The sequence below is a fragment of the Notamacropus eugenii genome, chromosome 2 (assembly GCF_028372415.1).
Source record: "Notamacropus eugenii isolate mMacEug1 chromosome 2, mMacEug1.pri_v2, whole genome shotgun sequence".
In the NCBI taxonomy this organism is placed as follows: Eukaryota; Metazoa; Chordata; class Mammalia; order Diprotodontia; family Macropodidae; genus Notamacropus; species Notamacropus eugenii.
In genome coordinates, this window is record NC_092873.1 from 389714241 (window position 1) to 389858419 (window position 144179).

A 144179-nucleotide genomic window follows, 5' to 3' on the forward strand; every position below is an offset into this window, starting at 1 on the left:
TAATAAGATGTAATTGACACTTTTGCTGCTTAATATATTCTTTAAAAGCATTCTTACTGTTCACATAATGTTTTTTCCTCTGATCTAGTTTGTACAGTGACAGTGATAAAGTAATTAAGGTAGAAATTTTAGATCCATTTTCCTATTCCTAAAATATGGAAATTGGCACCAAGGGGATTTTTTTAATTACCAAAAATATATGTAATTGAATGAACGTAGTCCTACTGCTTTCTTCAAAGATCACTTGAGTAATATACATGACACCTTCTTCTATCTTCCCAGCTGAAAGTTTTCTCTCCTCAAAGTTCCCTAGTGCACTTGGGCTGGATCCTTCCTTAGTCCCTACTCTACCCTGAACTGTATTTATGTACCAATCCTATTCCCTGTAACAGAATTCCTAGAGGGCAGATTGTGGTGTTTTTTGTTGTTGTTTTTCTCTTGGTATTTTCCAGAGTGTTTGCACGTAGTTAAATATTTATTGTACTGAATTGTGGATGGAGCATTTCCTATAAGAAGTTGCAGCAGGTCACTCAAAGAATGGGACAGCCCTAGTGGCTAACAGATCCATGAATAATCTCAGTTGAAAAATCAGCCTCATGAGGTATCATAAATGGTGATAGCAGCAAAACTGAATTTGTTCAGGATACAGTGGGCTGGTATCTGTCTACCTATGTCATTTAGTTGTGGTTTGGGCAGAGATAACTTACCCATTGCCCTTTCCCCTCATCCCTTAAAGGCTATATTTTGGGGGGCCGGAAGCAGGGGCTGTAAAAGAGGGGGTACATTGAATAGAATGCTGGGCCTGGAGTCAGGAAGACCTGAGTTCAAATGCAGTCTTATTAGCTGTGTGACCTTGGGGAAACCTGTTTCCTCATCTGTAAAATGGGGCTAATAACAGGGCCGACTTTCCAGGATTGTTATGAGGATCAAATGAAATATTTGGAAAGCACATAGCACAGTGCCTGTCACATGCTAATTACTATATGAATGTTAATTATTATTAAAACCAGATGTGGAAGAACCTTAATAAAACCCTTCTCCCTGAAAGTGCTTAAGAAGCTGGCAGAGCTATCCTTTAAAGTAGTTCCCAATTAGTAATGTAGAGCTTGATCTTAAGAAACAAGATTTGCCAGTAGGTCTTTAAGCCTTCCCTAATACATTTGCAAGAAAAAATAGTCTATAAATTGGAAAACTGGGAACTGCTACTTCAAAGTAAATTATAAGAAAACTAATGACTCACCTACCTGTACGTAAAGAGGATTTTGTTATCTTTTTAGATTGTAGTTTCAAGGATCCATGGCCATAACAATCTCTAGTTTCTAGGTATTAGATAATATTTTCCAAGCTTATGACTTGCAAACATCTCCACCATACTTGCCCAGTGAGATAAGGGGGTGACATGATGCGATTTTTATTATGCTTGGACAAAACAATATCACAAAAGTTAACCAGTGAGCTTAATGTTGGCAAAATGCCTTGTTTGTTGCCCTATAAAGCAAGCGGTCACTGTTCAGCAAGTGGAATATGACAGTGTAATGCTGTGCATGCCCCAAACAGCCCCCACTGAGGCTTGAGAGGATTTAGAGGAGTGCACAAACTGGAAGTGTGCCTGTCTCCACTGACCCCACACATATATAGTGTTGCCCTCCCTTCGAGAAGGGTGAGTAGGGGAAACTTCCATTATCATAACCCTTTGAGAAGAATAAAATAACTTAGTTTATTAATCGCTTATTATGACCCTGTTCCTGTCTTCCTGGATAAGAGTGAACCTGTGCTAGTGTCGCCAGCTGTCTTATACTACCTAAATAATATCTAGTCCTTGGTTAGAGCTTTTACTGCCATCTAATTAGAGCACTGATGCTATCTGTGGGGTGGAAATGCAATCCATAAATATTGAGAAAATGAAAGGACTGGACACATTAATGGCATTCATATTCATGGGACTTCAGCTACATGTGTCATCACCATTAACTGAAGAGCCACAGATATTTTGTCCAGTCTAACCCTGCATTTTAATGTAGCTATTAAAGGCCTGGAGGTGTTGGAGGTCACACCTCTGTCAATAACCCTGAATTAGGCCTACCAAAATGTGTAAGTTCCAGTTTAACACTAGGTGGTGCTCTTAGGAAGTTATTTTTTTCTTAAGAAATAAAAGCAAAACTTTACCAAATGGATGGGGTGGGCGGAGGAGAGAACTGGCCAAGAACTGGAGAAAGAATAACCAGTTACGATCCCATAGAAAAAAAAGTACAGGTCACAATCTCAAGCCCTAGGAAGGGAGAAGTAAACTGAGATGTGTGCTTGTCCAAAAAAACGAGGGAAAAGCTTCTAACACCTTCCTATCCAGATGCTTGATCTTTTCACCTTTCTGCTAAAATGAAGGTACTCGATTTTCTAATGATGCAAGATAATGATAAAGCACAGTAGGAAATCCACACTAGATGAGAGCTGGACTTTCTTCCTATTTTCACGTTGTAGTACTTCGCCTTGAAAACACTTTTTTCCATTTGTTTACTGAATCTTGTTTAGGTTAAACTAAGAGCCCCCTTAGTGCAGGGATTTTCCTTCTCTATTTCCACATCATTTATTTGCACAGTGGAGTGTCAAACATCTTGTAAATCCTAAAATAGTGTTAATTAAAAGAAAAAATCTCATCCATCCCAGGCCCTCAAAGTAATTCCAAAATATTGGATCCTTTTCATATTTTTTAAAGTAAATCCTATTCTATACAGGAGATGTTTCACCTACTACAAAAAGCAGTATTGGAGAAGAAGCATGATGTAGCTGGATATGGCACTGACATTGGAGTCAAGGTCTTGACTCATCTCCCACCTCAAATAGCTCCTACTTGCTTATCTAACCATGGGCAAAACATTTAACTTCTCTGTGCCTCAGTTTACTCACCTATAAAATGGAGGCGGGGAGGGACTTGAGGGCTTAAAGGTATCTTCCAGCTCTGTGACAGAATTCTACCCAAGAGATATTATCACAAGTTCATATAAATACAGATGGCTGATTTTTGACCTAATGTTTCACAGGAAAGATCTTTTTGTTCAATGCTTATTCAATTGCTACTGCCCACAAAGTGGTCTAAAGTAGGAATAAGAATGTAATTCCATCTTCCGTAGCTCTTTTCTCTAAGAATGCCACAACTGCTGCCTTAAATCTTGTCCAACCATGCCCCTTGTATTCCTTCCACATTCAATAGGGACTGCAGCCATTCTGCGTGGTATTACATTAATCTTATGAGGAAAGTTTTGTTGGATTCTTACTATCTGTTCTGAACTCTACTGGCCTAACTGAGCATGAGGCAGTGGCAAGAATACTGGATTAGGACTCCGGGAACATCTTCTGAGTCCCAAACATTCTGTTTACTATGTGACCTTGGAAAAATCACAACTTCTCTGGGCCTCAGTTTCTTCATTTGCAAAATGAGAAAATTAAATTACATTATCATCTCCAAGGTTCCTTTCATCTCTGTTAAGTCTCTGATCCTGTATAGATCTGCCTTCAAGAAGCCACAATATTAGAAACATAATTCAGTACTTGTAAAATTTCAATGTATCCCACAACACTTAATTTCACTTGGTTTTGGTCTCTTTCTATTGTAACCCACCACACTCTACCCTAAGCTTAGAAGACTGCCTTGAAGTTAGGAAGACGTGGTTTCATGTCCTCTAATTCAGACTGTGTAATCTTGGACAAACAGGGGTAGCTCGGTGGCATAGTGGATGGAGTGCTCAGCCTACAGTAAAGAAGACTCATCTTCCTGAATTCAAACCTCAGACACTTAGTAGCTGTATGACCTCAGGCACATCGCTTACCCGTTTGCCTCCGTTTCCTCATCTGTAAATTGAGCTGGAGAAGGAAATGGCAAACCACTCTAATATCTTTGCCAAGAAAACCCCAAATGGGGGTCACACATGTTACTGAACAACAGCAAAATCTTGGACAAATCACTGAATCTTAGCCTCCAGGCAACTTGTGTTTATATTCCTTGTGAGCTGCCCTTCATTAGTAGAGAAAGTTTGCCCTGACAGAAGTTCTAGATGATGAAACCACAAGTTTGGACACATGTATTTGTATCTACCTATCAGGTACTTGTTATATACTGAATGTACGTAGATAACACACGCACCCCCACCCCCCCACCTCACCCCCGACTAGAGACAGTTACCCAGGGCTGGGGAGGCTGGCTGGTTTTGTGGAGCTTTTAAATGTCAGGTAATTTTTTATACTTACAAAATTGTTATACAGTAAGAATTTGCCTCTCAAAAGCTGCTTCCAAACAATGATTCAATGGATTGCATGGGCTTCACAACTATGATATAAAATAAATCACCTCCCATTTTTCAAACTAAAATGCCTTAACAGGGAAGCTAAATGACCAGTTGATCACCTGACAATTCGACAACAATGCCAGAAATTGCTGAAGTTTGTATCTGTGCTCTTTCTAGATTTTTAGTTCAGACCCCTCCAAATTATACTGAATTTCATAAGCACTGATCCAGGGGAATTATCACTTGTCAACCGTATGATGTTTATGAAGTTGTCAAAATTTCAAAAAAGATCAAATACACAAAGAATACGTGTGTTAGAGGCTATGCATCATCTATGTGCTTTCCCTTTAGATCATTCCAATGCAGTGAAAAACTACCAACTCGACTTTACCTCTAGGTCTGCTGTAATAAAACTCTTATCACTGATTGGAGCAGCAACGCCCAGTTCCTATCTCTCTGCCTTTTTAGGAATACCAAATACAAAATTATCTGGGTCATAGCCATAATAAGGACTACCTCTACTCTATCTTAACAAGCGTTTGTTAAGCTACATAACACACATGCTAATGTCTGGAGATACAAAGAAAGGCCACAGTGCCCAATCAAAAGGAGCTAGAATTCTAAGGAGGGAGGCAACATGCAAACAATGATGTACAAACAGAAAAATTTAAAGTAATCTCAGAGTGACGGCACTAGCAACAAGGAAACCAGGAAAGGCTTCTTGCAGAAGATGAGACTGTAGTTAAGGTATGCACGTCAGAAGGTAGAGACAAGGAGGGAAAGAATGCCAGGAATGAGAGGACAGCCAAAGAAAATGCAGAGTTGTGAGACCGAATTTGAGGAACAAGAAGATTCATGTCACTGGATCTTGAGTTAAGTGGAAGGGAATAAAGTGTACTAAGAATGGAAAGGTTGGAAGGGGCTAGGTAATGAAAGGCTTTAAAAGCCAGAGGATTTTGCAATTGATCCTGGAGGTAATAGAAGCCACTGGAATTTATGGAATAGAGGGATGATATGATTAGACCTGCACTTTAGTAAGATCACTTTGAGATAAATGAGGAATGGTTGAGGGGATGTGGGAAAAAATGAAACATCAATGCACTGTTGGTGGAGTAGTGAACTGATTCAACCATTCTGAAGAACAATTTGGAATTATGCCCAGAGGGCTATAAAATCATACATGCCACTAGCTATACCACTACTAGGTTTGTATCCTAAAAGAGATTTAAAAAAAACAAAAAGGAAAAGGACTTGTATGTACAAAAATATTTATAGCAACTCTTTTCTGGGACCAAGAATTAGAAATTGAGGGCATGCCCATCAACTGGGGAATGGCTGAAAAAGTATGTGGTATGTGATTATGATGGAATACTGTTGTGCCATAAAAAATTACGAGAAAGATGCTCTCAGAAAAACCTGGAAAGACTTGCATGGGCTGATGCAAAGTGAAATGTACTTTGTACAAAGTAACAGCAATAATCGAAGATGATCAGGGGTGGCTATTCTCAGCAATACAACGATCCAAGACAACTCTGAAGGACTTAGGATGAAAAATGCTATGGTGTCCGAATAGAGATAGAAGCACCCTTTTTTTACTTTATTTTTCCTGGTTTTTTTTTTTGGTCTATGCCTTCACAACATGACTACCTTGGATATTTTTGTATGACTACACATGTATAACCTATATCGAATTGTTTGCCTTCTCAATGGGTGAGGGGAAGGAGGAAATTTGGAACTTAGTTTTAAAACTTAAAATTTGCTTTTACATATAACTGGAGAAAAATAAAATACTAAATGAAAAAAATTTTTAAAATAAAAAAGGTCACTTTGATAGCTCAGTGGGGAGAGACTTGAATTGGGGAGATCAATAGGATAGTACTCTAACAGCTGAGATGAAGGCTTGTAATAGGGTGGTGGCAGTATCAAAGAAAAAGAAGTATGTATCGAGAGATGTATTGATAGAATGTGCCAACAGGCTGGATAGGGGTGGGAAGTGTATAAAGCCTAGGTGACTGGAAGGATGATAGTGCCCTCTCTAGTAACTGAAATTTGGAAGAGAGGGATTGGGGAAAAGGTACATCACTTCAATATTGGACATGACTAGTTTAAGATGTCCATGAGGTCCATTTTACAGTTGGGGAAATTGAGGCAAAGGTTAAGTGACTTGCCCAGGATCACACTGCTAGTCTCTGGAGCTGAATTTGAATTCTGGTCTTCCTGACTCCAGACGCAGCACTCAATCCACTGCATTACCTGGCTGGCATCTTTCCTGTACTTAGTCCCAACAGTAAAATTCTCTCATTGATCTAAGCCAGAAATGAAATAGTTTAAAAGAAAAACATCTTCCTCAGAAAACATATTAGGGTTGAATTCTTGAACATCTATTTTGGCCTACTGTTATAGTAGCATTAAGTTCCTATGCCAGACTATGATTTCTGTAACAGTTATGTGCCTAACAACTTTATTAACACATGTGTACAACTGTCTAATTTAGGTGAGGAAACTGCCTTAGAGGTGTGAAAAAGATGCTATTTATAATAAAACAATTGAGAGAGTCCAGAAAACCTGCCTTGACCTTTTTCAATTCTTCCTTTTTTGACAGAGGAGTGATGCATACCCAAGAAAGATGAGTTCTTAGGAAATTTAGTGCTTGAAGGGACCTCTAATTCACTTAATTTATAAAGTAGAAAAATGAGGCCCAAAATGACATGGGCATTTTGTAATAGAAGTCAAAGATATGACTGGCCTTAGTACTTAAATCTATCTTGCAAGAATAAAATCAGACAAAAAAAATTGATTTCCATGTCTTACCTACTGCTGATGTGGGACCCTTAAGGTTAACCTTGAGACTCAAATATCAATGACAGCACCCTAAGTTGCAAGGACTGCACATTATTCTTGTACACAGAAACTGTTATAAACCATAGTTATTGCTTATATAAATTTCTTGAAGATGGCTTGAGGCTCTAGCTCATTGCTACAGTTTAACATCTGTTTATGACATTGTTTGTGTGAGGAGTAATGGAAAGTTCAGTTACATTTAATATTGGTTTCAATTTAGGTATAAGATAATCCTTGGAACCATAGTGAAGTAAGTGCTGATGTGTTTAGAAAGCTCATTGTAATGAAACCGAATCTTCCAATTCAGGCTGCCAGCAATGCTGCCCAAGAAAGAAATGCAAAGGAATGGTTTGACAGCTTGTCTCTCTTTCCTTTACTCCTAATGCTGCAATTAAGCGTAATAAGCTTCATTTCAATATACCAAAAATGTTCATGGCTGTACATATTGGTGAAGAAATACATTAAAAAGTCTCACCCTTTTTATTTTTAATGAGCAGCAGTTAAAGGCTTCAAAAAGCTACCACCAACTTTGATTCATTATTTTAAATGGGAAGAACTACAAAGGAGTTTTTAAAAAAGCAAGTGAGAATGAAGGTTCACTAGGAAAGTGATATGTAGCATATAGAACAGGACCCCAAGTTTTTTTTCTCTGTAGTGCATAATGGCACCAGAGGAGCAAGTGTGTCTCCTTTTCCCTCTAATATTTTAGGAAGCAGCCCCCATTAATCTGAATAAACTAACCCAGCAGATCCAACTGGAAAACAGACTAGGATTCTCTTTAAGCCTTTAGCCCCCTGAGTGGGTGACTTGGGAAACAAGATTGCAGGAAAGTAAGTCATTCTGAACCACCACAGAACTGAGGGAGGCTGGCTCCTCTGAACTCTCAGGTACAGAACCAATGTAATGAAAGAAACAGAGGCTTGTGTTTTTAGAGCTATGACACAGGCTGCCAGGAATTGTGGAACAGGTGTACTAGTCCTCTGGGAAAGGGAACAGAAGAAACCACTCAGGAGCACAGAAAAACTACAAGTGGCCTGGGCTGGGGAATGAACAATACAACATGGAACAGGACCTGCAATGGACATCTACTGTAAGGGAAGAACTTTGGGAGTTATGGGCTGGAATCTTCTGAAGGGCACCGACGTTAACAGACCACATAGGTCTATAATGGAAGGGTTGCTCAGGGGCATTATTATTTTCTGAGGTCTTTGTGATATGTGTTCTGTTTCCCTTAACTTAGAAAGTTATTGATGTTTTGAGTCTTGTGAATCTGTCTCTGTATTTCTAAAGCCAGCTGCGGGTAGGAGGGCATTCAATATTCAAGTTCCCAGGTTACCAATTATCTAATGAGAGCAATAAGCCAGTAGTGAGAGGTTCTTCAAAGTGTACCCTGGGTCCTTTATATCAGGAGGGAATCTCTGTCACAAGGGTTTTTACACAGTATGAAAGTTTGGCAAGGACTCAGTCCTTCAGGAGTCCACAACATAATAAACTGATACCTCAAATAAAGAAAATAAAATTTCAAAATATAGTTTGGCTATGCAACTTAACTCTTATTTGGAAGTAGGTAAGTGGATCTGAAGTAGTTTTATTTTAAATAGTGTGCTACGGAACACCAAGAAACAAATGTTTTAAAAAATATTACCTAGTAATTATAAAAATCTTGTGAAAAAGCCAAGGATAACTTTGCTTTCAAGAAAAAACAAGCATTTAAGTAGCTAAACATTATGCCTGTAGAGTCCCTTTCCTTCAAACAAAAAGCTTAGAAATATTATTCCATGGGGTGGGTTTCTACTAATCTACTACATTTTAAAGTATTTCCTGTTATCCAACCTTCAAATATGAAAAATAAAAAAAAACAACAACAATACAGACTGAATTTACAAAGAGTAAGACTAGTAACTGGACTAAGTTCATATAGGCACTAGGGCAATAAAAGCACCTATTCTACTACATCACCAAGTAAGCACACTGGCAACAAAGCCCTTAGTATGACACCGACTTTTAAAAACAACAAAATGACTTCTGACAATAAACCAACATACAGTTTTCCAAGAACCTTTATACATCTGTTTAATTAGATCAGCTTTACAAGCAACTTGTGAGCTCTTTCATAATGAAACACTGCTTTTTAAATTACATGACTCTATAGGCAGTTTATAAATGAGTCCTGAAATTCTTTGCCTATTATAAAGGTCTGTGTTTTACAGCTGGTTAATGTCATGAATAAAAATAGCATTATGAAGTTTGTCTTTAACCAGGATTAAACACAAACAGGTCATGAAAATTTTTTTAAAAGTCCTATCTGGTGACAGGTTTACTGTCTCACTGCTATGAAATTCTAAGAATATAGTGAAAATATGGCTGCCCTGAATTGTTGATGTTTTCCTAATAATTTATAAAAATGATGAAACAGACTTAAAAAAAATACACCATTGTGTTCAATCTGTCTGGCAAACACTACACGGAGATTAGAATTTGGTACTTTGCATAACTGCAGAAGTATACATTTGAATTACAAAGGGGCTCACAAATTAAAAGCCTTTTCTGTACACATATCTAAAAATAAAATTCAAACATACCTCCCATCAAATAATATAACTCCTGGTAAACCTAAAAAAAGTAGCGCTTTTTAATTGTGGCTTAATGCAATGCACTGCACTGCAGACCAGACCAGATGGCAAAAAAAACTTGCACTCCTGATCAGCCTGGCAGAGGCACTTACAGAGGAGGTGTTGGGTCAAATTTATGAAAAGAAGAGAAGGAAGAGGAATAAAATGGAACACATTTGGTAAAAACAACAATAATTCTGAGTACAAGCTAGAATTCTTCCTGCAAATTCTCCTAAGTGAGATCACAATACTGAGTGTTTACCCCCACCCCACTCCCTACTCCCCACTGTCAGTTTCACTAAACAATTAATTTTTTTCATGTTTTACATGAACAATAGCAATCTTTTAATAAAAATTACTGAGCTTTCCATAGAAAAGGTTTCTAATTGAATACAAACTATACAGATGCTAAAATTGTCATAAATTGAAATATATACAGAAATATTTCTGTACACTCACATTGTTTTGGCAAAGGAAATCAAGGACAGAGATAGAAAACTTAAGTGAGCAGGTGTGTACCCCTAATTTATGCGAGTGGATATGGCCCTGTGGACTTTGCTAACGAGCATAGGAAAACACTGAAGTCCAAGACACTCATTCCAATTCATTCTTTAAACAGAAGTTTAGGGAGGTCTTCTGTGATTTAGTAACATTCCCTCTCTTTCTGAAACGTAAAAAAGAACATCAAAGCATAAAAACCAAACATTTCAACTTTCTTACTAAATGCATATCTTTTCAGTACTGATCAAAGGCCAGTGTTACGTTTGGGGAATGCTTCAACAGAACAAGAATCCGACAATTCATTGCACATTAAGCCTGTAATGATGCATTTCAGTCTCAATGTATATGTAATTTGCCCTTGATGCTATATAACAGAATCAAGGTGCTACTGATCTGCAGATCAGATGGGGCATTTAATGGGAAAACATGGATAAGTTTATAAGTTTTAGGAATGGAGACATCTCTTTTTAAACACATAGGAAATTTCAGGATATATCTGAAAGCCTAAGAAAGCCCTTTATTATCTTAGGAACTTGATGCTATGTCCCCAAAGCCAAGGACAACCTGGATACAGCCTCAAGCTCAGTGCCAGTCACTTTATTATTATTATTTTTAAATTTTAACTTGAAAGATAAAAGCCCTTCCCACTCTGGATCTAACTTGTAAAACATGAACTAAAATAAAATAACTGATAGTAGAATAGTGATTTTTTTCCTGTTAAATTTAATTAAGGACAAAGTAAAAAAATACAGTAGCAATCTTTAAGAGTTCAAATTAGTTTAAGATATGACTACAAAAGAATCCGATTCTTAGCTGGTAAGTAAAGTGCTCCTTTTCTGACTTTAAATGTAAAGAGAATTAAAGTGATCTTCAGTTACCGGCAACTCTCGTTAAATTAGGTCTTTTAGGGCAGAGGGTAACAATGTTCAGAGGTTTACAAAAATAGACTGATGCTACTTTGGAGAATAAGACTGTAATTTTTACTCAATTCACTTTGATAAACTGTACCTGGTCATACAAAAATTACCCCAAATTCAAATTTGACTATATAAAAAAGGGAGAGATGAATTGGATTCAGCTGAATGACAGGTCTGGCAAAATATAATAATGAAAAAATTCTATGTAGGGCACTTATTTTATGTCCAGATGTATATGTCATTTTTAATTGCTTATATTCTTCAAATAAGCAGTCACAGGTTTGGAGTCAGTCACACAGTACAATGCCACAGCAGTCAAAATCTTCTTTTTGATGCAACACAAAAATGTTGTTTTGGTTTCCGTATTAAAATGCTGATTGTTGTCTATTTTCCTTTATCCCGTTTATTCAAATTCACAAGTTAATAAACAGCATCAATGTAGTTGTGTCGCTGGATCAAAGACTCTATAAAACGTCTTTCCCAATTGAATCAGAAGGTTTATTAAGTTCAACCCTCACACCTTTTTCACCTGCAGGGGGGGGGAAAGAAAGCATCTCAGTTAAAAAAAAAAAAAAAGCAACCATGTATTACACCTGACTCCAGGGAATTACTTCTCTACATTTAATTCCTCTGTTACATGATGGCAAAACCCTAATTTTGCAATCATTAACTAATAACCATTTTTCCTTCTTCAGAATGTTATCTCTGGCACAGGGCAGCTAGGCAGTGCAGTGGATAGAGCACCAGTGCAGGAGTCAGGAGGACCTGAGTTCAAATCTCACCTCAGACACTTGACACTCACTAGCTGTGTGACCTTGGGCAAGTCACCTAACCCCAATTGCCTCATCCTGGGTCATCTCCAGTCATCCTGATGAATATCTGGTCACTGGATTCAGATGGCTCTGGAGGAGAAGTGAGGCTGGTGACCTGCACAGCCCTCCCTCACTCAAAACAAAGTCAAGTGCAAGTCATGTCATTATTTCTCTGATGGCATGGTCTTCTTCAGCCACAAGGGACAAACACATCTCCAGCACAATCAAATTCAGTGAATACAATGCTAGGCTTCCTTAATTAATGAACCTTTAAGATTCCTGTAGTGTCAAAAGCCCTGGCTTTGTAATTAGATACCGTAGCTTCAAATCACAGTTCTGTCACCTACTCTGAGTGATGGGGGGCAAGTAACTGCTCTTGGACTCAGCTTCTTCATATGATGAGTCAGAGGGGATGGACTAACTCCCCTTCTAATTTTAAATCTATGACCCTCTGGGGGAAAAAAAATCTCACATCTGCCTTTTTGAATGAATGCAAGCTAGTAAGATGTACTTCACAGCAAAGCTTCCACAACTAATAACCTGAGTAAAATATAAAAGGGCAAGAAGATCAGAATTGCTAAATACTGATCAATATGAACATCACTAGAGGTTCATTCTAGGATTCAGTTTCCAATATTCCAAGAGGACAGGCTTTTGTGAGTATTCTCTGAAGTTAGAATGTAATGATCCACTAAAATATACACAAGCAGGCAAAGAAGCCACGGGTAGAATCACCGATATAAGAGAAACAACCCAGAACTAGGGACTGGGCTGAAAGAAATGTATCTTCATAATCTAATAATTGATTTTTGTGTACATCTAATAAACACAAAATCGAAAGGTTAAACTGAAATGCTGAAAGCAAAAAGTGGACTATTCTGACAGCTAAAGACCTCGTTACTATAGACATGAGAATTCCACTTTTAAATAAGAGAATTTAAAACTTCAGGAAAATAAGGAATATTTTTCTCTGACCTCAGTTCAGTCTATTTTTGGAAATCATTGAGAAGAAAGTGATGCTAAGTTTTTAATACAAACCCAAAGTGATTATTACCTGTTAGATATTTTACTTTAGCTCGTGCCCTCTCATCTGCATCAAAATACCACACTGTAATTGCGTACCTAGAAGAAAATTTAAAACAAAGGAAAAATGTGAGGATCAAATGAGATAATGGATACAAAAGTACATTGAAACTATGCAGTAACAGACAAATGTAAGGTAGGGGGAGAGGTGTGCCACCTCAGCAATGTTGTATTTAAAATGTAATTCTACTATAACTATCTTAGTATTTTATCTAAGAATAAATTATTAGTACAATAAACACTCACTTATACAGCAACTTGATTCACTGAAGAACATAACTGAGAACTAGGACATAAGCAAAAAAAGCCCTCTGAATAGCCAAAATAAATGACATTAAATCCATGCATTAATGCTCATATGCTTACTTATACAAGAAGACCCTCAAAGTCTCACTTATTGGATGCATAATTTTAATAAACTTGGTTATCTGATATAAATGTTAATTATTAATTGGTTAATTGATCAACTGATTAAAAGCAACAAATTACCAGAGTTAAGGGAGGTAGGGAAGGCTATCGTTAAGAGAACGGACACCGATATTATCAAACTACCTCTATGAGGAAGACAGAAACACCATAAAAAATAGGCCCCAAAACTCAAAAAGCACACAGAGTGAGACCATTTAACATGAGGAAAACTGCTGCTTAGGACAACTCCTAAGGCCATCACTACATTAAAACACAGCACAACAATGAGTGACGGTCCCAAGTAATTAAATAAAATTTAAATTATGCTAAACTACAAAAAAGATTTTCAACAAAAACAATTCAAACAAAGACCTGCCACTTTAGAGGCAAACCTGACCTTTCGTCGATCACCTCTTTCTCAACAATGTCGGATAAACTAAAAGTCACGACATTCCAGGCGCAAAAGAAGGCGTACAATTTAGAAACAAAAAGTAACAAACCGGAAAGATAAAAGCAAAATCAGGACTGAAGAGGAGGGACTATTTAGTCTTTGTATCCCCAGCTCAAAGTGCAATGCCTGTAGGCAAGTATTTAATAAATACTGAATTTCCTTATTTAAAATTAAGGAGATCATCTGGTAGCTTCAAACCACTGGTCATGGGCAGCAAAAAACAGTAATTGAGAAAACTGGCACTAATAAGTACTATCAAACTAGCCCTGCAAACATTTACTAATACATACAGGACACTGTGCTAGTTACTGGGAAAGATATGAAACTGAGATAAGATACAGTTCATATGCTAATGAAACATATAACAGAGGGGTATGACGTATATAAATAATATAAAATAATACATTATAGGAAAAATTCAAATAATAAAATATTGTGTGAAGGATGCAAAAAGAAAGTAATGGGAAAAGGGAAGGCTTCAAAAAGAGATGATAGTTCATCAGCGCTTTAAAGCAGTGGTGTTAAAGTGAACATTAAATAGTACAAAGGATCCTGGTAGACACATATTGACCTAGAAAGCCAAATATAAACTATTTTTTAAAATTATATTTTCCAATTACAATTCAATCTGATTCAGGTACATTCATGTTTGACACTTCTACTCAAAAGGATGGGTAGGAAATTAAAAGGGATGGGGCAGGGGAATCGACATAAAGAACCATGTCAACAAAGGGACAGAAGTAGGAAAATCTGGGGCATGTACAAGAGTGAGATAAAGAGTACAGAGTGAAGAGCATGAGCCAGTACTGAAAAGGTGAGTAAGTAGACTGTGCAGGCCTTGAATTCTGGAAGAGCCAAATCTAGGATACAATAAAAATTACAAAGCTGGAAGAGGATTAAGCAATTATCCAATCCAACCATTTCATTTAACCAACACAGAAACATGTCCTGAGATGTTCGGCGACTTGTCCAACAACACACAGTGAATTGATACCATGGCTGGGACCAGGACCTAGGCTTGGGGTCCTTGGCAGCCTTTCCTTCCACTATACCACTGTGACTCCTAGTGCTGATTGTTCCATTCTACAGGCTGACTTTGGTAATATATGAGGAAGCTACAGGATCTGAAAAAGTCATTTAGTCCCACCTCCTCATTTTATAGATGATGAAGCTAGTATGACCTTGGCATGTCACCTTCCTTGCTGGGAGTTCCCTATATCAATGAAATTAGAAGTTTTATGCCAGAGGAGGGATTTGAACCCAAGCCAAAAGACACCAACCAGAGCCAGGGCTCTTTCTACTATACTACACCCTGACTCTCTACTCAAAACTATTAATCTCCCTTTGCTATTCTATTTCCTTAAACTATCTTACAAAAATTTTGCTAACCAAACACCAATTAAAATGGTCTATTGGCACAGTGGAAAGATCTTTGGATTTGGATGTGTACAAAATGTGGCTCTGCCATTAAATGCCTGCATGCCTTTGGATACCTGTCTGATACTTAAACCTCTCTAGGCCTCCTTCACCTTACCTGTGAAATGACATTAGACTGGCTAACCTCTAAGGCCTTTTCCAGCTAAACCTCTGATCCTCCTCTTTGTCCAAAGTTGCAACTAGAATCCAACCTCTTTTATGGAGGCTTTTCTGATCAGCCCAGCTGGAAGTGACATCTCTCAGGAGCAAGATGCGATGGCCTCTATGTAATTACAACATTTGTCCTCATGACTTATTTAAGGATCACCTAATACCTTATATTTTTAGTTACCTTTTAACATGTGTAAATATTTTCTATCCAATGAAGCTGCAACAGACTGATGTTTCCCAGCACTGACCCCCATGACACATGGTGCTTAGCCCTCCACTCATTGCAAAGTTTGGTATTAAAGAGACCAAGTGTTTGGTACAGAACAAGGGCAATATACCTGGGATGAAAGAAGGCAGAATAAAGACAGAAAGATAATAGAGATAGCAAGGTCTCACTGACTCTCTAAGTCCTCATCAATGGCAAGCACTAAGGCCTGACGGTGAAGCCTTGTGCTGTACTAGTGTCCCTTCTGTACACTATTTCCATTATTCTATTGCAGCTAGTACTCTGATCTTATTGTAAGTTGCATGAAGAAACCAAAGTCTGGGGTGTTATAAGATTCCTAACCTTCGACAGTTACCATTAATTCTAAGTTGGCTAAACCAAATATTTTCTTAATATAATTATTCCCTTTAAAATAATTTTCACATAACAATGCCACTCTTTTTAATAAATTAATTTTTGGTGCCAATATCTTAACTTTTTAAAGTATAACATAGGCACTTGCAGTGTGATGCAAAGACTGCACACCACTAAAAGTCATACATGAGTTTCAGGCTTATGTCTGCCACTTGCCATGTGGTCAAACTTTTCACTTTTCAGGTTTCTTCAGTTTTTTCATCTGTAAAATGAGGGAGTGGTACTAGATGATCCTGAAGATCCTCTGTAGCTCTAATATTCTATTTACTGGTCATGACTAAAAGGTAGTTAATATTCCACACCTCTCTTCTCCAAGTAGGAGCTTAATAAATGCTAGTTTTAATAAATACTAGTTGCCATAACTGTACACAGGCAAATGCCACAAGTGAGGACCCCTAGAATTCTTCTGCCTCCTACGGGCAGTCATCCTTATCCCTCTAGCTGCCCGTTCTTTTTCTCCTCTTCCTGAGATTACTTTGCATTAATTTTCCTGTACATATTGTATGTACTTCAGTGTGTAGATGTTATTTCCCCTTAATAAAAGTGCCATCAAGGATGGTACTATTTAATTTTTGTATTTATAACACTGACATCTGTCATGGTAACAAAGCACATTGCAAGCAGGAGCTAGCTGGCTGATAAGCACTACCACAGGAAAAGTGGAAGAGAAAAGCTTGCTGGAGAAAAGGAACAGAATGCAGTAGAAACCCAGAGCTTTCCATCTTATTTTAGAATTTTTATGATTTCTTCCTCATCCCCACACCTGCCATTGCTCCTTTCCATCCTGATCTTTGCTTTTCCCTCCTTTTATTTCTAGTCTCATCTTGACTTTCTATTTCCCAGTTTCCACCATTCCGTTTTCATCTTCCTATTTTAACTCTGCTGCTTCTTCCTTACTCCACTCTTCCACCCAAGCAGAAAAGATGCACCAGCCAGTGGACGAAATACAAGGAGGAAACCACATGGCAGGGGACAGAGGTTTGCAGGAGAGGACAGCCTGCAATATCCATTTCTTCTTTACCTAATCACATTATTTTCTTTAATCAACCAATGAGTAGATGTGCAGAGACATGCATGCAGTGAAACAGAGGACACTAAAGACAAAATGTGATTGGGAAAATTTGCATGAAAGTATACATAAAATTGACTCTATTTACTTGAGCAATTTAAGTCACTTTTAACAATCAAAAATCTTTATAAGGGCCTTAAGGTCCACAACGTGCTTTCTTTTCCCTCAAAGAAAGCTTTATAAAAACCTGTGCCATGATCTTCTTAAAAGGAATATTACCTTGTAGCAAATGCTGGTTGCACTTCATGAGGGTTGCGTCGGTCAGACCAGAAAAAGAGCAGTCTATCGAATTTGGGTTCAATATCAGCAAACTGGGCTTTGCCTTCTGGAAAAATTCGAAGAATACCTCCACTTACCTAGAAAAAAAATATTCAATATAATTAAAGTAAGTCAATATTACCAGTGATTGATTTAAAAAATTTTACAGGTTGTATGTCCTCTTTACAGTACAAAAGTAGCCCATGCTGGCTAACAAGACTGACGGATACTGATCCAAACAAGATACAAAAAGTTTTATTTCAATAGTAATCATTCAAGGACCTACTTCTACTTGCTGAGCTCTCAAACTACAGAGATCTCTTTCTAGAAAATTACTCTATCTTTTATACATTCCACAAGACTTTCAATTCAGTAAGCATTTAAGTCATTACTGTTTGCAGATCACTTGTGTGTGTTCCATCTCCATGATGCTGAACTCTGAAATGTCTCAAATCACCACATCCTCTTCTTCTTCCATCTCTCCTCTTATTCACTCCACTTAAATTCTGCTGTCCCTCCATGTCTATCACTTCCTATTCTGCCTTGACTTTCCTACCTTCATAATCTTGATCCTATGGTTAATTAGTTCATTTCATGCCACTCATTAAGTCCCTACTAAGTGGAAAAGGCTTTAGCTCTGAAGTCAGACTCAAGCCAATAAGCCTTTATTAAGCACTTACTCTGGCAGGTAATGTGTTAAGTACTGGGGTTACAAAGAACAGTCCCTGCCGTCAAGGAGTTCACAGTCTAATGGGGAAGATAACATGCAAACAACTACATACATGTAAGATATATACAGAGTAAATCAAACCAATTTGTAGTCACAACTAATAAAAAGAATATTTCAAGTCCTACCTCTAAAGCTTACTCTTTGTGTGAAGTTATTTAATTTCTCTGGGCCTCAGTTTCCTCAATTGTATAATTAGGTAGGATGGCCTAAGAGGTCTCTTTCAGCTCAAGATCCTATCATTCTGTTATGCTGGGGGACTAACCCAACTACATTCTGCCTATATATCATTAAATCTCTCACTCTCTGCCTTCTGTATCACACTCCCTTGCAACTTAATACTAGTGGAGAAAAACCACACAATCATGCCAACCAGTTTTCCACTGTCATCTCCACCTCTTTTAGTTTGCACTCTCAAGAGCTCTATATCTTCATCAGTATTCTTTGTTAATCTAAAGAAGAGGTGGCCATCCCCTCTCATCTCCTCCATGAGCTTGCCCCTTTGATCATTTCCTTCTTTTCCATCCTTTTCAAGCTCTTCCTATACACAAGGTCCTTCTCCACTGGTTACAAATATACCCAGGTTTCTTTGGAAACAAACAAACAAAAGAAACCACTTAACCTTGCAGCTCCTTCAAGTTATTATTTCTACTCTGGTCCCTTTCCCAAATTCTTGGCTTTTATACTAGCTCCATTTTCCTTATCTTCTACTCACTTTTTAATTCCTTGTACTCATCATTTCCAACCCCTCAGTTCTCAGAAACTGAGGCAGACAGGGTTAAATGACTTGCTCGGGGTCACACAACTAGTAAGTGTTTGAGGCCACATTTGACCAAGTTGTCAGGAGAAAACCAAGCTATCAATAATTGTCATATGAAAAAATGCTAAATCACTATTGATCAGAGAAATGCAAATTTAAAACAACTCTGAGATACTATCTCATACTTATCAGATTAGCTAACATGATAGAAAAGGAAAATACTTGCTTAAAGAGGAGGTGAGAAAACTGAGACACTAATGTACTGTTGGTAGAATTCTGAACTAGTCTAACTGTTCTAGAGAACAATGTGGAGCTATGCCCAAAGGACTACAAAACTGTACATAACCTTTGACCTAGCAATACCTAGCAATACCAAAAAGATCAAAGAAAAGGGAAAAGGACCTATTTGTACAAAAATATTTATAGCAGTTATTTTGTGGTAACAATGAATAGAAATCAAGGGGATGCCCATCAACTGGGGAATGGCTGAACAAACTGTGGTATATGACTGTGATGGAATACTACTGTGTTATAATGACAAGTAGGTTGGTTTCAGAAAAATTTGAGAAGTCTTATACAAACTCAGGCAAAGCGGCGTGAGCAGAACCAGAAGAACATATATACAGTAACAAGCATATTGTAAGGATGATCAACTGTGAAAGACTTAGTTACTCTGATCAAGAAAATGATCTAAGACATCTCCAAAGAACCCATGATGAAAAATGCTATCCATTTTCAGAGAGGAAATTGATACACTTTGAATACAGACTGAAGCATCCTTTTTCTTTAAACTTTATTTTTATTTGTTCATATTTTCTTTTGTAACATGGTCAATATGGAAATATGTTTTGTATGACTTCACATGTATAATCAATATCAAATTGTTTCCCTTCTCAAGGAAAGGGGAGAGGTGTGGTAGGAGAGAATTTGGAACTTGATTTTTTAAAAACACTTGCTATAAAAACTTTTTAGATGTAATTGGAAAATATTAAATGAAATAAAAATAACTTAAAAATATTCTAAAGTCAGCATACTGAGTCTTTTGGAGTGGTGTTTTTGTTTTTAAATCTAGTGAGCTACTTGCCCTTTGAGGGGTTCTCTGATAAGAAGTAACCACTTCCTGAAATTTCTAGCAGAGTCACATAGAGGTCTGTTTAAACATCATTTAAATTTAAATGAAAAGCAAGATCAATATATATAAACAGTACAGTTTTTTAAATCATTAAGAGAAGGTAAACATATATATTAAGACAGTCTTTATAAGATCTATTATACATAGCCAAATTATAAATCATGTTAAATTATGAAAAGGCAACAACTTGCCTCTTCCCTTTCCTCCAAAGAAGATCAAGTCTGTGAAACAGAGGTAGATATGACAAATAACTCTTAAAACAAAAAAATGTTTTCTTAAAAACAAAAATAAATAACTCCACAAAAATCATGTGTGTATTTATATACATTTTTTTCTTTTGGAAAGCCTCTCAAGAGTTCGTAAAAATGGTTCTCATAACTTATTTTTAGAAAAAATTAAAGGAAGTTGTAAACATAACAAAGGTAACTTTTGGGGAAAGTTATTTAATTTTGGATGAATGCTGGCTGTTGAGTTTCTTTAACATCTACTGGGAATAAATGAAGCCATTGTGTGGAGTGTGCCAAGTTCTATGATAAAAATAAGCTTTTTAACAACACACACACACACACACACACACTCTCTCTCTCTCTCTCTCTCTCTCTTTCTCTCTCTCTCTCTCTCTCTGGTATGGTAAGATTGTAGCTTAAGAATTCTGATTAGGATCTAGTCTAAATATCTATGGTTATGAAAAAAATGTATTATACTCAAAATCAAGTTGCATACCTTGGCATCCCAGTCTTTATTAAGATAATATATACATGTGACACATCTTCCATCTCCATTTGGATTATCAACATGTCGCACATAACCTGTTCCATTACCTGGATAACAAGCAACCATAGCCTATGGGGGAAGAAAAAAAAATCAATATATGATTAAAGGGAGAGATGTCAGTCAGCCTTTAAAACGGAGTTACTCAAATGTGGCTACTGTGGACTATTTCTAAATTTCTCTAGATTTCAATACCATATTTCAAAAGTACACAAAACTCCTATAATCTGAAGTAACTTTAGTCTAATATTTGGGAAAACACAAATACCACAATGGATTAAAACAATACCTCATTCATATACAGTATTCTAAGTGGAACCGAAGGATATTTTGTAAGAGGGCATAGTAGTTGGCTTTCATAATGTCAAACATGAACTCATTCAACTCAAATGATATTTGAAGAAGGCTCACTTGTGTTTAAACGTATTTTTAAAACTTGAACAAACATATAAATAAAATAATCACAAAGAACACAGCAATAAAATGGGAAATAAAAATATCAAATGTAATTAATAATAACACTTTCTAAAATAAAGAACTGATACAAAATATAAGATTAATACCCAGATTACATTTGGAAAGCGGGCAAAGGAGAGGAAGAAATAGTTTAAATACAAGAAAGTGCACACAGTACACCACATGGAAAATGTATAGCCTCAGTTAACAATTAAAGAAATGTCAATTAAAATTATTTTAAGATATACCTATGCACTACTGGTGGCTATATAAATCTGTTCACTTTTTCTAGAGAGCAATGTGGTGATACGCAATGAACTATAAAACCATTTCTACCCTGATTCAGTAATTCCATTTTGGGAACTACATCTCAAGGAAATAACCAGAAAGGAGGAGGAGGGGAAGGCGACTTGCAGAAAACATTCATAGAATGCCACTTATAACAATAAAAAACTAGAAACAAGCCCCAAAACAGATGACTAATTTGGCCATAGAGTAATATTATACAATATTATAAAAGCATGTTTTTGACAACTAATTTGCTCACAGAACATTTCTCTGTTTTGAAATATGCTAGTTTCTGGAAAAGCCAACCAGGGACCTTTTGGGGGGGCAAAACTAAAGAAATGAAAGGTATTTTCATACCCCAAATTATCACTTGTAATGTATTTGACATATATACAACTTTATATTTAACATTAAGGGAACTGTTATGATCAATATTTAATCAACATTATGCAAACACAATTTAGGGAAATGCCATTATATAATTGTTTTAAAAATAGGGAATTACATATTATAAATGATATATCAAAATGTGCATAAAATAAATTCATTCATTTCAACATAAGTATTATGTGGAAATGCTAAGGGAGATGTAGATATGAATTAAGACATAATGCTTTAATGTTGTATGTTTTGTTTTCCACCCACTTTAATATTCTACTTTGGTCATCTTCTCCTCTACAACCTTGTTTCCTATCTTCCCTGTTTGTATTAAATTGTAATAACAGGTACCTTAAGAGTACTACAAGTAGTACTCAAGAACATCAAAGGAGAAAGGAAATTGCTCCCTGCAGCCTGAAACCAGAGTGAAATGAAAGATTTCACGAGGTAGGGATGGCAATCAGGAAGGGACAAAAAAAGAATAACATGAAAAGGCACAGCAAGTATGTGATGTGTCTGGGAAACAGTAAATAGTCTAGTTCAGCTATAGCATAAAGTATATAAAAAAGAGGAGTAGAAAGTAAGGCAGCAAAGATAAGTCAGATAACGAAAGGCCTTAGATGTCAAGGCACGGGGTAAAAAGTCTTACAACTACTGATAATGAAGGGCCAATAAAGGCTTGTTTCGTTGCTTTTTGGTTAGTTTAAACAGGGACTGGATGTAGTTAAGAACAATATTTTTGGAAACTAAATTTGGCAGCAGCACACAGGTAATCAAGAGCTGAACTAGAAAGGTGAGAATGGAAAAAAAGAGACGTGAAAGGTTCTGAAGGCAAAACTGATGGGGCATGCTGAGTTTGGAGACGTGTTGAGCTTGAAGGGCTGGTAAGTGAGTGAGTTAAAAAATCATTAGATAGGGGGTTGATCTATAATTTCATTGTTGTAGGGACTCTTGGAGAGGAATTTCCTTTACAATACAGTTCAGGACTTTCAGAGAGCACTAGAGGTCAAATGACTTGCCCAGAGTCACAGAGACAATATTAGATGCAGAATTGGACACCAGGTATTTGAGGCTTCAAAGGTGGCTATCCATTAATGCTCCACACTGAGTAGATCAAAGGCTTTAATACAAAGTATAAATCTATTTCAAGGATATGTCATTATTCTTAAAAAGAAAAAGATGGCTTAAGTTACCTTCATTCTCCTGTTTGCCCATATTTGGTCTTATGCCAGGGGCCTGTGGCCTTCTAGAACCTTGGATATGGCCTTGTGACTAAGTCCAAGTTTTACAGAACAATCCTTTTATTAAGGAGATTTGTTCCATGAAGTTTGGATTCAAAGGGCAATACTTGAGGACCTAGAGAGCCACCGGTGGTCTTGAGGCTGCAGATTCCCCACCCCAGGTCTTATCTTTGACTCACTTCTCTCCCTAACTCCTGCTCCTCATATCCAATCAGCTAAGAAGTTCAGCTGGTTCTACCTTTGCCAAACCTCTTACATTCACATCATTTTTTAATTCTGTATCCACAATACCCTGCACAGTGCAAATGCTTCACAAATATTTACTGAATGGAAGGAATTCTCTATCAATCTGAAATGGGCCTCTCATAAGACAAGGAAATTGTCCAAGATCAAATTCTTGCCTCAAAGAATATTTCTTAATGCAAAGTTCCACAAGCCTAATCACCAAAATTAAAATGTTTTTCATAACTAATATTTTGTGCTACTTCACAAGAAATACTTTTAGGAAACCTGTATTTATGATCAAGCAGCAAAGGTTTTCCAAGTGCACAATTAGCTGGAGTGTTGATATCATGTTATCTAAGAGAACCAGCCAGATCCATAAGCAGCCTATAAAAGACTGCTCACATATCATTATTTAATTTTAATCAATTATAAAAGACATCATGTGAAAGCATCCATGATAAGTTATGGATGATAACCAGAGAGCCAGCATTGTCAATAGCTTTCTACTTATCAAATATATCCGCTGAACCGACTTTTATGTCTACTGGGCTTTTTATGCCTAACTCAATCATAAAATTAGCTCATATCTGTGTGGTGTTTTAAAGCTAACCAACACAACAACTCTGCTGTCTAAAACAAGGAAACTGGCTAATATTCTCACTGCAGTTAGTCCTACACAGACCATATCTCAAGTGGTGAATTAATAAGAAGGGTAGCCTGGAGGAGAAGAGTTTGGAAGCCATGTCATATGAGGAATAGTTAAAAGAAATCAGTATGTTTAGGCTGGAAAAGAAGTGTAGAGAGAAAAATCACCAGTCTACTCAAACATGTGGAGGGGCTAATCATGAAGAAGAAAGCAGTGTTGCTCAGAAGACAGAACGAGCATCAATTGGTAGAAGTTCAAGGCAATAGTTTTTAGAAGTACTGAACTTAAAGGCAAGGAAAAATTTCCTCACAACTAGAGTTGACAAAAAATGAAATGGACTCACTCATGAGATAGTGAAAATATGGAATTATAGACTGTTACAATTCATATGGGGAAACTTAATAAGGTTACTAGAGATTAAGAGAGTCAGGATATAAAACCAGGTCATCAGACTTTCAAATACACCGCATTTTCCATTGTGTCTCAACAGCCTCTACGTATCAATGCTAATGGATATCAACTTGGCAGGAATGCTACAGAAATGTTTCCTGCACTGGATGGAAGGTTGGACTAGAAGTGTTCTAGTATCCTAATTCAACAAACACTAAAAAATCGTAAAAGTGGAACTAAATTCCATTCACTAAGACTGCGACTAAGAAATGGGCTTAGCTTATCACATGAGATTTAAGTCAGACATAACGGAGAATTACATGATTTTAAAAATGACTAAATACCAAGAAAAGTTACAATAACTCCATCTCTGGAAATATTTAGAAGCAAGAAAAGGGATGATGATGGTGATGGTGGTGGTGGTGGTGGTGGTGGTGGTGGTGGTAGAGGTTAAATTATCTCTTTGTTATCTTTCTGAAGAATAGGGAAATGACCGATAACTTTTATGGAAAGTGTTTATCTGTCTTAAAGAGAAAGAAACTACCACACTGGAGGAATCTTGCATGTATTCCCATACTATTTACAAAGAAACTATAATTTTAAATATTCAAATGCCTTAAGAACACAACACACATATGTAAGGAAAACAAGTCAAATGCTATTTTCTTCCTTTTTGATAATAAAATCAAAAATTTATATACAGTTTAAAAGATTTTCTCAATTGATAGAAAAACAACATTAATTTGTGTTTTCCTATGAGAATTTTCACTAAGAAGAAATTAATTTCTGGCTTTGAAAAGCATTTGCTCAATACGAAGTCAAACCAGTAAATACTTCCTCCCACCCCCAACCCTTTTGTTAAACACCAGAGTCAAAGGTGAGGACAACCTTCATTTTTCAACAGCTTATCACATTATTACCTTAATGAAGAAAATGAGGGGAAAAGGTCTACTAAGATTAACATTATTATACACTATCTAGTTTTTCTCCTTACCCTTGTAAGCATGCAACAATATGTGCTTTGAAAATGTTAATCTTTTCTGTTTATGTTCTGGGGTAGGGTAAAGATTCTCCCATACTTATTAAAAACCACACTCAAATTTTAGAGGGCTATTCCAAGGGGCTCTGCACAAACCCATTATCTAAATTCATAAAAGTGCCAACTTAAAGGCTATCAAAACTAAAATGCTAGAAAAACAATCATTCTATCTTAGAAACTATCCCTTTTTTAACTGTACTTCCCTTAATTCTCATGGTAATAAACTTGATTTTAATGCAATTTAAATAATTAGAAAAATGTTTATTTGAAGAAATAAAATGCCTTCCTTGAAAATTATACATGCCATATTTTTCAAACAACTCCTTTCAAACTGCTGCAACCTGAAGCCTGCATACCAGAAGTACTGTCAAAATAAAAACCTGGAGCTCTGAACTATTTTATCTCTTGGTAAAATCTTCAAAACAATAGGGAGGAGAGGGGTTCTCAGGATATGACATGAATGAATTTCTGTACCCTTTGCCCACAGAATAATCACTTGCCAGAAGCAACTTGTTCTTTAGTTTTCACTTGAATTTACTATATATTACTTCATTATTTTAAACAACTAGACCTTGCGGTGGTCACTCACTTGAGTGAGAAGCAAATGGTATGATATCCCATCACTTCCATGAAGACAAAAAAAGTCCCTACCACATTAAATCTGAAGATACTTATTCATTACAAGTTAGTTCATGAAAAGTCCTTGTAAAATCTATACATTTTAATTCAATGGAAAGCTGTGTTATTCTAAGTAGCAGTGAACTCATTTTTATCTAGTGTTCTTAACCTTTTCAATTTTATAGATGAGGAACCTGAAACTTGGAGAAGAATCTTACATGCCACTGGACTTCTAGCTGTAATCAGACAACCTTGGTGTGAATTATCGCTCTGTTACTTACTACCTGTATGGCTTTGTGCAAAGCACTTAACCTTACTAGTAAAATAAGAGTTTAGATTCATTGATCCCAAAAGGTTCTTTCCAGCTCTAAATCTAGGATCCTATGATCTAAATACTACATACTAATAATAATTACAATAACCAGTATGCAGTACTTCAAAGTTTGCAAACATTTCATGTGATCCTCAAAACAACCATATGAGGTACATGCTATTATAAATTATCTCTATTTTACAGATGAAGAAATTCAGGCTGAGAGAGGAAATTACCTGTACCAGGTCACGTATCTGAGGCAGGATTTGAATTCAAGTTCAGAATGCTATCACATAAAAACCTACTATTCCCAGGAGACCTCATCTAAAAATCTACCTATCAAGTACACAAGATTATTAGCAAATGAAAATAAGAAAATCTACAAATGTCATCTGGCTAAAGATAAATGAACATTACTTGATATTCATGGCATATATAACAGTGGAATGAAAAGTACTAGGGAGTCCATGTCAGAAGATCTGGATTCAAATTCCTGTACTAGTCAAACAGAGGAAAGGTCTCAGGAGCAGGAATTGTTGATGCATGTTTTAATCATGTTAGAAACTGATTTCCCTGTGATAATATGATGTATATGAAGTATGCCCTCAGGCAAGTCCCTTTTCTCTTAGTCTCTTCATTTGAATTATGAACAGGCTGAGCTAGCTATTTGTGGTCTCTTCTACCTCTAGTCCTATCATCTTATGGTCTTATAAACCTATAAAAACTGAGAAGAAAATCAACAAGTTAAACAACAAATGGGACATATTGTTTTTAGCAGAAAACAAGCTCAATGAGTCAATAGTGTGATATGGTGACCAAAAAAGTTAACGTCTTCTTTGGCTGCACTGAGAGGCACAGCTGATAATCCTGCTGTACTCTAGCCTCACTGGAACATATCTAGAGTTCTCTGTTTAGTTTTGAACATCACAGTTTAAAGAGAACATCGATAAGCTGAAAAGACCCCAGAGAAGGAAAACTAAGATAGTGAATAACCTTAAGTATATGTTATATTAGGATAAAGTGAAGGAATTGAAGATGTGTAGATTAGAAAAGACTCAGAAGAGTACAACTGTCTTTAAATACCTGAAGTGCTACCATGAGGATGAGAAATTAAATTTGTTCTGTTGGGTCCCAGAAGGCAGAAAACTAGAAGCATCTAGTGAAAAGTTGCAAAAGGCAAATTTTGGCTTGACGTAAGGAAAATTTTTCTAACACAACAATCCAAAAAAGTAATGAGTTGTCTCAGGAAATAGAGAGTTCATTCTTTATTTGGAAATATTCAGAGCAAAGGGTAGATGACCAAGTATTGTCAGGTATGTTTAAGGGGAGAGGGAAGAATTCCTTTTTTTTATAGCATAATTTGGACTGGATGACCTTAAGGCTCCTTCCAATTCAAAAATTTTGTGATTCTGAGAAATTCAAAATTTTTTTCATTTACGTTCCTCTTAGTAGGTGACTTCTACACTCAATTTTTAACACAGGTTTACAAAAATATCATTTTACATCAGAATTCAAAAGGATCAACTACTTATACAATAATTAAATTTCCTTAAAATTTCTTTTATAATAACTTACTCATTTTTGGAGGAAAACCAAAATTACAAGAACATTATTAACATCTCAACTTCAACACTGGCACTTTCAAGAGCACCAATCAAAATTTGTAATGACACCTTGTTTATTTGTTAGCACTGGTACAAATGGATGTGACTCTTGCCTTCACAGATATTATACTAATAGATGGAATATAGGGGGTCAAATTCCAGCTCTGCCACAAATGTAATTGTATGACCTTGGACAAATCTCTTCCCCTCCAGGGACCCTTTTCCTTTTCTGTAAAATGACAGTGTTGGATTAAAATCCTGCTTAAATCACCTGGAAGCCTAAATCACATGTGATGGAAGGAGTTTGCTGAACGGGTGGAACAGGCAGAACCAGGAGGAAGTTAGTGAGAGTGGTTAGGGCAGAGGAGAGAGGGTGCAAGCCAGCAGGCACAGCAAGGCTCATTCATGAGTGTTTGTAGAAAGGCCCCCTTGCGCTGCTCCCCCCGACCCATCCCTCATACTTCCAACCCCCATGGGGTTGGGGGAAAGGCATGGGAATGCCATTGCCCCAGAAGTGCTAACCTGTATTGATTTCTTGGCTTTGATGGATTTGGCTTTCTAGTGCTGGGATTTGGTTTTCTGGTGTCTAAATATATGTTTTTCTTCTGCCTTCTATATGTAGTCTTTTATACTTTGCAATTCAGAACTAACCACCATATTCATAGGCCTGGGCAATATGGACATTAATATTGTATTCTGAAAGCTTACAAAGACAGAGATTATTTACCTCTCTACAGAATAGTTTTTTCTTATGGCCCACTGTTCTTTCTATTATCACTGCTTAAGACCTTGATCACCCTTTCTTCTGATCAATAACTACTTCTGAAACTTACTACTTCTATTGCTAAGTAGACAGGTTGTGATGTGGATAGATCACCGAGACCAGGTCAAAAAGACTCAAAGTCAAACCTAGCTTTGGCTGCTTCCTAGCTCTGTGACCTTGGGCAAGCCATGTACCTTCTGTCTACCCCCAAAATGAGGATAATAATACTACCCTACCGACCAGCTGTGGGATCCTGGGCAACTCAACTTCTGCTTGCCTCAGACAGGCATACTTCTACATGCCTCTAAAATGAGGATAACAATAGCACCTACCCCCCAGGGTTGCAGTGAGCATCAAATGAGTAATGATTGTAAAGCACATGCCTGGCACTCAGTAGGCACTTAGTGTTTGTTTCCCTCCTTCCTTTGCCTGCTATTTCTGCCACATACCTTATCTTCTGAACTAGTAAGGCATATCTTTTAAAACTATTGCTAGTAAATGAGAACATTCCCTTCCAGTTAGGTAATGAACCAGTCATATTATAAAATATACAATCTTTAGATATTTCTTTATTGCTCACTGCTCAGGGTTTTTTGTTTTGTTTTTTTTTAACTTCTGGGTTCAGTGTTATTCTAAGCATATGAATTTACCAGAAGTATTACCTTCAAATAGGCGAAACATTACCAAATAAAAATGAAATGACATGATTTAACATAATATTTTATAGGAAGGCAAAAAAATTATTCTTGTTGAAAAGGGGGGAAGAAGAGAGAAAGAAAAGTATTAAGGAAAAAGTTAACTTCCAGATCATGTGACCCACAAGATGGGCACACTAGGTACTGTCCTGATTCAAACAGCCTGTCAAACCTATCCAAAATAATGATTAAGCACAAAGGTAAAACAATCACGGCTAACTTGTAGTCTTGCACCCAATAACCCTAACAAGGTAACAGACTTATAAGCTAACGGAAGAGAAAGCTAATCCCTAAATTTATTCACAACTGCATAGCAGACCACAGGCTCAGAACCCAAACCCACACTCAGTAAATCCCTCACTGCTCCCACCATGTCTCTGCAGCCTAACCTTAAGGTCTGTTCCTCCTCCCCCCTCACCTTTCTGAGGCACTGAGCAAAAGTACCTACATCCCCACTTCCTCACCAGGGAACAGAGGTATGGTTAAGTGGAAGCTTGCTCTACCGTATACAGTTGCCAGCTTGTTTATGGGACTTCACGAGACCTGACAGAAAGTGAATTGACATCCAGTTGAGGCCAACCTTGTCCCTCCAAGAAGTCACCTGAGGTAGAGACAGAGGATGGTGAAAAATCAATTCCCCAGCATGAAAGGAAGCTTAGATAGGTAGCTTTGAGGTCAGCTCCCAAAGGATCCACACCTCAAAGGAGGAGTCAAGGAAGTAAGCAATGAAGGAATATATGAAAAAAGGCTGAAATTACCAAAGATTTCAAGAGGAAGAACATTCAATAGCTTAAAGTACAAATAAACCAAAAGGGAAGATATTAATAAGAAAAGGGAATACAGTTTCTAGATCACTGACATCTGTGAATAAATAATGCAATACAAAGCAAAAAGAATCAAATCTGACGAGGCAGAGGACCCTAAAGATTCCCAAGAGAGAAGAGAATCAGAGAAAGATGTCCCCAAAGTGGTTCAGAAAAAGAAATAAGATTCGTGAAAGAAGAATGTATGGCTTGCAGAGAATAATTGACAGAATAAAAAAAAAACGAATCTATGATAGAAATCTCACCAAAGAAATGAGAGCTTAACTGATTGGTGTTAATGCAAATACGCAGAAGTCAAAGACAATTTGGAAGAAGAAAAGCAAGCAATAATATCAAAAGAAAATATAATTTCCCTTACAAACAAAACATACCAATCTTGAAGACAGGATGCACAGAAACATCTTAGATTATATAAGGCTCCCAAAAAGAACCAAAGAAGTCCAAAAACTTGAATACCATAATGCAAAAAACAATACAAGAAAACTGTCCAGAACTTCTGAAGAAAGGAAAGTGCCAAACAAAAGAATCTACAATCCACATTAAAAAGACTGCCTCCAGGAAAACAACAACAATATTAACACTAACTTCCTGACATTACATAGTTAAAATTTTAAATTCCAACAGCAAACAAATTCTATAAACAACCAGGAGAAAAACCTTTAAATATAAAGGAAAAGAAATATGAATAATGTAAGACAATCTCCACCCCCACAAAGGGAATGATTCTGAAGAGTAAAGAAGCTCAAAATTTAACCCAAAGTGACATACCCTGCATGATCCTAATTGTCACTGAAAAAAATCTATCTCTTCAGTAAAATACAGGCATTTGAAGCATTGCTACAAAGAAAATCAGACCTAAAGAGATTATTTGTTTTGCAAGAATGAGGAGAGCAGGAAACAAAAGATCTACCTACAAGTTGATGTCTAAACCATTCAATTTCTTGGGGGAAAAAAGCTGGAGGGCCTTATCATGCAAATCTCTTAAGGAAGTTGCGCTAATGATAATTAGAAAATATATGGGAAATGACAAGGAGAATAAAGAGAATCACCAGAACTTGAGCACATGTGGCTTTAAAATGTATAAAGTTCAGGAAGATATAATGTACCTTCAGCCAAGATGACTGCCAGGATGGTAAGTAGAATACCTAGTTCCCATAAAATCAAAACTATCAAAACCCTGAAGATTATATTAAACCAAATGAAAATCAAAAAATCAAATGCAAAACTACAACAAATGACTTGTTCCATCTCACAACTACAAGAGGTCAGACAGGTCAGTAGGAGGGCAAGAGGAAAGAGAGCTGTCAACAAGACAGCATCCAGTGTAGGGTAGCCTCCCCAGCAGATCAGAGGCAGTCCAGAGATGAGCGCAGCTAAGACTGTGTCTGGAGGCAGTAGAAGTGGAGGGCTCCCTCCAGAAGTCCCTAAGGTGGGAATCTTAGAACTCACCTCTACATGCAATCACTTGTCAAGTCTTCTTGATTATACTTCCTCATCATCTTTCATTTCCATGTCCTTTTCTATTCACAACACAATCACACTAGTTGAAGTCCTAAACACTTCTTGCCTGGACATTTTCAATAGACTTCTGTCATCTAATCTGTCCCTTCCTTTCTAATACATCCTCCACACAATGACCAAAAAGGTATTCTTAAAGAACAAACATTTAGAAGCCAGATTAGCTTATGCACTTCCATTTTTTAAAACTATATTTGAAGAGATAAAGTACAGTTATCCCCTTCCATCCCATGGGGGTTAGAGGCTTAGTGCCCCTCACAATCTGGAAAATACACAATTTTTTGGCCCTTTCCTTCATACTAGAGAAGAAGTCTGAATTAGTATGGCATTAAAAGATAAAATGTGGATATTATACAATATATACATATATTTTACACATTTGAACATGTAACGTGTTGCCTGTTGCTTCTGAAAATTCCCATTTCTTACACTGACCTATCAATACTGTGATATGGAAAGTCACAATGTGGAAGGGAAAACAACTTTATGTACTCCATTTTTTCTCCCTTCCCTTTGTAATGGCAAGTTGTTTTCCTTTTCTGTACCCAGGAAGGTATTAACCAATAGCTAGAAGCTGTTTAACTCCATGTATGACCCTTAGGCAGGTAAATGTTTAACAACTGGAGTGGGGGTGGGGCGCCTACACAGGACACACTTTAAGTTAAAGCTATACTAACATTTTCTCCAACACTTTAAGTCTCGACAATCAAGAAAACAATAAACCAAACCCTGAATTATAGTGTTTGCCATTTTCCAAGGCATAAATGCCACAACGAAAATTTAGCAACCAGCTCCCTCAAACTAGCTCCAGTATATCCTTTACATGACCCCAAGTGCCTGTCTTTGACTTAGCAACTACCTGTTCTTCCTTTGACAGAGCAAACAAAAGGTGTCCCAATTTTGGTACTTAAGAATACCCTTCCACGTATCTGGAAGTTCCTCCCCTTTTTCACTGAACTATCCAGAACACTTTAATTCATTCCCGGTTTTTCCAACTGTTAGTGTCCCCTTCCCACAAAGAGTCATCTTTTTCTCTTCTCTGTTCTCTTCTTAATTTCTATTCAATTTTATCTTCAATCCCAGATTCTCTCCCTCTGCCCCCTGCCCTTCCTTACCTGTTTAAAAGACAAGAAAAACAAAACCCATTACAAATGTGTAGTCATGCCAAAAAAAAAAAATCTCACATTTGTCATATCAAAATAAAGGACGGTAGGTAGACGGGAAGAAAGGAAGGAAGGAAGGAAGGAAGGAAGGAAGGAAGGAAGGAAGGAAGGAAGGAAGGAAGGAAGGAAGGAAGGAAGGAAGGAAGGAAGGAAAGAAAGAAGGAAAGAAAGAAAGAAAGAAAGAAAGAAAGAAAGAAAGAAAGAAAGAAAGAAAGAAAGAAAGAAAGAAAGAGAAAGAAAGAAAACATGCTTCAATCTACACTTTGAATCCATTAGCTCTTTATCTAGAGGTGGATAGCATGTTTCATCATGAGTTCTTTGGAGCTGTTGGTCATTGTGTTGACCAGTTCTTAAGTTTTTCAAAGTTAATAATTTTTACAATATTGGTTGTTACTGTGAAGACTGTTCTCTGGTTCTGCTCACTTCACTTTACATCAGTTCATACAAGTCTTCCAAGATTTTCTGAAACTCTCTCCCTTTCATCATTTCTTACAGTATAATAGTATTCCATCACATTTAGATACTATAACTTGTTCAGCCATCCCTCAACTGATGGGCATCCCCCTTCAGTTTCCAATTGTTTGCCATGACAAAAAAAAGGGCTGAAAAGCCTGTCATTTTAACACCAATATAGTCTTCTGTTTGACATCATGTGGCTAGGAATCACAGGGCATCACAATCTCAGAGGAATTAAAATAAGAATTAATGAAAAATAAAAAAGAAACCAAAGGATGTTCACAGTGACTTACAAAGGAGAAGTGAAACAAAAATCCCATTATATCAAAGACATACATAAAAAGTAAAGAGGTGAACTGATTCTGCAGTGAGACTGCCCAAACAGCACACTGGCACCTCCAAGACGGTTTCAGAAACAGAAAAACTTTTTTTTTTTTGCATGTTGAGAAGAGGATCTTTGGAGAAATATAGACAAGAATTACACAGGATGAAAAAAGTCATGGAAGGACTGGAGTAGACTGAACGCCCTACACCAATCAAACTATGAAGCCAAAGGACATAAGAACAAAAGCAATGATCTACAATTTTAATTTCTACAGATTTAATAAAGCTTTTGAAGGAAAAACTATGTACCTTCATTCTTTTTCATTCTAGGGAGTTAGGGTCTTCTCGCACTTAAGCTAATTGGGGAATTCCTCAGAAAAGACTGCCACTATGGTTGTGTTGGATAAAATTGGATAAAATAAAATTGGATAAAATTTCAGTAATAGAAATTTAACTAAATTTTTCTTTGTGACTTTATGATGAAAACTTCTTAATCTTTCACTCTAACAAGAATTACAACCTTACTTGTAATTAGAATGAATGAAAAAGCATTTATGTTAAGGATTTACATGCTACCTTCTTCATGTGAGAATAGCTAAATTTTTGGTCTATCAAATTTTAATTCTAATTTCTCTTATCCAACGTATTAAAATGAAGTGCATAAACAAAGTATGTTGGGCTCAAGAAATAAGCTAAAATTAAACAGAATCCAAGATTATTAGTATCAGATTTAGGGTTAGGGTTAGGCACATAAATATCTGAAAGAATGGAAGACGATTATAAAACTCTTGCTTATTAATGTTCTTGATTTCTGACAGTAAGCTCATTAAATTTCCTAATACAAGATAAATGAGAGGCTAGGAGAATATCTGCAATGTAAACTGTTTTCACCTAAACCCACAGCACTGTGTATGCTACTGCTTATACAGAGGGAGAGCTGACTCCTGACTGAATGAGAAACTGCGTGCAGAGCACAAAGCTGAATACCTGCACATGGAATTGGTTCTAAACTTACTTCTTGGAGAAACACCTGTATAAAGGAAACTTCAAAGAGGGGGGAAGAGAAAGACTTTAGAATGGCAAGGGCAGATGACAAGTTAGCTCCATCATATCTCTGCACGTGCATAAAATTCTAGAGACTGCTGAGAATGAAGATTATTCTTTCTCTCCTGGTTTGAGATGAGATCTTACCTCAGCTCATTTACTTTTGTCCATTCTTTCGTATACTTCAATTTGTGCATATTCCTCATTACTTTATGTTGTTTGCTTGGATATATGTATTTACTCACAATTCACTATCTGTGATTGTCTTTTATGTAACCCAGCATTTGGTAGGAAAAGAGCTAGGTAGTCAAGTGTAAGTTAAGACCAACCTTTTCCCCCCAGGAATGACCAGGTAAGCAGCTTTCCCTCTAGACTGAGAAATAAAACCTTAGATCAGAAACATGTAAAAAATGGAGGGGAGGGGGGCAATAGATAGATAATCAATAGACAATTCTAGTCCAATACCCATGTTGGAGATAAATTATTGAAGAGACTGCCCAGCCCCTCCCCACAGCTAACCTCCTGGCAGACATGGCACTAGGCTTTACTCCTCTACTCAGAGACAAGGCAAACCTCAGATCATATATTTCCATTAGCCAGGATGGGTTTGTGGATGGCATGGATGCACATCAATATATTTACACAGTCCATGTGGACATATATATTACTGTAGCAAATATAAAGATATATATTTTCTCTTTATATATGGATAAGAATTGTCTCAGTTAAACAAAATAATGACTCTAATAGGAAATTTTCCTGTGATGACTGGTGAGTGATTCACCTCAGAAAAGTCCCAGTCTTACTATTACATTTTACTTCTTAACTCCCCAGCTAAGTTCTTGACAGCCGCCATTCACATGCTGCTCCCTCCTCCCTTCATACTAGGACAATAATCACATCAACTCTGCCAAGGCTTCTGGAGGAAGTGAGTCAATCTGCTACTTCCTTAAGGCTCAATTCACTATTCCTCCAACTTGTAGTACTCAGGTGCCCTCCCTCACCATGGTTCCCTGCATCTTTAAACCACCTCTGTTTGCATGTAAGCTTCTTGAAGGCAAGGATTATTTTTATTATTTTTTTATTTGTATCCCAAGGGCTTAGCATGTAAATCCTTAACATAAATGCTTTCTCATTCATTCTAATTGCAGGTAAGATTGCAATTCTTGTTAAGAGTGAAAGATTAAGAAATCATCATAAAGCCACAAAGAAAAAATTGGTTAAATTTCTATTACTAAAAGGGTCATTATTAAAAAGATCCAATACAACCATAGTGGCAATCTTTTCCGAGGAATTCTGAAAGTCAGAATCAACAGGACTTGGCTAGTGATTATTTATGTGGGGAGGTGAGGGAAAGGAGGTCAAAAATGATGCAGAGGTTTCAAAGCCTGGGTAACTATGAAAATTGCTGTGCTAGCAACAGAAATAGAAAAGTAAGGGTAAGTTGCAGATTCGAGGAATATGGTCTATTTTAGATAAGCTGAACTTAAAGTGTTAGTGGAACACTGAAGTGAAGCTTATTGAGGAGGTAGATAGAAATTAAAGAGTGGATTTCAGGGAGGAGATTAAGCCAAAAGATGGTTTTTAAGTGTGGGAGTGGATGCACTGTCATAAGAGAAAGTATAAGGAAGAAGGTAAAGTCAGGGAAATGTGCACAACAGCAGGAGGTTCAGGGGAAAATACCTAATTCAGAAATGCTTGATTCATGCTGTGGAGTAATTTATAGAACAAGAAAGAACAATGTCAAAGAAACAAAGGGAATAAAGTATCAAGGGCAAAGAGAAAAGGAGGGAGGAGTTAAAAGTCTCAAATCCTGCAGAAAGGTCATGAAAATTTAGACTGAGAAAACATGATTAGATATGACAATATGGAGGTCACTAGTGAAGTAATTTCAGTTGAGCAACTTAAGAAGCCAGATGTTAAGAGTGAAAGAATAATGAATGGGTAATGATTCTATCTTAAAAACATCTCTGGAATCCATCCCCTTCTCTCTATTCACATGACCACTACTCTAGTTCAAACTTTCATCACTTCTTACTGGGATTATCATGGTAGCTGATTAAGTGGTCACTTTACAGCTGTTCTCTCCATCTCTATTTAATTTTCCTTACAGCTGTCAAATTAATATTCCTAAAGCATTGACCATGGCACTCTCCTATACAAAAGGGATCCAGTGGTTCTCTTGCCTCACGGATAAAAGCAACTTCTTGGGTTTGGTATTTAAAATACGTCACAAGTTGGTTCCAGTCTATCTTCCTAAGCTTAACATTGCTTTCTTTGCCAACCAAACTGGTCTACTTGCTGTTCCTGGTATACACCATCTCCTATCTCAAATGCCTTCGCACCAGCTGGCTGGTTACTAGGCCCCAAATGCACTTTTCCTCACCTCTACCTCTGAGAAACGAAACTCCTAGCTTTCTTAAAGGTTCAGTTCAAGTGCTACCTCCTATAACAGGGCTATCCTGATTTCCACTATCCAGTTGTTAATGCCCTCTCCCCATCTGCATCTATTCTTCTGTCTACATGTTCCTTCCCAATAGAATCTAAACTGAGAAAGTTAATCATTGAAACAGATTAGGTACAAAAGATCGGAAAGCAAGGTAATATATTGGAGCAGCATTCGATAAGCACTCACTATTCTAATAAAAACTGCTGTGAAAACTGGAAAGTCATGTGGCAGAAATTAGGATTAGATAGCATCTGACACCATACACCACAATATGTTCAAAGGATACATAATGCTTACATAAAAGATCATAAATCAGAAGAACAAAGGAAGGAGCTAACTTTCACAACATTGGATTGAGGAAGTGTTCTTAACCAAACAAAGGAAAGAAGATCATAGGAGATAAAATGGTCATTTTGAATCCATAGGATTTGTAAAAGTTTTTGCATAAACAAAATCAATAAAGGTATAAACAGAAGGAAAATTATCAAATGGGGGGAAATCTTTGCAGGAAAGGTCTCTAATCAATGAATGATTTTTTAAAAAATCATTTATTATGTGTTTATTGTGTGCTAATCAATGGGAAAACAAAAAGGAAAGAAACAGCTCTCCTTGAGCTCACGTTCTAAGTTAGGGAGCTAACACACACACAAGAATTTGGCTGCAAGGTGGATAAAAGTGCCCAGTGGTTCTAAGGACAAATCCATAAGCTGCACAACAAAGCCCAGGGGCCCTTAGTATGAACAGACAGGTCAGCTTACAATTCCTGAGGATCTGAAGGGAATAGTCAGTCAATCAACAATCACTTATCAAATGCAAACTATGTTCCAGGAACTATATAGTAATGGCAAAAACAGGATCCTTGCCCTCAAGGAACTCACACTTTAATAAGTAAGATAATATGCAAATAACTACGTACATAAAATCATACATACACATATGTATATATGTGGGGGGAGTGAAAGAATAGGGAGAGAAGGAAAGAGAGAATATGAAAAGATAAGGCAGATGGTTAAGGTCCTTTCACTGTCCTGTTTGCTGATTCCTCATCCTCTTCCCTTTGAGAGTGAATCAAAATTCCTACAAAGGAAGGAGGCATGGGATGGAACCCCAACAGAACCATTCCCCAATAGGTAAATAAAGGATATGAACTGGCAGTTTTTAAAAATTACATTCTGAACTTAAACACCAAAAGGAAAAAAAATCACATTTCTATATACACAGAACAGAAATTGCACATTTCTATAAACAATTTGTTTTTTATGGTATAATAAATTCAGCATGTTACTTTCAAAGCTATCCTGTCTGTGATTCCTTTTGTTCTCTTTTGAGCATTTTTAGGAATTCTAAACCTAGGGTCTGTAAACTTTTTGTTTCACATTTTGATAACTGCATTTTCTTTACAATCTTACATATTAAAATATGATTCTGAGATGGGATCCATAGGTTTTCATCAGATTGCCAAAAGAGTCCAGGACACAAAAAAGGTTAAAATTCCCTGTTTTATATGCTTCCAAGACTCTTCACTTTCTTCTTTTAATGTAACATTATTGCTAGCACCCCTCTTCTTCCCATTCTTGCCTTACCCCAACCACTGAAACAGAGGAAAACAAACTATTATAACAAATGGTTATGTAGTCATGCAAAAACAATCTCACACACTGGATGGCCAACACCTTTATGAGAGGAGGTAAACAGTTTATTTTGTCAGTCCTCTCAAGTTGTAATTGGTAAGTACATTGATTTGAGCTAAGTCTTTCAAAATTTTTTTTCTTTAAATTTAAATATAAAATTTTCTCCTACTTTTATACAACTATCAATTCATGTCTTCCCAAGTTTCTCTAAAACTGTGACTTTCATCATTTCTTATGGCAAAATAATTATATGACATTACTACACCACAATTTATTCAGTCATTTATTTCCCAACTGGTGGCACCCCCTTTGTTTCCAGTCAATTCTTTCTACAATAAAAAGAGCTGCTATAAATATTTTTGCATACTTAAGTCCTCTTTTTTTCTTTCTTTTGAACTCTCTGGGACACAGATCTAGTATTGGTATAGATGCTAGGTTAAACTATATGAAGCATGGACAATTAAGTGATTTTTTTTTAATATAAATTTGCTTTTTAAATTATTAGACCAATTTACATTTCCACTTAGGAAGAAAACTGTTTTGGAAAGTCTCTAGGTGCATTAATAGCCAACTCAAAAAGGCTGAAATGCAGCTCAAAGGACTCAGCTGAGGTTAGATAATTAGCATAAATTTACAGTAAAACCAGTCAGCTACTAATTAGTTCTTCTGAATGTAGATTTTCTTTTTAGAAACTGCCAAAAACAATTAAAGTGAATATTAGTGAACAAGGTAAGTAACCTCAGAACTGAATACTGCTCTTTTTTGGTAGAAAAGGGATGTGACCAAAAATAATGATGCTGATTCTTTTAAGTGATTATTCTGCAGTTCACAACAATAATTTAGATACAGAGATTCTGGAATACATCTAGAGTTTTTGTTTATAATCTCATTACTCTGTAAGTACACAATGAAGGTAACTTGAATCAGGACAATGATCTGACTCAATGAATGGCCTTAAATCATAAGAGTATATTGTCCATTTCCAAAATTGATTTACTTTATTTACACAAAAGGTATATGGTTATTCCTGCCATCCCCTCTTTGGAGGTACCTTATTAGGTATATGTTTTATATTCCTTATTTTAAAATCAACAAAAAATAGACGCTTTGTACTTAAGTCCCACAAAATGGGTTGACTCAGAAATTGTTTCTTTCAGTACCTAACAGCTTAACTGTAGAGCTAACTCTAATACTTAAAGAGCATAAAGTAGGTAAATGCCTGTTGAATGAGAACACAAGCAAAATAAGTTAGGCTGTTGTATGAAATGTCCTCACTTAGCTTACAGGAATGGCCTCACCTGGAGTGACTCTAACCCAGCTTTCAGAACAAGTCACTCATTTTTGACAGTAATTCCATAAAACTCTCTGTGAACACATTAGTACTGTTGTGGTTTCAGTGACCCACTAAATAAAAAAAAAACCCATGCCAAAAAAATTTATTCCCAAAGTAACCCCACCATTCATTTTAGTTTTAAAATTATTTCATATACATTCTCAGTTGATCCTCAAAAACACTCAAAGAAGGTATCACCCCCCACTTTGTTTATGAAGGAACTTAAACCTGAAAAGGTCACAAAGCTTGGCCCAGTCCAATTTGTACCTGAACAATAAACCATTCCTGATCATTGTTACCAGGCTTCATTTAAAGACCCCCACTGAAGATGACCTCTTAAGGAAACCCATCTTACTTCTGAATGACTCTCTGATTAGGAAATCATCCCTTATGTTAAGTGTAAATTAGCCTCACTGCAACTTTCTCTGATTGTTCCTAGTTCTGTCCTCTGTGACTAAACAGAACAAGTCTAGTTCCACTTCCACAGGGCTCAAAAGAAACTACTTATAATATTCTTCATTATAAATTCTTCATCTGGGGAAGGCAAAAAAGGGGGAACTGAAATGCTCCATAAGAGGTGTGAAGTAATAGGTTTCTTCCAGGCATGAAGGAGAGCGGAATCAAGGTTCTACTGCTTTTCTGCTCTTCAGACTTTTGTGCTTTCTTGCTTTTATGGTCTGTGTCATAGTGGATTATCAAAAGAATGTGTAGTTCAGGACTCTAGCTGCTATTTTGTCCTATCTTTCCTTACTAAAAATGACAAAGCGATGCCTTTTGGGAAAAAAAAAATCATATTCAAAAGGATTTTTTTGTAAGGGGGAACAAGGCAAAATTTCCTTTTCCCCTCTCACCTCTCGGTGAGCTGCTCTGAAAGATGCAATCAGTTAACCGAACTGATTCTGACAGAGAGCAACCGAATATTTCAGGTAAATTTTGAATTTCATTTTGCCTTTTAAAAAGTAGTATTTCCAGCATGACTTCTTTTATAATGCCATTTCAACTTGAGACTTCTGAAGGTGTTACTATGTGAGCTAGGTCATTAACAGAAAAACTAAAAAAGGGCCACTGGTATTTCTGAAAAGCCTAAAAGCCTTTATATATAAAGTGCTCAATAAATACTTCTAACTTGACAAGGTGGGGACAGGAGACTTTATCATGAAATATTGATTTAAAAAGGAGAAACTAACAATTCTCCTATTTCCATCTTTCAAAATGGCTTTTAGCACTTGGTCTCTGGACACCTTTTCTCTTTACTAGGACGTTTGTATTAGCAATATCTATGTAAAACCCTTAAATTATTTCATTCTAACCTATGTGTACTCAGATTGTAAACTTTTTTGTCAAGAATTTTAATAACATTATAGTTAAAGAAATGCTGAACAATAGAAATCCTGCTAGTTTTAGGTTTGTGTTATCCTGTAATAAATTATGTTGAGGTTATGACATTGTCACATTTAAGCAGCTGAAAGCATTAGGTGTTAGTAAAACAAATATCTCTATGTTTACAACATTTAGGATGTTTATTCTAAGCATAGTGTGTTCTAATGATAAAAATAGTTTCAGTGAAGAATTAGAGTATCAACAATGAGGTAAAATTACCAAGCACTGATTAGTGCTTCATCCTACAATGTTAAATACAAATTTGTAGAATGAATAGAGTTCCTTTTAAGTTTGAGGGTTTTCCAACCTAGAATATGCTCACTTAGAGAACTGTGTCCTCCAGCCTCAGCTGGAATTTTTCCAATGAGGTGGAACCTATTACCTCCTCTATCAAGAAAGTCCATTCAATTTTGGGATAACATTGTTAGGACATTTCCCAATATCGAGACAAAATTTATTTCCCTACAAATTCCACCTATTAGGTCTAATTCTGCTTTTCAGGGCCAAATAGAAAAAATCCTTCTTCCATGTGACAGTTCTTCAACTACTTTAAGAAAGTTAACAAATCTTAACAAATCCCCCTAACATCTTCTCCAGGCTACGGCCCAAATTCTTTCAACTATTCTTCATATGGTATAGTCTCAAAGTCCTCTACCATACTGATTTTGTTCCTCTGGAAATTTCCAGATTATCCATCTCTTCCCTAAACATGGTTCTTACAATTTAACACAATAAAATATATTTTACTGACAGCAAAATACAGTGGGACTATCTTCTCCTTCATTTTGGACAGTGTCTCTCAATATAACCTAAGATTCTGCCTCAACAAAACAGCTGTAGCTTTCACTTTCAAGCCCTCATCTTTACAAAATAATCTTCAGATTACTTTTAGTTCCCTCCAAATAACTGATTTATCTTCCTGCCTCTAGTCTTTCATCTCAAATTTATCCTTCCCATGTTAGATTTTGTCACACATATAAAACAAAAATGCAACACTCTTTTATTTCCCATTGCTTCCCAAATACTGTATAAATTTCTTACCTTGGCAATTCCAGCTCTACTGTGCTTGTCCAGTCTATTCCCATAAGTTCTTTTCATCAAACAAGCCTTTATTCAGAGCCTTACTATATATGCTAAGCACTGTCCTCAAGTACTGGGAATATAAAAATCAAAACAAAACTGCTCCAGCCTTCAAGAAGCGTACATCAAAAAGGGAATACAATGTGCATACGCACACTATTACTTTTCCTCTTCTTCTCAGCCTGTATTATCTCACCTTCTTGGCTTGTTTAATGCCATCCTCCGTAGCCAGAATGGATCCAAATGCTACCCAAACTGTAACTATGGAAATATTCCTTTCCTTCAAAGGAATTCCTTCAACTCTGGGATTACCACCTCCTCCTTCATAACCTCCTTTCACTAATTCCATCCCAAGACAAAAGTCATCTGTCTTTTTCATTCTCCCTTATATATCTGTGTACACATCTTTTCTTCAGTTATGTTCAAAATGTGTGTCATTCCCATTGCCTAGTACAGTACCTGAACTCAGCAAGCATTCATATTAAATACAGTTCAAAGGTACATTTACTAAAATAATTCCTATTTACAATTACAGAATTATAAAGTTTAAAAGTTCTTATTATCTGGAGACTGTGATCATTCTGAAAATTTCTAAAAAAAAAAGAATATTCCAATTTCCACTTAAAACAGGAATTAATTTCAAATCATCTACCTAGCAAATAATTTCTACGTTTGAAAAGCTAGTGTTATAAGAGCTAACCCTAGACAAGGGATGGGGAACCTGTGGCCTCAAAGCCATACGTGGCCCTCCAGGTCCTCAAGTGTGGTCCTTTGACTAAATCCAAATTTCACAGAACAAATCTCTTTAATAAGAAGATTTGTTCTGTAAAACTTGGACTCAGTCAAAAGGCCACAAGTGAGGACGTAGAGGGCCACATAATGGCGCTGAGACCACAGGTTTCCCCCTCCTGCCCTAGACCAATGTCAGTGAAGTAAGACTAGCCTAGTGGAAACGTCGAAGTTAAAACCTTAAGGAACAAATAAAACTCTTTTTCTGCTAACATATGCAAGATTGTATTAATATTATACAAGCACTCCTCAAATTAAAAAGACGTCAGTGTTAAAACTTTGACTATTTCAGCCTCATTATGCTGATAACGGTTTATGTGGAATGGCATGGGATTCCAAGTAATTGTTCTTCTTACACTACACTACCCTGATATAAGAGTAACACTGACTACAGAATAGCATGCACCCACTTAATTCATTTTCAGCTCTTCAAGTTCATAGGCAAATTCGTTTTAAATGTGTTTAGAAAGGAATATGATTCAGTAACTAGCACATCTAAACAGAGCTATGTTGTCCAAGAAGCAGAAGAAATAGCTTTCAGACCCCCTCCCTCAGCATTTCGCGTCTTAATGGCTTCATGTCACTGTTGCTAACAGCATTAGCATAGTGACTGCTGTTAGCAATGGGGCAACAGCAGGAGCCATTTTGTAATATGTTGAAGCCTTTTGTATGTAGGAGAATAACTCAAAAATCAATCCCTCTACACAGACGCCATGAAGCAGTGCACATGACAGAAAACCAAAGGGCTTGTGTACATCAGTAAAGACAAGGAGGTCGGGGGCACTCAGAAAGTGTTTAGGTAGAGGAAAGAGAAGAGGCACCCAAACCCTCACCTGTATGTTTGTAGAGGAATGCTGTGAGAATAGGGGGGAGGTAAGTAAAGGATCTGACTTAAAAAAGGCTCCCTACTGCGTAAGAGACTAAGTGAGGAAGTAACAGTCAGTAAGCAGCATGTACACTTCCACACTTCTACACCCTCTGCTTGGCCAGGTGTTGTTATTCAAAAACCAGATAAGACCTGGTCCCATCCTTTCATTCATTCAAGTAAACACCTACTTTCTACAGAGCATTATGGTGAACATTAAAGTAAAAGGTTAAGCCAAATGTCTATTAATCATGATTCCTATCCTTAGAATTTACATTCTGAGGGATAAGATACTAAGAGAGAGCAGATGATGTATATAAAAATTAAAAGAACACTGGAGAAAGCAAAAATGTCCATGACTGAGAAATGATTAAACAAACTGTGGCACAAAATAATGGGTTCCTACTGTGCTATAAGAAATAATATGTGTGATGAATACAGTGAAGCATGGAAAGATCTCTATGTACTGACAAGAGTTAAATAAGCAGAGCCAAGAAAACAATATACTCAGTAACTATAATAAACGAGTCACACACCAAAAAACAAGTAAATCCAACAAAATTATAAAGATCATTTATTGCTGTTCAGTAATTCACTCATGTCTAACTCTTCTTGACTCTGTGGTCCTCTTTCTATGGGATTTTCTAGGCAAAGATTCTGGATTCTTTCATTTTCCTCTCTAGGAGATTAAGGCAAATGGATATTAAATGACTTTCTCAGGGTCACACAGCTAGCTAGTAAGTGTCTGAGGTCAAATTTCAACTCAGGTCTTCCTGATTCCAGGCCCAGTGCTCTATCCATTGAGCCATCCAGCAAGATTCAAATGAGGAATTACGAGAAGACACCCCCAAGCTATCCCTTCATGGATATGGGAGGTACACAAGTGTTACATAATACATGTCCTTTGGGTTTTTTTAATGTATTAATCAGTTTTGCTAATGTTTTTTTCCTCCCTAAGAAATACTACTTGTCAAATAAAATGGTTCTTGGGGTGGGGTGTGGAGGGAACAGCAGAATAGCTAGGTGATGCAGTGGACAGAGCGTCGGGGCTGGAGTCATCTGAACTCATCTCCCTGAGCTCAAATCTGGTCTCAGATACTTTCTAGCTGTGTGATCCTGGGCAAGTCACTCACCTATGTTTGCCTTGGTTCCTCATCTGTAAAAGAGCTGAAGAAGAAAATGGCAAACCACTCCATTATCTTTGCCAAAAAAACCCCAAATGAGGTCACAAAGAGTTGGGCATGGATGAAAAACAAAAACAACTCAACAACAACAATTGCTCTTAGGAAGAGGGGATCAAGGAAGAAGGATACTTGGGATAACGATGGTGATGTCAGTAACATTACATCAATAAAAATGTATTTTAAAAATAAAAAAATGAGAGGAATAACATCTGGAAAAAAGGCTACTGCAACAATCTGGGCAGAAAGGTGATTTAATAGCAGCCTCTATTAGGGCAGTAGCAAAAGGTATAGAAGGAAGACAACAGATTTGAAAGAAGTAGAATAAGAACTGAGATCGGGCTCTGCAGAATCGCTATAACATTAAGCATTAAGTCATCTACAAAAAGTACGTACAATTAAGTTTTACAGAACAAAAATAATCATTTTGTACATAGCAGAGCTAATAACTAGGATGAATTTTTTTATATTCACTGTCCACCAGTAAGAATTTATCATAATACCCTCATTACTAGATTGAGTAACTAGTTTCTGCAACAAAGTTGCCAACATTTTTGTTCATATTTGTTTTTAAAAAGTATTTTAAAGTTAGGCTTAAATGTGTCTTTGTTATGGACTTGGGAACATAGGATCACAATGGCAAGGGCTTCAGAGGACATCTACTTCCATTCCTCATTTTACAGATGAAGTTGCGGCCCAGACAAGCAGACTGACTTGCCTCAGGGATCAAGAGCCCTTGAAAAGCAAGACTAGAATCTGAACCTTATTCTCCTGACTCCAAATTCACTGTGTGTGTGTGTGTGTGTGTGTGTGTGTGTGTGCATGTCCGTGTGCATGTGCGCATGCGTGTGTGTAGATAGATAGCTAGATCAATCTGGGACAAGCAGTACAAAAAGTGGGGCTAAGAATTAAATAAAGAGGCAGAAAGCTAGCTTGACTTCAAGAAATCCAACTTCTCTCAGAAACAATGGCATACCCATCTTTCTAATACTGCTATCCTACCAGTGCTGTTGTAAAGTTAATGAGGCATGGAACACAACAGTCTCTGAAGAACTGAAAACCAAAACCACACAAAGGAGAGGAGTGTGATAGGTATGATGAGCAGACTACAGCAGGAACAACAGAAATCATTACAGAAATGTGTGACAGGAAAACAAAATGAGGGGTTCATGTGACAAGGGCAAGAAATGACAGGTATACAGCCTGAATGTTCCTGTTGGTGACAAGGGAAAGTGAGGAAGGTCTCCAATACTGTGCCTAAAGCTTCTCCTAAATACAAAACCAAAAACTTACGCAGGAGATAGGCAATAGTCACCAAGGATGGGTGGGTATGAGTAGGTGACACTGTGGACTGCTGGAGGGAATATCTAAATAAATGAGATCAGAGTCTTTTGAGTATCTTACTATCATTATTAAAAGGAAGAATTGATAGGCTTGAAAAATTAACTTGATTAAAGGGATTCGATTAAAAAAAAGTACTATTTATGTGACTGATACTATTATCAGGAATGAAATCTCATGATGTGGTAACCCCTACATCAAAGCAGACTAATAGCTCTATATGACTCAGAATATCATCCCTGAGAGTTGCCATGACTAAAAAATTCATAAATATAGTCAATTTGGCACTCTTGGTGGAGTTGTGAACTGATCCAATCATTCTGGAGAGTAATTTGAAACTATGTCCAAAGAGCAATCAAACTGTGCATACCCTTTGCATTCCAAAGAGTATTAAAAAGGGGAGGGGGAATCTAATTATACAAAAATCTTTATAGTAGCTCTTTTTGTGGTCGCAAAGAATTGGAAACTGAGGGGATGCCCATCAGTTGAAGTATGGCTGAACAAGTTGTGGTATATGACTACAATGAAATATTACTGTGTTAAAATAAATGATGAGCAGGATGCCTTCAGAAAAACCTGAAAAGACTTATATGAATTGATACAAAGTGAAGTGAGCAGAACCAGGCAAACCCTGTACACAGTAACAGCAATACTGTATAATGATCATCTGTGAATGGCTTAGCTCTTCTCAGCAATACAATGATCCAAGACAATTCCAAAGGACTCATATTGAAAAATACTATCTACATCCAGAGAAAGAATTGATGGTGTCTGAATGCAAATTAAAGCATACTATTTTTCACTTTATTTTTTTCATGGGTTTCTTTTTCTTTTGGTCTGTTTCTTCTTTCACAACATGATGAATATGGAAATAAGTTTTACACCGATTGCACATATATAACCTATAGAGATCAAACTGCTTACTATTTTAGAGAGGGGAAGGGGAAGAAGGATGAAAATTAAAATTGTCTTTACATGTAATTGGGAAAAAATATTATTTAAAAATGTTTTTTTAAAAAATCTGGTTATGAGTCTTACCAAACTTAGGCTCATCTTCAAATCAGATACAGTCAATCACCAGGACTATTAATATCAATAGTCCAGTCAAATATTCATTTACATCTACTCCATTTTGCTTATGAAAAACACCAAGATGTCTCTGAATGTGACAGTCATTTCATTAAGTATATATAAGCACAATTCAACTTAAGATGCCCTTATCAACTGATTGCAGTTTCCTTTCTCACAGTGGCAAGGCTATGTGCCAGCTGCCTAAACAACAATGGAACAGCTTTAATTGAAACTGAGGGCCTCATATTCTAATTAAAGCAGGTCATTCTACTGAAACAGAAACTATGTGCTGATTCTTGACATGAATGTTAATTAACATTAGGACCATGACAAGTTTCTAAATATATTTAAAATTAGAAAAGTCACAAGTAATAACAGCTAGCATTCATAAAGCAATGTTTGCACTGTACTCTACAAATATCACCACATTTTATCCTCACAACAACCTTGGGAGGTGGGTGCTATGATTATCTATGTTTTACAGATGAGGAAACTGAGTCAAATAGAGGATAATTGACCTACCTGGGTCCATAAAGCTAGTTGGTGTCTGAGGCAGAATTTGCACTCGAGTCTTCCAGATTCAAAGTTCTGTGTTCTATCCACTATGCCACTTGTCTCATCAAGTTCTAACACAAATTAAGAATTTAAAATGCTTTGATTCCTTCAAAGCTCCTAAAATAACTACTTTACACTATATCTGAGGATCAGTATTATTCCCACTTCACACATGAATAGATTAGAATAGGAACTTGTAAGACTACTGGACTATCCATTTTCAGTCAATCAAATCCATTAAAAGATTTAAGCCAAAAAAAGTTCAAAACTAGTACTTCCCATTCTTTTCCTACATCCACAATTATTTATTTTTTGGTAGAGTTATTATATAACCTCATAGAACATTCAGTTTCCAAAAGAACAGCACTATGAATAAATTATTCTTAGACTAATAGACCTATCCCACCAAAAATACCTAAATTCTTCTGATCTGTGCTCTCATTAAAGGAAAAATAGTATTTTGTTTCAGCAAACAAGAACTGGGTTTAGAGGTACACCTTTGCCTCCCACAGAAGAACTTATTGCCTGAGAGTCTATTGCTTCTGCATTCTCAATCATCTCTCTAACGCTTCTGCCCTTCACTGCCACCAAGAATGCGGGCAGGTGGTGTACCCCACTAGCACTTTGGATTCTAACCTACTACCTATACTTCCCGGGACTGTCCATCAGTGGAAATAGAAGGGTAGTGATACTGCCCTAACTCTGGTCAGTAACCAGAATATGATCCAACATTCTCTTTGCCCCACAATTCTATGCCTGGCTTTGAGATTTCACCAACTCTTGCCACCAGAGACTTCAATTTACCACCAAGTACCCAGAAAAATGAAACTTCATTAATGCCAAGGCTGCTGTCCCACACCCCACTCCTCTCTTTTCTATCACTAGTCCTGAAGACATGAGGGTTTGGGGAAGGCTTAGAATTTTCACTTCTCTTGGGAGGGGATCTAGGAGTCTATTAACAGCACCAGAGCCAAATGGAGACTAAATCCACTCTGCACATTCTCATCACAACAATGCCACAGTCTTTTCTTATACCAATCAGATAAGAGCTTGATTTGAAAACATGAACAAACCCAGTCATGTGTGGAGACCCATCCTGCTCCACCATGCGTTAGCACTGATAAAAGAAGCAATATATAATCCCTTCATAAACAAAAAGGATGCAGAGGGGTAGAGTCCAAACCTCTCCAAATACCTGTAAAAATGACTTTAAATAAATTCTAGAGCAACAGAACCCACAAAATGACAGAGTGAAACAAATTTTCAGCTTAAGACAACCTGGAAAGGTGGCAGGAAGGGTCTATTGCACTGGGCACTGAATTCTTGGAAGCTGTGGCAGTTTTTAGACTTCTCAACCCCAAAATACCAAAGGCAATTTGGAAGGTCAGTAGGAAAGGTCAGTCATACCTGTGTGAGAGGGGAGCGCAGTCCAGTCCCACTCCCAGCCCCAGAGGCTGCAGCAGAGCCAGTAGCAGCAGTAGCAGCGGCAGCTGTTTCTGGAGCTCTAAGCCCACAGACTGTGAGGGGATTGAGCAGCTGATCAGAGAGGGACTGCAGGGATCTCTTTGCCAGTGCTAAGGCAAGATTCTCTTGCTTTTTCCTGCTTGGATCTGGGCTGCAGTCCTGGGGGCAAGGAGGAGTGCTGGTGTGGTGTAGTTTGTGGCAGTGGTGGAGAAGGAATTCTCCTCACATTCCAAGGCAGAAAAGAACACTTGAGGTTACTCGATCAGAGCACAGATGAGGGGAGAAGTAAACACCTCTTCTTTGATCGTACAACTTTGGAAGAGCTGATAATTTGCAGGTCCCTAAAAGTATCTCTGAAAATAGCTGCACAAAACCCCTGAAGCTTGGGACAGTACACTGACATCACCTCCCACACCTTACCCCTGACTAGAAGCAGAGTCCTACCTTGACAGAGTTCAAAAGTCAAAACAGCTCAAAAGTCAAGTAATTGGCTGGAAAAATGAGCAAACAGTAGGAAAAAAAATCAGACGATAGAATCTTACTTTGGTGACAAGGAAGATCAAAACCTACAACCAGAAAAAGACATCAAAGTCAAAACTCCTACATGCAAAGCCTTCAAGAAAAATCTAAATTGGTAGCAGGCCATGGAGGAGCTCAAAAGGAATTTTGAAAATCAAGTAAGAGAAGTAGAGGAAAAATTGGGAAGAGAAATGAGTGATGCATGAAAATCAAGTCAACAGCTTGCTAAAAGAGACCTCCCAAAAAATGCCAAAAATAACACCTTAAAAAATAGACTAACCCAAATGGCAAAAGAGATCCAAAAAGCCAATGAGGAAAAGAATGCCTTAAAAAACAGAACTGACCAAATGGAAAAGGAGGTCCAAAAGCTCACTGAAGAAAATAATTCCTTAAAAAAATATTTCCATTTTGAGTTTACTCTGATATGGGATGTGAGATGTTGAACAAAACTGTCAAGTGCTTTCCAGTTTTCCCATCAGTTCTCATTAATGCCTTTTTTTTCTCCCTTTCAAAAAATAAAACAAAATAATGTTTTCCCCAATGACACGTTTTCCCCAAATGAGAAACTACAAACCAATTCTTTGTACATGGACAAGAAACATTTTTATTTATGGACCTCTAACAATGCAGGTCAGCACCTTCTCTGCAATCTATAACCCAGAGTCTCAGGAGAGTTGGCTAGAGCACTAAGTGATCAGGGTCACATGTGTCAGTGGCAAACCTGTACTCAGGTGTTTTGGGCTTTGAGGATGGTGTGATAATCCATTGCTCTCTCTCTCTACATATCTGGATTATCCATGGTCAATTTTAAATTCCAGGCTAGTTTTTACACCTTTCAAATAATGACTCCAGGAAATTTAAAATAGAACAAATTTAATCATAAGAAAATTTGAGGTGGCAGATGATTGTTCTTTTATTGTATTCCATCAGAACATATAAAATGATCTCAAGACTGGCAAATTTTGCATTATTGCAGAGAAATATTATTCTAATACATTAACATATTGCTAAAATTGCTACTAGAAGTTTATACTACTCAGCCCAGGGTGACTAAATTTGAACATACCTAATGTTCAACTAAAAACCGATGAAACTAAAAACCTCTCTTATAACTCACTGAATTTCACCATAATTTGTAGTCGGAAGATTAAAGTATAGTCTGGTTCACAACACAAGCTCCATCTGACCTCTTGAGCAAGCCTTTCTCCCAAACTCTTAGTGTTAAAAATAATGACATAAACCACAAGTCAGGCTATTTTTACCCCACAAACAAATGCAGCCCTAAAAGACACAGAATGGACTGAATAGGAAAGGTTACACTCCACCAATACTTAAAAAATGATTACAAGGATTTTATAAGAAATTGGATTATAGACTCCACACATGACAGCTACTGAAGAAACATTCTGACGGGTGAGGCAGAGCAAGAAATGAGTTGATACTGATTCAAGAAGAAGCTATTAGGGATGAAGCACCATATTAGAAATCAAAGATGATATAAATGAATATTCAGAGCCTTTTTCCACTTGGCCCATGTACCCGTGTGGTACATGCACAACAGTGACTTTCTCATCATTCTTCCTATAAAGCTTACAGAATAAATACATACCTTCCCATTCCTATAAGATCAGGTATAATTCAAAGAAGAGACACCCAAAGGAGGATCAAGCTGGGTCTACCTACCAGCCCAGCGATGTTTATTATGTACCAAGTCCAAATGCCTTTCCATGACACTACCCTGATAAGAAGTCAATACCCCTACTGTCCCCTTTAGAGAACTGTCTGCTAAGATATAGACATAAAAATATAACTCATTCCTGTCTTTTGTTTCCACAGATCTGAGTTCATTAGTTCTATAACAAGTATGTAGATTTTAAACTACTATCCTCTGCATCCCTGTATGTGTGGGAATTACGTATTTTCAGTTACATGGTAAGAGGAAGTTTTCAAAATAAATCAAGTGCTGATGTTAGAGTCTCTAAGACCTAGGCCAAATCCTACCTCAGGTATCAGGTATGAACCCCAGCAAGTGACATTACCTCTTGGAATCTGGAGGAGACAATGGCAGCACCTACTTTAGAGGACAGGGCTATGATGGGGATCCCAAGAGATAAGGCACAAATGGTAAAGGGCTCTAGCAGCCAAGTTACATGTGGCTGGCTCTGCACAAATCAAAGGCCTAGTCAGAAATTATCTTAGAGAAAACCTTATTTTACCCATGAGATAAACCAAGAGTTTTGTTCAACTACTGGGTGTCTGTGATTCTTCATGTTTACAATCTTGTGAAGATACTGTTATGTTCACGGTTGGAGAATCCAGCAATGGTAGGAATTAGACTGTGTCAATGTGAATGGTTTATAAAAATTGTTTGCTAAAGATACAATTCTCATAATAAAAGTTCTACGAAAAAAATTCTATTCCAGTGCTTTTATTCTTATAGGGAAAAACAAAACAAATTTAAGTAAATAATAGCACAAGACAGTGTATTTATAAGTGCCAAAATAAGTTATTACTTATTACTAAGTTACAAACATTAGGAGAAGAAAAAAAATTAATGTCAGCTGGAAATGTTGAAGGCTTTATGGGTAGATAAAAATTCAAGCTGGGTTCTGAAGGTTGGGTAAAGTTTAATTAAAAGGAGCAAAGGGGAGCCACTGAAAATTTCTGAGTAGGAAAATAGTATGATGGCAGTATTTTAGAACTAATATTCAACACAATGGCCCATCACATCCCAAAGCTCTCATGATGAAACATACTATCCACCTCCAGATAGAGAACTGATGGATTCAGAATACAGACCAAAGCATATTTTTCTCAACTAAGAAGAAAGAGATCAAAATAGAGAAGGGTCCTGTAACAAAATATTTATAACAGTACTTTTTGTGGTAGCAAAAAAATTTTTTAAAAAATGGAAAAAAAAAAAGAGATGCCATTGATTAGAGACTAGATAAACAAATCATAGTGTGCTTCTTATTTTTTTCTCTTTCTAGAACATGATTAATGAGGAAAACTATTTTGTACAACTTCATATTTGTATTGGGGTTTCTATTTATTGTCTTCTCAACAGATGGGGAAGGAGGCAGGAGGAGGAAGAGAATCTACAACTGAAAATAAAACTGAATGGAAAGAAGATTAAAAAAAGAAAGAGTGAAAAATGACAGATTTTGAGCCTGCATAACTAAAGGGATGACATTGGAATCATCAACAGAAAGACAGACAAAGAAAAGAACAATTTAAGTGGGAAGATGGTGAGTTCAATGTTGAGTTCAAATGGCAGGCCTTTAGAAAAAAGTTTTAGAGTAGCAGAGATAGTCGAGTTGCAGGATGCTAAAGTCAACAGTAAAAGGAAATAGGGGCATCCAATATACACTACGCAGAATGGAAGGAGGATAAGGTTTGAGGGAAGGACAGAGAAAATGGTGGATGGATCAGGGTTACAGAGAGTACTAAGGAAATCAGATTTTACATATATATGGGATTATATATATATATATATATATATATCCCAATAAGCTCCAAATTGATGTGACCCAAATATAAAAAAGCACATCACAAAAAGATTCAAAAATGGAAAATGCTGTCTTTCACAACTAAGAACAAAAGAATTCCTTGAAGGCAGGGACTACTTATTTCATTTTTATCTTCCTATCCTCCATGCTTTATAGTGCCTGACACAGTATTTAATAAATGCTTGTTGAATAATGGCTGGGGAACAGGTAGGAAAAGGAATTCATAATTAAATATGAGACAGAGACAATAAAATTTTTTTAAACGATTATATGATGTGAAAAAGCTTGTACAGGAACAAAATCAACACAGCTATCTTAGGAACAGAAACTGTCAAATGAGAAAAATATTTCCATCAAACATCTGATAAGAGTCTGCTATTTTTAAGATATAAGGGTAATTGACATAACTACATAAAATTAAAAGTCCATTACCCAAAGGATAAGCGGGCATGAACAAAGGGCATGAACAGCTTTCAAAAAATGAATTGCTAACTATTAACAGTACAATTCTAGACTACTACCCTGTCCCTGGCTTCACTTTTTTCCCTTTCCAATTTTGACCCTATAGTTAAACAGTAAAACACTCTTCAATCTCATCTGTCTTCTTAAATCCCTGGCTCCCTTGTCAAATCAAGCTAATGTTTTGCCAAATCCCAACCCTGGATTATGCTCACCTATATGTACTTGGATCCTATTCCCTGTTGCTGAAGGTATTGGAGGAGCACAATAGTGTTGACTATTCCACAAATTCATTAGCCAACTTCAAATTTATTATCCAACCTCAAATCTCAACTGTGCCCTTGTTATAGCAAGCTCATACTTTTACTCATCCCTAACCAATTTTTGTATCACATTCTTCACAGCATCTATTCCAAGCCTCTTTTTCTTTCCCTAAGCATTCCATACCATCTGCTTCTGAGAGAAACATAGCTCATACTTGACTGACAAAAATGAAACCTTGAATTCCCTCTTTTCCCCTATTCAACATCTCAAACCTCTTGAAATCAATTCCTATTTTCTTCTTGTTTACTCCAGTCTCTGATGAAGAGGTGGGATTCCTCTTTAACATGTTCAATCCTGTACCTTTCATCCTCTCCCTATCAGCTCAGCAAGCAACATGCTCTTCCAACAGTCCCTTCTCTAATCTTCACACTTCCTATTGTGCTGGCTCTTTTCCTGGTGCCTAGGCACAGGCACAACCTCCCCAATCCTTAAAAAATCTTTGCTTGATCAAAACCATTTTCTCAGGCTACTGTGCTCTATATCCCTTCTCTTTCACAGATAAACTCCTGTTAAAAAAAAAAAAAAAGTTCTCTGCAGTCAGTGCCTCTAGTTCCTTTCCTCTAACTTCTCAAGCCTTTGGTATGTTGTTTTTAACCTCATTCAACTGAAGCTACTTTCTCCAAAGCTACCAATTACCATATTTTGCTGCATAATCATTGTACCCTGGTTTTGTTTGTTTTTTTCAGTCCAAAAATTGGTTTAGCATAACCTTTTATCACGTGATGGACCACTTAAAAGGTAAATAGAGCAGAAATGTATTCACCAGTGGTAAATGGATACACATTTATCTCTCATGTATTGTGACCGGAGAGCCTAGAATTCTCAGTACCTAGGCACTGTCAGTATTCAATTTTAACTACATTCATGAGTATTCTGTGCATCCTAATCTTGCACCAAAGACAGTTTAGTAACGAATAGCTTTTAAGTAATATGGCACGATTTTTAAAGCTTGACATAATGGTACACACCCCTTTGACCAAAAATTGTCATAAAATCTGCAACAATTATGTGGTGAAATACATATGTCTTAATTCTCAAATCCCACGGTCTTTTCTTCATTAGCTTTTCTAACCTTAATACTGCATACTACCTTCCTATCCTCCTGAATGTTTTTTTTTTCTAAATTTTTGTTGACTCTGGCTATCAAAAAGACACCAAAATAGAACTAATATTTTCTCCCTCAAATCCTCCCTAACACTTACTTTCATTATTTCTGTCAAGGGTACATCTATCCTTCTAGTTGCCCAGATCTGCAGCCTAAAAACTCACAACTCTTCACTCATTCTCCCTGATTTCACATATACCATTAGTTGCCTGTCTAGTAGATTCTACCTTTACAGCAACTACTGTATTTATCTCTTTCTCTTCATTCACACATCAACCATTCATGTTCAGGCCTCTACCACAACTCTCTCTCTCTCTCCTCTCTAATCCATCCTCCACATAACCTCCATACTAATCATCCTAAAGCAAGGATAGGTCTGACCAGGGCACACCTACTCCAAAAGTTCCAATGTCTCTATCCCTTCTAGGATAAAATAAAACTTTACAGTTTAAAGTCTTTCAGAATCTGGATCCAGCTCGACTTCACGTTCCAGCCAAACAGGCCCCCTTGCTGCTCCTTGTACATGACGTTCTAACCTCTTTTCTCCCTGCACAGGCTGTCCCCCTAGACAATACACTGCTTCTTCACATCTCACTTATAAAATCCCTCAAAGGCCATCTCATCTGCTAAACGAACTCTTCTCTGACTTCACAGCTATTAGGACCCTCCCAGATTACTTTGCATTTTACTTTGTGTATATTTTCTATATATTGTATCAATCAATAAACATTAAGCACCTACCATACGCTGAGCTCTGTGCTAAACATACAAAAAGAGGCAAAGACAACCCTTACTCCCAAATAGCTCATAAACTAATGGAGGATACAAGATGCAAACAAATATATATAGATAGATACAAATTACATACAAGAAAAAAGTAATCAGTAGAGGGAAGGCACTAGTAATAGTATACTGGTAACTCACATTGACATAGCACTTTACAGTGTGAAAAAGTTCTTTCCTCACAAAAACTCTGTGAAACAGATTGAACAGCCTGGGTCATGTGTTCAACAAGATAAAGAACTAGACATTTCTCAGGTGTCCACTCTCAAAACAACCCCAAAAGAGTAATTATACACTAGAAGTAAAGAAATTACCACTGTCTCTATAGGACAAGAAGACCAACAAGGTGAATTAACAGTGACGAATGCTACTGGATTTTAAAGGAAACACCCAGTTAAGGCCAGTATAATCTATCCAAAAGCTAGTTGGGACAGGTACTGAGGTCAGTGAAAAGTGCATTCCTCAAAGTAGGAGGAAACTGCGATAACTTTGAGGTTCAGTTCTCAAAGTAATGGTACCAACCCTGATACTCACTTGCAAAAGCAAACTCAAGGTCTCTGTCAAGTGCCATATTTATTGTATATCTTCTGGTGCAGAAGGAAATCTGGAAGGAAGACTGGGCAGAAGCATCCTCTTACCCTTCTACCATAGCCTCTTAGCTCATGGCCTGGAGGTTTGGTCTTCCCCTGCTCAATTTGCTCATGCAGCCTGGGAACAGGTCACACAGAAACCCAAGGCTGTGAACAGCACCATTATTACTTGCAGTATTCATATACTTATTAACCATTTAAGGTAAAATTATACTACATTTCCATTAGGTTATTTTTCTTTTTATATGTTGCTATCGAAGTTTTTCAGTCTTGTGTCCTGACTCCATTTTCTCCATAAGGCATGCTTTTTTTGAGTGATTTTTGCATAGAGCTTTGTTTTTTAGGAACACATATATCAAATGATAGAATTGACTGTATAAAGGACAAAAGTCACAAACCATCAAAAATCTCGGGAAGAAGGAAACCGTTAAAAATCTAGAGCACAAGCAGATTTATAAATCAACAGGGTAGAAATTAAAATCAGAAACCAAGATGATTTCTAAAAGACTACAACTAACTCTAAATGAACATTGTAAGGCAAAGGAAACTAAATCAAAACCTCATCAAACACAGAACCCTGTGCACTCCCCAAAGTATGATGAACTGGCAGGATAATGTTCCTGAATGGTTAGAGACGAATCAAAGACCCTGAAAGATTGAAGGTGAGAACAAGTGGCAGAATTTATGTCCTGCATGGCAGAAATATTTAGTAGAATAAATGAATACACAGTGATGAGTCTTTCCAAAGAAGCATAAGCTAGATTAGAAGAACAAACTGGAAATATATTGAAGTGAAGGAAAATCTGGATAAAGAAAAACCAAAGGAACACACAATTAACATTAAAAGAACATACAATTTTTTATATAAGCAAAACACATTATCTCAAAGACAGGATGCATGCAGAGACAACTTAAAGATCATAGGCTTCCCATAAGAACATGACAAGTTGGGTAGGTATTATGTGCATTCTACAGAAGAGAGAAATGAAGAACTATGAGGTTAAATGACCTGTCGATGACTCCAGAACTCATTTCTGAAGCAAGATTCTAATCAATCTTTCCTAATTTCAAGTCTGACTCTATCCATTACACCTTGATGGCATTTAGATAGAAAACCTTGGAGCCTTCTTTAACCTGCAATCAAGGAACCTCTTGAGTTTGAAGTAACCTTAGAGACAATCTACTCTAACTACCTGCCCAAAAAGGAACCCAGTCAACAAAATCTCAGACAAGAGGCCAATGAACCCAGGAAAGCTTGCCACTGCCATCTCACAGAACCTTCAATCTTTGTTAAGTTATAATCATTAAGAAGTTCTTCTTTAGAATGGGCTAAACCTAACTCTCCCTGTAGCTTTTATGTTCTCTGCTTTCTGGACCCCACCATATGAGCTTCAATCTCTTCTAGATAAGACAGACCTACAAATATTTCTATGTAGCTATTTTTGTCCCTCTTAAATCTTCTCTTTCTTAGTTCCTTCATCCATTCTTCTATGGCATCTTATAAGACAGTCCATGTAAACCTCAAAGTACTAAATAAATATCAGTTATTACGATGATGATGATAGCATGCTTCTAGTCTTGGTCATCCTCCACTAAGTATGATTCAATTTGTCAATGTTCTTCTTAAAATGTCCACTCCAGATCTTAAAATTCCAGGTACAACCAAGCTTGGAACCAAAGAAAAAAATACAAGAGATCATACCTCCCCCATTCTCTTACAAATCAATCAGTTAAAAACATTTATCCTACTATGTGCTATGCAGTGAAAATATAATTATAAAGAATGAAACAATGTTTATTTTCACAGAGTATATAGTCTAATGGAGACTGCAAACCGTGTGTGTGTGTGTGTGTGTGTGTGTGTGTGTGTGTATTCTGTATAAACATAGCACAAATAAATAAAAAACATATACCAAGTTGTTAAATACAAGGTTGTTTGGGAGGGACAGTACTAGCAGCTGAGGAAATCAAGAAAGGGTCCTAGAGTTTGAGCTATATTCCAAAGAAGAAAGGGACTTGGAGATAGAAGAAAGGAGGTAGTTCAGGTACGGAAACCGTCTGTACAAAGGCAAGGAGACAGAAGATGGAGTGTTGAGTGTGAGGAAGAGAGAAAACCAGTTTGTCTGGATTTATGAGAGCAAGAGCACTGTCCAATGAAGACAGAAAGATAGGTTGAGGCCAGGCTGTTAAGGACTTTCAATCAGAGTGGTTTGTATTCTATCCTATGGCAACAGGAAGTCACTGGAGTTGACTGAATAGTCATATGGTCAGAACTGTGCTTAAGGAAAATTATTTTTGACAGTATTGTATAGGACAGACTAGAGTGGCAAGATATTGGATGCAACGAGACAAATTAGGAGACTGCTACAATAAGTTAGGGGAAATGATGAGGACCTACACTATGGTGGTAGTTAGTCATGTGAGTGGAGAAAAGCAATCAGATAAACAGATGTGATATAAAAACAGAAATAGCAAGTTCTGGAACTGACTGAATATGAGAGACGGTGAAGAGAAGAGTGTAATGCCAAGGTTACAAAGGTGGGAGAATAGAAGGATAGTAGTGAGACACAAACAGGAAGTTCAGAAAAGGGGTTTGTGGGTAGAGACAATGAGTTTAGTTTTGGACGTGGTGAATTTGAATAACTGGGACATCCAGTTTGCCAATTGCTGAAGCAGGATTGAAGCTCAGGGGAGAAACTGGGAATGAATAGTTACATCAGAGAGTCATTTGAATAAAGATGATAATTAAACCCATGGGAGGTTAAATTATAATAAAGAATATAGATGGAAAATACAAGAGGACTGGGTCGGAACCTTAAGATACACCTCTAGCTAGGTCTGATGTGGATTATGCAGCAAAGGAGACTGAGGAGGTTTGGTTAGACAGACAGGAAATGAATTGGGAAAGATCAGTATCAAGAAAACCCAGAAAACAGAGCATCCAGGAAGAGAGGATGGTCAGCAGTGTAAAATGCAACAGATAAAGATAAAATGGATGAGGACTGAGAAAAAATTCACTATTCAGCAATTAAGAGATCATTAACATTGGAGAGAATAGTTTCAGGTCACTGACGAGGCTGGAAGTCATACCACAAGGTGACGACGAAAGAAAGGAGAAAAAGACAAGTAGAAACAGCAAATATAGGCAAGTATGACTGAAAAGGGGAGAAGAAATAAAAGGACGACTGCTTAAAGGAACTGTGGAACATAGGAGGTTTTTTTAAGGATGAGGGAATATGTTTGAAGGCATTAAGAAAGTAACAGAGGATAAGGAAAGGTTGAAGATTCAAAAAAGAAGAAATGACTGATGATGCAATCTGCTAGAGAAAACAGGAAAGGACAGGATGAAGTGTATATACGTATATACATACATACATATACACACACACACACACACACATATATAAAATGATTGGCTTTGGCAGATGGAAAGGCCACCACTGTCATAAACTTGGGACAAGAAGGAAAAAACAGTAGATGAAAAGAATAAGAGAAGAGATAGAGATAGTTCTGGCTAAATGGCCTCCATTTTCTTAGTTATTAGCAAGGTCCACAGCTAAAAAAATGAAGGATTGTAGAAAGCTTAAGGAAGGAATCAAATATTAAAACAGCTCCAGTGGGGAGTAAGACAAGGAAATCAATTAAGGTGGAATAAAAGGACTGTCCTGTTGTAGTTAGGGCCTAGATGATAATAGATAAGAAAGATGAGGGACAATGGATATGAAATGGTGCAGCTATCAAATTTTTCAGTGTTGGTTTTTTTACCCACTGATTATCAACAGAGAGATAAAGAGAGTGAGAGTGAGAGTGAGTGAGAGAGAGAAGAGAGAGAGAGAGATCCCTCTTATTTTACAAATAGAGAACCTAAGAAATGGACATCAGCTAGTGCCCAAGGACACACTCAAAACTGAGTCTAGGTGTTTTAACTCACAAAAGCCTGTTTTCTCAATTGCCAGAAATCATACTTTTTCCCCCTCACACTTCACACAGCACTTGGCTTGAATTTCTCTTCAGCACTTATATGGTATTGTAATGATCTTGTGCATATCTCATCCCCACTTAGCAACCCATCTAGGATCTGTTCCCAATTTTGTACTCAAGATTTTGACATCCCTAGAATGTGGCTAATCATTACTCTCAAAGGTAACTCTGAGGCCTAGATTCTTCATATAGTTTCTCACAAGCCCCCTCTATGATGATTCCAATTAATCATCATCAAGTAGACTTAATTAGCTTTTTAGCAAGGGTATTTATTAAAATAGCCCAAAACCCTAAGGTACACTCTCCCATAAATACATGTGAAGAGTGAGCTCAAACTTAAGAGTACAAAGGAAGTGAGGCACACATGTAAGATATACCACACCTGCAACAAAAGGGTAACTCACATCTACTTGTACTTTATGAGCTAGCAGTCCTTTCTTGAGCGCAAAGCCAGAATTCTTTCCTGGTGCAAAGGGTCATGATCCTTGAAGCTGACTCCCTCCTTGGGGAACTTCCTTTCCATACATTTGTTCTCATCTGTTTGTCACTCCGCTCCCAGTTGGTTATATTGTCTCCTACTGATCCAATCTCTGATTCCAGCTGGATCCAATATCTGACACTGGTTCAGTCTCTGATAACATGGTCAATGGGGTGGGGAGAGGAGGGAAGAGGGAAAGACGGAGAAAGAAAGATACAGAGAGCAAGAGAGAAACTCTTCTCCACCCAAGTAGTTCCTTCTCAAAGGCTTAGGTCCAAAAGTAGAACTGGAATCCTTAACTCCAGAACTTGGATAAGCTCCTTGGGAGTGGGAATTGTTTCATTCCTTATATCTGGATACCCAGTACCTGGCACATAATATTTGTTTAATAAATGACTGATCAACAGTTCAGCACTTGAATGACTACTGAAATTCCTCTAGACATTTAAAGTCCTATAGAGAGAGGCATGGTTAGCCAGGCGGCTGTTCCACTTTTTGACCCAGACTTTCTCATCTCATAAAGAGATCACAGGGTATGGATAATCTTGTTTATATATTTAAAACTTTACTTTGCCCTTATGTTAATTATATTAATGGGGGTAGGAAGGGAAAAAATATGCACTCTACTCCTTTACACACATATTTGAATCTAAGTTGCCTGAAGACAAAGATTTGTTCTTATCCAAACTTATCTCCCAAGAAAGTGCTATACACATAGTGATTAATACACATCCATTAAATGTACCCCCATCAAGTAAATGTAAGAAAAGTGACGTCTATTACAAACATATATAAATAATTACCAGATTTAATTATTCTTTTTTTCTGTACAATTTTTGCACAACCAATATTTTCTAAGTGTTTCCTCTTTCCCCTTTAAGCACATGGAAAGGAAGATATATCTAAGTCTGCTAGCAATCAGGAAGCTTCTTTACTGATTAAAAGTGTGTTTCTCATCATAAGAAAATCGATGTCAGTTGAAAGTGTTCAGCTAGGTGAATACTGAAGAGAGGGAAGAGTTCTGGTAAAGAATATATTCTCAGGTAAGCCAAAATAAGGGACAACATAATGGAGCATGGGTTCCAAGCCTAGAAAATCATCAGACTAAAACTTAGGTCTGGAGAATTTCAGTTCAAGAATAACTTAGCTAGTTCAGGCTTGGCCTGTACCGGATAATTTTATATGTCTTTTTGATCACCTGCCACTCTATCCTTGATATTTTTAATATGCTACTCTTTAACCTTTACAACCCCCCCAAAATAAAGAAGAGTTGTATTTAGAAATATCAAGATTAAGAGTTACAACTAAACAATTAAAAGTTCACATGATCCAAAGGTAGGGAAATATAAAAGACAATCATCAAGGAAATGTATTTATTTAAATGTTGTAGTTCGATAGCCAAAATATCAGAACACGACCTATATTAAATACTTTTAGAAAGATTCCCCCATTACTCTTTCTTCAAATACTCTTTCTTCAAACCTGAGGGACTAAGGATGAAATTTTTAGTATTTTTTAGTGAACAGAGTCCAACAAAGTGACCATTCATACTTTGATCTGTCAAAAGATCATCAAGGTGTCCCAAATCGATGCCAAGAATAATTTTGACAAAGAGAAAATTTGTTATTTAGATTACCAGCTCAGCCAAACAGTATTCTATAGGTAGTTATTTCCAGCCTGACTTATCGGCTTCATGGCTTTCTGACTCTAGTAAAATGAGCCTTCTGCCTAAGCTTTAAGGATATAGAGAAAGTTAATAAAAGATCAAATAGAATACATGTAAGCACAAAAGGTAGCAAACTGAAACAGAAAATAAACCGTGGGTTTAAGAAAATTATATATATATATAAATGAAATTCTTTACTGAGCTTCATAATTAAACACTGATTAAATGAGAAAATACTATATGATCCTATTAAAATTGCTTATAATATAGAATCATGAATTGAGATCTTTCCAAAGTTATTTAATATTATGGGTCAAGCGTTTGGACATAGTACTTATAAGAACAAAAAGTTTAAATAAATGGTGGCTTTGACCAACTCATAAACTCTTTTGGAAACAAAACCACAAACATCACTAAGTTGGTGACACTCAGTTTAGTTTTGAGAGTGAGGGGTTTGAGGAAGGATGGTTAAAGTCTTCAGGTTTAAATATGCAACAGTGAATCAAGTTCATCTTAAAGCCAAAGATCTTTAAGACATTATTCACCCAGGGAACAGATAAAGCACAAATGTTCTCATCATCCCTTACCAACATGCCTCAAATCAACAGCAATATTAATAAGGACTTATACTTTGGTCTGTCAAAAGATCATCGAGAAGGTATCCCCAATAATTGCTTAAACATGACAGTCATTTTGACAAAGGGAAAACTTGCCCATAAATAATATTTAGATCAACAGCTCAGCCAAACAGTATTCCAGTAGTTAATTACTTCCAGCATTAATAACCACATCAAAATTAGACTTTGTGCCTTTCATAGTTTTTTAATTCCCCCACTAATCTTTTGAGTCAAACTACTCAAAGACACCTCAGGCCTCTGTTCTCTAAAGCAATAACTAGATGTAAAAACTTGCCTCTATAATCTTTAGTGAATAACTCTTTCTAGATAATTTTATTTCCAGACACCAGAGGATCCTCCTCCCTCTTCAGTTTACATGTTTTTCTTAATAAAAAAAAAAATTGGACAGAAATCTTTATAAATAGCATTGCATTTATTACCGACTTCTTAATATCATAGAGAGAACATTATTTAAGCTTTCTTCAATGCTGAGAATCATAATAAACATAAATTACTGGAACATCATTTTACCTCCTCTCCATTTGCTCTAATTCTTGTTATCTAATACCACACTTGGATATATGACACTTTATTTCTGATTTATCTTTTGTCCCTAATTTTAAGACAATTTAAGTTCTTTGCTTGTGTCCAATCTCCTGGATTACATGGAATCCTTCAATCCTAGACTCATTTCTCTCTGTCCCACACTTTTTTAAAGTTCCCATTTGGGGATATTTTATACCAGTTTAACTTTCTAAGGGATTTTTTCCTAAGCAATCACCAAAACAAAAATAGTATCAGAAAAAATTATATTTTTAGTGGAAAAATAAACGGATTAGGAGTCAGGTAACCTGGGTTCAAATCCTGTATCATCCATTTTCTAGCTGTATGATTTTAAGCAAGCCACAACCTCTCTGAGTCTCAATTTTCTCATCTGTAAAAAGTAGACATCACCTGTACCTACCACACAGAGTAGTTCAGATGATTAAAAGAGATTTAACTATGAGAGTGGTACATGCTGGGAAAGAGAAAGCATGGCTACCACTGATGAAGTGTAAAAATTCATGCACAATTCAAAAGATAATAGGTGATTCCATATTGGATGCAAATAGCAGAGTTCTGGGAAGAAAAAGTAACTAGATCAACAATAAAACCAGCGGACCTATGAGAGCACATAATATTTCCCTTAGGTTTTGCCAGGATCATGGTTAAAAGTGAAGAGGAGAAAAAACTGAGAAATTTTGAAATTTGAAAATTGAACTGGGAGAAGCTTAACAAGGAGAATAAGACAGGAAGAAAAGAAAAGACAAAAGATACCATAGGTATATCCATTTTTTCCTCTGAAAGGATTATGAAGAAAAGGAAGGATAAGGCAAGCTTCTCTCAAAAGAAGTCACCTGCCAGGAATGCTGACAAATACTGTAACCCCTGCTACAAGGGAGGCTGAGGTTGGGAGGACTGCTGGGACTCAAAAGTTCTGGGTTGCAGTAGGACTGGGCCTATCAGGCATCAACATTATGTCCAGCACAAATATAGTGAGCCCTTGAGAGCAGGGAGGGGCTGGGAGGCTGCCTAAGGAAAGGCAAATCAGCACAGGTAGGAAATGGAACAGGTCAAAGCTTCTGTGCCAGTAAGAAAGAGGATCAGCCCATGAGTGGCTTCCATACTTCAAGCCTGGGCAAGATAGATCCAATCTCAAAAAAAGGTGCCTGTAACCTCTATGTTACATAGTTACATCTATGTAACTATGTCAACTACCCAAGAGCATGCCAAGATTCCTGGGCATAGCTGGTCCAAGATCCAAATGAAAAGAAAAATGAAACTGACGTGATAACATCTGTCCAAAGGAAAGCCACCTGCAGCTGTAAGAAAAGGGGGGAAGCTGTAAAAGGAAACTCTTAAGAAGAAATGGAGAAAAATAATGATGAACTCAAGGTAAGAAGGCAAAGAAAAACTAAGAAAACAGGCAAGAATGTCCAACAGGTCATACAGCAAGAACACAATTCAACAAACAATGAGTTTACTCCTCAAAAGAGAAGTTCCTACCCATGAGGAGTTTACATTCTACTAGAGGAGCAACCCGTGTACAGTTAAGTAAATGCAAGATCATTCGATAAAGGGCAAGAATAAAAATCTCAGGGAAACCATCATTTTAACTGAGGAAAAGAAAAAGAGTGGTCTTGTTTCGAAAGAAAAGAAAATAAAAAGGCCTACAGTAAGTATCTAAGTAAGAGAGAAGAAACCTAGAAACTGGCACAAATGGAAAAGGACAAAAGAATGGATTGAGGAGATGAAGGAACAGAGGGAATTCAAAGTAAGCCATAAAAAAAATTCAGAGAAATTCCAAAGACTATGAAAAATAAATGAAAGTGAGGCTGTGTACTACAGACAATATAAGAAGGTTGAGTGGTTAGAAATGTAGCCTATGTAAGTTGTTCGGAGAGAAGAAAATGGGGAAAAGCAAGAGAGAAAGAATGCAAATTTAAGTTTGGTGTGCTTATGGAAAACAGACAGAGGTCTGTAGAAACTGTTTCTGTTTTCAGGCTGCAAATTAAAGAACTGTAAATAATTAACATGTAAATAGTTTTCAAATAAAAACCTGTAAACAGCAATTGAGAATATACGAGAATATTTTGCAGGAAAAACCTTACAACCACAAAACATTTGAAAAATGTCAAAGCTGAACATAGTCCCTTTCTTAAGAGTGTTCTTTGAGCACTCAATATTAAGTATAACTTTTTGACTAAGAATGTTCTTAACTCTTTTTGCCATAGGGAAGTTTGATCGTAAACTGTGATATAGCTATTAAACAAGCTCCTTCAATTTATACATATGACGAGCCAACAGTAGAGAAGTTGTAAAGGTTAGGAGGAAAAAGATGTCTTAGTATCACTGATGCCTCCTACACACAGCCACAATTCCTTCCAGGATATTCTAATTGATTTTAGAACTATGCAAGAATACATATCCTACTCCCTGATTAATAAGATTGTGCTGCCTAACTGGAAAAACGGGTGAATCGTCTGTGTTTCCTGCTTTATCTTACCACATTTTACTCCTTTTTTCTTCAAATGTGTTTCAAACTCCTTTCATTTGCCCCCAGGATTAGATTTATGAAAAGAATGCTAGCAAAAAAAAAAAATGATATTCCTTATGCATATTATTGAATTAATCAATTCTAATTCATTTTTCTTCCCAAATGGAGAAATGATCAAGGGTGACTAATCAAATTTTAAATCTCTCACAGGGAAGTAAATAATCCTCAAAACATTTATGGTACTCTTTTGCCTTCCTTCTTTCCTCTCCCTCTATTCTCAATACCACCTTAGACTTCCACATTTTTCCATAACCTAACAACCTCTCCTCACTCTTCTGTCTTTCTTCTCCACAAAAAGCAACAAAGAGTTTTTCTTGGAACTGGTGCAAATCTTAAAGCTTAGGAAAAGAGGAATGACAGTGGAGAAAACCGTGTCAAAGAATAGAAAAGGGGGGAAAACACCATGAGAAGGGCTCAAAGGAAATGAAACAGGAAGAGCATCATGGGAAGAGATTGAACCCGGTGATATACCACAGTAGTTTCTCTTTGCTCTCAAATTCTATTATAATCCTTTCCCTCTTTAAAATTCATTTTATATATATATGTATATACATATGTATACGTATGCACGTACGTATGTATAAAAACAAGCAAGTATTCTGAAGTAGTGATTTTGAAGTTAATGTCCATTTCATTGTATAAAAAAGTAACCATTTTCCTCAATTTTTGAAATTACCACTTAACCTACAATTCCTACAAGCAACTATTACATGCTAGATTTTCCAGGAGAGCCCACATTTCTAGAATACACACACTTTAACAAAGTATAAAAGGAATAGCCTTTGTCAGATGATGTATTCTAACTTTTTGGTTTAGAATATATGGTGATTTTAACTATGCCCCCATCTTAGAGCAACACAAACTTTGCAGTCTTTCAAATAAAAGTTAATCAAGTCTATTATATTTGAAAAAGCATATTACCACTAGCAGTTACAGCCCTTTTTGCAATCATTCATTATATCCAAGCTTTCCTATTCATGTTATGAAGATAGCAAAATGAGCTTAATAGTTATTACAAAAATGAAGCGAGCATCTTTTGGAAGGCTGCCTAAAGTAAACATTTTAGAATTAAGAAAAAACCGCGTAACTCCTCTGAGACTATCAACTATGTTTCTTCAGGTGGGATCAGTCATCAGGAGAATAACCTAAGTATGAGTTGGCTTTTTGTTTGCTGATATTTTTTTTTCTCCAGGAGAATGGCTAGGTTGAGCTAAATGATTAATAGTTTCTCACCTTGTTCCCCTGCGCACCTGACACTTTGGTCAGGGTTAAGGATAGTGGCTTTGGAACAAAACTGTTCTCTGAGAGACACTATTGTCTTATCAGACAGTCAGACCTCTAACCTTCCTCTTATTAGCACCAAACAAACCTTTAGATTTTTCCATCACACAATTTTAAAAAAATTCCACCAAGAAGAACTACGATAGAAAGCCTGATGATAATTGATTTCTGGAATTAAATATTCCTAGTACTTCAATGGCGAACACATGTTCAAATCTGCAAAACTTAAACTTCACTGTCATGCTAGCTCCACTAACTACAGTTGAGTGATTTTAAAAACCACTGTAGACGCTGTTTCTTCTGCTAAAGGGATTCCAAAGGAAGCAGGTGGCCATTTCCTCACAACCACCTCCCCTACGGAATCAACAGTTTGAGGCTGCAGCCCCTTCCCCTGGCAAGTCAGTAAAACAGATATGACACCAACCTTCCCTTTCCTTCAATACTGCCCTTACCAAGAAAGCTCAATTATTGAGCAGAAACCAAGACAGACTTTGGATTTTATCTCATTCACAAAATCAAGGTTATACCTCAGATTTACTCCACAAGTCTATATTCAAGTACCTTTTTAATCATCTCAATGTATTATCACTCAGCAAACTATTTCAATAACCCAATTATGTCAATACTGTTGCACAATGTTTTGTAATAAATTTTATCTGAAAATAAATCTTATGAAATTACCGAATTGACAGAGCTTGATCTTTTTCTATTAAGTTTACTATAAAATTTGTTAGGCAAGACCACCTCATGTCTTAATTCAATAATGAAGCTGCTGAAGTTCTTTTAAATCTCAGTCTTTCCCTGAAGATTTTCCCTAAAGAGGTAAAGTATAAAAGTATAGGCTTTGGAAGAAGGGGAAGTTGGGGAGAGGAGGTAATCCAGAACTGCTCAGTAATAACAAAATGCTCAATGAAATAAACAGAGTGAACGGTAAAATAAAGACACCGTCCAAAGGCTGTATTTTAAAAATTGGTAGGAAAAGTCATCTACAAACAACTTAGGTTTCAATACTAACTAGACAGACACATGTACACACACTGATAGACTCACCCTGCTTATGCTTTTCTGACAACAGTCCCAGAAAAACAAATCGGCAAGCACATACTTGTCTCATCTTTCACTTTGTTGACAATAAAGCAGGGCTCACACAACAGTCGGGAGGGTTGTGAGTGCAATGATGGGGGGGGGGAGACTGCAAGGGATGTTATAGAAAGAGAGATACAAGGACTAATGTTTCCTACGCTTACTAAGAGGCGAAAGATTCGAGATGCGGGAATGCCATAGAGACCAAATGAACAACAGGAAGGAAAAACACAAAGCAACCCCTTCAAATGTGATCAGACGGCAAAGGAGCCCCTCATGAAAGATTTTGCTCCAAACATCCGTTCTGAGACTCTCCAAGCAAGACATGGGAGAAGGGAAGCGACCTGAGGGCCCCAAGAAGCAGCCGATGGACGCTGGCTAACCGGCCACTTCGGAGGGAATGTGTTTCTCGCTTTTGTAGCCAGCTGACACATTTTGCCAGAAGTACTAAGCAATTAGCTCTGTAACCCTTCATCTGATGAGTCACAGCTCGAACCGAAGGGCTTAGGCGAACACGTCCCGGGCCGGGTGGTACACTAACACCTCCAGAGGGGTACCTAACCCACCCCGGGGGCGGGCAGGCACGATCCAGGGGAAAGGTCGGGTACCCCAGGGCCTGCCCCGGACGGAGGCAGCTGGCCGGAGATGCTGAGGCCTCGGCCCGAGCCCCGGGGAATGACAGCACACATGACAGCAGACACACACACACACCTGGGAGCCCGGTCTAATAAACACTCCCATCTCCCCCGCTGAGCGGCGTCAAGCAGCCTCCCAGAAAGCCGCCTGGGGGCGAGCTCTGATGCGGGGGAAAGGGAGCTCAGCGGGGGGTCCTGGAGTCCCGCCACCTCGTACTTACTTTCGTCCTGCCGTTGATCTTGTAGTTGCCCAGCTTGCCGTTGCAGTGGCGGATCAAGTCGTCCATGCTGCTCATGAGCCGTCCGATGGTCTCGCAGCCCGGCTCCTTGCCTTCGATCCAGGTGATCTTGTCGCCCCGGATGTCCTTGGAGGAGTCGCTCTTCTGGCTGACCAGCTGGCCGTCGGTGAACTTGCCCGTGTCGTGCAGGGCCCGCACCTCCTCGCCGATCTGCTGGCCGGTCTCCTTGCCCAGGAAGTCGTCCACCACGCAGATGCCGTGCTTGTTCATGCACGGCACGATGTACTCCAGCGCCAGCTTCAGCGCCGGCAGCGGCTTCGTCTGCCCGTTGGGCCTCAGCATCAGCCCCAAGCTCGGGGGGCTCAGCTGAGGGCATGCCGACCCGCCCGGGCACAGCGGCGACCGGCCCAGCGACTCGTCCCTTCCGGACTCCGCCTCCGCGGGGCCCGCCGCCGGCCCCTGGCTGTTGACTGCCGCTGGAGGAGGCGGCGCCGCCGCGGAAACCGCGGCAGCCTTGGCCGAGGAGGCTGCTCCCTCCGGGGCGGCCGCGGAGCCCGGAGGCGGGGGCGGCGCCGCCCCCGTGCCCGCGGCGGCGGCCTCCGGGGAGGCGGTGTCCCGGCGCTGCGGCGGCGCTTTCTTGGCCTCCTTGAGCCCGGCCCGGCCGCTCTTGGACTGCGGGCAGGCCCCGGGGGGCTGCGGCTGGGGGCGGCCTCCTCCGCCGGGCCCGTGCTCCGCGGCTCCCCCGCCGCCGTGGCAGACGAGCTTGTGCTTCTTCCAGTCCTGGCGCTGGTGCTCCTTGCTGCAGTAGAAGGAGCTGCGGCAGCGGCTGCAGCGCAGCAGGTTCTCCATCTTCCCGCACAGCTCGCAGTACTGCCGGTCCCGCTCGCTCGGGCTCAGCCCGCCGGCGCCGCCGCTGTCATTGGCCATGGCGGCGGCGGCCCCAGCCGAGCTCGGGAGAGTAACGGGAGGGCGGACGCACGCCGGGGGAGCGGGGAGTGGGCGGACGGCCGGCCGACGCGGCTGTTACTGCGCCATGCACCGCCGCCGCAGCCCGCCGGGCCCTGGCCTCCGCAGCGCCCCGGCCCCCGCGCAGCGCCGACCGCCCGGCTCCCGGCCGCCGGCAGCCGCCTCACGGCCCGATCCCCGCCACCGCGAGCGGCCGAGGGTTACCTTGGCTCGCTCGCCGTCCTCTCCTCTCCTCGCTGCGGGGGGCGGGGTGGGGTGGGGTAGGGAGGGGCGGGTGAGGACCCAAGGCGAGGGTCGCGCGACCTACGCGGCGGCGGCCGCCCTCGCCTCTGCGGCCCTGCCAACCCGGCCCGGCCCGGCTGGCGGAGGGGAGAAGAGGGCGGGCGGGCGCCACTCGCTCTGCGCGCTCTGCACGTACACCACGGCCCCGCCGCGACCCGGGCGGGCGAAAGGGAGGGGAGGGGAAAAGAGGGAAGGAGGGAGGGAGGGAGGAGATCACTCACACACGAGCGCAGCGAGGCGGCGGCTCCCGCTGCTCTGGCTACTGCGGCGGCGGCGGCGGCCGTCGCTGCAGCCTCCTCCCCCTCCGCCGGCCGGGCGGGCGGGGCCGGGCCGCGGGCGGCGGGCTGCGGGGCGGCCGTCCTCTCCCCGCTCCCCCACCCCCACCATTCCGCAGGGCCCGGGGCGGAGCCTCGAGATACGCCGGAGCTGGAGGCAGCTCCCCCGGGGAGAATGTTAAGCCAAGGAGATAGGAGAAAAGCAGGGACACACCTCACCCCCCCACCCGCACGCACACACGCACGCCGCCAGCACCACCCGCGTACCCATCCACTGACCTGCAGTTCCTTCCACCTGCTTGGAGGCGTGAATGGCGCTTCCCGGGGCTAGCCCTGGCTCCTGGAGGGGAACCTAGGAAGGAACTGAAACGGTTAAAAACAAGCCAAAACAAGCGACCTGGCACGCTGGCAAAGCGATCGAGCCAAACGGGGCCAGTCCTGAATCCTCTTCAAACCCCGCGAATGGAGCATCACTCTTCAGGGCGTGCTCGTGCCATTTCTATTAGAGGAAATGTTAAAAAGGAGTCTTAAAGGAGACCCTGTAGAAAAGCTGGCACGGACGGGCACCGCTTAGACCTGAATCTCGTGCCAGTCTTCATGGCCAGCCGCTGAGGCTGGGGACTATCTCACAAGCTACGTGGGCAGCTCCTCCTGAAAGTGGGCACGGATGCCAAGGAGCGTTGGAAGGAAAAGAAGCGTCTCCCTTCGTGGTACAATTCGTGTTAACAAGTCATAAATGCCTCATCAAACACAAGTGCTTTATAAATGCGAATTATTTTTGGAAGTCAAATATGCCTCGAGGGGCAGGGAGGAAGATTCACCTTAGGAAAAATGTAGTCACTCAAGTGGATCCGTCTACCCACAGAGGTTTAACGAAGCCCTTCCTGGAACCTGCACTGAAGCCTTCGTCCTCACACCTCACTGCAGGGTGGAGGTGACCCTGGATGCTGAAAGGCCCCTATGCCAGCTGAACACGAGCTCTGGCAGGGCCTACCAAGCTGGAAGAACCCAGCACCAGCCAGGGACAAACTGTATTGTCTGTCACCCAGGAGCCAATAGAGCTAAATTCGGAGTAGCTTAGGACCAAAAGGTCAGTCACAAGGCGATAGATCCATTGTTTGATCATGGTCACTCACAAAGATTTGTCCACTAAGATGTGGAAGGGTGGAGAGAGAACCCATGACAGTGAAATCGTGGATCTTTTTGACATACTAAAATATGTGCAAGACACTATACTAGGCCTAAAACTCCAACGAATACCAAGTACCCTTGTACTTTGGATTTACAATAAACAGAGAGATGGTCTTACAGGAACATAAACCAAGAGAAAAACACTGTCAATTATTATTTTGTAGTGTTAAGACTTGACATAACCACTTTCATTTTAAAAATTGCATTTTTTTATTAGAAATTGCATCTTTTAGACCTCATGACCCTAGTCTCGTTCAATAAAAAGACACTTTATCTCTTGACTCTAGGCATTTTGTCCTGCTGTCGTCCTTTCCTACCTCACCCCTCCAAGCCTGGAATGTTCTCCCTCCTCCTCTACACATACTGGCTTTCTTTAAGTTCCAACTAAAATCCCATTGCCTGCAGGAAGTTTTTCCCAACTCCTCTTAATTCTCTTCTCTCTCTTAATTATTTCCCATTTATCCTGTATATAACTGGTTTGTAAGTATTTATATTAGATTGTAAGTTGCTTGAAAACAGGGGCTGTCTTTTGGGGGGGTTTTGTTGTTGTTCTGTTTGGGTTTTTGTTTGTTTTGTTTTTTTGTATCTCCGAGGTTTGGCACAGTATCTGACACATAGCAGACCCTTAATAAAATGTTGCAACGAGGTAGAGCTTCACCTTTCAGTCTGACTAAAATTTATTCAAAGCTCTTTATGGTCTCAGTTGCTTTAGTTTGGAATCTGGAGAGGCCAAACCCCAGGACAGGTCTGGAGACCCCAAACAAATTGTCCTATTTCAGCCTAAGATTCACAGAGTAAACACATCCATCTTTCCTCCATCATGATCCACCTGGCATGGTTGATGCTCCAGGTGAAGGTGATCGTTGTCTGATTCTGTAGATCCCCAAGAGTCTTTGAGGATGGTGCACCGAAAACTTGGTGCCAGGAGTTCTCCAGCATGGTCTAGCCCAGCACCAAGTCCTGTCACTGTTATGTTGAAGGGGGGCCCTGCTTCTAGGTACTTGCAATGCCATTTTGTTCTAATTCACCATTTGCTGTTGTGTGGGACCTGAAAAACCAAAGAGGTGGATGATAGAGATAGAGATGATTAGTGATAGATGTGATAGGATGATAAATAAGTAAGGACATATAGATAAATAGATGGTAGGAAAGGATTGATAAAGATAGATGGTAGAGAAGATGGATAAATAGTATGATAGACATATAGAGTAGATAGATGATAGGTAGAGATGATAGATCAATAATAGAGATAAATAAATGATCTGCAAAGATAAAGATGGATAAATATGATAGAGATATAATAGGTGATAGATACATAAAGGTGACAGATAAATGAGAGCTAAGTAAAGTAGATGATAGGTATAATAGAGTAGATAGCTAGATAATGATTGGGAGATAAATAGATGATAAAGATAGATATAGATATGTATCTTGATCTATACATCGAGATCTTGATAGATCTATACCTATGTGTAGATTCTCTATACCTCAGTTTTGTAACTGATACATCCCCATCCATTTGGTTGGTGGATTAGGTCTCACTCTGAGCTGCTGCAACACTACTGTCTCTGGGTCCTTGCTGGTCAATTGACAAATGGCTAGTCAAAAGAACCCAGAGAAGTATTTTTTTTGACAGTGAAATGTTGGGTCTACTACTACAAGTCACTACTGCTACAAGTCACTACAAGTGGTGACATAATTTGGTGGGAAGGGCACTGGATTGAGAGTTGAGAGACCTGGACTCAAGTCCTGGCCCTACTGCTTGTAAGTTGGGTGACTGGACAATTCATATCACCTGTCTGGGCTCAGTTTATTCATGGACTATGGATCTTAACTATGTATGAGGGATACCCATCAGTTAAATTTGACTGAAATCTATTAAATCATATAAGATGTCAGTTTAAAAACTTTTGTCAGCTGCCATTTTGTTCCACAAAAGCTTAGTTAATAGTTAATGCTGATGTAATAGATACAGTGCTGGATTTTGAGTCAAGATCACCTGAGTTCAAATCTTTCATGAAACAAGCTGTGTGATCCTGGGCAAGTCACTTACACTATCTCAGTATCTGTCTCTTCCCTGTGAATGGGGAGAACAATAGTACCTGTCTCACTGGGTTATTGTGAGGATCAAAATAAGATGACATATGGAAAGCACTTTGTAAACCTTAAAGTGCTAGATAAATACTAATTATTATAATGCTATTACAATCAGCTAATTTCTTCAAAAGTTAGCATGGAACAAACAAGCAAATATGAAATGTCCAGTTATCAGTTTCTAAGTGATATTACTTTTTATGATCAGTAATTCTGAAATTTCAGTAATTCACATTGACTGACCCAACCTGTTCAAATTAGAAATTTTTTTTTAACTATATCATCAACTAGCAATACGGCATCCAACTGACAGGTTCATTAACAAGGTTCTGAAACTCAACCATCCCACCCACACAGAACAATACTAAATAGCTTCAATGGACAATAATGGGCATTCCCAGCAATGCTAAACCATTGATATACAGTGATTCAGTGAGGAGCAAGAAAGACATGTTCAAATGATACCTAACTGGGAAACTGCAATCAATATGTATGGACAGTAGCAACCAAGAACTGGGTGATGCTTCGGCTGGCTTTATGTAAACATATGCTGTTAGATGGCCTTTGGGCTATCCAGTCTTTTTGGTCACTCTATCCATAGATACTAAAGTCTACTTCATTTAATACATACATAACAACTGTCTCTGAAAAGTTTGTAAATTTAGTTTTGATAAATATAAACACTTGGTATTTTAAGAAGTCCTATGGTGATACATATTGCAAAGCAAATAATACTTTTCAAAGTAGGTGCTGTCTTTTTTTTGCCATGTGTAGAATTTGTCCAAAAACAAGTTAATATTTCTATTTCCATCAGTAGTTCTATCTCTGAATAGGAAGAAAAATAACTACTTTGGTCCTAGCTCTATAATGGATCTATATATTATGTCTATTTAACAAAGCTGGAAATTTTGAATGAAAAGTTTGATAGGTTTCATTGACTGCTGAGTCCAGTGAAATGAGACACTTTATTAGGTAGATATTAGGCAGATATTAGATTTCCACAGCTAACCCTAAACAAAATGACCTATTTTCTAGCCTCATCTCAATTGACTTCTCCACAGTTTTTAACGCTGGAAACCATCCCTTCCTCCTGGATATTTGGATTTCTGTCATACTGCACTTTCCTGGTTTTCCCAGTTATCTGACTGTCCCTTTTTTGTGTCCTTTGTGAATCATCACCCATCTATTTCCAATAAGTGTGGGTGTTTCCCAAGGATCAGTCCCAGCTCCTCCCTGTTTTCTCCTCTCTTTGGTAATCTTGTTTACTCCCATCTATTCATGTGACTTTTGGATTTATATCTATATCCATATCCATACCTATATCTATCTATCCATATGTGTGTATGTGTGTGTGTGTGTGTGTGTGTGTGTGTGTGTGTGTATCTCCAACCCTAATCTCTTTCCAAAATCCTATCTAATCCTACATTGCCTACTATCTACTGGACATCTCAATCTGAATGTCTCACTGGCATCTTAAACTGAACATGTCCAAATTGGAAGATTTATCTCTTTCTGTAAATTCACTGTTCTTCAAAACTAACCTATTTCTGCTGGCAGCACCACCATCAAACCCTATTAGCCAGTGTTACAAGTTTAGAGCGACCTCTGCCTCTTCCTCCCTTTCATATCGTGAGCACATCAAATACCAAGTTTCTTAATTCTATCTTGACAACATCTCTCTCATCTGTCTCTTTCCTTTGCTCACAGAGCCACTACCCTTGTTCAGTTCTACATCCTCTCTTGCCTGGACTAATGTATTAGCTTCCTAATCAAATTTCCCTCTCTCCAGTTTTCCCCTCTTCAATACATCCTCCACACCGTTACCAAATTAGTATTCCTAAAGTGCATATGGTCACAGAACTGGAAGAGTCCTCTTATTTAATCCTCTCTTTTTACAGATGGGAAAACTGAGGCTAAGTGATTTGCCCAAGGCCACGTAGGCAAGTAAGTGACAGAGGTGGAGTTCAAATCCAAATCCATGCCTCTTTCTACTTAGAACACTTTCTGACCACAGCGTAGTACCTTCAGGATCCTGCTCTAGTATGACTTCTTTCATGAAGGCCTCCTCAAATTATCTTGCTTTGACTTATCTGTGTAGAGAATTTCCTCAGTACAATGTAAGCCACTTGAGACAAGGACTATTCATTTTTGTCATTGCAGTCCCATCACTTGCCCAGTATAAGTACTTAATGAATGTTTGTTGAATTGAATTCAATTCATTGAATAAATGAATACTATATGATATGTTATTTTGAATATTCCTCAAGGATAAGAACTATTTCTAAACTATACTCAATAAATCCCCCTTGTACTACTAGACATTCTCTAGGTGCTAGGTGTAACTATTGATAGCTGATAGTTAGATCTTAAAAGAGACAAGTTTTTTCTTCTCTTTAAATGGGACAAACTCTATGCCTTGCAAACAATCAATAAGTATTTGTTGACTGGAATTGAAATTTGTTGGAAACACAGTTTATCCTCATCCACCTCACATTTTCACTAAACTCACTTACCTTAGACAATAAACATCTTAGGTTTTAATTAATGTAATGTCTATTAAGAACTGAAATCAAGTGCCAAAATTAGTGGAAGGCAGCATATTCCTTTAAGAAAAATAAGGACCTGGTAGAATAAAAAGATTGCATAAACATAGGTAATTAAGAATTAACAGCTGCCTGAATTAACCTCTTTAAGGAGTTGGAGGAGAAGGTAAATGTCTAGGTGAGGCAGCTACGTGTGAAAGTGTTAAAGAGCACCAGGCTTGAAGTCAGGAAGACCTGAGCTTAAATCAGGCCTCAGACACTTACTAGCTATGTGACCCTGGGCAAGTCAACCTCTGTTTGCCTCAGTTTCCTCATCTGTAAAAATGGAGATAATGACCACACCTATCGCCTAGGGTTGTTGTGACAATTAAATGAGATAATAACTGTAAAGTACCTCACTCATGTTAGGCATTATATAAATATTAGTTATTATAATTATTATAGTGAACAGAGTACTGGACTTGGAATCTGGAAGAACTGTATTCAAATATGTCCTCATTTACTTAGCTAAGTGACCATAGGCAAGTCACTTAACATCTCTGAGTTTCAGTTTTCTGTATGTAAAATGAAAATAATAGCATTTACCCTCCAGGGTTGTTTGGAGAATCAAAGGCAGGGAGAAGGGAATAAAATTAAGCCCTATGTGCCAAGCACTGTGCTAAGCATTTTACTTGTACTAGTATGTGTACTAAGTATATCATTTGATCCTCATAGCAACTCTAAAAGATAGGTCTTATTACTATCCCCATTTTATAGTTATGGAAATCGAGGTAGACAGAAGTTAATTGTCTTTCCCAGAGTCACCCATTAAGTATCTGTGACCAGATTTGAGCTGGGATCTTCCTGGCTCATCACTCTATCGATTGCATCACTTATCTTGCTTCTAATGAGCAGGCATGTATAAAGCACTTTCCAAACCTAGAAGCACTATTTAATGCTAGCTATCATCATCATCATTATTATTATGGATGTTGTAATAGGGTCCAGTTGGCAGGTGATTGGTAGATGGGTGTTTGTTCATTGCAACAAGTGGTATCAGAAGGTCTCAGCTTCACAGAATAAGAAATCTCAAGTGCCTTACAATGCTCATCCAACCTCCTCTTGACTCCAACATCATCTAAGTTGACTGTATAAAACATTTGAAGGACAGGGTTTAAATAATTATTCCACAACTAACTGTTTTTGGCAGATGTATTTTTCCCACCTATTTGGCCTAATTTGGCCCCAGTGACAGATTTTATTTAATTGTCTAGACAATAGTCACAATTTATAAAATATTAATTTCTAGAATTAATTTATTAATTTTTTTACTGGAAATTAAAGCTTGAGAGATTTAATACAAAGTAAAGAGTCACTTGAGGGAATGAAATGAAGATTTTAAAAACTCATACAGCCTGAAGAGGAAATTCTAGGTTAAATTAGACCCTTTCTTCTAGGTGTTTGCTCTATATATTCTTTTGAAAACATTATTAAAAGAAAAAACCTACAATAGGTAAAGTATCTTTTCCATTCAGGAACCCAAAACATCTGATTGTTAACTAATGACCTTGTGTTTCCCCATCTGTGACAATCCTGTTTTAATACATTTCAGAAAACAGAAAAGTCACAAGTATAACACAGGCATTCCACCAAGATAAACAGGAAGATGTTCTTGGAGTTCTGGGGGAAAAGCAACCATAAATCTGAATCACATTACAGCTATGATATTGGGATACACATACACATATGCCCACACACATTCACTGAAAGTTGCACCTGCTCTTTCATGGACTTGGGGTTCTGCCAATCATCCATGACTTGGGTATTTCTACATGTACATGAAATTGCATTAAGTTCATTGTAAGATAATTTATTATATTACTTCCTTCCTTGTTAAAACATAGGGAAAGCTAATGATCTGAAATTGGAAGGCTTTCTAAATATTAGAAAAAAATACTCAGCCCTAACTTTTGAGGTTTCTGATTCTAATGCATTGTTCCAAATGCAAAGAAATAATTATACTTTGGCTAAGAAATGTCGCATAAAATTGTTTTTTAACCTACCCTTCATTGAAGTACAATTTTCATAAGACTTAATACCTTAGGACACAATTTGCTGAATGTTTAACTTTTAAAAGACCATATCTTTTACTGAAATCCTCCTCTGACATTTCATCCATCATTCTCTGATCCTATGTTCTTGGTATGAAAGTGACTCCAGGGATTCAAAAACTACACCAGAATAGTACAAGTTCTGGCATCTGCTACCAAGTTGAAAAGGGATCAAGTATTGGGCCAAGTGATGGACTGCTTGTCTGTTGTCCAAAAAACAGACTAGCCAAGCTGAGGAAGACTTATCCCCAGATTGTCTGAAGGGTGATGACATTATCAGTCACAACAACTCTAAAAAGTGGTATACTTGGAGACACGGCCAAGATGGCAGAGAAAAGGAAGGAACTCACTTGAGCTTTCCCTGAAATCCTTCCAAATACCTTTAAATAATGCTTCAGAATAAAATCTAGTGCAACAGAACCACAAAAAGGTAGAGTGAAACAATTTTACAACCCAAGATAGCTTAGAAGGTAAGCCAGAAAGTCTGTTGTACAAGAGTGAGAGTGAAGCACAGGCCAACGTAGGCCAGCGAGCTCAGACTAGGCCCAACAGTCCTTGGTGGCAGTTTCTGGAGCATTCAGCCCACAGTCAGTAAGGAAGTCAGACAACTAGTCAGAAGGAGATCACAGAAATCCCTTTGCTGGCATCGGGGGCAGAACTCTGTTGCACTGCTCACACTTGGATATGGGTCACAATCTTGGGTCTCAGTACCAGGGCAAGGAGGAGCACTAGCACACCAGAGCTTGCCGCTGCAAGTTAGTGACAGTTCCAGGGTAGAAAAGAGTTCTTGTGGTCTCTCACAGACCAGTGCATGATAAAGGAGAATAGTAAATGCACCTCTCCCTAGATCATAGCACTTTGGAAAATCTGAAAATTTGGTGGTCCCCAGAATTACCTCTGAAAATAGCTGAATAGAAAACCTGAAGCTTGGGACAGTGCCTCTTCCATTCCAGAACCAGAGCCCCACTTTAACATAGAGTTAAAAGTCAAGAAATAGACTGGAAAATAACCAATCAGCAGAAAAAGATCCTGACTATAGAAAGTTACTATGGTGACAGGGAAGATCAAAACACAAACTCAGAAGAAGACAACAAAGTCCAAACTCCTACATCCAAAGCATAAAGAAAAATATGAACTGGACCCAGGTCACAGAAGAGCTCAAAAAGAATATTAAAAATCAAGTAAAAGAGGCAGAGGAAAATTGGGAAGAGAAATGAGAGTGATACAAGAAAATTATGAAAAAAGAATCAACAGCTTGGTAAAGCAAGCACAAAAAAAAAATGAAGAAAACAATGCTTTGAAAAACAGAATAGGTCAAATGGTAAAAAGAGGTACAAGAATGCCTTGAAAAACAGAATTGGCAAAATGGAAAAGGATATAAAAAAAAATCACTGAAGAGAACTCCTTAAAAAAAGCAGAATTGGGCAAATAGAAAAGGAGGTACAAAAGCTCACTGAAGAAAATAATTCCTTAAAAATTAAAGTTGGGCAGGATAAAACAAGATATAACAGCTTCTATATTAAGGGCTCAGAGGGCTTGGAATATGACATTCCAGAGGTCAGAGGAGCTAGGATTAAAACGAATAATCCCAGCAAAGGAATATATAAAACGAATATACCCAGCAAAACTGAGCATAATACCTCAGGGAAAAAAAGGGTCATTCAATGAAATAGAGGACTTTCAAGTATTCTTAATGAAAAGACCAGAACTGAATAGAAAATTTGACTTTGAAATATAAGAATCAAGAGAAGCATGAAAAGGTAAACAGGAAAGAGAAATTATAAGGGACTTGCTAAAGTTGAACTGTTTACATTCCTACATGGAAAGAGAGATAGAATAGGGTAAATTATCTTACACAAAAGAGGTAAGAAAAAGGTTTCACAATGGAGGGGAAGAGGCAGAAGGTGAGAGGAAGGAGTGAACCTTACTCTCATCAGATTTGATTTAAGGAGGGAATAATATGCACACTCAGTTGGGTATGAAAATCTATCTTACCCTACAGGAAAGTAGAGGGGAAGGGGATAAACAGGGGTAGGGGGATGACAGAAGGGAGGGCAAATAGGAGGAGGGGATAATTAGAAGTAAACACTTTTGAGGAGGGATAGGGTCAAAAGAGAGAACAGAATAAATGGGGGGCAGTGTAGGATAGAGGGAAATACAGTTAGTCTTTCACAACATGACTGTTATGGAAGTGTTTTGCATAACTACACATGTATAACCTATGTTGAACTGCTTGCCTTCTCAATAGGGGTAGGTGGGAAGGGAGGAAGGGAGAGAAGTTGGAACTCAAACTTTTAAAAATGAATGTTAAAAATAGTTTTTACATGCAACTGGGAAATAAGAAATACAGGCAATGGGGTGTAGAACTCTATCTTGCCCTACAAGAAAATAGAGGGGAAGGGGATAAGAGAAAAGGGAGTGTGTGATATAATGGAGGGCAGATTGGCAGAAGGAGTAATCAAAATGCACACTGTCTTTAGGGGAGGGGAGAGATGGGGAGAAAAGTTGAAATTCAAAATCTTGTAGAAGTGAATGGTGAAAACTAAAAATAATTTATTAATTAGAAAAAAAAGAATGTGAGCTCCTTGAGAGCAGGAACTGTCTGATATCTATTTGTATTCTCAGTTAACACAGTACTTTACACATAATCAGAATTTAATAAATGATGTATTCATTCAAAAAAATTAGAATTGGGCAAGTGAAAGCTAATGACTTTATGAGACATCAAGAAATAATAAAACAAAATCAAAAGAATGGAAAAAATAGAGAAAATGTCAAGTATCTCATTGGAAAAACAACTGACCTAGAAAATAGATCCAGGAGAGGTAATTTAAAGAAGTATTGTACTACCAGAAAGCCATGATCAAAAAAAGAGCCTAGATATCATCTTTCAAAAAATTATCAAGGAAAACTGCCCTGATATTCTAGAGCCGGAAGGTAAAATAGAAATCAAAAGGCTTCACTGATCACCTCCTAAAAGAGATCCCAAAATGAAAACTCCCAGGAATATTAGAGCCAAATTCCAGAACTTCCAGGTCAAGAAGAAAATATTGCAATCAGCCAAAAAGAGACAATTCAAATATCATGGAGCCACAGTCAGAATGACATACAATTGAGCAGTTTCTACATTAAAGGACTGAAAGGCTTGAAATATGATTTTCTGGAGGGTAAAAGAACTAGCATTACAACCAAGAATCATCTAGCCAGTAAAACTGAATATAATCCTTCAGGGGGAAAAAGAGCCATTCAATGAGATAGAGACCTTTCAAGCATTCCTGATGAGAAAACCAGAGCCGAATAAAAAATTTGACTTTCAAATACAGATGCAAAAGAAGCATAAAAAGGTAAACAGGAAAGACAAATCTTAAGGCATTTATCAAGATTAAACTTTTTACATTCCTACATTGGAAAATAATACTTATAACTCCTAAAAATGTTCTCATTATTAGGAAAGTTACAAGGAGTATACATAGATAGAAAACATAGGTGTGAACTGAACATGATGGGAGGATTATCTTAAAAAAATAAAATTAAAAGATGTGAAAGAAGAATGTGCTAGGAGACATGGAAAGGGAGAGGTAGAATGAGATAAATTATCTGATATAAAAGAGACCCAAAAGAGATTTTAGAGTGGAGTGGAACATGGGAGTAAGGAGGGGCACATCGACCTTGCTTTCATCAGAATTTGATGAAAGACTGAATACACACTCAGCATACACACTCAGATGGGCATAGAAATCTATCTAACCATACAGGAAAGTAGGAGGGGAATGGATTGAGAGAAGAGGAGGAGGGGCTGAATGAAGGGAGGGCATACTGGGGGACGTAAAAGTCAGAAGCAAAACACTACTGAGAATGGACAGGATAAAAGGAGAGAGAGTGGTATAAAAAGGGAGGAAAGAGGTTGGAGGGAAATATATAATCATTACTGTGAAAAAGAAAAGAATTGCAGAAAATTTTTCTGATAAAGACCTCATTCCTCAAAAATATAGAAAACTGAGTCAAATTTATAAGAATATAAGTCATTCCTCAATTGATGAATAATAAAAAGAACAGTTTTCAGACAAAGTGAACAAAGCTATCTATAGTCATATGAAAAAATTCTAAGTCACTATTGATTAGAGAAATGCAAATTAAAACAACTCTGAGCTACCACCACATACCTATCAGATTAGCTAATATGACAGAAAAGGAAAATGACAAATGTTGGAGGAGATACAGGAAAATTAAAACACTATTGCACTGCTGGTGAAGTTGTATACTGATTCAACCATTCTGGAGAGCAATTTGGAACTATGCCCAAAGGGCTACAAAAACAGGCATATCCTTTGACCAAGCAATATCACCACTGTATCCCAAAGAGATAAAAAACAAAATGGAAAAGGACCTATTTGTACAAAATATTTATAGCAGCTATTTTAATGGTGGTAAAGAATTGGAAATTGATGGGGTTTCCATTGGTTGGGCAATGCTGAACAAGTTGTTATATACAATTGTGATGGAATGCTATTGTGCTATAAGAAATGATGAGCAGGATGCTCTCAGAAAAACCTGGAAAGACTTATATGAATTGATGCAAAGTGAAATGAGCAGTTGTACACAGTAACATCAACACTGTGTGATGATCCATTGTGAATGACTTAGCCATTCTGAGCAACACAATGATCCAAGACAATTCTGGAGGATTTATGATGAAAGGTCCTGTCCATCTCCAAAGAAAGAACTAGTAGAGCCTGGATGCAGACTGAAGATATTTTTCTTTACTTTCTTTATTTTTCTTGTTTGCTTGGGGTTTTTTTTATTTGTGTTATCTTTCATGGCATGACTTACATAGAAATGTGTTTTGCATTACTGCACATGTATAAGCTGTGTCAAATTGCTTGGCTTCTCAATGAAGGAGGGAAGGGAAGGAGGGAGAGAATTTGGAACTCAAAATTTGAAAAAAGAATGCTGAAAATTGGTTTTAGATGTAATTGGGAAAAAATGAAACATTAAATTTAAAAAGTGGTATACTCAATTATACAGGAATAGTGAACTCCCTACACTGACAAAATTATGGGATTTTGCAGCATCATGATACATGGCTGAGCTAAACTAAACAATAATCTTCAGGCCAGAGGTCATAAAAATCACTGTCAATTTTTAAATTAAAATAAATTTTCAAATGTCTTCCAATTTTATTGTTATTCTCCAAAAGAGACTGTAGTGAAAAATACCAAGTCTCAAGATTAAGTATGTGCTCGATGAGTTCACATAATTGAAGCATGACAAAAGCCATCTCTTTACAAAGGGTATAAAGAACCATGAGAAGTCTCCTCTGTCCACTCCTTTGTAAATGTGGGGATATCAGGATACCAGGGTATATGTGCTGATGGATTTTGTTGATTTTTTTCTCTTATTCCTCTTTTTTTAAATATTCTTTCTTATAAGGGATGTCTCTTTAGGAGGCAAAGATTCAGGGAGAAATGTTGGTGATATAAAAACAAAAGATAATATAAAAACAAAACAAAAATCTATTTTTAAAGAAACAAAAGATATTGGCATTGCAAGACGGCAGAAATTAGAAGTATAATCATCCATAAAATAGCAAAAAAGCAGTAAAAGTGTAACCAAGTGTACAGAAAGCTTAGCAACGACCAAATGACCCAGATCATCCCAAGATCCTTTGAAAGAAGCTGGCAGGAGGATACAAAGTAGAGTACTTTCTGTAATGATATGTTTTCTAATTTATTATCAACTGAACAAACATCAGCAAACATGAACATTCCAATATACAAAGAAAAACAGGATTGTACATTATGTCACAAACTTCCATTACATAGTTTGTTTTTCAAAAGTGTGTATTAAACACAACACTATAATAACAAGGTATAGTAGGAAAACTCCCTTCTTTCCTTTTACATGCAACCTGAGGGAGTATATATCTTCAATTGGGCTTGTATGTATTCAGAACGGGAGATGCTTTTCTTAACCATGACCACAAGTCACACTCCCAGTTATTTGAGGGGGAATCAGGATGCCTGGGTGAGGCCTGGGAGAGCCTCAGTATAGGATACTTGAGGATGTTGAGAATCACCAGCTCCAGAACTAGGTAGATTTCTTTTATATACACTTCTAATTACTTTCTGATATTCTCACTAAATTTGATTTAGTTTAGAATTTGACTAAATTCTTTAAAAAAAAATTGTTGTTTAGCCATGTCCACCTGTTAATAACCCCATTTGGGGTTTTCTTGACAGAGATACGGGGTGGTTTGTCATTTCCTTCTCCAGCTCATTTTTACAGATGAGGAATTGAGGCAGAGTTAAGTGATTTGCTCAGGGTCACACTGCTAGTAAATGTCTGAGGCTGGATTTGAACTTAGGAAGATGAGTCTTCTTGATTTCAAGTCCAGTGTTCTATCTGTTTCTCCTCATAGCTTCCCCCTGCTTTTGAAAATAAATTTTACCAAATAAATTCTTATGGTCTGCAGTGTGTGGAGACAGAGAGGTAAGGGAAATTAAGAAAGAAAAAAAGAAAGGATATCAGAAAAGGATATGCGAGTGATGACAGTGAAAGGGACAAATGATTAGAATTTAGGTGCAGTTGATCTCAGCTTAGGAAGCCAAGTGAGCTCAGTGCATCAAATTAGATTTTGGGTCATTGTTTTAGAAAGGAGCAGACAGATTGTATAGTGAACAGAATGCCAGGCCTGGCATTAGGAAGACCTGAGTTCAAATCAGGCCTCAGACGCTTAATAGCTGTATGACCCTAGGCAAATCACTTAACCCTGTTTATCTCAGTTTTCTCATCTGTAATATAAGCCCAAGAAGGAAATGGCAAACCACTCGAGTATCTTTGCTGAAAAACACCCTCCCTCCCCAAAAGGGATCATGGAGAGTTGGACATGACTAAAAACAACTGAACAACAACAATTGTTTGGGGGCAGAGGTGTTAGTGAAGAGCCCTAGGGCCAAAGGTTGGGTTTTCTAGACAGCTTCCAAGGGGGTGAGCTTATATCTTGCAAAAATGAGGGAAACTCGAGTCACAGAGTTAGATCCTTTGCATCCTTTACAATGCTCTACTTGAGTCTTTTTGGTCAGCTGCCCCTGTTCAGCAACCTATTTCCTCATATCCCAGGGCGTACTGTTCCCATGCTTCTCTCCTCCCTACTCTGTTCCCTCACATCTCATACTGGATCTTCTCACTAAAGGAGAACGCAGTAGAAGACTTCAGGGTGATTGCTTTGGGCATATTTGTTTCATCCTTCAAATATCTTATTATCTTCTCGAAGGCAAAAACTATACCTTTTACTTTTACATCTTGATAACACCAAACACAGTGCTACATATGTAGTAGGCATTCATATATTTGGTGGTTGGTCACAACTGAAGTCCACATATAAAGCCACATTGTAGTCTACATCAAAGAAGCTCTACATAAGCTACAGATTTTAACCAAGGCAGAGAATAAACCTTTCAAAACACTTGGTTGCCTAGGCAACCACTCTTCATTGGCTGATAAGGAATTAGAAAACTCATTTGATAAAATCATCATAGTCTTTAGGAGGTTCTGGAGGAAAACATGGCACCAACAGGAAATGATTTCCATTAAATTGGAAGTCTATATCTAAGTTTAACTTAGCTTTGGGCTCTGGCCTCTGGCTACTTTAGCGTTTTCATCAGCATGACCTATAACTCCTCCCAAACACTACATAGCAGGAGAAAAGTCCAGAAGTGAAGTCAGCTATTCCCACAGCATTAGACTAGCATTTGTATTAATATACTTCTGCAGGATAGGCTATACATATACACACATATATGTATACGCACATATACAGATATGTATACACACATGTATATATGTATCTATTTACACATACATGTATGCATATGTATACACATATATACACATATACATAAACACCCACATATATACATACTGTAGATAGATAGACAGACAGATCTAGATATGCATATATACTGGATTATAGCAAAATATACAAGTAGCTGGCACACATGGCCAAAATAGGACAGCTATAAAGAAGGAAAGCAGAGATGGGGGGCGAGTGCTTTCAAAAAGCACAGTTTCATTGTAAGAGCCCAGGCAAGAGGTGATAAGGACCTGGACTGCTGTGATTGTGGTGAGTTTAGAGAAGGGAATGGACGTGAAAGATTCTGAATAGGTAGAATCAACAAAACTTGGCAATTGATTCAATATTAGATTGTAAGCTCCTTGAGAGTAAGGACTGTCTTTTGACTCTTTTTGTATTTTCAGTGCTTAGCATAGTAGTAAGCATAGTGCCTCGAGGTTCAAGCTCCTATGCATCCAAGGAAATATGGGGCTAAGAGGATGGGGGCAAAGAAGGCTTTTGAGCTTTGTAGAGAGAGGATTAAAGTCCTTTCATTTTCTTCTCTTGTCCTGCACTGACTTACAGAAATAAGGTCACTAAGTGAAATCTTATTTTGTTCAAAACGACCCCTAACCGCTGTCTAAAACTGAGTCATGACTACATAGGACAAAGTACCATAATATAAGCCTGATTCCCACAGAAGCGATTCCTTTTTCAAAGTCAGATGTGAGAACCACAACAGAGTACAAAGATCCAAAACTTGGAATGAGTGTTGCTCCAGGTGCTTGAATCTAGTTTAGAAAGACAGAGACGTATAAGCTTAACTAGAGTTTTGCCCTACCCACCTGTGTAAACAAAAGCAATGTCCTCATGATTTCTCAATACTTTTAATAATGCTAATATAGCTGTCAGCTATCCTTAGAAAATACCCTACCAAAATAAAATCAAAGAACTCTTGTCTCACCAATATTAAGATTTTTTTTAACCTTGGTTAAAAGTCTGTTTAAGAAGCACGTACCTTATATCTAGATTTAAGCAAACAGTAAGTTTTTTGTTGTGTTTTTTTTTGTTTTTTGCTGAAAGCCACAGTGAAGAGATCATGGAGACACCCTTCTCAAGCGTCTCTTCACGTTGATCATAGAGGGAGTTGCTTTCCAGTGACTCACTTTCATTCTAGCCTGATGGGAACTTGGCAAATAAGTGTTGCCACTAACTTGGGACACACCCATAAATGTGGGACAGTGCTTCTGTTTCTCTGACTTATCCCTGAAGATGATGAAGACTTGTGTCTACTTAATTTGAGATCACCTTCTGAGATATTTCATCTCAAATCTAGGAGCATATGTGAAATGCACATCACTCTCAAGACATTTGCATTAAAGTTGAGGTTTGGAATTCCTAACATTCATTGTCAAAGGCTCCCAATCTGTGATGGCCGGAACTTTTTATTGCATTACTGGCAGAGATATAAAATAAGTGCCCCATGATTGAAGCTGAGGCACAGAGGCTCAAGCAAAGTTTCCAATGTTTGTAAGTGAACAGGTCACTGACAATCTTATTTTTACTGGCAATTTATGGGAATAAATTCCAGAGATGGTAACAGACAACTGCATTTAAGAAACACTGGCCAGAATATAGTGATGGAACAGGAACTTAGATTCAATTCAATGAAGCAAACATTTATTAAGCACCTTCTAAATGCTAAGCCCTGTCCTACACACTGGACATCCAAACACAAAGGGAACTTAAGAGTTGTGTTTTGGAGGAATGAGTCCATAGTTTGTAGGGACAGCTAATGTGTCTTTTCCCTGAGAGGAATTTGGGACTCTCATGATCTTTGAGCTGCAAAGTAGACTTGAGTCCTGCTTGGGAGCTCTCAAAGGGACACATACAATCTACAAGAGTAGACAAAGAGGAAGGGGTGGGCACTGTAAACTCAAAGTAGCAGAATTTGGAGAAAGTATCCCTAACCTCATCTGGATCTGTTAAGGAGTTGTTCTAGAAAGAATCGGAGGCAAAGGTGCAACAAGTGAAAGAAAGACTGAAAGGAGAAATGAAAAAAAAAGACTGGGAGGAAAGAGAAGGAGGAGGGCTGATGAGGCAGAGAAGAAAGATCTTGAGGAAGACCAAGTAGAAATTATTAGGCACCTACTATAAGCCAGGCATGGTGCTGGGGATACAAAGACAAAAAAAAAAGACTTTTTTTTCACGAAGAGCTCACAGCTTAATGACTGCTGGGTTCCAACAGGCACCTCATAACAGAAGACTCAGGCTAAAATTACATGTATCTGCATCTTCAAATACTAAGGAAAACTGAAAAAAAAGCTTTGTTCTTTCCCCAACTTCCCCTTCCCCCATCTATTCTAAACCACTAACAAATAATTTACATGCACACATATATGTACATGTATATACATATACATACATATATGTATGTGTGTTTCTTTTATCTAAGCATTTCCAGTATCTGTTTTTTGCTTCACATGTAAAGAGGGCAGGGGTTAGCTGGAGATAAAATTTTAAATTAGAGAGAAAAGCCAAACTTCTCTTTGAATGGTGAGAGTTTTCTTTACAGGGGCTCTAAGGCATTGTGATTTTATTAATAACTTTTCACTTAATATAAACTTCATAGAATAGAAAAGGGGATCACATGGACCTGAAGGCTATTTGAAAAAATATATATAGAGAGAGAGGTCCCATGTCAAAATATTTATTAAGATTATGAAACTAACAACTAACTCAAGAGGGGGGAAAAAAGGATTTATTAAGAAACTACTACATGCTGAGCACTTTACAAATATCTCATTTGATTCTTACAACCACCCTGGAAGACAGATACTATTATCATTACCCTTACCATTTTGTAGCTGAGGAAACTGAGGCTGAGAGAGGTTAAGTAAGTTGCCCATGATAATATAGCTAATATGCTTTGAAACTTGGGTTTGAACTTATGTCTTTTCTGTCTGCAAATCAAACACCCTTAGAACCACATTTCTGTGCTTTAGCTAAAGCCATAATATGTGAACGTAAACATTAGTCACTGACTCTGGGGTATACAAGCAAACATATTCTTTTGAATAGGTCACTTAGAAGTAGCTGAACATAAAGCATCATAATTCCTCATCATAATCCACTAGATGGAAGTTTAAGTTCATGGAAAATGTTGTAATTTTCAAACTTTATATTCTGATATTTCAGTGTCTCCTTTGAAAGAGTTACATTTTTTTTCCTCTGAATTTTAAAGCTGACTAACTATCAAGAATTTCCTGAAATACAAGTTTGGGGATGGGAAGTGGAGGAGGGACATTGTCTAAGTAGGGGTACTAATATAGTGCAAATAACATGTTCCTTGGTCTAAGCCTCAGAATAGAAACAGAGAGAGAACCAGAAATAAAATTCAGAGACTCTCATCTGTTACAGAATGCTAGGTATTTCATTGAATTTACATGTGGAACAGCAAAATAACATACTTGTAGGAATCCTGTATATTACAGTAATAGATACTATGCAAAAATACACATTAATATTGTTTAGACATGTCATTTTTAGAAACAATTGTTTTATTAAAAAAAAAGCCCACAGGAAAATAAATTTGATTTCTGAGCCAATTAGTAAATATATATTGTTTGCTGAACTTAACATTATCATTTATGCTTTTTTAAAGTCATAGAAACTTACAAATACTTCTAAATATAAAATTTCGATTTTTAGAGATTAAAAAAACAAGTTTTCTTTGTCCTTTGTTCTCACTTAAAATTGAATTCTAGGGAGAATTCAAAGGTCTTTGGAAAGCAAGTTGGTACTCTACCATATCTGTCAAAACCCTTGCCCCCTGACTAAATATTGATGGTCCATTTTTTTCACCCAGCCAACATCAGATGTTCAAGTTGATCAAAGGACTGATGTTGAACAAATTCCACATAGACATGGGTTTCAGAATGTGCATACACCCACACCCTAAAAATAAATACCCACAGACATTTCATAAATATTTCAACACTTTTATGTTTGTGACTATTTCTGACCTAATCCTGGAAAAACTGCTGTTTTTCTTGAATTTGATTTGACGTGAGCTAATTTTTTTCTCTTTCCACTTTTCTTCTTTTTAAAATAGCTATATCTATCTATCTATCTCATTCCCCTCATTACATGTCAAAACAGTTTTTTTAGCTTTTGTGGGTTTTTTTAACTTTTGTATTTTTTAAAAGTTTTGAGTTCCAAATTCTATCCTTCCTTCCTCCCTCTCCTTCCCCCTCCCTGCGACAGTATTCAGATAAAAGTTATACATGTGCAACCATGTAAAATATTTCCATATTAGTCTTTTTGTACAAGAAGACTCAAATAAAAGAAATGGAATGAAAGAAAGTAAAAAATAGCCTGCTTCAGTCTGTATTCAAACATCAGTTCTTTCTCTGGAGGTGGATAGTATGCATCATCATTAGTCTTTTGGGATTGTCTTAGATCAGGGTGGGGAACCTGTGGTCGCGAGGTCACATGTGGCCTCAAGTACAGCCCTTTGACTGGGGCTGAACTTGAGGATCTAGAGCGCTATACATGGCCTCAAGGTCACAGGTTCCCCAGCCTTGTCTTAGATCATTGTATTGCAGGGAATAGCTAAGTCATTCACAATTCTTCATCAAACAATATTGCTGTTACTGTGTATGACATTCTCCTGGTTCTGCACAGTTGACTGCATCAATTCATGTCTTTCCAGTTTTTTCTGAACGTATCCTGTTCATTATTTCTTACAGCACAATAGTATTCCATCACAACCATATGTCAGTGGTTCAGCCATTACACAAATGATGGGTATCCCCTCAATTTCTAATTCTTTACTACTATAAAAATAGCTGTTGTAAATATTTTTGTACAAATAGATCTTTTCCCCCATCCTTTTTGGATGTCTTTGTGATACAGACCTAGCAGGAGTGTTCAAAGGGTATGCGTAGTTTGATTGCTTTTTGGGCATGGTTCCAAATTGCTCTCCAGAATGGTTGAATTAGTTCACAACTTCACCAATAGTGCATTAGTGTCCTAATTTTCCCACATGTCCTCCAACATCCAACATTTTCCTTTTTTTGTTCTGTTAATCAATCTGATAGGTATGAGGTGGTATCTCAGAACTGTTTTAATTAGTATTTCTCTAATTAATAGAGATTTAGAGCATTTTTATATGACTATAGATAGTTAGCAAAGATAATTTTTAAAAGAAACCAATAACTGAATGGGTATTTGAAGATTTTTTTCCCAAATATTTAAATACATGAACACTAAATCAAAACTAAGGTCGTTTCCTTGTGTTTATCGCATAACTACAACTCACATTAAGAGCTCCTTAATGTTTTACATGTAACAGGGAAAAAATAAAATACTAAATAAAACAAAAAAGTTTTAAATTTAAAAAAAGATCTCCTTAATGTATTCCTCACAAAAACACCGTGAGATAGGTAATAGTAATATCTTCTTTTTTCATATAAGTTCACTAAGGTTAAGAAGTTAAGTGACTTGTCAGTGGTTGCACACTTAATAAGCTTTCGAATCAGGACTTGAACCCAAGAACTCCTGATTCCAAGTCCTCTGACTTGCCACTATTCAAAACTACTTCCACAAAAAACAATCACATATAATTCTCAAAGTCCATCTCTGCACTCTTTTTCTTCACAAACATATCAAAATAATTTTATTTTAACCCTTTTTGTGTCATGGTCCTTTCTGACAGTCTGGTGAAACTGTGGACTTCTCAGAATAATGTTTTTAAAGGCATGAAAATACATGGGATTACAAAGGGAACCAATTATATTAAAAAGCAGCTATCAAAATATCTATTTTTAAAAATCAGACAATTTCATGAGCGCCAAAGAACCTCTGATCTAGGTTAATTTCTTTATTATACAATAGAGTACACTGAGACCCAGAGGAATTTTCCTGACTTTCCCAGGGGCAAAACTAGAACTAAGAACTGCAGCATCTTGACTCTCAGACTTAAATTACTGCTGTGTCACCTGGCTTCCTACTAATTTATTTTCCTTTCTCAAATGCATCTGGAATAGAAAATAACAGTATGGACTTGAAGGCAAGAAAGGACTTCTTAGAATCATACCACTGTGACTTACTTTCTTTGGTTAGTTATTTAACTTCACTGAGCCTCAGTTTCATTATCTGTAAAATGGGAATAATTATACCTATGTTACCTTCCACAGAAAGTTGTTAAGAGAATCAAATCAGAAAATGTCTAGAAGGCACTTTTAAAAATGCTAGCTTTTGTTATTATCAGAACTTCCCTTTCATATTTACCTTTAAGATATATATATATATATATATATATATATATATATATATATATATATATATATATATATATATATATATATATATATATATATATACACACACACATATATATATCACTTTGATTGGTGTGACATGTGCTTTTAGATTCAAATACATTTTACATCTACTAGCAAAGGAATTGTTTTCTCTACCCTCTTCTTCCTTGTTCTTCCATTTAAACCCTGTACCAGTAAAGTGAGTTATCTTGGACATACTACATTCCATAGAAAAAACATTAAATCTGATTTCTACTGGTATCCTACGGGATTGCTCCTCTCACTACCTTCACTGTTAACATTTTCATCTTTTCTTAAGGGCACATTTCAAGGCACTGAGTATCTTCTCACAATCACATGAATCAGTCACAAAAATGTTAGCATTTCATGTAGCTCAAGGCATATCACAGTGTGGTTTGGTTGCTGAAAGAGCAAAACCATACTGAAAGATAATATCAAACCTGCTGATTGGTCAGTTTGCCTGTGGCAGTTGGTTTTCAAAGGCCAGTCCTTTCACAAATAAAGCAGAGTCACATGGAAGGAGCTATCAATGACAGAAGGGAATATAGTGCAGCTATTATTCCACCAAAGACCCATTCTCATCATGGCATGAAGCTGACCTTGGGTTTTCAGTGACTGTCTTTATTTGCCAAACACAAACTCTGGCAAATACAAGATGAAAAGGCGTTGATAGTGCCCCACAACTAAGAAGTCAGGGATCTTTGAAGCACTGTAGTCTGGGGTTCAAATTTTCCCAAATGAATCATCTTCTGCAGGCACTATGTTTTTTGAATGATTTATTTTAGAATCATACTTTTTAAAGATCATCTAATTCACTTCACTCATTTTACAGATGAGGATTCTGAAGACTCTTAGAGAGGTTAAGACAGTGTTGTCAAACTAAAATAGACCACTATTAGGTTTGTTTCCTAAGATGATTAGGGAAAAAGAAAAAGAACTTACATGTTCTAAAATATTTATAGCAGCTCTCTTTGAGGAGGCAAAGAATTGGAAATTGTGGGGATGCCTGTCAATTGGGAAATGGTTAAACAAGTTGTGGTATATGATTGTAATGGAATACTACTGTACTATAAGAAATGATGAGCTCAGTGATTCTAGAAAAACATGGAAAGACTTGTATGAAATAAAGAAGAGTGAAATAAATAGAACCAAGAGAGCACTGTATACAGTAACAGCACTCCCATTTTAAGAACAACTTTGAAAGACTGAGTCATTTTGACTATTATGAATACCCAAAGGATCTATGAAGGAAGACACTATCTGCCTCCAGAGATAGAACTGATAAATAGATGTATTGTGTGGTTTTATATGTTTATACATATAAGTGTCTAATAGTAGCTATCGCAGGGAAGAGGGAGGAAGAAGAGAGAGGAGAGAGGGAAAAAGAAGAAAATTACATGATAACTTTATTATATATTTAAAAGAAAAAGCAAGTTGTACATAATAGATTTGCAGTTTCATGTGCAATCCTCTTTTTCTCCTATTCTACTTTGTTATGGAAATGCTCATTTTATTTCTTAAGTTCAGAATTTTAAAATTAATTAATTAGTTTGAAAAATAAAAAGCAAAAAAATCCCCTAAAATAGAAATGGGGGCCACTAAACTATACATAAAGATCTCTGCAGGGTATTTATTGACTTTGAAAGCCACATATTGTGTATAATTGTATTTTTGTTTATCTTATTAATATTTTCCCAATTATATGTTTATCTGGTTTGGGACACATTTGGAAGTATTGAGAGCTGCACCTATGATTGTGTGATTCCTCTGGGTTAAGGGACTTCCCTAATTCATATGACTATTTATGGTCTACTGGGACCAAATCACAGGTACTCAATTCCCAGAAAAGTGCATGTTCCATTATCTCGGACTGCCTTTACTAATAATCAAATTTTTACAAATTGGCAGAAAGCTTCATGGTACCACCACAATTCACTTAATAATACCCACAATGCCTAGCACAAATCTTCCATGTTAATGTTTCTAATATTATACACATTTTCTTTGAAAACAATTCAGAGACAAACAGGTGAACTTCAGAAAAACTTGGAAAGACTTATACGAACTGATGCTGAGTGAAATGAGTAGAACCAGGAGAACATTGTACACAGTAACAGCCACAGTGTGTGAGGACTGTTTATCATAGACTTAGCCCTTCACAGCAATACAAGGACCTAAAACATTCCCAAAGGACTTGGTACAAAAGACCATCCACATCCACAGAAAGAACTATGAAATTGGAATGCAGAATGAAGCAGACTATTTTCTCTTGATTTTTCTCATGGTTTCTCCCATTCGTTTTAATTCTTCAAAGTAACATGACTGATATGAAAATGTGTTTAACAAGAATGTATGTATAAAACCCATGTAAGATTGCATGCTATTTTGGGAGGGAGGTGAGAGGGAGGGGGAGAAAATTTAAAACTTATGGAAGTGATTGTTGAAAACTGAAAGTAAATAAATTAATTAAAAAAAACAATTCTGAGAAGGTCATTCTTAAATCTCAAAAAACAATAACATTTCCCTTTAGTTTATGGATATAATTGCTCAAGGTAAAATGACATTTCTTATCTTGAAATGTTCTAAAATTTTCTTTTGAAATAAATGTATTAATCTTTTTTTAAAAACAAATGCATCAGGTTATAAACAGTCTTCTTATCTACTGAATAGAAAAAAAGGCACACTATCTCTAGAAACAAAAGCCTCAGTCTTTGGTCCCTCACTGGAATCCCAGCCAGGCATTTCAATATTTTCTAATCACTAAGGCATTTCAATATCTGCTAATCATTAAGGGAAAGGATCAGACATCTCCAAATGGGTGAATGTATTTTCTGGAAAGTTGTAAGGCAGTTATAATAGTTTGTCCTCCATTTCCCAACATAGTGAAAAGAAAACTCAATTAATTGGTGGCATAAGGTGCTAAGATGCTGAGATGAACACTGCATAGCAATAAGTAGGAAAAACCATTTACAAACGATTAACATCTAATTTGTTTGATAGTTATCAGCTAGGAGGTAGCCAAGCAGCAATGTGTACAGCAAGATGTTGAAATCAGTGTGTATCCCACAGAAAATCAGAAAGCTTTTTACTTAATTTAGAATTGTACCCACAGAAGGGGAAGACAGCACCGCACAGTGGAAGGACTTTTAGATCTAGAAGGCAGTGGACGTGCATAGAAATCCCACCTCAGAAACTTACTGCTTTGTGACAACACCCTAAACCTCCCTGACCCTGGATTTCTTCATCTGTCAAATGAGGATTTTGAACTAAACGGCCTCTGAGTTCACTTTCAACTCTGGATTTAGATTCTCTAAGATTCTCTTCTGAAGTAGACTGTGATCTTTCTGTCTGACATCCCAAATCAGCATAGATGGGGTTCTCTTTCTGTAGCTCTCACGAGAATTTGAATTGAGGAGAAGTAAAGATGAGAATTGGGAGGAAACAGCAATAAAATTGAGAGAGGGAGAAAGGACAGAGATTTTTGGGAAAGGAATATCTTAATAACTGAGTCTAGAGAACCATCTCCAAGGAAAAGAGGAAGGTGTAAGAACCTGAAAAAAAGAAAGCATTTACATAGCACCTACTATGTGTCAGGCATTATACCAAGCACGTTTTGATTATTATCTCAATTGGTCCTCACAATAATTCTGAGAGGCAGGTGCTATTATTATCCCCACTTTGCAGATATGGAAACTCAATCTGGCAGAGGGTATGTTGCCTCTGGTTACACAGCTAGTAAGTGTATGAGGCAGGATTTGAATTCAAGTCTTCCTGACTTGAGGCCTGTAGTTCTATCTACTACACTACCTACCTGCCTTGAATTACTTCTTATTAATCAAGGAGGGAGAACTATAAGGGATCCTAAGGTTAGAAAGATGGTAAGAGGTCAGAGCATATAGACAGATAAATAAGCATATATATGTATATATATATGTGGGTGATATATAAAAATTTCAAGAGACAGTTTCTGGGTAATTAATAATTCCATTTATTTATCCTTTTAATTCTAAAAATTTATATTTTACTTGTTTTATATATAATTTATATTATACATAATATATTAATAATGAATGAATAAATTTATTTTATTTATTTAGATCAATTTTATTAATAATGCTAGCATATTATTAATAAGAAGATGGTCATCTGGCTATCTCTCTTAGACCAAAGACAAATCATGGAACCCACTCAATGCTTATATACCCTTGGAAGTGAGGGTGGAAATCAACTCTGATTGGTTAACAGTTAATGAGAGAATGAATATTATAATGAAAGGTGGACCTATTCTAATGAGAGTCTGGAGTACATGACTGATCACCCAGTCTTGTTCAAAGAAGCATCCATGTTCACATTACTACATCTGACCGAAGAGAGAACCCACGTTTTCCCAGATCTGTCTGAGTAAAACACAATGGGCTAGAATCCACATGAACTAAAATTTCTTTATCTTTTAAACAGATCTGAGTTTTCCCTCTCAGTATCAGCCCTTCATTTCAAAGGATGCCTGGATAATCTACAGGGGCTGATTTCTGAATGAGGAAGTAGAAAATGGGAAAAACCTTGGTTCTAATTCAGTAACTACTTATTAATACAAGAGAAAAATAATAATTTCTCTCATTTTGTATATATATATGTATATATACATATCACATATATGTATATATGCCACTGTTTGCCTCAGTTTCCTCATCCGTAACATGAACTAAAAAAAGGAAATGGAAAACCATTCTAGTATCTTTGCCAAGAAACCCCTCAGCCTCAAAGAAGAGGTAATGAGGAGTCATATATGAGTGAAAATAACTGAACAACATATCAAGGTAGCTTAGTATATTAAAAAATAGCTTAAAAAAATACCCTATCCTTCCTGAAAATCTTAGTGGCATCAAGTGTCTGAGAACCAGGTATAGCTAGGTTTGAATTCTACACAGGACAAGCAGGGGATACAAAAAAACAGTCCTTGCTTTCAAGGAGATTACATTCTAAGGAAAAACAACATTTACAGATATAAATAAGTACAAAATATATATATGAAGGAAGTTAAAGGTAATTTTGGGTTGAGGAAAGAATTAGGAAAAGTTTCCAAGAGGGAGTTGTGCTTAAGATGAGCTTTGAAGATGGATTAGGAGCTGGAGATTAGGAACCTCTTTCTCTCTCTCTCAATAGTTTATGTTCAGAGGTAGAATTTGAGCCCAGCTCTCTAATTCTAGAACTAGTATTCTTTCCATTCTTTTTATAGATTTATAATGGTGGAGCCAAATTATTGACAGCTATAAATGCAAAAAAAAAAAAAAAGCTTTATTTGGCTCTATAGGCAAGAGAGGGCCACTGGAGTTTCTTGAATAGGGTAGTGACATAATTCTGTGCTTTAGAATTATCACCATGGTAGCTGTGTTGAAAGTACTTTGCCAACTTTAAGGACTGGAATAGGTGCTGAAAGCTAGTTGACGTAGTAGATAGAGTATTGGGCCTGAAGTCAGGAAGAACTGAGTTCACATCTGAACTCAGACACTTACTAGCTATGTGACCCAGGGCAAGTCACTTCAACCTGTTTGTCTCAGTTTCCTCATCTGTAAAATGAGTGGAAAAGGCAAAAGTATCTTTGCCCAGGAAACCCCAAATGGATTCAAAGAGAGTTGAACACAATTGAAATGACTCAAAAACAACAATAACAAAAAATTAGAGGAAAGAAGATGGACATAATTGGAAATGAAAGTGATGATATCTATGTTATTAAAAATAATGTTAATGACTTTCAGTTCTTTGCCATTCCTATTTCTGCTGCTTTAGTGGGAGTGTGACTTAAAAGTAGGCAAAAGGTACTAAGAATCATCTAAATTTTAGATTGTAAACATTCTTTTAGCTGTTAAGATTCTATATGTGAGATCCTTGTCCAATGAACAACAAGTTGGTATATGACTGATGGAACTACTATATATCAATACTGACATTCTCAATATAAATGAAACCAGAGGATGCATGGAAGTTACAACTAAATAGAAGGATGGCTCACAAGTTCTTCTCAGAGAGGAAATTATAGGAAATAGTGAAGTTAGCTTCTTTCTATACGGGGGTGGGGACCCTGCAGCCTTGAGGGCACATGTAGCCTCTAAGTCCTCAAGGGTGGCCCTTTGACCAAATCTAAACTTCACAGAACAAATAGGGGATTCAAAGGGCTGCACTGGAGTGAGTCTTAATTCAGCCCTTAAGGTCACAGGTTTCCCACCATACCCTCAAATTATAAGAAATTTCATGAGATCTTTGGTCATCTTGACTCAGAAGCTGAATATCAAGCATGACTCACAGTTGAAGGTCATCACTAATTATCATGATGATTAAATCAAAGGCAGGTCTTTGTTTCAGAGAAATGCTTGGGGGTGTTATGTGCTCTGCACAGTTTCAAAAAGGCAATCTAACTCCTCCTCAAAAGAAATACAGATCACTCCCTTCCTCTTATTCAATTTTCATTCCATATATCCAAAGCATTTGTCCAGTCTATATATACTGATGAACCAATTCAGCTTTGTGAATTGTCCATACAACTGAATATGATAATCTAAACAATATATAGTCTTCCACATAGCTTTTCCTGAGTAGATACAGGTCCTAACTCTTGACTGGTTATGGATCTTGTTTTAGGAGTGTGATAATTGTGATTTTTGGAAATATATTGTTTGATGTTGAAATATAAGTGATATGACTCCAGTATGGAGTCACTTAGGCTAAGTGGTCCCAATGGCCATAAATACATAAGCAATGACAAGTAGTCTGTACTTTTCCACTGTTCTGACTCATATCAAACTCTATATCAAATACCCTATATCAAATATATGGGCGATCAAGATTCTTGATTGGATAAACCTCCCCACCTTACTGTAGCTACAGCACTTCAACACCTATTTCTGGGGTCCTTGATGACCAACTTGAACTTTCACCCAATTTCGGTGCAATTAGGAAACTTCCCCATATGACTGTGCTTTCAATAAATGACCCAGGACATTTCCTCCTCATGTGTGCGTCTGCTTAGGAATGCCCCTCATGGAGGCATTCTGGCATTGATATCTGTTCTCAACTAAACTCATCTTTAAGGTATAAAAATTCCTGCTCAGACTCCACTCTGAGCATGTATTCCCACCAAGATCTTTGTCACTGTACATGTATCTCCCTGTCCCTTTCTCTTTCCCTCTCCCTCTCCTGAATGACCCCTGGGTCTGTGTGTGGCTAAATCCCTTTCTATCTATGTTGCCATATGTGTGTATGGGGTTGTTTTGGATTTTTTTGCCTGCTTGCTGTACTGTATAGTAAGAAAGCTCATGCTTATACTAGCTTTCTCAGTATTATTTTCCAACAAATCTTTGACCCTTGGTCTTTGCTCTATCCTGAGCCACGAGACCAAATAAAGCAAGGAAACTTCATAATATCTTAAGACTTAATGCAATAGGCCAAATGATATCTATAACCAGGACCATCTGACAAATATCACTATTTGGATTTTGTGTTGGACGTCCTTCACCAAAGGGATAAACACACTTAGTGCCCGTATATCTTCCTACTGTATGCCTTGTTTGCTATTAAAAATCAAAAGGTTATTATAAAAAATTATTTTTGTTATATTTTTTTCAACCGAATTTGTATGGTCCACCCCCCTTCAACTGCTGTTGTTTATTTCCTAGAATTGCTGTGTAAACATTTCAAATTTAATTTTCTATTTGCATGTTATTCCCCTTCCATTCCCAATAGAATATAAGCTCCTTAAGGTCAAGGACTGTTTCATTTTTGTATCTTTAAGGCCTACCACAGTGCCTGACACATAGTAGGTGCTTAATAAATGGTGATTGAATTAAATTTTGATATATGCATGGCAGATACCTCATGGTAGAGAACCTCTAAAGGAGCATTTTGCACCATTAAGTCAAATATTTCTTCATAGACAATCAAAAAGCACAATACTTTTTTGTATTTTTTGTATGCTCTATATCTAATAGTCAACTGTGGTCTGCTAGAAAATTTAAAATCTTATGTAAAATACTGTGAAGGAGGATGGTGAAAAATTATGAGCAGCATTACCTCATAAAACAATGACAAGCAGTAGCAAGAAAAACAAATTTAGCAAGACACTCTAATAAGCAAAATCATTCCCAGGGCATTTAAGGATAAACCTAGAAGGACAACAGACAGATGAAAACTCTTTGAAGATTTCTGTGTCAAACTACTTTCTCCACCAGTGACCATGGAGCAACCTCACTGGGACTCTAACATCACAGTCCCTCACAGGATGCAGAAATGTCCCTAAAGCCAACAATAATGGGAAAAGCAGCTGAACTAGATTAAGCAGGAACAGAGGAGGTCTCTGCTGGAGGCAACACAAGTTGGAGGGCATTGAGGGATTGATTTTCAAGATATCTGACAGGAAGAAAGCAAATGCTTAGAAGAAAATCAAGTTGTACACCCCACAAAAAGCAACTGAGAAGATATCAATAACTACTAATTCAAACATCTATTTTCCTATCTCAGCCACACTTTAGGAGAATAATCTGCATATGCTTTTGAGGAGATCTGTGATGAAAGGGTTAAGAAGAAGCATTTAGCCATTTGCTTAGCTATGAAGGGGGGGGCAGAAAGAGAAACTGGCTCTAGACTTATAATTCTTTTATTCTTAGTTGACCTTACACATTTTTATGAAAGGATCAGATAATCTCTTCCTCCCTCCTAATTTCTTCTCCTCTGCCTAAATAAATATGCCTGCATCTTCTGCCTTTATCCTGCATCCCCATAGGCTGTTGTCTTATCTCTCTCCTCCCAGCCAGTAGGGCAGTGTGGTACACTGGACAGAGAGCTAGACCCAGAATCAAAAGACTTGCATTCAAATTTCACCTCAAATATTTTTAGTAGTGGTATGTGATTGTGATGGAATATTACTGCGCTGTAAGAAATGATGAGGTGGTTGACTTTAGAAAAACATGGAAGAGTCTTGCATGAAATAATGAATGAAAAGTGAAATGAGCAGAGCCAAGAGAATGTTGTATATGGTAACAGCAGTAGTGTGTGAAGAGTAATTGTGAACAATCAAGTTATTCTGAGTATCATAAATACTCAAATCAATTACAAAGGACCTATGAGGGAAGATGTTATCCACCTCCAGAGAAAGAAATGATAACTAGAAGGATGATTAGTGTGGTTTCACATATATTTATAAATCTGTCTCAAATGGTGGCCTTTTCTAACGTGGAGTGGAGAAAGAGGGAGGGAGACAGTAATGTAACAAATATAACAGAAAATTAATTTAATTTAGTTTAAAAAATACTTATTAGCTGTTTGTCCTTGGGCAAATTACTTAACCTCTTTATGTCTGTTTCCTTATTTGTAAAATGAAGAGATTGGATTTGAAGAGTTATAAGGTCCCTTCCAGCCTTAAGTCTATGAAACCTAAAAGTAATACCCTGTATTCACTGTTATATTCTTATTAACCCAAATTTCCCAACTCTCTGTAATCTGATTCCCCCTCATTCCCATCATTCTATTGAAATGACTTTCTCCAAGAATATCTAAGACTTCATAGCTGCCAGACCCAATGGCTTTTCCCTCAATTTTCTTCTTCTTTGACTTTTATGCATCATTTTAATATTCTGAACCTGTCCTTCCTTCCTGATACCATCTTGGCTTCTATCACCTGTTCCCTCCTGGTCCTAATTTTGTCTCTCAGATTTTTTTTTACATCTCCACTACTTCACTTTCCTCTGCCACCTAAATCAGGATACCCTTCCCTTCCTCCAACCTCTCTCCTTGGTCCTTCTCTCTATACACTTTCTACCATGATAATTTATCCAATCTTATGACTTTAAGAATCATTTCTATACAAATGACTCCTAACTTTATTTCTCTATCACTAACCTATTCCTGAGATCCTATCCTAATTTCAAATTTCTGACTGCCTGGTAGACATCTTCAATCTAGACATCCTGCCAAGATCCCCAACATGTCCAAAACTACACTTGTCATTTCCTCTAAACCTGTCCCTCTTCCTAATTTCCCTCACCAAAAACCTCAATAACGTCTCTGACTCTTCCCTTTCTTTCATATTCATAATTCAGTTAGTAACCAATGAATTGAATTCTGTCTCCAATACCTCTCTTTTATGCATCCCCTTCATTATACCTATACCACCAATACCCTAGCCCAGACCCTGATCATCTCTTTTCTGGGGTATTATGATAAATTGCTATCTTCCCTGTCTTCAGGAAAGGCCAATTTATTTTTCCTAGTATTGCCAAAGTAATATTCCTCATACTCGAGTTTGATCATAATCACTTCTCTCCTCAAAGATCTTTAATGGCTTATATAAAATGCAACAATATTATTCTGGCATTTAATGCCTTCTGTGAACCAGTTCCAATATACTTTTCCATTCTTATTTCATAATACTTGACTTTATATTCTCCATGTTCCAGCCAAACTGAACCGCTAGTTTTCCCCCTGATTTTCCCCTTTCTTCTATCTTTGTATATTTGTAAATGTAGCCCCTCATCATGAAGGGACTCCCTCCACATTTCTGTTTGATTTCATTCTGTCTTTCTTTCAAGTCACACTGAAGATGTTATATCCTTTATGAGCCCTCCCTTCATCTCTCCTCAAGGTCAGTCATCTCTCCAACTTTTAAGAATATTTTACTCTGTAAATCTGAATCAGATTTGGGTAGAGGTTTTATTAGTTTCCTCAACTTTCTACTAAATTATAAGCTCTTTGAGGGCAGTTTATGTAATTTTCCACCTTTGTGGAATAAAGGGTACAGGATAGATGTTTATTTAATGTTTGTTGAATAAATAGGGAAGAAAATATGGCAGTTCAAAATGTTTGTGGGGGTGCATTCTAATCACACAGAGAACAACTATTAAGGCAATGGTTCCTAACCTGGGGTTCACAAAAAAAATTTTGATATCTGCTTCAGTATTGTTGATTTCTTCTGTAATCCCATGTGTTTTATTTTATTCATTTAAAGACATTCTGAGGAGTCCACAGACTTAAGACTGCCAAAGGGAAGCCTATGACATAAAAAAGCTTAAGAATCCTTGAACTACATGAGCTGTCCCACAAAAATGTCCCTTGGCACTATGGTCAGAGACAAAATACTGGACATGAGGGACTATTGGTTTGTTTCTGCATAGCAATTTCTATGTTCTTAATAACTGATAATTTATTCTTTTTATCCTAGAATGGACAGGGGTTAAGGACAGGAAGTATAGTTTAATGTGCCATGCCTGCAAACTATTTGTATCTCTGAACATAAATTGCCATTCTCTTCACTAGTTAAGCAGAAAGCTAGCATTCTACAGATGGCCATAATGTTCCCAAGGGGATTAAGAGATTTAATTCAGACAGAGGCAAATTCAGCATCCATAGTGTTTTATTCCCAAAGCTAATGAGTGATGCATTTTTATTGCCCTGCACTATAATTTAAAAAGGATGACTATGGCTATGACAATGAAAAGCATTTCAACATCAAAAAAATGGAAATTTTAAAATCCATTTAATAGGCCATTCTTAAATTGAGTAATAAGGTAAAGTACTGGAATATCTAGTGTCTGCCAGCAAAGGTCAAGGGTACAACTATCCTCTCAGTCTTGTAGATCACCAACTTCATTGTCTTCCTTGGCTTCTTCATATTTAATCGACTGCCAAATCTTGTCATTTCAACCTTTGCAACATTCCTTATTCTACTTCTCTCCACCTTCCCAGGCACATCTCTAGTTCAACCCTTCATAGTTTCTTGTCTGCACTATTACAGTAGCTTTCCAATAGGTTTCCCTACTTCCAGAGTCTCCCCATACTTGTCCATCCTCCACTCAGCTGCTAAAGAGATTTTTCTAAAGTATGGTCTGACTATGTCATCTCTATCTACCCAACAAACTTCAGTAGCTCTCTATTTCCTTCCTCCAGGATAAACGATCAAGTCCTCAGTTTGTTATTTAAAGTTCTTCACAATCTAGCTAACCTTTTCTGCCTTTCCAATCTTCATCCATGTTACTGCCCTAGATGCACTCTGTGACTCTGTTACACTGGCCTGTTTGTTTTTCCTCCCATAAGACACTCTATCTCCCATTTCTGAATCTTCGCACTGGCTGTTCCAAGGGTTTGGAAGACTCTCCCTTCTCACTTCTACTTCTTGGTTTCTCTGACTTCCTTTGATATTAAGCTCTAGTCCTACCTTCTGCAAAAGTCTTTTCCTGATCCTTCCAGGGATTAGTGCCTTTCGGTCTGCTCTTGTACATATCTTGTATGTATCTAATTATTAGCATGTTCCCTCCTCCTAATAGAATGTAAGGGCTCTTTGAGGGCAAGGGTTGTTTTTGCTTTTTTGCATGTGTGTGTCCTAGAAGCAGGAGAGGCTGTTGGCCTCCATATCTGCATTCAGATTGGGGTGAGGGTGTAGTGGTTCCACAGAATGAGGTGGTAATATGGTAACTATGAAGATGGCTTTCTCAGTTTTCTCTTTCTGTCTACAAATACTTTTACATATGTATTTTTTACACATATTAGAGATGATCCCCCTTTTCAAAGACTCCCAGATGTTGATTAGTGAGGAACAAAGTGTTTTCTGCCATCTGTATTTCCAAATTGATATTTTGGGATCTTTGAGTACAGTATTTGGTTGAAGGGAATAAGAGCATGAGTTTGGAATGGTTCCCCATTTCCTCATGGCTATCAAACAATGGGGAATATGAAGGGTCCTATCCATGATGCCAGATGCCATGGGGCCACTGCATCTAGGGTAGGAACTTTTATATGAAATTATAATTGATGAGAGAAGGAAAGACTTGTCTCAGCTGGTTTTAAGAGACAAAAAAAAAAAAGAGAAAAAAATACTTAAAGGATACTAGTTAATTGATATGGGCATCAGTCTTCCCAAAGCTTTTAGAAAGAATAGATTTTAGAAGGCATTGAATTGTTCCCTTGGAATAAACAATAAAGGAATTAGGTTTTTCCTCTTAGTATTCTCCATATGAATTCTCTCCATATTCTCCATTGCTAATTCAGATGGGGAAGGGGGGAAGTAGGGAGGAAACCAGAGAAATATACTTCCACAACACAAAGATGGGGAGAAAAAGTGCCTTAAAAATAAACAAATTTATATGCAAATGTCTACATCCTTGTATATATTTAATAGTAAGCAATATCAATTTATATATATTCCTAAGAGCAAGGAAGGATGACACAGTTATAAAATCCAAAGAAGCAAACATATCCTTATTCACAGTGTAAATAAAAAGAGTCATAGAAACTACATGCCAGACACTGTGAAATGAATCATGACAGTCATAATTTAATAGGCCCTTAAACAATGAGGAAATGGAAATGGCACTGAAGAAAACAAAGAAAGATGAACAGCTAGACTTTGAATAGGCATTATAGATGGGCAATGATCTAGGACCAGAACTGAGTAGGAGGGAAAATTGTTTAGAAGACTGGCTTGTCAGAAAAGCAGCAAAGTTTGAGTAAGGAAAACGTTTTCAAATCCTGACCCTGACAATCTCTAAGCCTCAGAACCCTCCACACAGGATTCAAATGAGATAATGTGTTTAAAATGTTTTGCAAATTTTACATATTATATAAATGTTATTTATCATATTGATAATGTCCAACTGTAGAAGGCTTTCAATGAACCCAATCTGCTCCCTTAAACAAAAACCTATTTTTTAAAGCCTTCCAGTAATTAATAGGATTTCATGATCTTTAATATGCCTGTAGATTTGTGATTTAATCAACCTGGGTATTCCCTCCTCCAATGCAAATCTTAGCCCATGCATGACTCCTCCTCCTTTGAGATTCTTGTTCACGTCTTTTCACAGTTTCATTTACCATGCTAGAAACCTTCCTCATGTTCTCATGACACTGTGAGGCTACTAGTGGAACCTACAGGATGTCTATCAATAACTGTCCAAGAAAGGAGGTGGTCCAGTAATGTATTCAGAGCAAAGGATAACAGATACATAGCCTAAGTTCAACACTGGTAACTCTGTAATATTGAAAGGCTTCTAGCACATTGGTTGAACTCCTACTGATAGAAGCACCTGGACAACAGCCCAAGCAGTTAGGTGGCACATTGGACAAAGCTCTGGGTTAAGTCAGAAAGACCTGAGTTCAAATCCTGCCTCAGACACTCATTAACCATGTAACCCTTTGGGGTTCCCATATGGGCAAGCTATTAAATCTCTTTCAGCCTTAGTTTCTTTAATTGCCAAATAGGGAGATTGGACTCAGTGGTCTGTAACATCCTTCCCAGTTTATATCCATTGTAAATTATGATTCTATAATGCTAGGAAATAAGAAATTGTGAGTGTTTATGATCTATACCATTGAAGGAAGGACCTACTTTAATGAGAAAAAAGATCCATCAAAGAAATAACAATGTCCTTTGTATATAACTGGGGAAAATTGGGAAGTTAGAAGAGGGAAGTTTTTATCTGATGATGAAACAAATACCAGCTTAATCTGAGTTTCAAATGCATAAGAATTGTAAATGTGGTGATAGCAATCTCCAGTTGCAAGTTCAAATCAAATTCTTCCTGTCATCTGCTGCATTGAATCTCTGATGTCTCATTTTAAAAACTGAGATCCTTCCAGCAAAATCACAAAAGCATTTAGAAAAAGAACACAGTAAAAATTTTAAAATCTTGAATTGTTTAGTGAAAACATGATGTAGTAAAAAAAATCCCTCATAATCTGAGTTTGTGTGGGCTTGTTGGTAGCTGGCTAAGGCCCTCCATTTAAGGTGGCAGTACCGGCAGCAGGAGTTGCTGGGTAATTTCTGTACAAGAGCTGATTGCTAGGATTATGAGTGTGAGGTCGAGGATGGGAGCAGGGATGGTGGAAAGTAGTTTGTAAACCACAAAGCACAATATAAATGTCAGGTTTTATTCTTAGTCTATTTCCTCTTTTGTGAAATGAAGCTAGCAATACCAAGAATGGGAAATTGCCACTCCAAAATCTTTCCCAAAATATGAAAATCAAAGCAGTGAACTTGACATGATGCCTTACACCTCTAGAGAAAGCATTCTATAAATGATGTTTAAATTAATGATTCAATAATAGCACAGAGACAGAAAAAATATTTGGTGAATTACATCATCTTGTACAGTCAGCTCTCATTCATTTGCAGTGGAACTTTTAAAATATTGGTCCGTAGGGAGGGGAAGGAAGGATAGGTGTGATATTCTATATCTTTCCAGAATATAAAATATATATTGATAACAAAGACACCTTCATTCCTTCTTACTAATAAATAATTTATTTATAATATCTCTAGATCCAAAACAAACATTTATCTGAAAATAAGATTTTCAAAAATAAAGTTTCTGTTATTTGATATGTCACTAGTAAGCGTTTTAAAATTACTGATTATTAAAGGGACAAGGCAGGATTTTTCTTTTACATTAGCAGTTGCCCTATTCTTTTGGGAAAAGATCAAACACCAGATGTTTCCAGAATCAGTGTACAATACTTACTGGACTGAGGTTGCCACTGAAGTTCTGTTACACCACTGCAAAAAAGATTCAGAAGCACTGCTTTAGTCAATGGCTTCACCAACTTATGCAAACATGTCTCATATCTGTGCCAGTGGAAGAAAGAAGAGCAAATAAAAAATTATTTATATTTGATTTTGGAACAAGCAAAGACCCTGTCTCCCTCCATGACCATCTGTATCTGACTTCCTCCTGGACTGTTTGCCATCAGAAGGTTAGGACTGGGTACTGGATTAGGCATGAGAAGGATAATTTGGAGAAGGACCCTTGAATTGCCATAGCTAATCCACAAAATCAAAATTCCACTTGCAGATAAATGCAAGCTAGATGTTTGCTGTAATTCACCTACCTTTGCTGATTTGCTGAATTCATTAATTTAACAAACATTTCTTGAATGCTTTCTCTAGCAGTATAAAGTATTGCATGAGACTAGGTGTAATGCCTTGAATTTCACAAGAGAAAGGACTTTTCAAACTAGGGGGGATATATTTTACAAAAAAAGAAGTAAAACAGTAATGACAGCTGACGTTTACATTGTGCTTTTTGGCTTACACAGCACCTTCCAGCCCAGCTCACACAGATATTCTGAGATCCTATCCTCATGTAGATGCTTCCTAGCAATTGCTTTTATGAGTGCCCCAGACCCTTCCTCTTCAGCAATAACTACCAAAGACACAGGAGGAAAAGTCTTACAACCGAAGTCCTGGGAACTGACAAATGCTCTAATATCAGAAATGTCTGTAGTTTTATTAGTTGCTGTTTGTCCTTTATTTTGGAAGAGGACCAGGATCAGGAAGATCTGTCATGCCATGACTTGCAACTGAATTGGACTGAAGTGAGGGAGGGCTGTTTAAAGTCACCAACCTCATTTCTCCAGAGCCAGGAGTGGAACTAACATGAAAGATGCATTAACATTTGCTTTGCTGACACACCCTAAGGTGTTACATTTTTTGTTTGTTTGTTTTTGCAGCTGAAACCTCATACAGTTATTGTCCTCATCTGGAGAATGTGAACAGTTAAGAATATAAAGTATCTGGTTTTCCTATTTTTATCTCTAGCATTTAGGAAATGTTTTGTACATATCAAGTACTTAATAAATGCTTTTTCATTCATTCACTTACTTCCATGCATTACCACTATCATGTAGAGTCTGAGGCTTATATTCCCAACCCATTCTTGAGCTATGAGATCTGGCACCCAGAATGCAGCTACTACTTCTCCCCTTAGGGTCCTAGGCATCACAGTGAACTGTCCAGGAGGTTTTCTGTAGTATTGTTGCTAAGAGGCCACATCTGGTGTGTTCCCCATCAGTTAACAGTTGATATCATTAGTCAGCCAGAGTTAATTAGTTTTTAAAAATTAATATATACTAGGATTGTATAAAAAGAACAATTGGTACAAAACATCTCCCGAAACAAAGAGCAGACTCTTCCATGAACCTCTCACTTAGCATATGTAGCAAAAAAGAGTAACTCAATTGCTCCTGATTCCTAGAAATCCAATCTAATCTAATAAATATTTACTTAGTGACTACTACAGGCCAGGTACTGTACTAAGCAGTAGGGATACAATTAATAAAAAGAAAGACAGTCCCTGACCTCAGGGAGCTCATTATCTAATGAGTCCTTTTCTCCTCTTTGTAGTTACTCAGGAAGTTCATATTAAATATGCTATAACTTTCTGCTGGACTCTTTGTAGATGTCTGGAGCTGCCTTTCCTCAGGCCCTCTAATTTATCTTCATTATGTCTCCAAGTTCCTGATTCAGATACCAGTCACTGCTGTTCTGAGGATGCCATTACTTAAGCCAATAAGAAGTCCAAATCATCTGAAATCTACTAAGTCATCCTCTGCTGAAGGAAGGGAAGAGACAACCTTCTTCCATTTGCCCCCCAGTAATTTGCTTTCAGGGCCTTGGATGGAGCTTCTCCATCCCTAACCTGACTCACTACTGAAATACTTATTCTGAACAACCTTGATGTTTTAATCTAAGCCCCACAAAATACAACTAACGCTTTAATCAATACTAATACACTTCCTACATAGCATCATCTTGTTTTACCCAATGGCTCCAACCACTCTACTCTTCCCAGTGTGATTAACTAGATCTTTCACACATAGTTTATGCTGTCAATTTAATAACTGATCATTCTAGAGAGATTCCTAGGCATTGTTTATAACTAGTTCATACCTCTGATTGATTGATTCATTGGAGAAGTTCAAACCTTTGGTATTCAAATAGAATGTGGCTAGACACCTGCCCTGACATCACGCACAATTATTGGGAGGATTATTATCATCTCCATTTCAGAAGCTGAGTTAAGAATCTTGAGGCCAAGAGAGGTAAAGCGTCTTGCCCAAAATTATAAATAATAGGGTCAAGGGCTCTCTGCCTTACATTAGCATAAATCTAAGATCACCTTGTGAGTGACATATAGAAGCGGCCTTAGGGTTCCCATTCCTTAAATACGTTTTTGCCCCCATTGCAATAATACCTCAGAGGAGATTTTGTAACAGTTTCCTATGTAAAGTATTGTACAAACTAAATCACTCTAAGGTTTATAGAAGATACTCATTTTTTCTTTAACTTGAGAACTTGACTTTTCTACACAATATTTCCCTCTCAATTTTGCAGTATTTTCAGTTTCTGGTATATAAATGAAACTTAAGGATTAATAAATGAAAACTTTTTAAAAAATACATATAATTTATTTATTTTTCAGCACTTAACATTCACTTCCACAAGAATTTAAATTCAAAGTTTTCTCCCCATCTCTCCCCATCTCCTATGCCAGGATAGTATGCACCCCATCCACTTCTTCCTCCAGTATGTCCTCCCTTCCATTACCCACTCTTCTTCCATTCCCCCTTCCCCTCTATTTTCCTGTAGGGCAAAATAGATTTCTGTACTCCATTGTCTGCATAGCTTAATTTCCAGTTACATGCTAAAACAATTTTTAACATTCATTCTTAAAGCTTTGAGTTCCATATTTTCTTCCTCACTCCCTCCTCACTCTCATTGAGAAAATAAGCATTTCAATATATGTCATACATGTGTAAAAATGCAAAACACTTCCATAATAGTTATGTTGTAAAAGACTAACCACATTTCCCTCTGTCCTATCCTACCCTTTGTTTATTCCATTCTCTCCCTTGATCTGTACTCCCACAATAGTATTTGTTTCTGATTATCCCTTTCCCCAATTTGCTGTTCCTTCTATTATCTTCCCTCTCCTATCCCCTTCCACCTTGCCTTCCTGCAGGGTAAAATAGATTTCCATATCCAATTGAGTATGTGTTATTCCCTCCTTAAGCCAAATCCCATGAAAGTAAGGCTCAGTTATTTCCTTTCATCTCCTCCCTCTTCCCCTCCATTGTAGAAGCTCTTTCTTCCCTCTTTTATGTGAAATGATTTGCTACATTCTACCTCTCCTTTTCTCTTACTCCTAGTACATTCCATTCAACAGTAAATTTTATTTTTTTTAGGTATTCTCCCTGCATATTCAGCTTACCCTGTGCCCTCTGTGTATATATATATATATATACGTATATATATATATGTGTGTGTGTGTGTATACATACACCCATACACATATGCATACCTACACATATATAATATTCAAATACATACATACCTGTACACATCTACATATATATGTATATATGTGTATACTCCATCTAACTACCCTAATACTGAAAAAAGTCTCATGAGTTACAAATAACATCTTTCCATGTAGGAATGTAAACAGTTCAAATTTACTGAGTTCTTTAAGGCTTCTCTTTCTTGTTTACCTTTTCTCTTGCTTTATGTCTCTTGTATATGTTGTCTTGCATAATGTTTCTCTTGATTTTTGTATTTGAAAATGAAATTTTCTATTCAGTTCTGGTCTTTTCAACAAGAATGCTTGGAAGTCCTCTATTTCATTGAAATTCCACTTTTCCCCCTGAAGTATTATACTCAGTTTTGCTGGGCAGGTGATTCTTGGTTTTAATCCTATCTCCTTTGACCTCTGGAATATCATATTCCAAGCCCTTTAATCCCTTAGTGTAGAAGATGCTAAATCCCGTGTTATCCTGATTGTATTTCCATAGTACTTGAATTATTTCTTTCTGGATGCTTGTAATATTTTATCCTTGACCTGAGAACTCTGGAATTTGGCTACAATATTGCTAGGAGTTTTCCTTTTGGGATCTCTTTCAGGAGGTGATTGGTGAATTCTTTCCATTTCTATTTTACCCTCTGGTTCAAGAATATTAGGACAGATTTCCTTCATAATTTCTTGGAAGATGATGTCTAGGCTCTTTTTTTTGATCATGGTGTTCAGGTAGACCAATAATTTTTAAATTATCTGTCCTGTTTCTATCTTCCAGGTCAGTTGTTTTTCCAGTGAGATATTTCACATTGTCTACTATTTTTTCATTCTTTTGGTTTTGTTTTGTAATTTCTTGGTTTCTCATAAAGACATTAGCTTCCATCTGCTCCAGTCTAATTTTTAAACAACTATTTTTTTCCGTTTGATTAACTCTTCCTTTTAGGGAATTATTCTCTCCAGTTAATTTTTGAACTTCCTTTTCCATTTGTTCAATTTTCCTTTTCAGAGTGATGTTCTCATCAGTGAATTCTTTTTTTATAATTTTAAAATCATTGGCCAGTTTTTCTTTTATATCCTTCTTCAGATGTTCCAGGTAATCTAGTTGTGCTTGCGAGAAATTCATAGTCCCATCTGAGGTTTCAGATGGAAGTACAGTCTCAGCTCTGACCTCTTTGGTGTTTGTGTTTTGGTCCTTATCCCCATAGAAAGATTCTATGGTTTTTTCACTTTTCGTCTGCTTTTTCCGATTCATGATGTTGGCTGAGTGTTGTAGCTTCTGGTTCTTTCAGTCAGAAGGTACAGATCTTTAAGTTGAGCTGATGTGTGTCTAGGCTAAAAGCAGGCTTTTTTTTTGTTTCCCAGATCAACCCTGGGGTTAGCTTGTTAGGTGTGTGGGAGGGGTGGTCTGGTCTCAGGAGATCTCCTCAGCTGACCTGAGGCAAAGGCAAGGTCAGGGGATGGTGATCCCAGCTTCCCTATTGTCTTCCCTTTTCCCCTGGAGGGCTGGGGCACGCCTAGAAGCTAATGCGTGTTCCCGCCCCTCCTGGGGCTTGTCTCCCGGCTCTGAGGCTTGCCTGGGTCTCAGTGCGAATTTTCTCTGCCCTGGGTCGTCTGTCCTTCCAGATCGCCTCTGCCACAGTAGGAAGAATCCCCCTTTGCTATTTTTCTACCCTCTGGTGTTATGAGACTATTTGCCCCCTTCTGCTGTTCCTGCTGATCCAGGATTTATCTGGGGAAGAATTTTATGGTTCTTTCACGGTCATCAGGGGGGAGGAGAGAGCATTTACTGATCACTCCGCCATCCTAGCTCCCGGAAGTTCCAGTAGGTGACTTACCGAAGTTTAGTCTTCAGGCTGAAGGTTTCAAGGGCTGCTGCACTGATATCTGGCGCTCAGTGGCTCTCACTGGCTCGGTTTGGCTTGTCTCCTGCTCCGCTGGTTTCGCCCGCCACTCTCGGGCTTCTCAGGTCCCTTCTGCCCTGCTGCGCTGACCGCGCTGCACTGTGCGCTGGGGCTCACCCCCGCGGAACAGATCCTTCCCGTGGACCTTCCAGTCCAACCTGGGCTCCGAATCTGTCAAAGTCTGTCACCCACTGGGTTCTACACCTCCAAAGTCTGGTGAGATTCTCCTTTCAGAGATATCCAGAGGAGTTTGTCCAGGAGCTTAGGTGAGTCGTTGCTTTCACTCCGCCATCTTGGCTCCGCCCCCCGTGAACAACTATTTTTTTCAGTGAGCTTTTGAACTTCCTTTTCCATTTGGCTAATTCTGCTTTTTAAAGCATTCTTCTCCTCATTGGCTTTTTGGACCTCTTTTGCTATTTGGGTTACTCTGTTTTTAAAGGTATTATTTTATTCAGCATTTTTGGGTCTCCTTTAGCAAGCTGATGACTCACTTTTCGTGATTTTTTGCATTACTCTCATTTTTCTTCCCAATTTTTCCTCTACCTCTCTTACTTGATTCTGAAAATCCTTTTTAAACTCTTCCATGACATAACACCATTGCATATTTTTTTGAAGGTTTTGGATGTAGAAGCCTTGACTTTTATGTCTTCCTCTGATGGTATGCTTTGTTCTTCCTCATCTGAAAGGATGGAAGAAAATACCTTTTCACCAAGAAAGTAACCTTCTATAATCTTATTTTTTTCCCCCTTTTTTGGGCCTTTCCCCAGTCAGTTACTTGACTTTGGAGACCTTTGTCAAGTGGAGAGTATATTCGAGGGACCTGTAAGTTCTCAGTTCCTCCAAGGTGGCACAATCAAGGGAGAGGAATTTACTCTTCTCCTGGCTGATGCTCTATTCTGTAAGCAACCACAAGCATTCTAATCTGCCCAGGATCTGTGAGTAGGATTCCCTCTTTAGAGCCTCCACTAGCTCTACCATGCCAGTGCTCTTCCTCACCCCAGGACCACCACTCAGAACTGAGAACCAAATCAGCCACTCAGTTCCCCCAGGGTCTTTAGGCTAGGGCTCCAAAAGTGAATGCTGCTGTTGTGATGGATGCCAATGCCATGGGGTCGGTGCTGGGGCATCTTCTTACCAATATGAAAGACCTTTCTTACTGACCTTTGAATGTGTCTTTGGTGTTTGTGGGTTAATAAATCTAGGAACCACAACTCCTACCCATAATTCCATGCCCTGAACCCTGTTCCAGTCCTGTCTGTACTATGCTGCCTGGCCAAGACTGGGCTGGGCTATACTCTGAGCCTAATGTGATAAACCTTTCCTGTCAGCCTTGTAGGTTGTCTTAGACTGAAAATCTCTTTCACTCTGTCATTTTGTGGCTTCAGCTGCTCTAAAATTTGTTTAGTCAATTTTTACACGTATTTTATGGGCTGTGGGGGGAGAGCTTCTACAGGTCCATCCTTCTACACTGCCATCTTGGCTTTGCCCAATGACAGTTTTTTTTTAAAACATGGTTTATAAGGCTAGACAGGGCTCATTCACATATTCAAAGGCTAAATGCAATTATTATCTACACCAATATCTGGAAGAGGCACTAAGATAGTACTGCTATGTCATGCTTCAAGGATGACAAACATCATTATAGAGACAAGGAACAATTTTGACCCCTTGTAGGATACTTTAGGAAAGAACAAGCATCAGATAATCCTTATTGACTTGATCCAACAAAGCAGAGGTATTTCATAAAGGATCTATTATAATATGTTCTATTATAGATGCATCATTTGTCTTTTGGCACATTCATGGAATTCATTAGGGAACTAACTTGTCAGTGTGTCAGAACTAACTCAGTGCTGATGAAGCCACATTGATCCTAGAGAGATGGCTGAACACTTCCATAGTGTTCTTAACAGACCATCATCAATCAGTGCCTACTGCCTGTGCTAATTTTGGCCTAATAGTTAACACCAAGAAAATACAGGTGCTCCATCAGCCACCATTACATCATCAATATGTGGAACCACTGGTTACAACAAATGCAGAAGTTTTGAATGCTGTGGATAAGTTCACTTACCTTGGTAGTGTACTTTTCAGGGATGTACACATTGACAATGAGGTTGATGCATGCATTGCCTGAGCTAGCTCAGTGTTTGGGAGAGAAAGGTTTGGGAGAGAAGAGGTATTAGACTGACTACCAAACTGAAGGTCTACAGAGCCATTGTGCTGATCTCATTGTTACATGCTTGTGAAACATGGAAAGTCTACCAGAGCCATGCCAGGAAACTGAATAGCTGCCATTTGAACTATCTTAGGAAAATTCTGTAGATCACCTGATAGGATAAGGTACCCATCAGACACTGAGGTCCTTGCTCAAACTAAACTGCCAAGCATTCAGACTATGCTTCAGAGAGCTCAACTCCAATGGGCTGGCCATGTTGTTCAACTGCAAAATGTACACTTGCCAAAAAGACTATTTTATGGAGAAACTCACATGGGAAAGGCAATCACATGGTAGTCAGAAGTTATACAAGGACATTCTCAAGGTGTCTCTTAAGAACTTTGGATTTGACTGTGCAACATGGGAGGCAATGGCACAGGACCACTCAGCATGGCATACCCACATCAGAAATGGTGCTGTGCTCCATGAGCAAAGCAGAATTGAAACAATACAAAGTAAACGTAGGATGGGCAAATTTGGAGTATCCACCTCAAATGTTCACACAGACTATCTGTGCCCAACCTGTAGTAGAGCATTCTGAGTTCGTATTGGTCTGCTCAGCCACAGTTGTACACACTGAAACTTCACTTTATCATGGTGATGTCATTTTGGTCCTCTTCAAGAACGAAGCACAACCACCAACTTGTCTTGAAAAAGCCAGGACTGGCAGTCTTACTTAACCATGGAAAGCTGTACTGTATGTTGGATTTGGAGTTAGAGGATTTAGATTCAAATACTAACTTGTTATTTGCTACTTGAGTGACCTGCATAAGTCATTTAACCTCTTTGGGCCTCAGTTTCCTCACCTGTAAATTAAGGGAGTTGGATTAGGTGGTATCAGAGGTCTCTTCCAGTTCTCTATCTCTATGACCCTGTCATTCAACAAGCATTTATTAAGATATTGTGCTGCAAATACAAAGAAAGGTAAAAACGCTATCCCTGACCTTAAGAACCTCAAATTATAATGGGAGACACAACATACAGACAGATACAATATAAGTGGGACACATCTCACAGAGACAGTGATATTTCCTGAGTGGAAATAAATTCAATGCAGCAAGAGAGGTGAAAAGAAAAAGGTATAGAACAGAGAGCTTGCAATCTAGTTGAAGAAACAAAAATAAATATGAGAATTAAGTAATAATTTATAATAATAATATAATAATTAAATAACTATGAGAATTAATTAACAATTTAATGCAATTAAATAACAATTAGATAACAATTTAATGCAACAGTTTAAGACAACATGACTGTTGGTGAATCAATGATTCAGACGATAAGTGTAATAGGAGTTCAGAGGAAGCTTTCTGCAGTGGTCAAGGAAGAAGGTAGAATTTAAGACAATGAAGGAAAAAAGTACAGCTGTATCTAGGCCAGGGAGAACACCTCAAGCAAAAATGTGAAGGCAAGAAAAAACAGAGCATTTGAGATTGCTGCTAGTGAATAAATGAGGTTGGCTGGAGATCTGCATTCATGGAGTAGTGAGCGATAAGGATGGAAAGGGAGGTTGGGGACAATTTATGGAGTAATTTGAATGCCAAGTCATTCAGATTTTATCCTGCAGAAAATGGGGAAGAATGGAAGGCTGTGGGGGTGGGGAGGAGGGAAGTAGTGTGACACAATAATAGTATTTTAGGAAAACAAATTTGGTAGGAATGTGCACAATGAATCAGAGACATTTTAGTAGCTTACTACAATAATTCAGTCATGGACTCATAAAGATCTGAACTAGGTAACCACGGAAATGGAATGGAAGTGACAGATCTGATAAACTGAGAAAGTGAGAACTTGGTGACTAAATACAAGGGCTCACTTTTATGCTCAAAAGGGTAATAAATAGTAATAATTATCATTATGTAAATAATGCTAAATATTGCGTATGTCCTTTAATGAAAGAAATATTTTATAATTGTCTAACAATTTTGTTTACTGTATAGGTTGTGAACTCCTTGAGGGCAAGGATTCTTTTGGTCTTTTTGTATACCCAGCACTTAGCACAATGCCTGGCACATTAGTAAATAGTAATATAGTAATATTATATATATATATATATATATATATATATATATATATATATATATATATAGTAATAGTAAATAGTAAATAAACTACAAAAGTGGTTTATTGATTGACTATTGGAAATCAGTATTTTTTTTCCTTTTTGCAACTGAGAAGATAGTTACAAGAAGAATAAATTACTTACTTGGTGTGATCTGGCAAATTAAGTTTTATGAGTTCAAATCCTGAGTCTGCTAAGCCATCCATTTACCATTGTGAAGAACCTGAGGTTTATGCCAGGGAACTGCTAAACTCTTTGTGTTAGTAAGCTATCCTGCCACTCTCAAGAAGCCACAATGCTACAAATGGTTTCAATTTAGAAGTTCTAGTAATAGGTAGTATGGCAATAGATAGAGTCAGGAAGATACGAGTTCAAGGCCAGCCTTTGACACATCCTGACTGTATGACCCTGGGAAAGTACCTTAATTCTGTCCTTTTTGGTTAAGCTCCCTGAAAAAGTCATCTACAGTAGATGCCTTCATTTATTCTCCTCTCACTTCTTAATCTATTAAGATCTGACTTCTGACCTTCTTACTCCACTAGAACTACTCTTTCCAAGGTTGCCAATGATCTCTTAGCTGCCAAATCTGATGACCTTTTCTCAATACTCATTCTCCTGGACCTCTACGCAGCCACTGACGCTGTGACACTCTCTCTTCCTTGATACTGTCTTCTTTTTACGTTTTTCAGAACACCACTGTCTCTTGGTTCTTCTCCTATTGGACTGCTCTTTCTCAGTTTCCTCTGTGGAACTCTTATCCATTTTCCAATTGTATATCTTCCACTGGGCTCTGTCCTTAGCCTTCTTTTCCTCTTCTATATTACTTCCCTTGGTGATTTCATCACTTCCAATGATTCAGGTACTCTCTCTATTATGATGATTCTCAAATCGATCTATCTCTGCTGGCCTCCAATCTCACAATTCCCAACTGCTTTTCTGGCGTCTCATATAAAACTTAATATGTCTAAAACTGAATTCATTGTCTTTCTCTCTAAATCCTCCTCCCCTCCAAACTTCCCTGTTACTGTTAAAGGACATCACCATCCTCTCAGTCCCTCAGGCTCACAACCTAGACGTCATCTTCAACTCCTCATTATCTCTTACCCCACCCCCAAATCTAGTCTGTTGCTTAGACCAGTTGATTTCTACTTCATTTGTTTCTCTGAAGGTGGATAGCATCTTCTTTCATAAGTCCAAGTCTTTCCATGTTTTTCTAAATCAACCAGCTCATCATTTTCTACCCCATAGCAATATTCCAAACCAATATCATTGTTTGAGAGATTGTCTATGCAAGTTTTCTCCCTAGTTTTCTTCATTCTTTCTATTCTTGGCTGCATAGATTTTATGTAAGAAAATTTTAATTTGAAATTATCAAAATTATTCACTTTACCCTTCAACAATGCTCTTACCTTATAATATGGTTTAAGGTCTGCTATTACTGGATCTACTTTCTTTATATCTTTTTCCCCTAGTTTCTTTGCAGTTCCTGACTTTTTGTTCTTCTAAATGAACTTTGATGTAATTTTTTTCAACTTAGTAAGCTTTTTTTTTTAGTAATTTAATTGGGATGGCATTATTTAAATAGATCAATTAGGTAAAATTGTCATTTGAAAAAATTATATTGGTTTTACCTACCCATGAGCAATAAATATTTCTTCAATTATTTTGATCTAAACTTATTTGTATAAAAATGCTTTATGTTTATATTCATATAGTTCCTATGTCTGTTTTGGCAGGTTTATTCTCAGGTATTTTATTCTGTCTAGTTATCTTAAATGGTCTAAAACAATATTGAATAATATGGCTGACACATGGTGTAGTTTCCATATTTTTCTCTTTTGATTAAGTCTATTTTAGCTTTAACTTTGTCTGAAATCTTGATTACTATTTCTGCTTTTTTAATATAATAAATTCTACTCCTGTCTTTATTTTATGTTTGTGTATATCTCTCATTTTTATAGCATTTTCTAAAGGCAACAGATTGTGGAATTCAAATTTTTAAACTGCTATCAGTTTCCATTTTATGGGCAAATTTCTCTCTTTCACATTCTAAGCTTTAATTACTTGTATATTTTCCTCCTTCCTATTTTTCCTCACTATCTCATCCTATATATCCCTCCTCATTTCTCTGCTTTACTTCTATCTACTCTCTTGCCCTCCTATTCCTTAACCTATGCACCTCTCCAACAATCCCTTCCTTATCTTCTCTCTCCACCCTATCCCCTTGCCCTCTTATTTCTTTCTGAATTTAGTAGACTTTTATACCCTTTTAGATATATATGTTGTTCTCTCTTTAACCTATTCCCTATGAGATTTCAGCCCTACTTGCTCTCCCCCCACTAGCTTCCTCTGTATAAATTTTATCTTTTTGTGTCATCTGTATAATTGCTCCTTTTTTCCTCTCCTTTCTTGTTTTTTATTATTTTTTAGAATCACCCCATCATACTCAGCTTAACCAAAGCCTTTCTTTCAAACTATCCAAGGAAAAATTACAGACGTAAGAGAATTGATATTTTCATATAAAAGAAGTAAATGATTTGACCTTATTGAGTCCCTTATAATTGGTCTTAATGTTTACTTTATATTTTTCCTGGATGTTTTATATCAAATTTTCTCTTAAGTTCTACTATTTTTGTCACAAATAGCTGAAAGTCTTTCAGTTTGTTAAATGTCTATTTTTTTTCATTCAGGATTATACTTCATTTTGCAGGGTAAGTTACCCTTGGTTGTAACCCTAGCTCTTTTGCTCTACGAAATATGGTATTTCAAAAACTATACTCCTTCAATGTAATAGCTGCTAGGTCTTATGTAATCCTTATTGTAGCTCCATGACATTTAAATTTTCTCTTGTTGCTTCTAATATTTTCTTCTTTTTATTTTTTTTTATTTTTTTTTTATTTTGTAATGTTTTACAGTCACTGCCATACAATTGTGATTTTATCCCCCCCACCTACCCCCCACTCCCCCCCCTCCCTCCCCACGACTGCATACAATTCTGTATAGATTCTACATATACTTTCCTATTGAGTATATTTTCACTATAGTCATGCTATGTAGTCAGACTAAGATAAATGAAAGAAATCGTATAACAAATCAGAACATGATACACAAACACATACACATACACAAACATGATCTGCTACAATATGTGAGTGACTTCCATATTTCTCTCTCTGAGTGTGGCAGGCATTTTGCCTTGAGCTCCTCCATTGGGATTTTTTTTTTTTTTTGGTAAGAAGTTCTTGTGTTATTACAAAAATCTAAGTCTACCAGAAAAAACTCTCACACACTGTGGTTGTTGCTGTGCATAAAGTTCTCCTGGTTCTGCTCCTTTCACTCAGCATCAGGTCATATAAGTCCTTCCAGGCCTCTCTGAAGTCTTCTTGTTCATCATTTCTTATGGCACAATAGTACTCCATTACATTCATATACCATAATTTATTCAGCCATTCCCCAATTGATGGACATCCCCTTGACTTCCAGTTTTTGGCAACTATATAGAGTGCTGCTATAAATATTTTTGTACATGTGGGACCCTTTCCCATTTTTACGATCTCTTGGGCATATAGTCCTAGTAGCGATATTGCTGGGTCAAAGGGTATGCACATTTTTGTAGCCCTTTGGGCATAGTTCCAAATTGCTCTCCAGAATGGTTGGATGCGCTCGCAGCTCCACCAACAATGAATTAGTGTTCCAACTTTCCCACATCCTCTCCAGCATTTATCATTTTCTTGTTCTGTCCTGTTTGCCAATCTTATAGGTGTGATGTGGTACCTCAGAGTTGTTTTGATTTGCATCTCTCTAACCAATAGTGATTTAGAGCATTTTTTCATATGATTATAGATAGCTTTAATTTCTTCCTCTGAAAATTGCCTGTTCATATCCTTTGACCATTTATCAATTGGGGAATGACTTGTATGATTGTACATTTGGATCAGTTCTCTATATATTCTAGAAATGAGGCCTTTATCCCCGAGCTTAGCTGTAAAAATTCTTTCCCAATTTACTACATCCCTCCGGATTTTGGTTGCATTGGGTTTGGTTGTGCAAAAACTTCTCAGTTTAATGTAATCAAAGTTATCCATTTTGCATTTCATAATGCATTCTATCTCTCCTTTAGTAAAGAATTCTTCCCTTCTCCATAGATCTGATAAATACACTATTCCTTGCTTCTCCAGTTTATTCATGGTATCAATCTTTATACCTAAATCATGTACCCATTTGGACTTTATTCTTGTGTACGGTGTCAGGTATGGGTCTATGCCTAATTTCCACCACACTGTTATCCAGTTTTCCCAGCAATTTTTGTCAAACAATGAGTTCTTATCCCAGAAGCTGGGGTCCTTGGGTTTATCAAACAGAAGGTTGCTATATTCCTTGCCTACTGCATCTTGAGTGCCAAGTCTATTCCACTTGTCTACCTCTCTGTTTCTTAGCCAATACCAAGTGGTTTTGATAATTGCTGCTTTATAGTAGAGTTTGAGGTCTGGTAGCGCTAGGCCACCTTCCCAAGCATTTCTTTTCATTAGTCCCTTTGATATTCTGGACCTTTTGTTTTTCCAAATGAATTTTGATATTATTTTGTCCAGCTCTAGAAAGTAATTGTCTGATAGTTTAATTGGTATGGCACTAAATAAGTATATTAATTTGGGTAGAATTGTCATTTTTATTATATTAGCCCGGCCTACCCATGAGCAACTAATGTTTTTCCACTTACTTAAATCTGACTTTATTTGTGCAAAAAGTGTCTTGTAATTGGGTTCATATAATCCCTGGGTTTGTTTTGGCAGGTAGACTCCTAAGTATTTTATACTGTCTACCCTAACTTTAAATGGGATTTCTCTTTCTATCTCTTGCTGTTGGACTTTGTTGCTAATATATAGGAATGCAGAAGATTTGTGTGGGTTTATTTTGTACCCTGCAACTTTGCCAAAGTTGTTTATTAATTCTAGTAATTTTTTACTTGAATCTCTGGGATTCTCTAGGTAAATCATCATATCATCTGCAAAGAGTGATAACTTAGTTTCTTCTTTGGCTATTTTAATTCCTTGGATATCTTTATCTTGTCTAATTGCTACAGCTAACATTTCTAGTACCATATTAAATAACAGTGGTGATAATGGACAACCTTGTTTCACCCCTGATCTTATTGGGAATGCATCTAGCTTATCCCCATTGCATATAATGCTTGCTGAAGGTTTTAGATAGATACTGCTTATTATTTTATGGAAAGTTCCCTTTATTCCTACATTCTCCAATGTTTTTAGTAGGAATGGATGTTGTATTTTGTCAAAAGCTTTTTCTGCATCTATTGAGATAATCATGTGGTTTTTGTTAGCTTTGTTGTTGATGTGATCGATAATGCTAATAGTTTTCCTAATATTGAACCAGCCCTGTAGTCCTGGTATGAATCCTACCTGATCATAATGTATTAATCTCGTGATAAGATGCTGTATTCGTTTTGCTAGAATCTTATTTAAAATTTTTGCATCTATATTCATTAGGGAAATTGGTCTATAATTTTCTTTCTCTGTTTTGTCTCTTCCTGGTTTGGGTATCAAAACCATATTTGTATCATAGAAAGAATTTGGGAGGACTCCTTCTTCCCCAATTTTCAAGAATAGTGTATGTAGTATTGGAATTAACTGTTCTTTAAATGTTTGATAGAATTCACTTGTGAATCCATCTGGCCCTGGAGATTTTTTCCTAGGGAGTTCATTGATGGCTTGTTCAATTTCTTTTTCTGAGATGGGGTTGTTTAAGTAATCAACTTCCTCTTCTGTTAATCTGGGCAATTTGTATTTTTTAAAATATTCATCCACCTCATTTAGATTATCGAATTTGTGGGCATAAAGTTGGGCAAAGTAGTTTCTAATTATTGTTTTAATTTCCTCCTCATTGGAGGTGAGTTCACCCCTTTCATTTTTAATATTAGTAATTTGGTTTTCTTCTTTCTTTTTTTTAATCAGATTGACCAAAGGTTTATCAATTTTATTAGTTTTTTCATAAAACCAACTATTGGTTTTATTTATTAATTCAATAGTTTTCTTAATTTCAATTTTATTAATCTCTCCTTTGGTTTTCAGTATTTCTAATTTGGTATTTACTTGGGGATTTTCAATTTGTTCTTTTTCTAGCTTTTTCAACTGCAAGCCTAAGTCATTGATCTCCTCTTTCTCTAATTTATTTATGTAAGCATTCAGAGATATAAAACTTCCCCTAATAACTGCTTTTGCCGTATCCCATAAGTTTTGGTATGTTGTCTCACTATTGTCATTCTCTCGAATGAAATTGTTGATTGTTTCTATGATTTCTTCTTTAACCCAACCCTTCTTTAGAATTAGATTATTTAGTTTCCAATTGATTTTTGGTTTCTCTTTCCATGGCCTTTTATTACATGTAATTTTTAATGCATTATGATCTGAAAAGGATGCATTGATTATCTCTACCTTTCTGCACTGGATTGTGAGATTTTTATGTCCTAGTACATGGTCAATTTTTGTAAATGTTCCATGTACCGCTGAGAAAAAAGTATATTCCTTTCTATTCCCATTTAATTTTCTCCAAAGATCTATCATATCTACCTTATCCAGAGTTTTATTTACCTCCTTAACCTCTTTCTTGTTTATTTTGAGGTTGGATTTATCGAGTTCAGAGAGGGAGAGGTTGAGGTCCCCCACTAGTATAGTTTTGCTATCAATTTCTTCCTTCAACTCCCCCAACCTCTCCTCTAAGAATCTGGATGCTATACCACTTGGAGCATACATGTTTAGTAATGATATTGCTTCATTGTCTATGGTGCCTTTTAGCAGGATATAGTTTCCATCCTTATCCCTTTTGATTAGATCTATTTCTGCTTTTGCTTTGTCTGAGATTAGGATTGCTAATCCTGCCTTTCTTACATGAGCTGAAGCACAATATATTCTGCTCCATCCTTTGACATTTATCCTACGTGTATCCCCCCGTTTCAAATGTGTTTCTTGTAAGCAGCATATTGTTGGATTATGGCTTTTAATCCATTCTGCTATCCATCTCCGTTTTATGGGAGAGTTCATTCCATTCACATTCACAGTTATGATTACAATCTGTGTATTTCCCTCCACCCTCTTTCCCACCATTTGTGCTTTTAGCTCTCCCGTCTCCCTTCCCCTCCTCAATAGTATTCACTTTTCTCCCCCTCCTCCTGCAGCCTTCCCCTCCTTCTTTTGACCCCCCTCCCTTTTACTCCCCTTTACTCTTATTGCTTCTTTCCTCCCTTTTAGCCACCCTCCCCTTTCTTTCCCCTTCCCCTCCTACTACCTATAGAGCTAGTTAGGCTTATCTACTTAAGATTATTGTTCCCTCCTTTGAACAAATCAGATGAGAGTACCTCTCAAACAATGCTCATCTCCCTCCCCTCCTTCCCTCTACTATAGTTTTGTACTTCTTCCTGTGATATAATTTGCCATTTTCTGCTTCCCCCTTTCCACACCTCCTATTACATTCCCTTCTCATACTTAAATCATATTTTTGACATGACATCATTTACTTTATGCCCGTTCCCTCTACATATATCCCTTTTATCATAATAGCTGCACAGTTCTCAAGATTAACAGGTATCATCTTCCCTTATAGGGAGGTAAACAGTTTGCCCTAATTGAGTAGCAAGTTTTTGTTTTTGTTTTTTCCCCTCTGTTTACCTTTTTATGATTCTCTGGAGACCTGCATTTGAAGATCAAATTGTCTATTGAGTTCTGGTGTTTTGGTCAGGAAGCTCTGGAAATCCCTTATTTCGTTGAATGACTTTCTCCTTGCCTGAAATGTTATGCTGAACTTTGCTGGGTAGTTGATCCTCGGTTGAAGTCCCAACTCCTTTGCCTTACGGAATATTGGGTTCCAATTCTTTCGATCTTTTAATGTAGAAGCTGCAAGGTCCTGTGTGATCCTGACTGTGTGTCCTTGATATTTGAATTGTTTCTTTCTGGCTGCTTGTAGTATTTTCTCCTTCACTTGATAGCTCTGGAATTTGGCAACTATATTTCTTGGGGTTTTGAGTTTGGGATCCCTTTCGGGAGGGGAACGGTGGATTCTTTCGATGACTATTTTGCCCTCTGAGTCTAGTACTTCTGGACAGTTTTCCTTGATGATTTCCTGGAAGATATTGTCCAGACTCTTTTCTTCATCATGGGTTTCTGGCAGGCCAATAATTCTTAGATTTTCTCTCCTGGATCTGTTTTCCAGGTCAGTTGTTTTTCCAATTAAATATTTTATATTTTCTTCTATCTTTTCATTCTTTAGATTTTGTTTGACTGATTCTTGTTGCCTCATTGAGTCATTAGTTTCTACTTGCCCAATTCTAATCTTCATCGTAGTGTTTTCTTCAGTTAGCTTTTCCATCTCCTTTTCCATCTGACCAATTTTTCCCTTTAAGGAGCTATTTTCTCCATTTAATTTTTGTACTTCTTTTTCCATTCGACCAATTTTCCCAGTTAGGTTTTGGGTTTCCTTTTCCATCTGATCAATTTTCCCAATTAGGTTTTGGGTTTCCTTTTCCATTTGATTAGCTCTTCCTTTTAGGGAATTATTCTCTCCAGTTAATTTTTGAACTTCCTTTTCCATTTCTTCAATTTTCTTTTTCAGGGTGATGTTCTCATCAGTGAATTCTTTTTTTATAGTTTTAAAATCATTGGCCAGTTTTTCTTTTATATCCTTCTTCAGACGTTCCAGGTAATCTAGTTGTGCTTGCGAGAAATTCATAGTCCCATCTGAGGTTTCAGATGGAAGTACAGTCTCAGCTCTAACCTCTTTGGTGTTTGTGTTTTGGTCCTTATCCCCATAGAAAGATTCTATGGTTTTTTCACTTTTCGTCTGCTTTTTCCGATTCATGATGTTGGCTGAGTGTTGTAGCTTTTGGTTCTTTCAGTCAGAGGGTACAGATCTTTAAGTTGAGCTGATGTGTCAATATTTTCTTCTTAATCAGGGAGTTTTGGAACTTGGCTATCATATTCCTAGAAGTGTTCCTCTTAGGAATGGTGGATTTTTTCTACTTCTGCTTTGCCTTCTTGTTCTAGGACTTCAGGGCAATATTCCTTGATAATTTCTTATCATATTGTATCAAGAGTCTTTTTTAAATCATAATTTTCAGGCAGTCCAAATATGCTTATATTATTTCTCCTCCAGATCAGTTGTCTTTTTGATGAGATGTTTCATATTCTCTTTTATTTTTCATTCTTTTGATTTTGTTTTTGTGATTTCTTTGTGCCTTAGAACTTCCTTAGCTTCTCTTTGACTAGTTCTAGTTTTCAAGGAATTATTTTCTTCCTTAAGTTTTTGATTCTCTGTTTCAAGTTGGTTGACTTTCTTTTCATAATTTTCTTGATTTTCTTGGATTGTTCTTATTTCTTTTTTCTAATTTTTCCTCAATCTTTTTTTTTATTTTTAAAGTTCTTTTTAAATTCTTCTAAGAATTTTTTTGTATGTGTGTTTGGGAACAAATGACTTTTTGAAACTCTATTATCTTCCCCTGAATATGAACCCAGATCATCTCTATCCTCATAGTAACTATCTATGATTGGGTTCTTTCTCTTTTGCTTGCTCATTTTTACTTATTTATTTTTTGTTTATTTTATATTTTGCAACTGTTAGTATGATCAAGTTATAGTCCTGAGGCATGGGAAACAATACCCCAAGGCTTAGGTCCTTCTTATAGTTATTTTCTGAGATCTGTCCTGAGGTTTAACCTTGGACTCTCCTCTCTACTCCTAAGCCCTGGTCACACTGTCCTGCAAATGATCTTACTCCTTTTGGTTCCTCCAGTGGCTGCAAACTACAACTGTCCTCTCTTCCCTGGAGCTGAAACCAGGGACTCTGCTCTCCTGCAAATGCCCAAAGCCAGCAGGGTCCCTGCTTCTCTGCTACTGCCCTCACCAGTTGTGTACTAGCTCTTTCTCCCCCGTAGCCACAGCCCAGCCTGGGACATGTTTGGTCAGCACAACTGTGCTTGGTGTCCCTGGACAGTGGAAGGCCCTTCAATCTATTCCTCAGTGGTCAGACCCCAACGTTGTCCATGAGATGAAAGTTTCAAAGGCTGAGGCTGCCTCCCAACCCCAGTTGCCCTCAGGATTTATTATATGTTGATTCTTCAGAGGTGACCTGGAGGTGTTTGGCCTTCACTCAGGCCAAACCTCTGCCCTAGAGGTCAGGTCTTTCCTGGGGTCTTCTTAGGAGAACAACTGTTTTACCCTGACTTATATTTATTTCTGCTGTTCTACATTCCCTCTAAAGCAATGTTTTGTCTTTTTCTGTGGAGGAAATTGAGAGGGTCAAAAGTTTGCTGACCTACTCCACCATCTTCCCAGAATCCTCTACATATTGATTTCATCCTTCCAACAAATATGCCATACTGCCACCATCCTGGTGCAAGCCTTCATCCCCTCACACAGGGACTATCTGCAATAACCTGCCACTGGGTCTGCCTATCTCAATTCTCTCCCCACCCCAATCCATTCAGTCACCAAAGTGATTTTCCTAAAGCATAGGCCTTCCTATATCAACCTCACACCCGTAATAAATCTTAGTAGCTCCATGTCACCTCCAGGACTAAATACAAAGTTCTTCATAACCCAGACACCCCTGTCCCATCCCACCCCCACCTTTCCAGTCATTTTGCTCCTTACTGCCTCCCATGCTGTCTTCTATCAGGAGACACTGCCTTTTTTGCTGTTCCCAGAACAACAAACTCCATCTGCCCACTCTGGCCGTTTCCTTTGGCTATCCCCATGTTGGCAATGCTCTCCTTCCTCATCTCCAAGTTCTAGCCTCCCTGGCTTCCTTCAAGTCCCATACAAAATTCCACCTTCCACTGGAAGCCTTATCCAACCCCTCTTCATTCTAGTGTCTTCCTTCTCATCATCAGATCCTGTAGCTGGCTTGTTTGTACATGTTTGTTTGCTTGTAATCTCTTCCATTTGAATGTGAGCTCTTGGAGAGCATGGACTAGAGCTTTAAAAAATGTTTAACGATTGGCTGACTAAAATTATAAACCACAGAATACTTGTTAATCTGCAGTGCTAGACAGCGTTTCCTCCCTTGGAGCTCTGATAGCAATTAAATTGCAGGTCTGTTTGTTTTTTTTTAACAAGTATGTAAAATTTATCTCAATTATGCATGCCAACATAATAATGACTTTTATATGGTAATTTAACGTTTGCAAAGTCATGCATATTTTTATATGTATTATATATATATTGGTGCATATATATACACACACATATATATATACATGCATACATACCTCTCTGTAGTCTTTAACGTTGTTGCTCACCCTCTACTTCTTGACACTCTTTTCTCTCCTGGTTTTTCTCCTACCTAATAGATCACTCCTTTTTAAGTCTCATTTGCTGGACCCTCATCCAGGTAACACTCTCTAACTGTAGGTATTCCATAGGACCCCTATATGAATATGTGTGTATGTATATATACATATTCACCTATACGTATGCATACATATGCATATGCGTACATATGTATAAAATCTTATTTAAACCTAGCAACAAGCCTAAGAGGCATGTACTACATGCTCATTTTACAAGTGAGGAAACTGAGGTTCAGGGGGTTACTTAAATTGTCCACAGTCAGACATTTCATGTCAGAAGTGGAATTTGGACCCAGTTCTTGATTCCAAGTCCAACTATGATATCTCTCATAAAAGAAAAAATCCTCAAAAAAAGAGGGCTGAAGTGTTATAAAATTGATCATAGCTGAAATTGACTTAGTTTTTTTTCCCTATAGCAAGTGACAAATAGAATTATGACACTATACAGTTGCCAAAGTGATTTTCTTTAAGTGCAAAACTGACCATGTCATGGTCCAATCAATATACTCCCTATTGCCTCTAGGACAAAGTAAGAACTTGTTTTGGCTTTGATTGCTCCCTTTCTGACCCTCTAAGTTTCTACCAACCTGGTCTTCTCTCTGTTCCTCAGGCATGACTCTCCATCTCCTGTTTCCTTGCCTTTGCACTGGCTGGAATGCACTTCCTCTTCACCTTTGCTCCACAGAATCTTTTCTTCCTTCCAGATGCAGCTTAAGGAGCACCTTCTCCATGAAGTCTTTTCTGATTCTTCCAAGTGCTAGTGCCCTCCCTCTCTAACTACCTTGTATTTATTGGATATATATTTATATACGCGCCTCTTGTAAGGTCCTTGGGAGTGAGGATTATTGCATTTCTTGTTTTTATGTTTCTAGCACCTACTAGCACTGTGTTTGACAGACAGTAGGCACTTCATAACTGCTTGTTGACTGGTTGATGGATCAACCCAGGCCAGTCATCTCTTTCCTACCAGATGATACTTCTCTGAACTTCTCCATCATGCCTGCAGGCACATCCCCACATCCTTTCAGCTTCCTTCGGTGTTTTGTCTTCCCCTGGTTCCTGGTGGGCAGGGACTATCTTTGGGCATTCTCAGCACATACCTTAGGGTCTGGCACAAAGTCTGGCTAAATAAATGTTTATCAATTGACTAGTTCAAAAACTAAAGTCATATCCATCAACATGGCTGTGCTTAACAAAATTTATTCACCTCATCTTCCCCACCGCATCCCTGTCTGTTGATTGGGTTTGTGCCAGGCCTAGAGGCCTGAGGGCCACCCGAGTCTTACCTTACCTATCGCAGGTCTTCGGCTGGCCAAACCGGATAAACGTATGAGAGAAGAGACTTTCCGGAGTCGAACAAGGGTTAGGCTTTATTCAGGGTCCTGGTTACATATGCAGGGGGAACTCTTCCTTAGGAGAGAGAGAGAAATCTCCCAAGGAGGCAAAGATCTTACAGTAAGAGAATGAAAGCAGAAGTGGAAGTGGGGAGAGAGGGGGGAGGGAAGAGCGAAGAGAGGAAAAGGGGCCTTCTGTCCTGTAAGGGCCCCTCAGCGCTAAGAGCGCCTTCGGGCTTTCCTGACCCTACTTAAGCTCTCCTGCCGCATAGTTTGCACCTGAATACTGTGCCTGTTAGATAACAATAGGTGTGCCCAGATCCGGGCCAGTCTCAAGGGCGGGGATGCTCTCTCCCATCATGTTCTCACGGGAAGAGGCGGAAATACAGGAGATCTCACTCCTCAATTCCCTGTTGTTTCCTGGGGGGCCTCATGAGAACTCTAAGGTTTAGAAGCTCTCACCTTTACTCGCCTGAGACTGTCCACATGGAACTGAGCTTACATCCCCAACAGGTTTGGGCACTTTCAACTTCATTGATGTTCTTGATTACTACTGATATCAGCTTTTCAGATTGAAAGTATCCTATACTGGTGCTAAAATATTGACATCCAGAGCAAATCCCATTATTTGCTAGCAAAATCCATGTTCCAGAGATCCTTAAGTTACTGTTACACAAGTGAAAATTGTAATAAATTCAAAATTCTCTGGCCATGATAGCATAGCTATTGCTGTACAGCATAGGCAACATTGATATTTCCAGGTTTAAAATGTCTTGACTCTGATTTTAAAAAGTCACCAAAGGTTACAAAACAAACATTATATAAATATGATTTCAATAGATTTTTTGTTTGTTTCCAGAAAATTCCACAGGGATTGTGACTGGTAACATAGCCTAGTATTATTCTACAACCTGCCTTCCTTATGATTTAGCTTTGCATTAAGGTGCTTATCTTAAATTGAATTAACAAGGAGGCCAACCAATCAGAAGCAACTCCCACAACAAACAAGCTCTCTAGAGAAGAGCAAGTAATGTAGAGTCTTACTTTACCACGTTCCAAAAGGAAAAATCTAATTTCTACATCTGACACTCATGGGAATGCAGGTATATATATAATGGAGTTGAGGGAAGGAGAGGCCTGTAGGGTAGTCATGCCTTTACACTTTGAATTGAAGCTTAGGGAAGCTTAAAGGATGTTGCCTTTAAAGCAACACGAGTCCTAAGTAAAAGAAGTACATGAAACTATATGTTGTATTTTTAAAAATCTATATTTGCATTTTCATTTCAAAAAATGAAATCAGTTTAAAAGTAAAGACTAAACTACTTAAAATTCAGTCACTAGAAAATGGACTTTCTGAGATCTGAGAACAGTTTCAAACTGACAAAATCTTTGAAAGGATAAAATTCAAGGCTTGGAAATGACAATTTTCAAAATTCATTATTACTGCAAACAAGACACATTTGGTAATAGTTTTTACATGTATCAGGTGAAAAGAAAACATTAACACTCACCTTGATAAATATCAAGGAACATTCAAATCTCAGTTAAAATTCCACCTTATTCAAAAAGTCTTTCCTAATCAATTCTCCTTAATGCTAATACATTCCTCCTGAAATTATCTCCAATTTATCCAATATATAATTTGTTTGTATATAGTTGCTTTCCCTAACTAGGGCAGCTGGGTGATGCAGTTGATAGAATGCCAAGTCAAAAGACAGCATCTTACTGAGTTCAAATCAGGCTTCAATACTTACTAGATATGTGACCCTAGGCAAGTCACTTAACCCTGTTTGCCTTAGTTTCCTCATATGTAAAATGAACTGGAGAAGGAAATGGCAAACCATTTCAGTATCTTTTGCCAAGAAAACCCCAAATGCGGTCACAAAAAGTTGAACACAACTGAAAAACTGAATGACACAGTCTTATTTATCTTTATAATTCTTTCCCACCTCCTTCCTATGCACCCATAATTGTGCATTAAGATGAATATTTTATGCATGACCAAGTTGCATTGTCTCTCCCATTAGACTGTGAGCCCCTTGAGAACAGGGACTATTGGTTTTTTGCCTTTCTTTGTATCCCTTGTACTTATTGCAATGACTGGAACATAGTAGGCATTTAATAAATGCTTGTTGGCTTGACTTAGACAAGAAATTCACTTAAAAGGAAACTTTCGATGAGATTACTTTTCGAAATTGTGGAACAATGTATTTTTTCTTCTGTTATGACAATGGTGTCATTATTGTGTCAGTGATAATATTTCTCTACTCATTACTATTCTTGTCATTTCACTTCTATTTCTGCCTGATCATGTTGATATACACATGGAAGGAGAATTGTTCCCAAACAATCAAGTCAGTAGACACAGAGGCATATTCCAGTCTGGCTTCTGCTTAGTAATTTCTTAAAATTTCTGAATTTAATTTAATTTAATTTCTGAAAATTTACCACTTTCTGTTTACTATCTGCTACATTATGGCAGAACTGTCTCTCAGAGTTCAGGTCCCCATTACCTCTGAGCTATTGCAACAGCCTCCAAACAAGCATAGCTTTAACAGGCTTCAAACTCACCTCTATCCAATCTCTATGTATTCCTCATGCATAGCTCTGATTATGTAGTATCTCTGCTAAACCTTCAATTGCTTGTTACTTTTAGAATAAAGACCAGATTTCTTAGCCTGGTTTTTATCATAGAATTTTAGATCTCTAAGGGGTCTTAGATCTCTGTGATTCACTTCTCAGGTGAGGAAGGTGAGACCTAACATGGCTACATCACTTGTTCAGTGTTATATAGCATGACCCAGTACCATTCTCTAGGCCAGCACAATGCAGATGGGCAGACCTAACACAGTTTCATCATTACTAATTCCTTCCTCCAGTTCTAGCACACACTGTACACGTACTATGGAGTAATCTGAATTATTGCCCTCTGGATTAACAGAGTCCTATAAACAGCAGCCAGTCACCTCAACAAGGCCACTGAATGAGAAAAACTCAGACCTCAACAATGTGAAAACCATCATTCTAAGGTTCTTCCCAGCTTGTACTAGATGTTGAACTTACACTCATGCCATTCATAGTTACCACAAGCTTTGCTCACCAACACATATAGGCTGGTTATCACAATGACTTGGGGCAGCTAAATGGTGCAATGGATAGAGAGCTGGACCCAGAGTCAGGAAGATCTGAGTTCAAATTTGACCTTGGACACTTACTAGTTGTGTCCCTGGGCAAGTCACTTAACACCTATTTGCCTCTGTAAAAAGGCAATACACTGGAGAAGAAAATGCAAACTTTAATATCTTTGCCAAGAAAATTCCAGGGATAATAGTCTATGGTGTCATGAAGAATAGGACATGACTAAACAATAATAGTCAAAATGACTAGCCAATTTTCAATATCAAGCTTCCCCAAATGCCTGAAAAAGTTCTAAACCTGGGGTCTTTAAATTAAGAAAAAAAAATTTGAATAACTCTACTTTAATGTAATTGGTTTCCTTTGCAATTCTAGGAATTTTACATTTAAAAAAATTATTCTGAGAAGGGATCCATTGGCTTTGTTAGCCTGCCATAAGGAGTCCATAATACAAAATAGATTAAGAACCCTTACCCTGATGGAAGTGTTAGTTTGAAGAGTCTTCATTATATTGAAATGTTTCCCAGAGCCACATAAGTATCCCAGGGAAATTTTTCAGAACATTTAGGGAAGGGAGCCTATTATATTATATTTGTGAAATTGTTAACCATCACAGCATGAGCAAGTTTGATAGGTTCCATGTGTTACATGAGGTACCATCTATACCTTCTTCCACCTGAGCCCCAGAGCTACCTGCTGACAGTTAGAGGGCTACTAAGGTCATACAGCCAGTTAGAGGCAAAGCAGGGGCTCCAGTCCAGGATTCTTTCCATTACATCAGCCTGCCTCCTCCACCGTCTGACTCATAACTACCTTTCTGTCCCCATCTCACACTAATAATACCCATGTTCTCTGAAGTCCAGACAAACTGGACTCCTTGAGTTTTCCTGAGTGTCAAACACAAGAGGGTCAACATAGCATTAGTGGAAAGAACACTGAGTGTCCTTCAGGGTTCATTTCAAATGCTATTTACCTTCATGAACTGTTCCCTATTCCACTTTTCCCTTCCTTCCTCAAATAATGATGTTTCCTTAGTCTGGACTCCTTATACTTCATAAGGATCTGATGCAATTACATTTTAATTTGTATTATACTTTGTGTGCTTATTGTATCACCTTCTTAACTCTAGTGATCTTTTTAAGGGCAGGGATAGAATTGTATTTATCTTTGTACCTTCCTTAGTCTCCCCCCTTCCCCCAGTCCTATGCACCATGACTGTGTAGAGTAGTAGGTACTTAAGTGATATTTGTTGAATTAAGTTGATTGTGGCTACTACTGCCTTTGATCCTTAGTCAATGGAAAGTAAGCTCCTTGAGGGCAAGAACTTTAATTTTTGTCTTTGTATCTCCCGTGTCTGACATATAGTAGATGCTTAATAAATGATTGTTAAAAGATTGATTAATTTTTCCAGACCAAAGAACCTTCCTTTTTAAGGCTGTCCTCAATAAGGTAGTTCTTGGATACTTTTATTTATCCTTATTTGAACCTTTCTCAATTACCATTTTGTCATCCTTGAGTTGTAGCAACCTTAATGACACACCATACTATTTATAATGAATTGGGGCTTTTTGTTTTTTGATCCTTATGACATCTCTGAAACTTTTTGATTCTATGGACTTGAAAACAATTTCTGTTAATTTAAATCATAGGCCATTTTATTTAAGTTAAATTTCTTCTACCATGGGTTTGTCTTTGCAGTATTGTTGAGTGCTGCAGGGCATATGGGAAACTTGGATTCTGTCTTAGTTTAATGGAGTTGTTGATTCATCATTATGGCAGATCAAATCTCTTTCTACCGGTTCTTGATAATGTATCTGTTTCAGCATGTTTTTAGTGTTAGCCAAGGTTATGCTATAAACAGAGAAACTCTGCTTAGAGCTTTCAAGGATGGCACTTTCTTTCCAATGCTGTCAGGTAGCTGTCATTAACAGTAAAAATGATCGAAGTGTTATAGCTTGCCAGTGAAGATGGGTAATGTACAAATATTATTCTCACTTTTCAAAATAGTGCAAAACTACCCATGAAAGGTGAGATCTGCAGGCAGGAAGGTGGCACCTACTGCCAATAGCTTAACAATGGCTGTACTCTCTCCCACTTGGAGGCTACACATAAACATCAGATAAAAGCAAAAGAGCTTTATTTCACATGATCGGCTGTGCTGTAAGCTGATCAAGGTCTTGGACACAGAGAACACTAAAGGATTAGGGTGATGAAAATTTCATGTCACAAGATCAATGACAGCTGCATCCTCCATACCTTCCAAACCTACCACTATTCTGGGTATGCCTATGTCAGAGGTCATAGGACCCGGGCTAAGCTAATCTAAGCAACATTTTCTAGAAGGGTAATTATATTTTCTTCTACCCATCCAAATCTTCTAAGAAAGGACAATTTTATAAGGCAAACTTTTAAAGCATTTTTAAAAATTTAATATATGTCTTAAACTGTTACAGCTGACATGATTCATAGAAGAGTTAGTTGGGTCAGCAATCTAACAGCAAGACACATTTTAATTTACACTGGGAAGGCTTGAGGCTTAGGGGTGGGGCACAGAGAAGTAGTCATGAATAGTGAAACAAGCAACTAGGAAAGTACCTAATTCCCAAAGTAGGGTAGCACCCAATACCTCCAAAGTGGGGTGGGAAAGAATAGGGGAAGGATACAACCAGGGATGTAACCAGGGCCTAGGCATGACAGGAATTGTTGGAGAGAAAGGAAATCTATGACTGTCTTGGGAGCAGTTTTCCTTCCTTAGGGTTTGGCACATATAGATTATAAAAGTCTTGTCATCCTCCTAGTTTGATGTGTGGGATAGATGCTTGGGTCCATCTTTACTCCATGCAGGGCAGTTCAGGGATTCAGACAAAAGCCAAGGGTATTCTAGGGAGAAATGGGGTCTCCCTCAGAAATGTTTAACAATAACATAGGATAAGACAGAGATCCTACAATCAGGATGAATACCATGATTTGAATACTGAATTCCAGAATAGTGTGTTTAAAGGTTAAAATCTACTTTCCCTTAATTGGTTGTAGGAGCAAGATGGAAACAATTTTGAAGGGGTAGCAAATGCATCTACATTTAAAGGGTCTAGTTTTCTGAGAGAAACAGAAAATTTGAATTTCTGAGGGAGGGGAGCAAATGATTTGACTCAAATACTATGATGACTCAAATCCCATTATTACGATGTCCACAGAACATTATACTGATGCAATGAATTTTTTTTTTTATGATTGCATTACTTACAGAACACTAGAAAGTCAGTTTACCTTTCTGAGCCTCAATTTCCTTATCTGTGTGCGGAAGGCAATATTTGTACTACCTACCTCCCAGGGTTTTCATTAAAGAAAGTACTCAGCAAACTATTAAACGCTATCAAAATGAAGGCTGCTGTTAACACATCTTATTCTACCTCTTAGATAGAAAGTTCCTTGAGAACAGGGATTATTTGCCTCATGTTTGTAACTCCATTCCCTAGTTCAGAAGCTAAATAAATGTTTGTTGAATTGATTCCATCACATTCCTAATTTACAACCGCTTGAGCTAAGACCTCCTTTGCTGATGGTGAACAAGTTAGTGGAAATAGGTGGTAACTCTAAGAGAGTTAGTTACTCTGCCTCCCATACCTATTTGTCTTCAAAATCCTATATATTATGTATCAATAATAAAATTACCAGCTCCATTCACTAGGCAATGGAAGTAATACTGTTATGCTGAACCCTTCTTTCACAGTAATCTGATGTAACCAAAGTTTGCTTGCATTAGAAAAAAAGACAAGCAAACATCTCTGTGTAACTAGGATTTGCCCTTAAAAGGGACACAATGAGATAGAAGAAAGAAAGTAATTTTCCTGGACCACACTATGGGTTGGGGAGTGGCAGAGAGGAAGAGGAAGAGGAAGAGGAAAGGATTCAATTTCAATACAAGCATAAGGTACACACTACACACATTCACATTCTGAACATCCTCTAAGAACACTTTCTAAGCAACTAGAGAGTAGCAGCATTTCAAAAACTATAGGTACATTCCTTGGTGGCCAGTGAAGCGTAGACTCAACATTCCATTCTCCAGCCCCTTGACCTCCGGTAATAAAAACATCTGGTACACCAACATTGACTTAATGCAAGCACTACTCAACATAATCAAATTCTAGTACCACTAGGGGATCTATTATAACTGGATTTGATCTACAATCTGCCGTACTCTAGTAGAACTGGAGCTAATTTCTCTCCAGATAATCTGACAAAGTCCTGAATATGCCACTTATGTGACAGCTATAAACAGATGCTACTACTAGAATGCTATCTGCAGATTCTAACACATGCCAATTGTGAAATTCTTTGGGATTAACTGTCCCTTCCATAAAACTGTCTTCTATAAAGGATGGTAATCAACACAAAATAAAAGTTATCCAAAGAAATATTCTTGCTGATGGTAGCAAAGAATGCTGTGTTCTGTGCTCGTTGCATAAGTAAGAAATCCAGGGTAGTCTGTAATTATCAACTCAAAATGTGTACTAAGTCCCTCATAGAACAGAAATAATAATATTAGTAATAGACAAATAAACACGTAGCTTCAACATATCTGTAACTAACAGTTATAACTCTAGGGACAAATATCACAAAATGTTCTCTGCTGCATGAAACAGAAAAGATAACCACAAATCAATTTTTTCTAAGTCTAATTAAGGTGAATATTTAGGCAAAGAGGGATTGGGGAGAGATCTCAGACCTCTAGAAGTAAAGTTTCATGGGCGGAGAGACATACTAGGGGACTGGCCCCCAAGGAAGAGACCCAGACTCATGCTAGGGCTCATCCTTGGCAGAAAAGAACCTGAGTCATTCTTATTGGGCTACAGGTGAAGGAAGAGGGACTATCTGGTAGCTTCTTCTTTCTCTTGCTAACGATGCTATCATCAATTATTTCCCCCCCACTGAAACTATGGAAGTTTTCTGTCACCACCTAAATTTCAGTGCCCTGGGGAAGTTGCTAGTGACCACACCCTAGTTATGCATTTATTTGTTTATTTTTCAGTTCTTAACATTCACTTCCACAAGAATTTGTATTCAAAATTTCCTCCCCATCTCTCTCTCCCCCCCTCCCCACTCCAGGACAGCATTCGCTCCATCCACACCTTCCTCCAGTCTGTCCTCCCTTCTATCACCCACTCTTCTTCCATCCCCCTTCCCCTCTATTTTCCTACAGGGCAAAATAGATTTCTGTACTCCATTGCCTGCATAGTTAATTTCCAGTTGCATGCTAAAACAATTTTTAACATTCGTTCTTAAAATTTTGAGTTCCATATTCTCTTTCTCCCTCCCCATCCACCCTCATTGAGAAAACAAACAATTCAATATAGATCATACATGTACAACAATGCAAAGCACTTTCATAATATTTACATTGTAAAAGACTAACCACATCTCCCTCTGTCCTATCCTGCCTTTAGTTTATTCTATTCTCTCCCTTGACCTGTCCTCCCACAATAATATTTGCTTCTGTCCCTTCTATTATCTTTCCTCTCCTATCCCCTTCCACCTTGCCCTCCTGCAGGGTAAAATAGATTTCCTTAACCAATTGACTGTGTGTTATTCTCTCCTTAAGCCAAATCCCATGAGAGTAAGGCTCAATTATTTCCTTTCATCTCCCTCCTTGTCCCCTCCATTGTGGAAGCTCTTTCTTCCCTCTTACATGTGAGATGATTTGCTATATTCTACCTCTCCCTTTCTCTTACTCCTAGTACATTCCATTCAACAGTAAATTTTATTTTTTTTAGGTATTTTCCCTTCATATTCAGCTCACCCTGTGCCCTCTGTATATGTGTATATGTATATATATATATATGTATATACGTATATATATACACACATACACACATATACATATACATTCACCCATACACACATTAACATATACATACCTACACATATATAATATAGATATACGTTCATATCCATACATACCTACATATTTATATTACCTCTAACTACCCTAATACTGAAAAAGGTCTCATGCATTACAAATAACATTTTTCCATGTAGGAATGTAAACAGTTCAACTTTAATGAGTTCCTTAAGGCTTCTCTTTCCTGTTTACCTTTTCATGTTTCTCTTGATTCTTGTATTTGAAAGTCAAATTTTCTATTCAGTTCTGGTCTTTTCAACAAGAATGCTTGAAAATCCTATATTTCATTGAAATTCCATTTTTTTCCCCTGAAGTATTATACTCAGTTTTGCTGGGTAGGTGATTCTTGGTTTTAATCCTATCTCCTTTGACCTCTGAAATATCATATTCCAAGTCCTTCAATCTCTTAGTGTAGAAGATGCTAAATCCTGTGTTATCCTGATTGTATTTTCACAGTACTTGAACTGTTTCTTTCTGGATGCTTGTAATATTTTATCCTTGACCTGGGAACTCTGGAATTTGGCTACAACATTGCTAGGAGTTTTTCTTTTGGAATCTCTTTCAGGAGGTGATTGGTGAATTCTTTCCATTTTTATTTTACCCTCTGGTTCAAGAATATTAGGCCAATTTTCCTTGATAATTTCTTGGAAGATGATGTCTAGGCTCTTTTTTTTGATCATGGTGTTCAGATAGACCAATAATTTTTAAATTATATCTTCTGGATCTATTTTCCAGGTCAGTTGTTTTTCCAATGAGATATTTCACATTGTTTTCTATTTTTTCATTCTTTTGGTTTTGTTTTGTAATTTCTTGGTTTCTCATAAAGCTTCCATCTGTTCCATTCTAATTTTTAAAGAATTATTTTCTTCAGTGAGCTTTTGAACCTCCTTTTCCATTTGGCTAATTCTGCTTTTTAAAGCATTCTTCTCCTCATTGGCTTTTTGGTCCTCTTTTGCCATTTGGGTTACTCTATTTTTAAAGGTATTATTTTATTCAGCATTTCCTGGGTCTCCTTTAGCAAGGTGTTGACTCATTTTTCATGGTTTTCTTGCATCACTCTCATTTCTTTTTCCAATTTTTCCTCCACTTATCTTACTTGATTTTCAAAATCTTTTTTGAGCTCTTCCATGACCTGAGACCATTGCATATTTTTTTTTGGAGGTTTTGGATGTGGAAGCCTTGACTTTTATGTCTTCCTCTGATGGCATGCTTTGTTCCTCATCATGTGAGAGGATGGAGAACATACCTTTTCACCAAGAAAGTAACATTCTGTAGTCTTTCACCCCTCCCCCTTTTTGGGCATTTTCCTAGCCAGTTACTTGACTTTTGAGTCCTTTGTCAAGTGGAGAGTATACTCTAGGGATCTGTAAGTTCTCAGTTCCCCCAAGGTGGCACAATCAAGGGAGAGGAGTTTACTCCTCTCCTGGCCTGCACTCTTGTCTTTTCTGCCTAAGATCTGTGAGTAGGATTCCCTCTCCAGAGGCTCCACCAGCTCCACCATGCCAGTGCTCCTCCTCATCCCAGGACTGCCACTCAGGGCTAAGATTCAGATCAGTAGCTCAATTCCCCCAAGGTCTTTAGACTGAGGGCTTCAAAAGTGGACTCTGCTGCTGCAGTGGCTGCTGCTGCCTTGGGGCCAAGGCTTACCCTGGAGAAAGAGTTTTTTCTTACATTTGAAGCTGTTTGGCTTTTGTCAGTTGAGAAATCTGGAAACCGCAGCTGCTACCCATGATTCCATGCCCTGAAGCTTGCTCCAGTCCTGTCCAGGTGGCCATGGCTGGACTGCACTCCGCTTGGAGCTCAGTGTGATAGACCTTTCCTGTTGGTCTTCCAGGCTGTCTTGGGTTAGACATCTCTTTCACTCTGTTGTTTTGTGGCTTCTGCTGCTCTAGAATTTGTTTAGAATCACTTTTTACAGGTATTTTATGGGCTATGGGGGTAGAGTTAGAGCAGGTCCATCCTTCTACGCTACCATCTTGGCTTCACCCCCATGCCCGAGTTATGCAATGATTTAAAATAAGTAATTTTGTGGACACAGAGATATTACTGGAGTAGAATGACTGAATCACTGTATGCAATTTGCTTCATTTTTTTTTTTTAATTTGGCCCCTAGTCAGTTTATTTTAAGGGAGACTGATAGTGTCACAAACTCAGTGCCAAGACTCTCAGCTTCTTCTTGCTGTATTCCTTTGTGTCTTTTCATACAACTGCCCTTTTGCACTCAATGTCACCAAGCTATGGGGTTGTGAATGGATGTGAAAGAATTGTTCAGAAGCATCTGGATTTAGAACCAACTGTGATCTGGGTCTTGCCCTCTAGATATAGTATCCTACCAAGTTTTACCTTTTCTTTTTTTTAATTAGGTTAACTGAAAATTGATATTTGATGCTTGAATTAGTCATTAAAGGTTTATTATACTTTTAAACAAATAACTTATTTGAACAATTAACTAACAGCTGTGAAACACCTCTTATTTTACCATTATGGAAAGATGCAGAAAAGGTAAGCAATTCAATTCAATAAACATGTTTAAGGACCTACTACATGTAAGGTTTTGTTCTAGGCTCTGAGGAAACAAAGAGAAAAAAATAGCTATAGACCCTGCTCTAAAGGAGCCATAAGTCTAATATAGCAGAACGAAAAGGAGAAGTACCTAGAATTTACCAAATTAGTAAATTACAAAGTGAGAAAGAATTTTAAGAGCTCATCTCTTTCTATCTTCTATCTGGAAGGAGTTGGTACAATTATTGCAATATGTAAGCAGATTTGCCTCGAAGTGGGGGCATTAGGCTGAAGGAAGGAAATAAACATTTATTAAATGCCTACTATGTGTGAGGCACTTTATTAAGTACATTACAAATATTATTGCATTTGATCCTCACAACAATCTTGAATGCTATTATTATTACCATTTGACAGTTAAGGAACTAAGGTTAAGTGACTTGCCTAGGGTCTCACAGTTAATAAATGTCTGAGGCTGAATTTGAATGCAGGTCTTCCTAAGTCCAGATCAAGATATCTATCTCCTGTACCACCTAGCTGTAACTTTAAAACCAACGTTCTTAACCTCTGTTCCATGAACTTTCTTTTTAATCCATATTTTGATAATTGAATTTTAATATAACTTATTTTCTTTATAATTCTATGTATCTTATTTTTAAAACATTTAAAAATATTACTCTGAGATCTGAATTCTGAATATCTGAATTC

General features: G+C 37.6%; 1 protein-coding gene across 1 annotated transcript; it reads right to left on the minus strand.

Annotated features, from left to right (window-relative positions):
* Positions 1-9163: 9163 nt before the first annotated feature.
* Positions 9164-71802, minus strand: EGLN1 (egl-9 family hypoxia inducible factor 1). Its single transcript, XM_072647479.1, has 5 exons — positions 70322-71802; positions 20802-20921; positions 17421-17557; positions 13018-13085; positions 9164-11680 (listed from the first exon to the last, which is right to left on the minus strand). The coding sequence occupies exons 1-5, from the start codon at positions 71264-71266 to the stop codon at positions 11616-11618; spliced, it is 1335 nt and encodes a 444-aa protein (XP_072503580.1). The 5' UTR covers positions 71267-71802; the 3' UTR covers positions 9164-11615.
* Positions 71803-144179: the final 72377 nt, after the last annotated feature.

Bases quoted from the DNA above. Each gene is read 5' to 3' on its own strand.
- EGLN1 (XM_072647479.1), bottom strand. From the start codon at position 71,266: ATGGCCAATGACAGCGGCGGCGCCGGCGGGCTGAGCCCGAGCGAGCGG. The intron at 20,922-70,321 runs GTAAGTACGAGG...CTTCCCCCATAG, and splicing joins AGATCAACGGCAGGACGAAA to GCTATGGTTGCTTGTTATCC. The intron at 11,681-13,017 runs GTAATAATCACT...CCCCCCCTGCAG, and splicing joins TAAAGTAAAATATCTAACAG to GTGAAAAAGGTGTGAGGGTT.